Genomic DNA, 144179 nt, shown 5'->3' with positions numbered 1-144179 from the left:
AAATAGCTCTCTAAGACAAACAAAGCAACAAAACAACTCATAGAGCCAAAATACTAACAATCAGCAACAACAGGCTCGATATTGTTAAGGTAAGTTACTGAATGCTGACATTCACAACAGAACATAGACAAGTATCTGTAATTAACCAGGTCAAAAAAAAAAAAAAAAAAAAAAAACCTGTTTACTTTCGCCTCAGGAAAGACTTTATTTATTTATTTATTTGTTTGTTTATTTGTTTATTTATTTATGTGCACCAGGCTAGGAATAGCATTTACTGCCCTGGAATGTTCTCATTCAATTCTCATGACACACGCGTGTAGAAATGATTGGTGTATACATATTATACGTGATGAGCAGATGAGCTTCTTCCCCCCCCCCCCCCCCCCCCCGAGACAGGGTTTCTCTGTGTAGCCCTAGCTGTCCTGGAACTCACTTTGTAGACCAGGCTGGCCTCGAACTCAGAAACCTGCCTGCCTCTGCCTCCCGAGTGCTGGGATTAAAGGCATGGCCACCACTGCCTGGTTCAGATGAGCTTTTGTTTTCTTTGCTTGCTATAATTGAGATGAGCTATTGATAGGGAGTCCACGCACAGCCACCAGTGAGGGTGGCTGCTGAGTTTTGGTCTCTCAGTCATCCAGCTTCTTGGTTCTTTCTGTCGCAGTGTTTCCACATTTTGTCCAAATGTTTGAGAGTCATCCATCACCTTTATCCACTAACCCTCTCTCTTTCTATAATACTAAAGAGTTCACCATTATGTTTCCTTTCCTGGAGGATCCTGGGCTTCTCACCTGAACAGGGGACGGCACTGTATCTTCTTTTATTTTTATTCACCTTGCTTCTAAAACGTTGCTTGGAGTCCATCAGATGGTCCAGTGACAGGTACTGTGGACCTGAAGGTTGCCATTCCACAGTGCTATCCTGAGGTCAAGTCCTGTTAGTGTGGGCTGCTGCTGATCCACTTCAGGACCAATGGTTCTAAGTAGCACCATTAGCATCAAAGCCTGAGGCCCTATGACTTCTCCCTAGTAGAAAAGCCTGTCACGCGGGTGTAGAATAGATCTCTCCTGCACTCCTGTTCTTCTATGTATCAAGGTCCCTCATTAGCACTCTCTTTGGTGAGATATACGAATCCCTCTAGGGACTCTTTCTTAAGTCACACTTCCTTAATGACTACCAACTGTGCGCACAATTATTGTGGTATTGTCTATCTTTCTGGAAAAATTTTCTCCCCTGATCACCAAATAATAGTCTCATTATATTTGCTATATAATAGAAGATTCTCACTCAATTTGAAGATTAGGGAAAAAGTGGAATCAGTAAGAATTCCTAACTGCAGTAAGAATTGTTACTACTTATGCTTCATCTTTGGTGTGCCTTTAGAAATCATCCAATACCAATCTGTGAATAATTTAATATTGCTGGAAAATAATATTGTGGTGTGTTGTTTACAGAATAATTAATGGCCTCTACCAGTCAGCAATGTAGAATATTGGTGGTTTATATAAAGCAGTAAGTCAATTTTTAGACCTTTTGGACTGGATATATTGTCTCATATATGTCTTATAGTTCTACTTTTAATTTAATGGGTACTTGTTAGGTATCAGGCACTTAGAACAAAGGCAAGAGATTTTGCCCTTGTATTTGCCTTGCAGAAAATATTTATTAAAGTGGCTAACAAGGTAGTGGAGGCAGAAGACACCTTTGGGAGATAAAAGCCCCACACAGTGGGTTCCAGTGAGATTCAGAGTCAAGGTTAAGGAGTGTGATTTCCCAGAGTGGAGCTGGGCTCTGTGGTGTCTATCTCTCTCCTTCATGAGTTCCTATCAGGACTCTTGCTGTTGGACTAAACGGGATTTGGGAGAACACCAAGTATTTTGAGGGTACAAGCTCAAAGGAGCATGTTTGGTTTGGTTGGGAGGTGAGATGAACAGGCCAGGGCCCAGGTGGTGAAGATCCAGGTAAGTAGACATTAAACACAAGCAGATAGCACAGTTCACTGGGGTTCCCATGTCCAGTGTTGGTTGTTTTGGTTCCCTGAGGCTGAAGTCTTCTTTGCATACCTGTGACTGGCCAATGGGAGTAGGCAACCTTGCCTCTCTTATCCCACACAAACAGGTAAGGGTTCACTGAAAAAAAAAAAATGGTCACTTCCCCTCTACTAGATCAAGGAACTTGTCCTCATCAAGGAAATCTGTGAAAGACCCCAGAGGTAACCAAATCCACTGCTGGTTAAAGTGTGTCCCCAAGCAGAGGGACAACCCATAGTCATCTGGGGCATTTGTTAGCTAAGACACACATGACCCTCATTCCAGAACTCCGGAACCCACTCTCTGGCGTGGACCTGATCCACCATTACACTGCCTCTCAGGAGTATTCAAACTGCAAGCTTGAAACCAGACTTTTGCTCCATGTTTCATCCAGGAGGTCTGGGACCTGCTGGGTAGAACTGATACTGTTTGTAATGGCTGAGCTGGAGTGGCAGGACAGGACGACTCCTGGTGCAGCATTACCCAGGCCTCAAGATGTTTCCTCTGACTGTGGACACCTGGAGTTCTCACTCTGGCCATCTGGCCCTGAAGAGGTCAGCTCAGGAACTTTGGAAAATTCCACCAGACCCCTCCCTTCCTAGAAGAGAAAGGTCATAGAGCACAGAGGCACCCCTCCTCTCTGGAAGGGAGAGGCTAATTACATTCCTCAGACCCCAGGGGGTAGGTGGTGGTGGGGACTAACCATCAGCCACCTCCGGGTGTGGGAGGCCCAGAGCACGTAGACAAATTCCACAGGACAGACTGACCATTGGCCACCTACAGACAAGGGAAGTCCTTACCACCCCATTCCCTAAAGACCAATCAGGTTAAAAGTCATACTGTTCTGCCAATCACATTGTGCCTAATGGCTGCTGCACAGAAAACTATATAAAAACTCACCAAATGGGCTGTTCTCTCACTCTCCTTTATGTGCAGGGCAATACCAGCATGCTGGAACAATAAAATTTTTCTTGCTTTTGCATCGATTCTCTGCTCAAAGTTGTTCACATCTTCCTGCCCTGACTCGTTCTTTTTCCCTCTATGTAACTGAAAAAGAGGAATTTGCCCTTGGAGTCTTAGGTCACCAACTGGGACCTTCTTTTGCACCTGTAGTATACTTGTCAAAGAAACTAGATCTAACCATCTAGGAATGGGCACGTTGTATCTGTACCTTAGCAGCCACTGAACTCCTTATTCGAGAGTCAAAAAAACTAACCTTTGGGTCGCCTATAACTGTATTCTCATAACTTGTCACAGCTCCTAACATATAAAGGCTTACAGACTCTACCTCCCTCCAGGGTTCTTTCTCTTCAGGTAGCTCTAATAGAAGACACCACACTCACTTTCCAATCATATCTGCCTCTTAATATTTTCAATCTTCCTCGACCAAATACTGACCACTCCCGATCTCACTCCTGCACTGAAACTTCAGAGGAACTATTACCTCATCCTTCACACATAAAGGAGGGCACATTGCTTCAGGCCATCTACACCTGGTATACAGATGGCAGCTCCTTTTTACATGAAGGGGCCAGAAGAGCTGGCTATGCCATAGTATCAGACACCGAGGTGGTGGAAGCACAGGCCCTTCCTGTTCATACTACCAATCAACAGGCTGAACTAATAGACTTTACCCGAGCCTTTCAACTGGCACAGAGACAATCCCTTAACATCTACACAGATTCCAAATATGCTTTCAATATCCTCCTGTCCCACACTGCTATCTGGAAGGAACATGGGTTACTTGCCACAAAAGGAGGATCAGTAACTAATGCAAACCAATTATGGCCATGCTAAAGGCCTCCCATCTCCCCACAGCTTTTGGGATTGTCCATTGCAGATCCCACCAGATGGATAACTCTATTGTCTCCAAGGGAAACAACTGAGCTGATGAGGCAGCTAGAGCTGCGGCCCTTAGGGACCTAGACTTGTCTCTTCCTCCCCAGGACATCCTTCTTCATACACATCAACCCTAACAGGACAGTGCTCTGTTAAGTTCCAGAAGATGTCGAGACCACCGGTCTTGTCCCCTATCCCAGTTTAAAAGTGATCTTCAGGAAATGACTAAAACTGTGCTTACTATCCAGGAAGAGTCTGATTCTTTGGCAGCTGTGGTGTTTCAAAACCGTCGGGGGCTAGATGTCCTGACAGCTAAAGAAGGTAGTCTTTGCCTGTTTCTCCAAGAAGAATGCTGTTTCTACGTCAACCAATCTGGGATAGTGAGAAATAAAATCCAGGAGCTACAGTCAGACATAAAGAACTTCAGAGACTGTGAGACCTCCAGTTCTGGGACTTAGGAAAATCCTATTTGGAAGTGGATACTCCCTTTCATAACACCTTTCCTAGTCATCTTCCTGGTGTTATTTGATCTCTGCCTCATTAATCTTGTTTCTACATTCCTTCAATGGCAAATACAAAAAATTTCTAACTGAACTATTAATCAGCTCCTGTTACAGGATTAGCAGCCGCTGCCCAAAGAAGAGCCCCTGTCCATAGATTATCACGTGGATCCTGATGGTGAAAGCCAGCTATGCCCTGAAATTGACTATGCCCCTAGACAGCAGGAAGCAGTTTAAGAGATGCGGCATTCTCGTTCCCTTTTCACCATTGGCTTTCCCCTCCCTTTTCCTTCCCTTCTCTTTATAACAAGAAGGGAGGTATGTTGGCACCAGGACATTCCAAACCTATGAGTTAACAGTGCAACCTGCGACCTGCAGACCTGTTGCCAAGCCAACGACCACCATATCCCAGAACCCACTTGGCTTACCTCCCACCCTTACTTGTGTGACGTCATTTTCCATATAACTAAAGAGAACACCCCTTCCTCACTCTCTTCTCTCCCCTTCCTCTATGTTTACCACTCCCTTGTCTCTCCCTCTCAATAAAACCTCTTCACATGGAACTGCCTTGGCCTAGTGTGCTGCTTGATGGCCCACTATTCTAACACAGAGAAGAGAGAGAGGGGTGGGGGGAAGGGGAGGGAAAGAGACTGGCTAAAAGGGACCCTGGTCTGGCTCAGTTTTATCCCTGTGGCAGGCACAATGCCACCTCATAACCACTTGGTAAATACCTTCTGAATTACATCCAGGTGTGGCTTTAGAGATGCCAGTAATGAAGGGAAGCCCTGGAGCAGAAAGGGCCTCCAGGCTGTGCTTTCTGCCAATGAACTCCAGCCCAGTTCTCCCAATCAATCCTGCTTTGCACTGCAGGGTCTGATAACAATCCTTACTGCCCGGGAAGGTTGTCAAAGCCTCTTTGCCTGAAACCTCTCTAACTTCCTACTGCTGATGTGGTCCCCCCAAGGGTCCCTGAAGACAAATCCACTCCTGATTCACAGTTTGGGTGTGGCCAGCCCTCCCTGTATCCTCCCTCCTGAAATTGCCGGCTGGAAGATAGGGGAAAAAAAGTCATTCTTTTGGTTTTGCCTGTCCTCTGGACACAGGATCTCTACAGTCCGCCCAGCCACTAGGCACCCTACTGGCAGTGTAACAACATCAGGCTCTTGAGGGAGATGAGCTGCAGCTGCAGCTAGGATGCCTGTGTGGAAAGTGTCTGCTAGACACAGAACACAAATAGTTCCTGCATTTCTAAAAGGCCCAACTGCCGCGCTTGGCATTAGTGAAGGGCAAGATGCTGAGGAAAAGGGACAGCTCTAGGACCAGTTTGGGTGTGTGAGAAGTTAAACTTCCACCGCAGGAAGCAGGAAGCAAACGTAGCAGGTGGGATAGCAAGCTGGTGGAGGAGGGGCTGCCACAGGCGGGTGACACAGACAAAGCAGGAAACTCCGAGGGATCTCCCATGGAAGCTGAGCATCTTGAGGGCAGATGTGCTTACCGCTAGTCCCAGCCGGTGGGATAAAAGGTCATTTGGTAACCTTCCTGCGACGTTATCTTCTGGGAAGATAAACAAATTCACTGTGAACTGCCCAAGGAAGGATTGAGTACAAGAGGGGACAGACGGCAAGGCTTAAATGCAAATTCACTGCAGGACAAGAGTCCCAGCTGGATCTTCCTGATACACCTGGAGTCACTGGCTCCAGGCTTCACTACTGAGCACAGAATGGAGCCATTGGAGACTGGTGGAAAGCTGGCAGGTTCTCACCCCTTTGGCTGTTGGACTTTGCCTGGCCGTCCCATCAGTTCTCTGAGGAAGCAGGACAGGGAGAGGTAAAGCCATCAGAATGTGACTGTCTATTTTGGTGGGCGATGTAGGTTGCTCACTACTGTACTTTCACTTGGGGCCCATGAGAGTTTCCAGAAAATATTCCCAGGCCTTGCTGTAAATTAGTCACCTGGAGGTTCTTTTGTTTTTAAAAGGTATTGATGTTTTCACCAATACCTCAACTGCATTTTAACAGGTTCTATGTGAGACCCAGGCATAGCTAGGTTAAGGCTATTACACACACACACACACACACACACACACACACACACACACACACACAGAGAGAGACAGAGACAGAGAGACAGAGCGCCGGGTTTCTCTGTGTAGCTCTCTCTGTCCTGGGCTTGCTCTGTAGACCAGGCTGGCCTCAAAATCAGGGATTCCTCTACTTCTGCCTCCTGAGTATTGAGACTAAAGATGTGTGCTACCACACCCAGCTCAGGTATCATTTTTTAAAACATTATTTTACTTTTAGTCTGCCTGCCTGTCTGTCTGAGGGCTTTGAATAGGATTTGGGGTATTTGGGAGGTGAACTCAGGACTATTGTCTGTCTAGAGGGAGATGGGGATTCCAAATGGGGAATGAACTCCAGGAGGAGGAAGTCGGAGAATGAGCCCTTTTGTTGGTGGTGGGAAATGCCTCTACCTTCCCTGAGAAGTTGTCCACAAAGACCAGGAGGTATCTAAATGTGTTTGACTGTGGACATGTGCATAAAGTTGAACATCTAGTCAGTTCTAGGGAGAGAGCTTTTAGCCTAGTGAGTAGGAGAAGGGGGGCTTCAATAACTGGAGTTGGGGGTCTGACACTTGACTGATTTTACAAGAGATAGCAAAAGCCCTTAAAAACGCAAATCCTCAAGGGTGGGCTGCAGATGGGCCTTAACAAAGTGAGACAAGGCCTAGCTGTTAGAATGAAAAAAGCTGGTGCAACTAGGACAGCATGTGAGTTGTATGTAAGGCTGACCTGTGGTGCATGAGACAGATCTGGGCATCCAAGGGCCACATCTCTAGCTACCTCTTTGGCTCAGTTATTTCTCTTTGAAATGGTGGAACTGTCAGTGTGGTGGGACCTGTGGTGGACAGTTCCTATAGTTGTTGGAAGATGGAAGGTTTTTTTTTTTTTTTTTTTTTTTTTTTTTTTTTTTTTTTAGCAAGGCCATGATTTGGTCTGAGTTGGTTATTGTTCCTCCTTTTGTTATAAGTAGTACATGTTCTTTCCAGATGGCAGTGTGTGATAGGAGGATGTGGAAGGCATATTTGGAGTCTGTGTGGACATTTAGGGATTGTCCTTGTGCAAATCTGAAGGCATGGGTGAGAGCTATTAGTTCAGACTGCTAATTAGTGGTGTGGGCCGGGAGGGCCTATTTCTCAACCACTTTGGTATCTGGCACTATGGCATCACCTGCTTTCCAGGCCCCCTGGTGTAGAAAGGAACTGTTATCTGTGTACTAGGGATAGATGGCCTGAGGTAATGTGCCCTCCTGTATGTGTGAGGGGTGGGACAGTGGTTCCTCTAAGGTTTTTTGAATTCAGAAACGAGAAGCTCAGCAGCTGCTGAAGCGTGTATGCAGGGTGTCTATCCCTGGGTGACAAGGTTTAACTTTTTGGACAGGTATGCCACAGGTGCAAAGGAAGTTCCCAGCTGGTAGCCTATATCTCTCTCTTTCTGCTACATAGTCAGAGAAGGGACCAGTTAGGTCTGAGAGGTGTAGGGCAGGGGCCTGAAGGATTGTTGTGGGAAATAATAAAAAAGAACAGCAAGTTCCCACATTACACCCAGCTACTCTCTGCCCTGGCAGGCAATGGCTGGCCTGTTCTTATCTTGTGGATACTCTCTCACTCAGAGCTCCAAAATCTCTCCACCCATTGAACTAAGTTCCCACTGGCAAGTTGCTACCACACCAGCACCATGCCTCAAAGCCCTCACAGCTTTTGTGGTACACATCTGGCAAACCCACACTTTGATGCTGTACTTTTCTCTCTTGAACCCAGTTGAACTGCCCAGTGAAGGAAAACGCCACACAAATTTAGTTGAGAAACAATGGTAACTCAATTGCTGGGTGCAACAACTAGAATCCTAATCTTGTAAGCCATATTAAATCTAAATCCCCCAGTGGCAAATTCTGGTGGATTCGCCATATAAGCCAGGAGACACTAGTCGCTACATCTTGCCCTCTCGCTATCCCCGTCCAAAAGATCCCTAACTCTTTCCTGCTTCCTCTCTTCCTCCATCTAACCCAGAAGTCCCGCCTACTCTCCCAGTGATTGATTCCTTTATTCATTAGGGGATGGTTCACAAGAAGTCACCTGAGTGCGTGACTCATTCCCTGTTCCAGACACCCCACCCCCCAAAGCACAATTAACATTAAAATACAACAGCACCTAGGCCATCCACGATAAAGGAGGGCCAGTTGGAGCTTATGAAAGGGCTTGGTAATGGGTGTGGGAAGGGTTCATGTGAGGGGCCAAGTGCTGCCTCATATAGGGGACAGACAAAGACAGGTAAGAGGAGATCCAGGGACATAAGAAGCTAGTTATTCCTAGGAATGATAAAATTTCCTCATTGGTAGATGGGCCTGACAGGGATTGGATTAGATGTTTTCTATCCAAATAATGGCTGTGTGGGTCATGATAATGGTTGGTTCCAAATAGGCTACTTGAGGGGTAGAAAGTTGGATCTTAAAATGGTGAGACTCTATAGCCCCAGCTGGATAAGAAATTTAGAAAAGTCAATTTGGCTAATTTTGAGGGATGGACTGCAGAGAAGAATGCCATCTATTTATTGTATAAGTTAAATTTAGGGAAGGACAAAGAGAACAGATCAGAGGCCAGGGTCTGGCCAAATAGGTATGGGCTATCTCAAAACTCCTGGGGTAGGACAGTCCAGGTGAGTTGGGTAGAGGTGTGTGTGTGTGTGGGGGGGGGGGGAACATTAGGGCCAGTCTAGGTACAAGCAAATATATTTTGTGACTGAGTGTCAAAGAAAATAGAGAAGAAAGCCCTCGAGGTCCAGGCCTGAGGAATGGAAGGGCCTTGAGGGGAAAGGAATGTATAAGGGTTAGCCATGAAAGGATAGGTAAATGGGACAACTGCAGAATTGATGATCCAGAGATCTTGTGTGGGCCTGCGTACCAGAGGCTTCCCATGGAGATCTCTGGCCTGGCTGAGTGTGAGGGTTCTGCAAAGGGAATCAAGTGTGAGCAGGGAGGGCAAGTAGTTTCTGTCACTTCTGCTGCTGCAGTTGGCTCCACCTCTGTCTCCTCCATGCCATCTCAGTTACTCCACGCCACCCTGCACTGAGTTGGGTCGGGCAGGGTTGAGGAGAGGCCGACTAGCCAGTGAGGAGTGCAGCGGAGCTTCAGGGGCATTTAGGTAGAACAGATCTCTTCCCAAGTGTCACAGCTCTTGGGACAGAAGCTTTTGGAGGACAGAGTAGTTCTCGCACACCTTTAATCTGGTATCTTTAATTCTTATATACAGTTTTGTGGTGGGTCAGGGTTTGACGGCAGGTGCTTCTCATTGGTCTGGCCTGAGAGCTTTGGGGAAACCTTATTTGCATGTGGGAGGGCTTGGTGCTGCTCCTACATGACTGATGGCCAGATACCTCTGTGTGTGTGGGGGGGGGGGGGGGCGGGGTTGTGGGAGGCTGTAGCTGTGACAGGAGCCAGGGGCCCAAGGGGTGTGGCCAAACATCTGCAGTCCCTCGTAGGCAGAAGCCACCTACTAGGTCACCAGGCTTCAAGGCCTGTGCTCAACTGGGGACCAGGCTATCTGTGCATAACTCACCACTACACAATCTTGAACCAGGCAATAGGTTCCACGTGCTTTGTAACTGCATACATAGGAGTGTTAAAGATGTAGAGTGAAGTAGTTTTTTCTTCAGAGGTCAGAGATGATATTCTCAGGTCCCTTGAGGCTCTGGAGCAAGAGTAGATACTGAGCTTGGTAAACCAGGTAGGGTCCTGTAATTGGATGATGACAGGGAAAGGTGTTTGACAACAGAGGGCTTGGGGGTATCCCAGACTTACCTGGCAGGCTGGCAGGAAATGATGTGTTGGAGCCAGTAGGTTGGGTGGCTAGGAAGGAGGAGAGGTCTTGCTGATAAGCTTGGGGTCAGGCAAATAGGGGGAGGAGTGAAGGAACTAGAGGTTCCCACTGTGGCTGGAAGCCTCCTTCCTAATAAGGGGATGGAACAGGTTGGCACTACCAGGAAGAAATGGGTGAGAGGAACACCTCTGAAAATACAATTGAGTGGTGGGGTCTGGTGGGGCTGGTAAGGCTGCCCCTTACCCCTATAATAGGGAAACAAGGAGGGGTGGGTTCCTCCAAACTCCATCAAGACCCAGTAAATGGTCCCAATGTCCAGGAGAAAAGAGCTGGGTCACCCTGATACCATACTGACTACTCAGAGCTCCTTGTTGGAGATGACAGTGGTTGGGCCAAGGAAGCCCAAGTCCATTCAGTTGTCCATGGCTAGGCCCAAGAGGTTGACTGGAGAGTGATCTGGGTCTGATATTTCCATGTCATGAGGGACTCAGGTGAGAGGGCAGTCTACAGCCCAGTATCCCTCTCAATAGCACTTTGAACATGATATGGCCACTATGGCCTGTGGGTCTGGGTCCAGTGATCCTTCTGATCACATCTAAAGCAGGGACCCAGTGGCCTTCTATCCTTAGGAGACAGGGAGCCTGGATAGTTGCCAAAGTTGGTTGAATGGCCTTAGCTAGCACTTGGTATTTCTGTTTATGGACTTTTTCATCTTTCCCATGGTATACCTTAAAGTTCAGACTTCTGCTTGTGGAGTTAGGGTCCCTTTCTCCAACTAGGGTCCCTAATGTCAGAGAAACTGGGAAAAAATAAGTCATAAGGAGTTGTTTACCTTCTAGGTTTTCAGGGTCTAGATTGGTATACTGTAAGAGGGCCTTTGCAAGGTGTTTTAGGAATTGAGACAGGTTTTTATGGTTGTCCTAGATGACATCTTGGAGTTTCTAATACTTTACTGGTTTCAGGGCAGCCTTATAGAGACTAGCCAGGAGGCAAGTTATAAACTGATGTCTAGGTAGAATATGCCCTGAGGTACTGTAATCTCACTGGGGATCCTGGTCTGGATGCCTCAGCCCTGGATGGGGGTACTGTGTTAGTTTGGTGGATTTCATTTGCATGCATTCTTCAGGAAGTAGGTTTTTTAGTTAGAATCATATATGTCCTGGAAGGTGACACTGTAGAATTTAGTAATATACTGGAATGCTTCAATAAATGTAGAGGAGTTAAAGATATAAGAGCCCAGGGTTTTTTTGTTTTTGTTTTTTGTTTTGTTTTTTTGTTTGTTTGTTTTTGTTTTTGTTTTTCAGTTTGAGGGAGTTCATTTAAAGGAATGGAGAGATGTACCTTGACCAGGCTGTCCACCCTGTCAACATCCTGGAAAAGGAAAAGAAGCCAGGTTAGGCTAGGTGGGGAGAGATAAAGGGGATGTCCCACTGTGGAGCAGGAGTAAGTAATGGGGTATTGAAGACTGCTGTTGGGGTGAGGATGGGTGCCAGAATGGGAAGGTTAGAGCAACTTATTAACTTAATGCTGGAAAGGGAAAAGAGGACACCAAAGGAGATGTAGGAGGAGAAGGAGCTGTGGGTTGAGGCTGGTAAAGGAGACTTATTAGCAGGATCAAGAGTCGTGGAAGTGCCCTCTTGTTGAGACCTCATAGCTGGAAGGAGCTGAGTAGGAGAACAGGAAAAACAGAAGGAAGGCTTGGAGCAAAAATAAGAGAAAGCTTGGACATAGAGAACTTCTCTCCATTCCCGTGATCACTGACAATAGCTGTAGAGGTCTCTGATAATATCAGGATGTAGGGTGCACTGGGAGGTCATTTTGATTGATTTCTTAAGGTATATTGAGATCAGATTTGACTGCAAAGGTAGATAGGTTTAGAGGACCTTAAGTCAGGTACTAGATGTAGAAGTCAGAGGTTCTCCAAAAGGCATCCCAAAGGACGACCAGAGGTACAGGTGATGATGTAGTTCCCATAGGAGAGGTAGAAGGGGAGGTCCAAGGCCTGAAGTCTGAGGCATCATCTCAAGGACTTTGGTAGACTGAGTGAAGAAAACACAAGTAGGAACAGGAGTTGAAAGCTCATAGTTCTGAGGGCCAGGGACTTACCAATGAATCCAGAAGGTGAAAACCATGCTCTAAAAACAAAGCCCCATCCAAGGGAAATAGTCAGGGGTGGGAGTTGGTGAGTAGCATCAACCATAGCCTTAAAGGCTGTTGTTGGGGGTGGGCTTCTGCCTCCAAGAGTACCAGAGGGGTGCCAGACACTTAACAGCCATTTCCACAGATTCAGGGAAGCATGCATGCCAACCAAAGGGAAAACTTACCAATTGCTAGTGTTGGATAAGGTGCCCAGCATTTAAGCTAGAAAATGAGTCTGTTGCAGGTGGACTGGGGACAAGAGATAGGGTCCCAGTGTGACTTACATAGGGTATTTGGTTTCAGACACCAGACAAGCGGCTGGGGATCCTGGTCTGGATGCCTCAGCCCTGGATGGGGGTACTGTGTTAGTTTGGTGGATTTCATTTACATGCATTCTTCAGGAAGTATTTTACATATTTTACATATCAAAGCAGACCTGGATTCCAGGTTCTCCCAGTATCCTTCAGTCCCTATTATATAGCCCTGAACCCTGGACTTTATGGCCCAGGGGCTGGCTGCCCTTCCCCCAGAGGCTCTTTGCTATATAACCTAGACATTTTTTCCTCCTCCTCCTCCTCCTTCCTCCTCCTCTCTTTTCCTTCTCTCTTCATGCATGCTTTCTCTTTCTCTTCCCCTCTTTCCTCTCCCCTCTCTCCTTCCCCATGATGAATTCCCTGGCCTCCTTCCTTGGGGACAGTGAACTTGCCTGCTGCTTCCAAATAAACCTGTATTTATATATGTTTCAATCTGCCTTGAATTGGTTCAGTTTAACAGGAGGGAAATAACTTATCAGAGGGAACAGGTAGGGACCAGGATATCCTTCTGAGTGGACTAATGTTAGGATTTATTGGCAGAAGCACCTTGGCGGATGTGCTGCAAAGAGATCACTTTATGCTATAGAACTCAAGTGATAGGTTTTTTGAGAAGTGGGGAGGTATACAAATACTGCCTCTGAGCAAGAAGAGTGGAAGGAAAAAGAGTGGGAAGCTTGAGTGCTGGCTTTTATAAAGCATTATATCTCATGTGCATCGGGAGAATATACTTGACTCCTGGCAGCAGTGGAAATGTGTTGCATTTTAGTGGTTGTCACTAGGCTACCAAAGGTGAGCTTAGGGGTGGAGTTTTTCAATATGAGCACTGTGTGAGGGCAACATGGCAGGGCCTCAGAGATGAGCGTCTGTGGACAGGGGTCAACAGATGGGTCAGGGTGATGTGCAGGCATTGCTTAAACCAAGTGTTAGCATTTCTTCTATGCTCCGCCCAACAGTTATCTAACAACAGCAGGTATCTGGCTCTCATGCTATAAAAAGGACTGTTTGCCCTGCCCCCCCTCTCCCCCTTTCCCTCTCTGTCCTCCCCACCCCATGTTCCCTGTTCCTAGTAGGTCTCTTCTCATCTTTCTCTCTTTCTCTTTCTGTCCCTCTCTGTCCCCTTTCTTTCCCATACTCCCTTCTCACCTTTCTTCTCATGCCCCCAAATAAACTTCATTTTATACTATGGCTGGTACTGGGGAGGGGGTGTGTGCCCCAGCATACATGGACCCTTTAAGGCACCCCCTCCTGCTGTATCATTACAAAACATATCACCAAACCTTTCTTTTGAGTCAGAGAAGGAAAGCTGATTATGAAGCCAGATATTCTTGCCTCAGTACCCCAGTATTGGTCTAGAGGCCCGGTTGAGAAGGTTAGGGGTTGGTTAGTTCTTTAGTATTAACACCAAACCAGAGCTGACTGAGCCTGGGGCTCCTGTGGCTATGCAAATGAGTAGGAGGTTGGAGATTCCTCCCCTGAGGAGAGTTTCTTTCGACTTCATCCTGGCATTCTTCCATATGGCCCTAAAGAAGCAAACTCCCTAGCTCTTGAAGAGGCCAAGGCTGGGAGCAGGGCTGAGTGAACAGAGAACGCTCTGTGTGTGCTCTGACTTTGGGAGGGTGAGCAGGCAGGGAATGCCAGCATGTCTTGGGATTCCCAGTCAGAGCTTCAATCTTGTTGGTGGTGGTGAGGGCTGGGTTCACATCTTCATTTGACATTTAGCTTGTAATCAGGAGACAGTACCATTTGTCATTTAAAAAAAGTGTGTGTGTGGGGGGGGGGGGGTGGTGCTTCCAGTAGTATTACAAATGAGCCCTGGTTTGGGCTATTGCTGTTTTGGTCCCATCCATGTTTAAACTACACTTCTAGATAGAACTGGATATGTATGGGGGTGGGGTGGGGGTGGTAGTGGAGATGGAGTTATTTGTGGGTGGGGTGGGGGTGTTGTCAGTGTTGTCAGAGAGGATTGTGTGAGCATCACAGACAAATTCTGAAATGAAAAACTGGAGAATGGAACCCTGGTCCTCAGCTGCGGCGCAAAGAAACTTGGGAGCCTGTACTCCTGAGTGATGGAGGACCAGTGCCTGCTAAGCGACTGTAAGAGGACAAAGAAATGAAGCCAACAGTCCCGTAAGGCCCAGCATGGCAGGCAGTGGTCCCATTTACCGCCTGCCATTAGCTTTCCAAAGGACCAAGCTGAACAACACCTTTCTCCTACTAGGAAACGCACAGTACCTTTTGTTTTATTGTAGGTATACTTGTCATTTTTATTTTGCCTACAGTTATGCTCTGTAGGCATCTTAGTTTAAAAGAATTCCTATCACCGGCTAGTCCTCAGTTTTGTCTTTTATGTGCAGTTTCAAGCTGCACAGACTCATTAAGACTCTCTCTCTCTCTCTCTCTCTCTCTCTATATATATATATATATATATATATGTATATATATATGATAAAGGGAGAATTGCCTGTGAGAGGGGAAACATATAATGATGGTTCTAGCATGGGATCTTTTCTCCTTGCCTTCAGAACTCTTCCTAGGAGAATCTGATGGAAAGAAAACAAAACCTTTAAAGGTGACAGTTAGTCTGCCAGTCATCAGGTGATAGGAGGCCAATAGCAGCAGAGAGCCTGTAATGAAGTAGGAAGACAGAGAGGTCAAAGATGGCATATTCCTGGCCCTGGAGGAGTAAAGTTTGTAAGGAAAATCCAGGTGGCTTTTCCTTGCTTACTTTTTTTGATTTTACCATGTTTTTGGTTCTGGTTTTGCTTTTCCTTTTTTCGAGACATAGTCTCATTATGTAGCTCCGGTTGACCTTGAACACAATATGTAGACCAGGTTGACCTCAAATTCAAACTCACAGATATCTCTCTGCCTTTCTCTCCAAGTGCTGGGATTAAAGACATGGTCTGGTGTTGAAGAGTCAGCTCAGGAACTTTGGAAAATTCCACCAGACCCTTCCCCTCCTGGAAGAGAACACCTCTAGAAAGGAGAGGCTAATTAACATTCCTCAGACCACAGAGGGTGTGTGTGTGGGGGGGGGGGGGAAACCTGACCATCAGCCACCTTCGGGTATGGGAGGCCCAGAGCATGTAGACAAATTCTGTAACCTCCTTCCAGCCTAGCCAGACTGGCTTAGACCATCCGCCACTGAGTTGGAGCCACCTGCTGTGCTGCTTCTCATCCATCTCCTTTGATATGCCACTACCTGCCTGAGGCTTAACCGGTTCTCCAAGATCTTCCGGAGTTAGCTGCGAACTGTGATCCTACTAAACTGAGAGTTCCTACTAAAAGGCTGATCTGACAACTTCAAAGGAACTTTGCGTGACGGGGAATGGGCCTCCCCTCTTCTTTATAAAGCATGTTCGCTGACATTAAAGTTGAACCTGATCAGAATATTGTCTTGGTTCCATTTCTCTCTCTACCCACCTAGATTCCCTCTTTTCTTTCAGTTCCAAGATGCATCCCAGGCTCGAACCCAGACATGAGAGCCGCAGGCCGGGCTCCAACAAAATTCCACAGAACAGACTGACCATTGGCCACCTACAGACAAAGGAAGTCCTTGCCACCTCATTCCCTAAAGACCAATCAGTTTAAAAGCCACACTGTTCTGTCAATCACATTGTACCTAATGGCTGCTGCTCTGAAAACTGTATAAAAACTCATTGAATGAGCTGCTCTGGGTCGCCACTTCTCCTTCAGGTGTAGGACAACCCCAACAAATTGGAACAATAAATTCCTCTTGCTTTTGCATTGATTCCCAGCTGCGAGTCGTTCACTGAGAGGGTGCCTGGTAACCTAGGGCTCACCAGAGTCTTACAGTGTGTCCTTGAGGAAAGGACATATGGACACCAAAATGCTGTTAGGTGTTCTGATCAAGGGGATGAGTGTTGGCTCAGGAACACTTGGACCAAGTTCTCAAGCATAAGGAGATTTATTTGCCCCAAGGGACAAAAGGCAGGAAAGAAGAGACAAAGACAGGAGATAGAGGATGGGGGATAAGGGAAAGGGACAAGGGAGGTCGGAGGTAGGGGAGGAAGAGGAAGAAGAAGAGGAAGGGGAAGGAGGGGAAGGGTGTATGTCTCAGAGGACAAATGGCTGCCTCTGGATAGAGAGGAGACAAACATGGCACAAAGGCAAAACAAATGGAGGTTTATAGAGGAAAGGGGGAAACCCCCGTGTTAGGATGAAGTGTTTAATTTTAATTGGGCACGTTAATTAAGTGAATAAAAGGGGGATTTTGATTGCTGTACTTCAATACTTTGATAGCTGGACCTTAGTAGTCAACCTCAGGAGGAGGAAGTGACCAAATAAGGAAGAGGACCTTGTTAGCTAGCCTTAGGAATGTAATCTAATGGTTTGTTTTAGCAAGATGGAGGGAATGGGGTGTGCAGGGGTGGGGGTGGGGCTATAATACCTGGAGTTGGGGGGTCTAACACCTGATGAATTTTGCAAGAGACAGTGATAAGTCTTACGCAAGTCCTCAGGGAGTAGGCTGTAGGTAGGTTTTAACAAAGTAAGATAAGACTTAGCTGTTAGAGTCAAAGAGCTGTTAGATAGGACAGAGTCTGCCAAGTGTCAGGCAGTGACAGGGGGAGTGGTTTGTAGTGTGAGAATGTCCTGTGGTGCGTGGAGGGAGTCTAGACCCCCAAGACCACAGCTACCTCATCAGACTACTTGTTTCCCTTAGAGATAATAGAGTTGGCCATCTGGTGGTACCAGCAGTGGGCGATTCCAAATAGCTGTGGGGAGATGGGAGGTTTTCAGCATGGCCATAATTTGGTCTGGATTAGTTATTGATCCTCCTTTTGTTGTAAGCAGTCTGAACTCTTTCCATATAGCAGCATGGGATAGGAGGATGTGGAAAACATATTTAGAGTCTATGTAGACGTTTAGGGATTGTCTCTGTGTCAGTTGAAAGGAACAGGTAAGAGATATTAGTTCAGCCTGTTGATTAGTGGTGTGGGCAGGAATGGCCTGTGCCTTAGCCACCTCTGTGTCTGACTCTATACCATAGCCAGCTCTTCAGGCTCCTTTGTGTATAAAGGAGTTACCATCTGTGTACTATGTATAGATGACCTAAGGCAATGTGTCCTCCTGTATGTGTGTGAGGGATGGGGCAGTAGTCTCTCTAAGGTTCCGGTACAGGAATGAGATGAGGAAGATGAGGTTGAGGAAGAAGTCTTGTGCATGATTGGAAAGTGAGTATAGAGTCTTCTATTAGTGCTACCTGAAGGGAAAGAACACTGGAGGGAGGTAGAGCTAGGACAGGTTATTAGAAGAGAAGATGATGATAGGTGACCCAAAGGTTAGTTTGTTGGATTCTCCAATAAAGAGTACAGCATCTGCTAGAGCAGATGTTCATTCCTGGATGGTTAGGTCTAATGTTTTTGTCAAGTATGCTATGGGTGCAAAGGAAGGTCCTGGAAGGTGACCTAGGACTCCGAGGGCATTATGCCTCCTCTTCTGTTACATAGGGAAGAAGGAACAGGTTAGGTCTGAGAGTTGTAAGGCTGGGGCATGAAGGAAATACTATTGGAGCCTTTGAAAGGGCTTAGTAACAGGTTTGAGAAGAGGTTCCTGGGTGGGGCCTAAGGCTGCTTCATATAAGGAGCAGGAAAGGAGGGAAAAGGAAGGAAGCCAGGAACATTTAAAAAAAGCTAGCTATTCTAGAAATGACAGAATCTCCTCTTTAGTAGAGGGGGCTGCTAGAGACTGGATTAGGTTTTTCTATCTCAGGTAATGGCTTTGTGGATTGGAGTAACTGTAAGTTCATAGTAGGTGACCCGAGGAGTGGACATTTGGACCTTAGAAAGTGAAGCTGTATAGCCTTGGCTAGACAGGAAATTTAGAAGAACAAAGGTATTAGTTTGGCTAATCCCTAGAGAGGGACTACAGAGGGGAATGTCATCAATATAACGAATAATCTTAGATTTAGGGAGAGACAGAGAGAGGAGGTCAGAGGCCAGGGCCTGGCCAAATAGTTGTGGGCTGTCCTGGAATTCCTGTGGTGAGTTGGGTAGAGAGGTAGGTGTCAGGGTCAGTCCAGGTAAAGGCAAAGATGTTCTGTTCCTGGGCATCTAAGGGGATAGATGAGTGGATCCTTGAGATCTAGGACCTGGAAATGAGAAGTCCTTGAGTGAATAGTAGAGAGAAGCATGTAAGGGCTTCCATATGTCAGAATGGAGAGGAACCACTGCAGAGTTAAGGAGCTGGAGATTGTAAAACAGGCAGTAAATCCCACTGGGCTTTTTAACTGCAAGTATAGGGGTGTTAAAGAGGAGAGAAGTAGAACTGAGAAATTCTCTTTTTTTTTAGGAAGTTGGAGATGCTAGGTTTAAGTCTCCTGAGGCTCTGGAGAGAGAGAAAGAGGGTACTGAGCTTGGGTGGTGTACCAGGCAGGGTTCTATAATTGGACGACAAAGGGGAATAGTGTTTAGCTACTGTCTTAGTTAGGGTTTCATCACTGTGAAAAGACACTATGACCAAGGCAACTCTTATAAAGAACAACATTTAATTAGGGCTGGCTTACAGTTTCAGAGGATCAGTCTATTATCATCAAGGCAGGAAGTATGGCAGTATTTAGGCAGGTAAGGTGATGGAGGAGCTGAGAGTTCTCCATCTTAATCCAAAGGAAGCCAGAAGCAGACTCTCCTCAAGCAGCTAGGAGGAGGGTCTCAAAGCCCTCCCCCATAGTCACACACTTCCTCTCACAAAGCCTCACCTTCTAAAAGTGCCACTCCACAGGCCAAGCATCTTCAAACCACCACAGGAACAGAGGGTTTCTGCATGTCCCAGACTCAGGGGTCGTCCAGGGTCTGGCAAAGGCCAAGATGTGTTAGAGCCAGTAGATTGGGTGACCCGTCCAGCAGGTCCAGTTATTCCAGGGTCTCAAGGGGACCTTCTCCTAAGAACCAAATGGGGGGTAGAGAGAGAGACGAGAACCTTGTACAATGACGACACACGGAAGCAGTCTGAGTAGCAAGCATCAAGGTCTCACTGTATTAGCAAGACTCAAGGTTTAAATGCACAAGCAAAAGGGGAAGTACTTCTCAGCAGGAGGAATGGGGCAGCGGAAATGCACCCTAGCAGGAGGGATAGGGCAGCTGGGGTGGGGGTGGGGGGAAGAGGAAGTACTTCTCAGCAGGAGGGATGGGGCAGTGGAAAATTTTCTTTTGGTGACTACACGGGGGAAACAGGAACTTGGTGGTATCAGGGTACATCTTGAGGTCAGGACATCTGGTGCTGACTTAGGGCTGGAACAATCTGTGGTTGTTCTCTGAGTGGTGTGTCGGTGGCCTGCTTTTGACCCCCTTTTCTTCTCGGTGGGGGGGGGGGTGAGAGGCCCAAGTCTGAGATCAGGACAATAGTGTTGTCTTAATAGCTCCCAACAATTGGGTAGTTAGAAGAAGGAGAAGGGGGGCTGCTGGCGAGTTTGAGTTCAGGCAAATGGGGGGAGCAAAAGAAATAAAGGTTCCCACTTTGGCTAGAAGATCCCTTCCTAATAAAGGGATGGGACACATTGATACCACCAAAAAAGAATGAGGGAGAGGAACATCCCTAAAGAGGCAACTAAGTGGTGTGGTCTGGTGAGGTTGTTAGGCTGCCCCCTTGCCCCAGCAATAGGGAAATGAGAAGGAAAGGTGGGTTCCTGTACTGGCTAGTGTTGTGTCAACTTGACACAGCTGGAGTTATCACAGAGAAAGGAGCTTCAGTTGAGGAAATGCCTCCATGAGATCCAACTGTAAGGCATTTTTCTCAATTAGTGATCAAGGGGGAAAGGCCCCTTGTGGGTGGGACCATCTCTGGGCTGGTAGTCTTGGTTCTATAAGAGAGCAGGCTGAGCAAGCCAGGGGAAGCAAGCCAGTAAGTAACATCCCTCCATGGCCTCTGCATCATCTCCTGCTTTCTGACCTGCTTGAGTTCCAGTCCTGACTTCCTTGGTGATGAACAGCAGTATGGAAGTGTAAGCCGAATAAACCCTTTCCTCCTCAACTTGCTTCTTGGTCATGATATTTGTGCGGGAATAGAAACCCTGACTAAGACAAATTGGTACCAGCAGAGTGGGGTATTCCTATGACAATCTGACCATGTTTTGGGGAGGACTGTGGAAGGACTTTGGAACTTTGGGCTTGAAGATCCATTTGTTAAGAGCTCTGTCAGATGTTGTGTAGGAGCTTAGAAGATAATGTTGAGAACAATGCAGAAGATGGAGGTCTGGTTTGTGAAATTTCAGAGGGAAAATTAAAGACTCTTTTTCAGGGCCATTGCTGTTTTGATTGTGAAGATTCTGTGGTTCTGATTAGCTGGGGCTGAACAATCAGTTGTGATTAACAAGATACCAGAACTACTAAAACAAAAACTTGGCATTACTGGGACTATTGATGCTGGTTAGCTGGAGCTAAGAAATTAGCGGTGATTAAGAAGAGACCAGCATCATTGAGGTGACATCTTCTGGGAAGTGTTTTCTGAAAGCACAAAGAGGCTGTTTTCCAGAGATAGCCAAGGTTGTACTCCTGCTGCAGTGAGACTTGGTAATATGTAAGGGTCACCCAGGTGGTACTGATTTTGAAGGCATGAAGGGGTCACAAAGAGCATCTGAGGCTTGACACTGTGAGAGGCCATGGAAGGCCATTGGTGAAGGTGCAGCTGCAGTTGCAATTGAAGGCCCAGGACTGAAGGGGTCATGCAGTGTTTTGGAGATGCCAGTACCATGAGATGACCACCAAGAGCAGCAGCAGCAGTGGAGTACAGGCATCTGGAGCCTAGAGGACGACGCGTGTGCTACAAAGGGCATGGCTGGAGAAGTGACCCAAGCCCTTGGAGGAGCCCAGAAGATTGTGAGTTGGATCCCAGACATTGGAAGGTTGGAGATTGATTTTTGCTTTTGATTGTGACTGTGCCCTGATATTTTCCCTCTTGAAGGAAGAAACTATTTTAGTGGAGCCCACAGTTAAGAGACTTTTAATTGTAAAAAGACTTTGGATTTGAAAAGAGATGGATATTTTAAAGAGATTGAAATTTTAAGAATATGTAAAGACTGTGGGACTCTTAAAGTTATTTAGATCTTGGGGATGAATAAGACTGTAAGGGTTGAGGCTTACTAGTAATGTTTTTGTGTTTCAAGTTGACAAGGGGTCAATTGTACTGGCTAGTTTTGTGTCAACTTGACACAGCTGGAGTTATCACAGAGAAAGGAGCTTCAGTTGGGAAATGCCTCCATGAGATCCAACTTTAAGGCATTTTCTCAATTAGTGATCAAGGGGAAAGGCCCCTTGTGGGTGGGACCATCTCTGGGCTGGTAGTCTTGGTTCTAAAAGAGAGCAGGTTGAGCAAGCCAGGTGAAGCAAGCCAGTAAAGAACATCCCTCCATGGCCTCTGCATCATCTCCTGCTTCTGACCTGCTTGAGTTCCAGTCCTGACTTCTTGGTGACGAACAGCAGTATGGAAGTGTAAGCCGAATAAACCCTTTCCTCCCCAACTTGCTTCTTGGTCATGACGTTTGTGCAGGAATAGAAACCCTGACTAAGACAGTTCCCAAAACTCAAAGTCAGGTGATGGTAGTGATCAGGTCAATGGAACTTGGACCCTTTTCATTTGCCTTTGACCAAGCCTAGGAGATTGGCTATAGGGCAGTTTGGGAATAATATCCCTGTGCCACAAGTGACACCAGGGCAGTCAGCAGCCCAATGTCCCTCTTGATGGCACTTTGGGCATGGCCCTGGTAACTTTTGGGGGTTTGGGAAGGCCCATGCCCAGTGACCCTGCTGACCACATTTGAGACAGAGAACCCCTAACTCCACAAGCAGAAGTCTTGTCACTGGTCTATAAAATGTACCATGGAAGAGATGAGAAGGCCTGCAAACAAAAGTATCATATGCTGGCCAAGGCTGTTCAACCAGCTTTAGCAACTGCCCAGGCTCCCTGGTCTCCTGTCTCAAATGTGGTCAGCAGGGTCACTGGGCATGGGTTCTCTCTTCAAGCGTTTAAGCTTGACCCTAGTATCAGGGTAGCTTTGGGAAAAGATGTAGGTCATTAAAGTTGATTACCTTCTGGGTTTTCAAGGTCTAGGTTAGTATATTGTAAGAGGGCCTGTGTAAAATGTTCTAAAAATTGAGAGGTGGATGACCTCTTGGAGTTTTTCATAATTTACTGGCTTAAGGGCATCCCACCAGGAGGCAAGTTGTAAATTGGTCTCTAGCTAAAATGCCACCAGGAGCATTATAATTCTGTTGGGGATCCTGGTTGGGCTCTGCCTCAGACCCAATCAGGTATACTGTGTTGGTTTGGTGTGTCTCGTCTGTCTGTACCCAAACTCACCAGTGCTCCTTGAGAAGTAAATTGTTACTGAGGATCACACACACAAATACACACACACACTGTGGAAATTCAGATCAGACAATAAGATTGAGTAATATACTGACATTCTTTTTTTTTTTTTTTTTTTTTTTTTTTTTTGGTTTTTCGAGACAGGGTTTCTCTGTATAGCCCTGGCTGTCCTGGAACTCACTTTGTAGACCAGGCTGGCATCGAACTCAGAAATCTGCCTGCCTCTGCCTCCCGAGGGCTGGGATTAAAGGCATGCGCCACCACGCCCTGCTCTGACATTCTTTAATAAAGGTGGAGGAGTTAAGAGATATAGGATCTCAGTCTTTTTTCTATCTGAGAAAGTTCACTTACTGAAAAGGGAACATGTTCCCTAACTAGACCATTTACCCCAGCAACTTCCCACAAAAGAAAAACCGAAGCTGGGTTAGGCTTGGTAGGGGACACATGAGGGGGATGGGCTTCAGAGCAAGAGCAAGTAGCTGGAGGCTGAAAGTTGGTGTTAGTGTGGGATGGTTAGAGTGGCCTGTATTTGGCAAGGAAGAGGAGGAGTCTGCAGAAGCTGGGTGAGGAGAGGAAGCCGAGGAGGTGGGAGTAGGGGAGACTGAAGAGGATGGGCAGGGATCGGTAAGGAAGAGGTTCCATAGCTGGATCGAGGATAGTGGAAGTTTCGTCTGGTTGAGAGATTTCATAGCTAGGAGGAGCTGAGTTGGGAAACAGGAAGAACAGAGAGAAGGTTTGGACTGAAGGTAAGAGGAAGCCTGGACATAGGAAAACTCCTTCCATCTTCCAGATCACTGGCAATAGTTGTAAAGATCCCTTATAATGATATGATCAAAAGTGTTGTTAGTCAGACATATAGAGTCGTTATTGACTGGATATTGGGGCCAAATCTGAGCCTGGAAGCCTTTAGATAAGGTGCTAGTTTTAGAAGGCTGAGGTTTTCTAGGAGGTGATCCAGTAGGGAGCCTGGAGGTATGGATAAAGATACAATTCCCATGGGTGAAGAAAAAGTTATTTTTTTATCACTTGTGACATCTGGGGGGTAGACATAATAACAGAACATGTGTGGTACACACTGACTTACCAGACTGTCACGTGGTAACCAGGGACCAAGATGATATACGCCTGGAAACATGGAACACCCAGCTGGGATTTTTAGAAGAAAAGGGAGGAGCTGTGTCTTGAGGAGAGAGAAATCTCACCAGGGGAAGAGGTCCTGAGGTGAGGGTCAGCAAAAAGTGCCAGCTGTACCCAAGTCATCAAGACTGTGGGTGGGGGGTACTCTGTCCCCAAGGACACCAGAGACGTGCTAGGAGCTCAGTAGTAATTTCCTCAGGCCCAGAGGGGCATTTACACTGATCAGCAGGGCAAGCTCACCAATCTGCCTGTTTGCATTCAGAGATCTGGCGATCAGATGTCTGGAAAGTAAGCCTGAGTAGCGGGAGGGCTTGTTGGGATAGGCTTGAAAGATCCTGACAGAATGTAAAAGGTCACAGAAGCCCTGAAATTGGCAAGATAGATGTCACCGTTAGCAGAACTAGCTTCACTGATTTAGAAAAATAGAGGAGCACAATGCTCTGGCCACTCCTTGAACCTGTGTGTCTACCAATGCTTTGACCACTCCTTGAACCCATGTGTGTGCCCACTGATGAAGCCCATTACCAGGTGTTTGTAATATTGGTTGCTGAGAAAGAGTCAGAAAATCTCCCCAGCCTGGCCAATCCTGAGTTGCTACACCTGCACCAGACTCTTTCCTTGTACCCCTCCCATACCCATTTCTTGAGAATAGACATTGTTTAGATCTGGAAATCCCCTACTCTCCCCCTTCTCCTTTCCCTCTGAGGGCCTATAAAAACTGTGACCTCTTTCCCCTCGAGATCGACTCCTCTACCCCTGCATGAGATATGAGTCGTCCCCAGAGCTCTGGCTTTCCCCGAATAAAGCCTCATGTGGTTTACATCAAGCTTGGTCTATCGTGAGTTCTTGGGTGTCTGCTATTGTCCTGAGGCCTGAGCGAGGGGCTCCTCTCGGAGTCTTTCAGGCTCACCCCATGTGGCAGGACCACGGACCTGTGGGCTCACCTCATGTGCCAGGACCACGGACCCATGGGCTCATCCTGTTAGAACCTAGTGGGGAAACCCCACTCAACTCCCGATTTGGCGTGCACCCAAAAAATCACGAAGGACCATCTTGATCTAAATACATGAGGTCGTTTAATGACAGAGCTCCGGACCAACATGCATCCCACACAGGAGATAACGGATGTCGGCCACGAGGCTCGAAAGCTAGGGGTTTTTATGGGGTAAGGGGCTTAGGGGTGTGAAATTCAGCATAGCAACACACTATTGGCTTATTCAAACATCAGCAGAAAAATTACATGTACGTGCAGGGTGTCAGAGTTCTGTGAGTTGTTGACTCAGTTCAGATAGCCCTGTTATGTCTTTACATTCCCCTTTATCTTATGGTCAAGATGTTCCCAAGAATGTTTTAACTACAGGGCATACCCAGGTTTGTTTTTCTCTTTTCTCAGCCCCAGGCAGCCTCTAGGCTCACAAACAACCAGCAATTTCTGAGTCCTTTATATGACTTACAGGTCTTGAAATCTCATCTTTCTTTCAACCCCATGTGGCAGGACCACGGACCCGTGGGCTCACCCCATGTGGCAGGAACATGGACCCGTGGGCTCACCCCATGTGGTGGGGCAATGGACCTGTGAATATGAGTCATGGCACTACCGACAAAATCACAGTGTGATTTTACTAAAAAGGAGGGAGAGGCAGAGAAGGAAGGGAAGGAAAAAGAGACGGGGGAAGGGAAACACAGCTTTTATTGAGGCCATGGTACATGGACAAAAGGGCATGTGATGGGGGTGGGCAATACTTTGCTTCTGAACAACTAATGATGACATGTCTTGTTGTGGGTCCCTGGGAGCTGTCTGTGAAGATGCCTGATTGTCAACATTGTGACAGAGTTCCTTTTGGCTGTCTGTGGATGTGCCTTATTTGTAAGTTACTGCATACAGATGAACAAGGAGTCAGTTTAGCTAATCTTGGTAACAGCCATTCCTGCAGGGAAGTGGTTGTTAGGCTGTAAACATTCATGGGAGAAAAGCTATGCTGAATATTTTCTGCACACACTGCCAACATTCACCCTCGGACCTGAGGGAGACTTTGCCATCCCTCTAAGCCTCCCCTGGAGAAATCTTTGCCTCTTCCAAGGGCTGACACTGGGAGCCTGACATGGCTGTGCCTTTGTCAACAGCACATACCCACTCAGGGCTTCTCATAAGCCCCCAGTGAGTCAGAGGCATCTGGAAGGGTCCAGACTGAACTGGATCACGAGAAAAGAGAGTGGGGGAGAGTGAGACAGGAAGGGAAGAGAGAGGGCAAGCAGACCAAGAAAGGAGCCAAGGACCAAGGGAGGAAGAAGAAGGAGGAGGAGGATGGAAGAGGGAGGAGGAGGAAGAGGAGGAGGAGGAGGAGAGAACCAAGGGGCAAGAGGTCAAGAAGGCCAAGAGGAAGTCAGCCAGGAGCCAAATGACAGTTTTATATAGGAATGAGGAGTTGGGGGAGGGACGAGGAAACCCCCCTGCCCCTGGGAGGGAAAGGTTTAGGGTAGGTTGGGGTGAAAAGGGCTGGGAGGAACCACTGTGAGCCTTGGCCCACTTTCTTTGGGACCTGACTGTTGACAGGAAGGCTATGGGTAGGAAAGTCAATGTGTTGTGGTCCCCTCATGAGGACCTGAAGATTGGTTGTGGAAATAAGAACAATTCAGTTTATGGCCAGAACATTTAAGGCCTGCCAACTCTCTGTGATTCCAGGCGATGCCTGTAATCTTCGTAGCCCTATGAGTGGAGGGTCATATTAAAGAAGGCCATGCCTGTGTGGCCCTGTGCCCACTAGTTGGTGCTCACTGCTTGTGGGTTGGAGTGGTTAGAGGAGGCTTCTGAGACTGGAAGCCCCCTGCAAATAGGGAATGCAGAGTTCATCTCTCTATCGCCATCCCTAGCCCATTCCTAGACACCAGGGGTCAATGAAAAGAAAAAAAGAAATATATAAAGAGGAAAGGAAAGGAGAGGTATGGTAGAGGAAAAGCTTATTGTAGATAAAAGAGAGAGTGAGGCAGACACATCTGGGAGAGTCCAGAGTGGACTGAGCTGGCACATGCAGGGAGATGGGACACCAGGTGAAGCATCTAAGAGGCTAAAGGTACAAATGACGCTGGTGACCCAAATAGCTGGATTATAGTGAAAAACTTCTGTGGGGAAAGACAGCTCAGCCTCTGGGCTGGAGAGCTCAGGGCAGAGGATGGGGTATGCCAGCCAAACCCTGTAACAGGTAGGGACTGAGAGAACAGGGACAGGGAAAGTCTGGAGGCCAGGTCTGCTTTGCTATGTAAATAGACTCCTCAGCCATCTGTCCTGGTTTGAAACCTAACAAGGAGTCATTCAATAAATTCATTTGAAAGGCATAGATGATGGGCATGGAGCTGGGGCTGAGTCTGGAAGGACAGGACTTGTCCGGTGTCTAGGAGAAGGGAGGATCTTGTGCCCAGCACATGGGGCTGGGCTTCCTGCTGTTTGCTGACAACTTGCTTGCAGAAAAGCATTTAATGGCTGGGCTCCTTTTCCAAGTGCTGATTGTGGTCAGCCCATAGCCTTTCAGTCCATCTGGCAGAGGGATACATAGCCTCATCAGCATGCCTTAATCCTATCAGGACACAGAGTCCAGGATCCTGGCATTCCACAGACATGGGAGAGAGGAGGGGCGAGTGGGTGCTGGAGGGGGTTGGGGTGGGGTGGGGGTGGAGCAGTCTGAAGCCCCAGGCCCCTAAGCAGAGCTTGGTGAAGTTTTAGCCCCAGCATCGGGTAACTGAGGATATGGAGGGAGTACAGATTTTTTTTTCTTTCAGGAAATCTGGAGGAATTTGGAGTTCTTTATGGAATGTGGGGATAGTTTGGCTCATTGATTATTTATGCAGGCTTTTCAAACATTTGCATAGAACAAGCTAACCTTTGCAGGGCTGTCAGGTGTGGTGTACCTTGTAATCCCAGCATTTGGAAGACAGAGGCAGGAAGCTTGCCATCAGCTTGAAGCCAGCCTCTCCACACAGCAGGTTCCAGTCCAGTCAGGGCCATGTCAAGATCCTGTCTCAAAGAGAGCTCTGTACATTTTCTAGCAAAAGTGCCAGACTGTCAGTGGGATCCAAATGATTCCACAAATAGTCCTCTTTAGTAAAAAGACGTGGCCATGGGAAGCCTCGGCAGAGCCTCAGGGCCTGCAGCCCACACGACAGCTCCTTCACAGTCCTTGTCCATTTTATTCCTGCAGACATTGGGCTCAGAACGATTTTAGTTCACTACTAAAGAATAAACCCAGTGTGTGAAGGATGTGTACTCATTGGGTCTGGCTGGAACCTTTCCTGTCTGGCTCCCAAATAAAGCTATTTGGATTTACTCCAAGCCTCACAGAGCTGACTGAGCTTAGGGCTGGAAGATCTGCTAGCTGACAACCTCCTTTTCCAGTTGACCAAAATTCCAGGACCATCAGGGACTCTTCAGGGTTATTTCTGGGCACTGGGTGTTAGTACCAGGACACTCCAAGCCTCGGCCTAACAATGTGACCCTTGACCTGCGTTGCCAGGACAACGACCCTCAATCCCACAACCCATTTGGCTCAGTTCCCACCCTCACTGGCATGACATCATTTTCTATATAAATTAGGAAGTCACCTCTTCCTTTCTCTCTTTTTCCTTTTCTCTGCCCTTCTACCTGCTTCGCTGCCCCCAAACCTCTCCCATGTGGAACCACCTTGGTCTGGTCTGCTGTCTGGTCTATCCACTCAAAATATTTCTAGATTAATATTATATGATATTAATTAACATACCACTGGGCAATGGGGTGGTTGATTTTGGATTTTTCCAGTTTCTAGTGTGTCACCCAATGGATGCCAAGAATTACATTAGACATCTTTGGCAAATTGAGAAAATGCTCACAACAGAATTACTGGTGTCAAGACCCTGACAAGAAGCACACAGAGGCATCTAGACTAACATATTAAAACCCACTAAACATGCTAAACAGACTGTAGAGGGTAGCAATCTGCAGTACTGAGTGTTTCAAGATAAGGTCTCTCTGTCCTGGAAATCACTCTGTAGACCTGATTGGCCGAGAACTCAGGATCTGCCTGCCTCTGCCTTCCAAGTTCTTTAAAGGCTTGTGCCACCACTGCCCAGCTTTACTGAATTTAACTTGGTTAAATTTTATTTAAGCTGCAGCTGACCAGTCGCCTTGTTTGGATTGGAGACTGAGGTCCAGCAAAAAGGAGGAGTGGCTTTTAAAGGCAAAAACCACTTTTTTTTTTTTTTTTTTTTGGATGTGCACTTCTGCAGGTGGGAGGTCGTATCTGGGGTCTTTTGCATACCTGGAATTCCTAGTCTTACAGCTTCAGGTTGCTTACAGGGCTGGCCTCAGAACTTTAAGATCTCAGCTATTACAGTGAGGATCATGCACGCTATGTGGAATGCAGGTATGTGTTCTTAGCACTGAGCCTTAGCCCAGAATTGCAAAGAAAGTCAACCTTTTCAGACCTGCCTTCTCCATCAAAAGGTCGTTAGGCAAAACGGGCATCATCATGCTATGCCAGGCCCTAACTACTTAAACAGGATCCCCTTGGTGGGCTGAGATGCTACCACCAAGTTCCCTTTCTGGATGAAAAACCAAACACTGGCTTGCCTCACAGCCAGACCCAGGTAGCAGACTCCAGGTTCTGCCTGAACACGGACCTACCAAGTTGCAAATATAGTAGAGCTGGCAGCACGGGCAATAGACAACCTTCAATCCTGAGAGTTCCAGAAGGATGTCTCCCTACACAGCACTAGGGACAGCATGTCAGAGAACCAGTCCAACTCCACCCCGTCCCCACCGGGCCAGCTGCTGGGAGTGTCACGGCCTTCTGAGGGTCTTTTGCTGACTAGACATCTGCCTCATACCTATCCTAGCACACATTGGGCACACCCATACCTTGTGATGGTGCATGGTGATGAGCAGGTGGACAGACAATGGCCACACATTTTCAGACAGTTTCAGGAAGCAAGGGCTGGAGCCCAGTAGACAGAGAACATAGCAGAAAAGGAACGGACTTAGTTATCTGTTAACATCCAAAAGGGATCAGAAAGGCATGCTTGGTTGTGTGGGAAAGCTTTTGCTTGCTTTGGAAACGTGTACTAAGGGAGAGGTCTAGACCTAGGCTGATCACTTCAGAAAGTGTAGAAGTGGGGGTGGAGGTGGGCACCTCACGGCAGGTGTACAGAAGGATTGGGAACTTCAGTGGCCTGGGGTTGTCATACTGAAGACAGAGAGGTTGTTGGAAAGGAGTGGCCTTCATTGGTGGTTTTTTGGATGAGCCACCTGTCAGGTCTCAAGAACTCTCAGAAAGATCCTTACTTTACTTCTTCCGTGTGAAATCAAGAAAAGGGGGTGGGGGGAAGAAAAGAAAAGAAAAATCCTGATTTTCTTTTAATAGTAATCAAAACTTCCAAAATAGTTGGTTTTTTTAAGTCCATTTCTTTAATAATACAATTAGGTGTATAGGGATATTTAAATGTGACCTACATCTGGCAAGTACAGCTCTAAAATGTTTGCAGTCACAGTGTCTTATGTCCATGGCCTGTGACCACTCTCCCAGGGCTCACCCACAGTCTGCTCTTCTCTCTGAGTCTTTCTACAGGCCAGGAAGCTTGGTGGCATTCCTGCAAAGATGGTAGCAGGTGGGACCTTAGCGGAATTCAACAGGAGACAATAAATCTGGAGCTAGGTGGTGAGACAGTAGGGTAAGGTCCCTGTGCCTGCCTCTGAGAAGCTCTGTGATCCTGGGAAACCAGGCTGAGGGCAGATTGGAGTGCTCTGGGGCTGGAAGCTTGATAGAGTTGCCCAGCACAGGTCTTTATGTCCCATATCTCAGAACACTCCCCTATGCCTACAGGCTAACAAGGAGACCCTGGCCATTCAGCCTAGCAGGAGGCTCTGATAGGTGATTTCCTCCTTCTACTCATCCTTGGCCCTTATTTACCACCCCACTGGTCTTGGAAACAGTCTTTGTACTATAAAACGATGATAATGAAATGAATAACAACAACCTATCTTTACATCATCTTTCTACCCTGCTGCTCATCATAATCATTTGGAAAAAAAAAAGATCAAGTGCCTTGGCCCCACCTATGTAAAGGACTATGTAAAGTCCCTGTGCAGTGAATCGAGAGCCACTACCTAGGCATGAGGATGACAGGGGGAAACAATGGGAAGGGGCTGCTGAGCTGAGTGTAGTCCCTCGATGGTTTCTGCTGATAGCCAGATCAGGGCTGTTTGCTTGCGGCTGGCTGGCAGAGGACAGGAACCCACAGGTCCTAAGCAGATACTCTGGTGAAATAGGTTTCAGTCCCTTGGGACTTCATGGCCTGCCTCCAAGGGCACTGTGTGGGGGCAGCACAGCAGGGGAAGTGTGGACAGCCAAGGGCAGAGATCCTCAGTGGTGGGCCCGAGGGAGGCAAGGGCTCCCTGCCCGCCCATTTCCAGCCTCTTGACCCAGCTTCAACAGCGCTCCTGCTGTTCCCGCGCCTCTCCTCGCCAGTCCTAGGTCTCCCAGTTTGTCACTCCCATAAGAGAAATTAACAGTTTGCCAGTCTGCATATAAACAGGAAAGCAGGCTGTTAACAGGAGCTTCCTACCCTGCTGCCAAGCCCAAGCCCAGTGTCCTCCCCTCCCCAGCCTGTCAATTGTGACGAGGAGAAAAGGAAGAGATGTGACAGCGACGTTCTCTGGACGCTGGCTGGGCTCCCTGAATGCGTTTGTGTGTGGGAAGGGGGTGGGGGTGGGGTGGGAGCTGACAGCTGGGTCTGCAGCTGGCTGGTTTCGCCTATTTTTGTTGTTGTTGTTGTTGGGGGTGGGGGGTGGGGGCGGCTGGCTGCTGATTAAATCAGAAACAAAGCACTACCACATTGATGGCTGTGCACACCAATGCTGTTGAGCTGCAGAGAACAATTAATTGCCATATCATAGGATGTGTGCGTGAGGTCAGGAAGGCAGTTGGGAAATGTAAAAATGCAGCGAAAAGTGTGTGCTTGTGCTCATTAGAAGCCTGCTTTCTATAGGCCCCAAGACCTCAGTGGTGACAGAGGCCCAGTTACCTCCTGCAGCCATCTCAACTGGGGTGGTCTGGCATGCCGATGAGCTACAGATGGGTCACACACTGCCAACAAGTCAGGGAGCCTCTCGGCTTTGGCAGATTCATCCATTCACTAGAAACCACAGTGCAAAAGATGCTCGTCTTCTCTGTAGGTTGAAATATGAAGAAGAGCTGCCTCTTCAAGGTTAGTTGTGGCCTCTATCTGGTATCATACAGGTCAGAGTCTGATTTTTAATTTATTTTATTTTATGTGTGTAAGTGTTTTGCTTGCATGTATGAGTGGGATCATGGTGACAGTGAGGGTCAAAAGACATTATCTCATTCTGTGGAGCCGGAGTTAAATATGGCTCCAGGTGGGTGCTGGAAACCAAAGCCAGGTCCTTTGCAAGAGCAACAAGTGCTCTTAACCGCTGAGCTGTCTCTCCAGCACCATATTAAAAATTTGTGCAAATGCATGTGCTCACACATCCACATGTATGTGAGTGTGTGTTGGCACATGGGCATACCCGTGTGTGAGAAAGTCAAGGGACTACATTGGCTGTTATTCCCAGTATCATCATCCACTTCCTCTGAGACATGGCCTCTTAGTAGACTTGTGTTGGAGTGATGTTTTTATGCACTGTGTAAAGATTGTCTCTGTATTACACAAGGCTGATTTCTGAACCTGCAGAGGTCCGATTACAGGCTGGACTTGGTATTGTTAAGCATCGTCTGTCTTCGTGATTTGTAAACACTCTCTCACTCATTCTGATTGGTTTATTAAAAAGCTGATGGCCCATAGCAAAGGCAGGAAGTAGAAGGTGGGACTTCCAGGAAGATCAGAACTCTGGGAGAGAGTTAGATTAGCCAGGGAGATGCTGAGAAGGAAGCAGGCTGGAACTAAGACAGAGAAGTAACTAATGAGCCATGTGACAGAATTTAGAATAAGTTATGAGCTAGTCGGGAACAAGCCTAGGCATAAGACCTAGGCATTAATAATAAACATGTCTCCATGTCCTTATTTGGGAGCTGGTAGTCCCAAAGAAAATGCCATAACAGACTTGAGCTCACCAGTGAACCTCAGAGATCTTCCAGTTTGTGCCTCTCCAGCACTGAGAATCAAAGTCAGGACCTTCAGTGCTTCATTGAAAGAGTTTCTCCCCAGCCTCAAGCTCTATTTTTTTTTTTTTTTTTTTGGTCTGGTGTTATTAGACGCGTTCTCACGACCGGCCAGGAAGAACACCACAGACCAGAATCTTCTGCGGCAAAGCTTTATTTCTTACATCTTCAGGAGCAAGAGTGTAAGAAGCAAGAGAGCAAGAAGCAAGAGAGAGAAGCAAGAGAGCGAGAAAAGCAAGAGAGAGAGAAAACGAAACCCCGTCCCTCTTAAGGAGCATTCTCCTTCGCCTCGGACGTGTCACTCCCTGATTGGCTGCAGCCCATCGGCCGAGTTGACGTCACGGGGAAGGCAGAGCACAAGTAGTCATAAGATACCCTTGGCACATGCGCAGATTATTTGTTTACCACTTAGAACACAGCTGTCAGCGCCATCTTGTAACGGCGAATGTGGGCGCGGCTCCCAACATCTCCCCCTATCCTTTTAATAAGAGCAAATAGGCCACCCATATTAATGAGAGTGGAGATAGAGGTCAAATCCCCAGTGTGTAGGTAAAGGAGCCATGTACAGGATTAGCTCTTAGGCTTACAGGCTTTTACCCAGAGCGACCCTGACCTGCTCCCGTGTCGTTTTGCCTGGGGGAAGGGAACTAGGACACTGAACCTTCATGAAAGATGACATGTCTCCCTAGAATAGGCTCATATATGCCGCAGAGCCTTTCCATTGCAGTGCTTAGCCTTGCAACTCTCTCGGGCTGCTGAAGCACACTCACTCTATCCCGTGCAATGAGACTAGCCTCGTGGGATATAAGAGCTGAGTGGCCAGCGACCTATTGCCTAAGCATAGATATATCAGGGGAAGCTCCATGTTCTAGTCCTGCAAGCGCCTGGGCAATAACCACCTTGTCTCTCCTAGTTTAGGCCTTAAGCTTACAGACCAATCAAAGAAGCAACACTAATCCACAGCAAAGTGTATCTCCAAATAATATTAATCCCACCCATTTTTTAAAGAAAGAAAATGCTGAGGAGATCCAATTGGGTAATCCTTTGGTCAGGGACAGGTCCAAGCGCGTGGAGTTGACCTGAAGTCTCAATTCCCGAAGGATCTGTTCAAATTCAGCCATCCAATTCTGTAACATATACTGAAAAAGACTTTTTGACAAATTAGCTGCCCTAGTAAATTTAACATACTGAATGGAAATAACACACAATTCCGGAAACTTTTGTTCACATCCCAGCTGAGTTATTTGTCATAATACATCTAGTTGTATCTGGACAAGATCTATGAGTTGATTAACCAGCATGAGACCTCTCTGTATCTTGACATTAGCTGAGGCCTGTTCATCTATGACTGTAGTCACTGAGGCTGACAAAGTGTTAATGGTGTCAGTCGTCTGGACCTGTCCAGACAGAGCCAAGGCTGTCTGAATTAAGGCCAAACCCAGTTCCTAGTTAGTGGTAAAAAAGCAGGAGAATACTTGAGCATTATACATCACCGTCATTGGGAGTGGAAATGTCGACATTATCCCCCAACGCTGCTCTCTTTTTATTATTGACGCCCTGGACATCACCAAGACGAGGGACATTAGTATTCCCTTGGTCAGTCTGGATTTTTCGGGTGAGTCTTTCTGGTAACCAAAATGGGTTGTCTTCATTCTGTGGGAAAACACAGATAGCTCCCCTGGATCTTATCAAAATAGGATCCGGGCCATACCATTTATTATCAAGGACATTTTTCCATTTAACCATCTCATTGGGCCTATCTGGCTCTGTACAATGACGTTCAGCCGCAGTATGGCCATGAGCATCAATATTTAAAAAATTGAGTGTAAAGAGTGCCAAAGACACCGACACTCTTGGTGCTCGGGGTACAGTCTCCTCAAAAGTTCCCCTCTTCTGTTTTATAAGATAGGTTTTGAGGGTGCGATGCGCACGCTCAACAATACCCTGTCCTTGAGGGTTGTATGGAAGTCCAGTCAGGTGGGTTACGTCCATCTGACGGCAGAACTGTTGGAATTTTTGAGACGTATAAGCTGGTCCATTATCAGTCTTAAGGAGTCTGGGTTTCCCCCAAGCACTCCATGCCTCAAGACAATGTTGAATCACATGTGAGGCTTTTTCTCCGGTTAACGGAGAAGCAAACATGATGCCAGAACATGTGTCAATGGACACATGGAGATATTGAAGTTTTCCAAAGGAAGAAACATGTGTAACATCCATTTGCCAGACCTGTAGAGGTCGAATACCGCGTGGGTTAATTCCCACATGAGGAACTGGCAAGAACTCACAGCAGCTTTGACATTGAGTAACAATGTCACGGGCTTCTTTTCTTGTCAAGGAGAAACGACTGCGTAATGTTTCAGCCGTCACATGAAAATTGTTATGAAAATTTCTTGCAGCCTCTACCGGGGATGATAGGGCAGCAGCCACCACTTTAGTGGCCTTATCTGCCAAATCATTTCCCAGAGCCATGGGGCCAGGTAGGCCTGAGTGGGCTCTAACATGAGTAATATAAACAGGAGATCTTCTAGATAACAAAACTAATTGTATCTGTTGAAAAATATTGGCAACTCTACTGGAAGGCTTAATCACTCCAGCCACTTCTAAAAGATTTACTGCATTAACCACATAATAGGAATCTGACACAATATTAAGGGGTTTTAAAAAGGTTTTTAAAACTTCTAAGACCACTAAACATTCTACCACTTGAGGTGAATTTTCATTATACTGTTTGGATACCACTTTACCATTAGCCACATAGGCACCTATGCCAGTTTTTGATCCATCAGTATATACCACAATCCCATTTTTAAGTGGGTTTCTTACTGTTATTTGTGGAAACACAACAGATTGATTTTGGGCAAACTGTAAGATTGGATGTTTTGGATAATGGTTATCTATTTTTCCTGAAAAGGAGGTAACTAAAACTGCCCAATCATTAGATGCGGCTGCCAAGGTTTGAACCTGTGCAGCGGTATAAGGTACAATTAAAAGATATGGACTTTGCCCAAAGTGGGTGATTGCTGCTTTTAGACCTTTAAGGGCAAGCTGTGCAATTGCATCAGGATACCAATCTATTATTTTAGCTGGGGATACGTTTGGATGGATCCACAACAATGGCCCATTCTGCCACAAAACTGCAGTTGGCAATTGTGCTGTCTTAAAGACACACAAACTGAAAGGTTGCGAATCCTCAATACGTTGTAATTGTGCATTCTGTAAGGCTTTTTCCACCTTTTGTAAGGCCTGGTTAGCAGCTAGAGTAAGAGTCCTAGGGGAGGAGATATGAGGATCTCCTTCTAAAATACTAAACAAAGGCCTTAACTCAGCGGAAGGAATCTTTAAAAAAGGTCTGAGCCAATTAATATCTCCCAACAGCTTTTGAAAATCATTTAAGGTATGGAGGTGATCTCTTCTTATCTCTACCTTTTGGGGCACAATCTTATCTGGGGACACCACAGAGCCCAAGAATTGTCCTGTATCAGAAATTTGGACCTTTTCTGTGGCTATCTGTAAACCCCACTGACTTAAAGTTTTAAGTAGAAAAGGATATGCCTTTTGTAGCATGGTAAGGTCTTTATGGCACAGGAGGATGTCATCCATGTAAAGGAGCAAAATTAAAGAGGGGAATTGTTCCCTCACTGGCAAAAGAGCTTCTTGCACATAAAGTTGACACATAGTAGGACTATTGGACATTCCCTGTGGTAAGACCTTCCATTGATACCTCTTATCAGGTTTAGCAGAATAAGCTCTCTGACCCGTTAACAAGTCAAAAGTCCAATCTCTCTGCTCTGGAGTTAAAGCAGCAGCGTTTGCTCGGTCCTGCGCCTGTGCAGCCTCTCGCCACAGAGATCTCCATTCCAAATATTTGCCCATATTAGGGAGAGCGGCTTTTGCAATCATTTGCCAGTCGGCAGGAGTTAGTGCCATGCCGGCAAGCCTGTCTAACTGCACCAAGGTAAAATTAGCATTGATTCCATATTTACGGACCGACTCGGCAAGTTCTTTAATCTGCACATATTCTACCGGAGCGTGGACACGCCCACCCTCGGCTCCTTCAAAGACCGGAAATGCCTGTTGTATTTTCCTTTGTTCCTCTCTGGGAATGAATGAGTCTGCGCACTGCCTCTCTGCGCACTGCCTCTCTGCGCATTGCTGACGCACTACGCAGGGCGGGGACTCCGCATAGGGCGGACCTTGAAGCCGACTGCCCTGAGGCCAATCAGCAAACTGGCCTTCGCCAGCCGCTTTTGGCTTTTTTCTTGACCAATTAGCTGGCTGGTAATGGGCTGCTTCTTCCTCCCAGTCTGTTTCCTCAGAGGAGAATTCTTCACCTGCTTCAGAGCTACTAAGAGCTGGCTCCCCGAGCCCATCCAGCGATGAGCACAGGCTCCTTTTCCTAGAGACCTCCGCTAATTGATCTTTCTTCTTTTCCCTTTTTCCTCTTTTTCTTCTAATCTCTCTCCAGGTATTCTTACCTGACCTAAACTTTTCCTCGGGTTCAAGACCCTTGGAAAGGCCTGTATACTTATTTTGTGTACCATATTTCCTCTTTGTTCCTACTCTCTCTCCCCGCTTTACTTCTGATAGCTTGTCCTGAATTTCCTCTAGAATTTTCAGCCCTATCTTAATCACTTGATAACATGTGAAAAGGAACAAAAGGGCTCCTAACACCAGAAAAAATTCAAGGCCAAACATATTCCACTTTACTTCTGATAGACTGTCTTGAATTTCGTTAGAAAGTTCAAGGCCAGGCTTACCTCGTAAAGCTGTACTCACTGGTACTCTCGTTCCCCAGCTGAAAAGTTCTGAATTCATACAGTTGAATCCTTCTTAACAGTCTGCTTTACGGGAACCTTTATCACCGTCGTTCCCCAGCTGATGAGTTCTGAATTCGGCAGTTGAATCCTTCTCAACAGTCTGTGTTACGGGAACCTTTATAAACGTGATCCGCAGTTCTGGTTCTGAAATGAAGTATCCCTCCTGCGCCGGTGATGGTTAACTCCCTCCCGGGTTTTTCTTCCCGGTCTTTCGGCACCAATTGTTATTAGACGCGTTCTCACGACCGGCCAGGAAGAACACCACAGACCAGAATCTTCTGCGGCAAAGCTTTATTTCTTACATCTTCAGGAGCAAGAGTGTAAGAAGCAAGAGAGCAAGAAGCAAGAGAGAGAAGCAAGAGAGCGAGAAAAGCAAGAGAGAAAACGAAACCCCGTCCCTCTTAAGGAGCATTCTCCTTCGCCTCGGACGTGTCACTCCCTGATTGGCTGCAGCCCATCGGCCGAGTTGACGTCACGGGGAAGGCAGAGCACAAGTAGTCATAAGATACCCTTGGCACATGCGCAGATTATTTGTTTACCACTTAGAACACAGCTGTCAGCGCCATCTTGTAACGGCGAATGTGGGCGCGGCTCCCAACAGTCTGGAACTTAACTCTTTCCCTTAAGTCAAGAAAATTATAGTAGGGGTCAGGAATTTCCTGGTCCCTTTCCTATTCCTAGAGTTAAATAAGATTAACAGACTCTTCTGTGATACAGACTCAGACCACCTTGTATTTAATCCAGAGAAGATAAATGTATCTATATTAGTGGTTCTCAACCTTCATACTGCCGAGACCCTTTAATACAATTCCTCATGTTGTGGTGACTCCCAACCAAAAAATTATTTTCATAGCTACTTCATAACTGTAATTGTTCTACTGTTACAAATCATAATGTAAATATCTGATGTGCAGGATATCTGATATGTGACCCTGTGAAAGCCTGTTTGACCTCCCAAAGGGGTTGCAACCCACAGGTTGAGAAACTCTAATCTGTATAACTAAAGAGGTGAAATGGAGACCCAGAATAGCATCCAAAGGGCCCCGAGTTGTTTAAGATGTTTAAGACCTGTGCTGGTTTGGCTTTTATTAGTCATCTGGGAAGAGGGAACCTCAATTGAGAAAATACCTCTTATCAAATTATACTCTATCCAATTGAGCATTTTCTTGATTAATGATTGATGTGGGAGGGCCTAGCCCACTAAGGGGCCATGGTCCTGGGTGATATAAGAAAACGAGCTAAGCAAGCCTGGGAGAGTAAACCAATAAGCAGCATTTCCACATGCTCTCTGCTTCAATTTGTGCTTCCAGAATCCTACCCTGAATTCCTCCAATAAGGACCGTGACCTGTAAGATAAAATAAACACTTTTCCCCTCTGAGTTGTTTTGATCCTGGTGTTTGTTAGATAGATACCACAACAATAGAAAACGAACTAGAGAAGGATCTGTCTTATTCAGTGTTCTGTTGCTGTGAAGAAAAACCATGACATCATATTTAAAAACCATGTAACTGGGGCTTGCTTATAGTTTCACAGGTTTAGTCCATTATTATCATGGTGGGGTGCTGGAGAAGTTTCTGAGAGTTCTACAACAGAGGGAAGGAGAGAGAGAGAGAGAGAAAGAGAGAGAGAGAGAGAGAGAGAGAGAGAGAGAGAGAGAGAGAGAGAGACTGGGCTTAGAATATTGAAACCTCAAAGCCCAACCCCAGTACATGCTTTCCTCAATGAGGCTAGACCTCCTAATCCTTTCAAATAGTGCTACTCCCTTGTGACCAAGTATTCAAATCTATGGTGACTCTATGGGGTCATTTTCATTCAAACCACTACATTCCATTCCTGGGCCTCCATGCTTCTTGTAGTCATATCACAATGTAAAATGCATTTAGTTCAACTTCAAAAGTTCTCATAGTCTGTAAGTCTCAACACTGTAAGTCCAAAGTTCAAAGTCTCTTTTGAGATTCATGGCACTCTCTTAACTGCAATTCCCTATACAATTTAAATCAAAATGCAGATCACATGCTTCCAACATACAGTGACACAAAATATACATTCCCATTCCAAAATGGACGGAAGAGAGCATCATGAGGAAATACTGGACCAAAGTAAGACCAAAAAGCAAACTCTGCCTCTCCATGTGTGATGCTCAGCGCGCTCTTCAGATTTTCAACCCTTTCTCTTGTGCTGATTCCATACCCTGTTAGCAGCTGTTTTTCAAAAGTGTCTTATGACTCTGACATCTCTTGGTGTAACATCTCGGGGTGTTCAACATAATCCAGGCTTTACCTTCACAGCTTCATGCAATGGCCTCTCTGGGTCTCCATTCAGGGACACTTCTTGACACAAGGCTGGCCTCAGTAGCTTTCCTTGGCTGTGGAGGAAGATTCTATAACCCCTTTCTTGTATCCTTGACTCTAACGCAAGAACCATGGACTAAAGCTGCCAAGTTCTGTTGTTTGCTAGGACTAAAACATGGCCCTGTTGTGCAATTAAATTTGCACCAGCTTTCTGGTTTTGATGGTTTTCTTCTCTGCTTAAAATCTTTAATTGGAAGCCTAGCTGGGTGGGTCTTGCCCTGAGGCCACCACTTTCTTTATTTCATTTAAATTCATGCTTTTCTTTAAACATTTTATCTCCTCTTTTTCTCCTCAAACTGTACATTTTGTTTTTTGTTTTCTTGCTCAGTTTGCTCCTTTTCAGTACAGGTCTGCATAATAGATCTAATAATTACATGATGCAACAGTAGGCTGTCTTGCAATGCCATTAATCCAAAACTCTTCAATTTAGTTCAGGCAGATTTCTTTGGAAAGGGCAAAAGGTAGCCACACTCTTCACTAAAATATTGCAAGAAGGTTTTGTGGCTCACCTACTAAAATTCTCTCTGAAATCTCTTGATCCAGGCCATTATAGTCTACATTGCTCTTAACACCACCATTTTCATGTTCCTACTAGTATGGCCTGTTAAGTACTGCTTAAAGCATCCAATTGCTCTCCTAATCCAAAATCCTAAATTCCACATTCCACCAACAAGCAACATGGTCAGGCCTGTCACAGCAACACCCCACTCCTGGTATCAGCAGAATGCAAACAATGGAAAGTGTTTAACTGAGAAGGTGTTGGAGAATAGTTGATATATCTTTATAAATATCCTTTTTAGATGCTGCTTGCTGGACATTTTATAAAAACTGAGCCTTGAGGGCCTTGAGATTTATTTGTGTTAAACAAAAAAAAAATTTTTTTTTTTTCTCATTATGGTCCTCCTTAGAAGGTGCAACTCAGGTAAGGGACTGTCTGTCATAATTTATTCGGGAGATTCTAGGGAACAGACACAAAGGCACAGGGAGAGGAGGAAAGAGAGTCCACCCACATACCTTAATGAAGCCATTTCTTAGCAATTGATGCTTAAGCCTACTCAGGGTCTTTTGGAAAGAAAAAAAAAAAAGTCTCTGGATTGTCCTGATAAACAGCCAGCAGGAGTAGCCATCCATCATTGTTTGAGGGCTGTATTCACATGAGTCCTAACTGTGTGCCCCTTTCTGCAATGCCATTGTAGAAACAACAGTGAACACAGGGCAGGGGCCTGGTTTTGAGGCAAGACTCTGTCAAGGTGAGGGGTCTCTAACCTCAAAGGGCCACCCCACATGCCCACTGTAGCAATTGGGTTCATATGAAGGTAGCACCTTCAGCCATACCATAGCTCTCTCAGTCCCCCTTCGTCCTACTGCTTAGGCCTCTCCTTTTCTAGTAGTCCCACCGACTCCTGTTAAACCTCTCATTTTTCCTGGGAAGACTTCTATTTATAGTTACAAGGCAAAAGTACATTAAACTATTGGCATAGTTGTTTCTTTGGCTCCAGATAAGTGGCTCTGGTGGTAAAATTTTAGATGAGAGCCGGGTGTGGTAGTGCACGCCTTTAATCCCAGCACTTGTGAGGTAGAGGCAGGTGGATTTCTGAATTCGAGGCCAGCCTGGTTTACAAAGTGAGTTCTAGGATAGTCAGGGCTACACAGAGAAACCTTGTCTCAGAAAAAAACAAAAAAAAAAAAAAAAAACAAAAAAAACAAATCAGATGATCAGACTCCAGGGGGTAAGATCTATAGCTTTCTAACTTCAGGAAGAGGCTCAGAAAGGCAGCAAGCTCCTAACCGGAGGAGGCACCTAGATGAGGCTCAAGCTAGACTCATGTTTTCTCCTAAATCTACCCCAGATCATGTGACAGGACGGGAACTCTTTCTTAGGCAGTATTGCTTGATAGTTCCTTTCAGCTGGAGAGAGCAGCATGTACTGCTTCCTGGCTTCCTGAATGGAAGGGGCAGGAAGAAGGAAATCCAGAGATCCCAACTCTGGCAGCTGCTACTGGGGTTCTAGCCAAGATCCTCTGAGCACATGGCACGTTCTGTGCATCTATGGGTGGGATGGATATGAGCATTCCTTCCTTACCTTTCAGTGGATACCTGACCAGGCTGAAAAGGAAGAATGCTTGATTCAAGCACTTGTAGTTTCCCCCTTGGCACAAGCATCTTGTTTGCTTCTTGCACTGATCTGAGCAAATCAGTGTGAGTGGTCCTGGCTCAATAGCAGGAGAGGCTGGACACATGTCCTTCATTTCCTGTACCTCTGGCAGGAAAGATAGACATAGTTTGGGCTGTAGGATTCCCCCTTGCTTTATTATTATTATTTTCAAACTTTTATTGTACTTATCCTGAAACAATTTCTAAAAGGACATTTTGTTCTGCGGGTAATTTAGAAAAAAAAATGGAATTCTGTTTCATCAGTTTAGAACAACCTAAAGATCTTTCTCTCCCCCTGCCCTTTGTCTTTCTGTCTCTCTTTGTGTGAGGGAGGGGAAGGGACACAGTGGTGGTGTTGGGCAGGGAGAGAGAGAGAGCATGAGCTGGGCTGGGGATTGGTTTGACCTTTCACAGTCCTCTCCCACAGTTGTAGGCCTAGTTGGGAACCTCTGTGAAGCGGTTCTGATTGTGACTAGTGCCTCAGGGAAGACAGTTGGGAAGGCAGATAAAAGAGGAGAAGGTCATCTGTAAGCACCCAAGGATAGACAGAAGCCAGTGTCTGTCTGCATTGTTCCTGTAGATGGTGTCTCTGTCCTGCAGGAGTGGCTCCTTCCCTTTGCCACGGAACTAAACACTTATCTATGGGGAAAGGCTAAGGGAAACTCAGAGGAAGGTAGAACTGCTCTGAGCTTCACTGCTGCCTTCTTCCCCACCGGCAACAAAAAATGATGATCCTTCAGATGAACAACAAGAGAGCTTCTGTCTCACACCCTTCTTCCAGACCACACACAAGAGTCCTCTTTGACAAGGTCAAACAAGAAATGCACTGCTGGGAAATTTAGTTGAATGTAGATAAACTGACACTTTTTTTTTTTTTTTAAAGCCTGTGATTTGAGCAGTGTACTGGAGGCATTAGTAAATTATGTATTCTCACAATAATCTCCATTTATACATACGAGGGAAACCAAACAAAGCCACTGCAGTGAGCATGATGGAATTGGGGGTTGGGGAAACAGGGAAGCATGTGACCTCAGCCCCCTCTTAGAAAGCAATGTGGATTATAGAGGTCCTGATCAAGAGGTTTCTGAGGCAAACAATTCGCAATGGGCTAGAGAACCTTTTTGGTAATATTTTGGCAAAGAGTGTGACTGCTTTCTGTTCTTGACCTAAGAACTTACTTGAAGCTAACTTGGAAAACAATGGACTAATTTCTTTGGCCGAAAAGTCTCCAAGACAGCCTAATATCAATTATGTTGTGTGTTTGTCTGTAATCACTGTTAGATAGGTCTATAATGAAAAGGAGCAAGTGGAGTAAAATAAATACAAAATGTATAGTTTGAAGATAAAAATGGCACCAGGAAATTATATTTCAGAGCCAATGCTTGTGCTGAAAGAGAAAAAAATAAAGAGAGGATCGGTGCAAAATGCAATGAAGGGAGTGATGCCCTCAGGGCAAGACTCCATCCAGCTAACTTTCCAGCTGTGAAAAGGAAAGTTCTGAGGATCTTTTTTTGTTCCTAAAAACCACCAACAAAGAAATCTTCTACTAATATAGGGGGCCAGGTTCCAATCTAAGTGGGCAGTTGAATTTGGCAGTGTCATATATATTAGAGTCATGAAAGACACTTGGCTAAAGGGGAACCTTCCTCCATGGTAAAGGAGAGCCACTGAAGCCAAACACATGACAAGGAGTATCAGTATGAAGAGCCTGAGAGACCATTGTGTGCAGCTATGAAACTGAAGCCTTGATTGTGTTGGAGATCCTTAGATGTTGGACACAATAACCAGGAACATCTGCCAAGGAGAGTGTCAGACTGGGAATGGAAGTGAAGTATGTTGCAGGCAGTAAAGCTGGAAGGGTAGAGCCATCTAAGCCCATTGACATCATGAATGGAGCAATGTAGAGCTTTCCCTGCTGGGTTTTGGTCTTTCTTTGGCCTATTATTTTATTCCCCACTTTGGGAATGTATCCCATTCCCCACTTTTGGGAATATATATTTTGTGTTATTGTATGTTGGAGGTTTGTAATTTGTGTGTGTGTGTGTGTGTGAGGTGGGGGATGAGACAGAATTCCTCTGTATAGCTTTGGCTGTCCTGGAACTTTCTCTGTAGGCCCCAAACTCACAGATCTGCCCACCTTTGCCACCTGAGTGCTGTTATTGAAGCTATGTGCCACCACACCTGGCTGAAATATGTAATTTTTATTTTATTTTATTTTACAGGAGTCTACAACAAATAGATTGTCTTGGGTCTCAGAGAGGATTTGGACTTTTAAAGTTTATTGAAATTGTGAAAGACCATGAGGACTTTTGAAGTTGGACAAAATGCATTTTACATTATGATATGGTCATAAACCTATTGAGGCCAGGGAGCGGAATGTGGAATGTAGAAATTGGCCCTCATATGTGGCTCTTTGTATTATGTTAATTTGGGTCCCCAAATTGTTTACCTGAAAATCCACACGTCTGCATGCAAGACACTGAGGGACTGGACTGTGCCTCCATTTGGTTCTGATTGGTAAATAAAGTTGCTGGCAGCCAATGGCTGGGCAGGGCAGATAGAGGCAAGACTTTTAGGATTCCCAGGCAAGGGAAGGAGGGAGAAGGAAGAGAAATCCACACTGCTGGGAGATGGAGAGAACAGATTCTATGCCTGAGAAGGTGAGGGACAGAGAGCATAGCCCCCATGTAGGAGCCAGGGAGAGCATCCCCAAGAGGGCTGCCCAACTGGGTCCAAGGCATCAAAGATAAAATAAGATTTAGTAAGTAATAACTTGGGAATATTGGAGGGAGGTAGATTAATCATGTGGAGGTTAAAAAGTGGCCCGGTCATTGAGCTGGTTAAGGCATATCAAAATATAAAGGCTATGTGTATGTCTTTCATTGGAGAATCCAGAACATTGGGGCAGGTATTGAGAAACACACCTTCACTGGGATCAATTTGATTATTTAATTGGGTACTACTATACTCATGTGCTTGTAAGTTTGAATTCTTGCTTTTCAGTTTGTGGAAATATTTGGAAAGGATTAGGAGGTGTGGCTTTGTGGGAAGAGGTGTGTCACTGAGGGTGGGTTTGAACTTTCAAAAGACTCCTGATTTCAGTTCTTTCTTGATATTTCATGGTTGTGGATCAATATGTGAGCTCTTAGCTGTACCTTTAACACAACCATGACTCTAACCCTCTAAAACTATAAGCAAAATTAAACACCTTCTTTTATAACTTTCCTTGATCATAGTATTTTATCACAGCATTAGCAACTAAGACATATAGTATTTACAGACTTTGTCAGCAAGTGAATTTGACAATATTCTTTTCCTGTTTCAGTACAGCTAATTCACAATGAAAGAGCCCTGTGACCTACTTATAAGCTTCTGGTTTTGTCTTTTTAGCAAACATATACAGCAAGATTTACCTAGCTGTTATCCTTGTTTTGTTTTGAGTTAGTCTTACATGTAGCCAAGGATTTCCTAAAACTTTCCATCTATCCCTATCTGAGAGTCCACTGCCTCTGGAGTGCTAGAACTAGAGGTGAAGACTGCCATGCTCTAAAGTTATCATGCTTTCTACTCTAAAGCCACTCTTTACCCTTTTCTAAGCTTAATGTTATGCTTTGAGTGGGAGATGTCCTCCACAGGTTTGTGTTGGTCCCTGTACTGGCTAGTTTTGTGTCAACTTGACACAGCTGGAGTTATCATAGAGAAAGGAGCTTCAGTTGAGGAAATGCCTCCATGAGATCCAACTGTAAGGCATTTTCTCATTTAGTGATCAAGGGGGAAAGGCCCCTTGTGGGTGGGACCATCTCTGGGCTGGTAGTCTTGGGTTCTATAAGAGAGCAGGCTGAGCAAGCCAGGTGAGGCAAGCCAGTAAAGAACATCCCTCCATGGCCTCTGCATCAACTCCTGCTTCCTGACCTGCTTGAGTTCCAGTCCTGGCTTCCTTGGTGATGAACAGCAGTATGGAAGTGTAAGCCGAATAAACCCTTTCCTCCCCAACTTGTTTCTTGCTCATATGTTTGTGCAGGAATAGAAACCCTGACTAAGACAAATTGGTACCAGGAGTGGGGTATTCCTGAGACAACCTGACCATGTTTTGGGGAGGTCTGTGGAAGGACTTTGGAACTTTGGGTTTGAAGATCCATTCCTTGTTAATAGCTCTGTTAGATGTTTTGTAGGAGCTTGGAAGATAATGTTGAGAACAGTGCAGAAGATGGAGGCCTGGCTTGTGAAATTTCAGAGGGAAAATTAAAGACTCTTTTCAGGGCCATTCCTGTTTTGATTGTGAAGATTCTGTAGTTCTGGTTAGCTGGGGCTGAAGAATTAGCTGTGATTAACAAGATACCAGAACTACTAAAGCAAAAACTTTGCATTACTGGGACTATTGATGCTGGTTAGCTGGAGCTAAGAAAGTAGGAGTGATTAAGAAGAGACCAGCATCATTGAGGTGACATCTTCTGGGAAGTGTTTTCTGAGAGCACAGTGGCTGTGTTCCAGATATAGCCAAAGTTGTACATTGTGCTGTGGCTGGACTTGGTAATGTGTAAGGGTCACCTAGGTGGTACTGGTTTTGAAGGCATGAAGGAGTTGAGCAGAGCAGCTGAGGCTTGGCACTGTGAGAGGCCATGGAAGGCCATTGGTGAAGGTGCACTGCAGTTGCAATTGAAGGCCCAGGACTGAAGGGGTCATGCAGTGTTTTGGAGATGCCAGTACCATGAGATGACCACCAAGAGCAGCAGCAGCAGTGGAGTACAGGCATCTGGAGCCTAGAGGACGATGCGTGTGCTACAAAGGGCATGGCTGGAGAAGTGACCCAAGCCCTTGGAGGAGCCCAGAAGATTGTGAGTTGGATCCCAGACATTGGAAGGTTGGAGATTGATTTTTGCTTTTGATTGTGACTGTGCCCTGATATTTTCCCTCTTGAAGGAAGAAACTATTTTAGTGGAGCCCACAGTTAAGAGACTTTTAATTGTAAAAAGACTTTGGATTTTAAAAGAGATGGATATTTTAAAGATTGAAATTTTAAGAATATGTAAAGACTGTGGGACTTTTAAAGTTATTTAGATCTTGGGGATGAATAAGATTGTAAGGGTTGAGGCTTATTAGTGATGTTTTTGTGTGTCAAGTTGACAAGGGGTCAATTGTACTGGCTAGTTTTGTGTCAACTTGACACAGCTGGAGTTATCACAGAGAAAGGAGCTTCAGTTGAGGAAATGCCTCCATGAGATCCAACTGTAAGGCATTTTCTCATTTAGTGATCAAGGGGGAAAGGCCCCTTGTGGGTGGGACCATCTCTGGGCTGGTAGTCTTGGGTTCTATAAGAGAGCAGGCTGAGCAAGCCAGGTGAGGCAAGCCAGTAAAGAACATCCCTCCATGGCCTCTGCATCAGCTCCTGCTTCCTGACCTGCTTGAGTTCCAGTCCTGGCTTCCTTGGTGATGAACAGCAGTATGGAAGTGTAAGCCGAATAAACCCTTTCCTTCCCAACTTGTTTCTTGCTCATGATGTTTGTGCAGGAATAGAAACTCTGACTAAGACAGTCCCTAGCTTGTGACATTGCTTTGGGAAGGTGTTGGGACATGGAACATGGCTGGAATAGGTAGAACTGTAGAGTAGACCTGAGGGTTATATTGTTATACCTAGAATTTATTCTTTCTGCTTCCTGATACTCAGAGGCCCAAGAAGCAATGATGCTAGTTCCTTCCATCACAAACTCAGTCTGTCTCAGCCACCATGTCCTTCCTGCAATGGTAGAGTTAAATTGTGAGCCAAATTAAATCTTTCCTTTCTCCCTTAAGTTGATTTTGTCATGTATTTTGTAACAGTAATGAAATAAGCTTAGTCAAACTCTGACCTTCTTCAAGGGTTTCATTCTCCAGTGGTCCTATAAATACTTCTCAAGGCAGTTGGGGGTGGGAGGCAGAACCATCCAATAGATCTTTGTGCAAAGGTGGAACCACATTAGCAGCCACAGGGGACGTTGAACTTGAAACGTGAGGAGTTGGCATTTTAATTTCATTTACATTTATGGAATTTAAATTGAAAATGTTTCATGTTGTTGGATTTCACTCTAGCTTCCCTTGGATTCTTAGTGCTTGTAATCTCTGACTGAGTTCAGATGAAACACAGAATTTGGTGTAGAAGACAAAGTTTATTATAACACAAGGTACTCTCAAGGATGAGAGTGGTCAATGATCGGAGGGTGTGGTATTATTTCTAAAGTCTCTGGAATAAGAAGCTTGCTGAGAGGTGTTTTTCCATCCAGATGGTCGACAGGCACATTTGGATGACATCTTAAGGAGGGCACAATGGTTCATCTTTTTTCTTTACCAGAAGCTCCTGTTTTAGCCTCATAACCTTCCTGGCAGTTCAGGAAGTGGTATCTCTATCCAAGGCCAGCGATAGAACTCAAATCCCATTCTTCCAACTAAAAGTCATCTAACAGAACAGATTTAAAATAATCTAAATAATTTAAAATCAATAAAGTAGCCATGGTTTACCAAGAGCCTCTCTCTCTCTCTCTCTCTCTCTCTCTCTCTCTCTCTCTCTCTCAATCTCTCTCTCTCTAAGTTGTGTGTATGATGAATGTACACATGTGTGGGAGTGGAGCATACTAACCTGTGTGTACCTCAGGGGAGGGCAAGTCAACATTAGGGATCCTCTTCTGTTTCTCTCCACATTATTTTTAAAATTACATCTCTCTTCTCTCTCTCTCTCTCTCTCTCTCTCTCTCTCTCTCTCTCTCTCTCTCTCTCTCTCTCTCTCTCTCCTTATTTAGTGTTGAGTACCCATGCAGAATTCAGAGGATTACTTTTGGTCCTTGTGGTGATTTGAGTGATAATGTCCCTGTCTTAGTTAAGGTTTTACTGCTCTGCACAGACACCATGACCAAGGCAATGACAACATTTAATCAGGGCTCATTCTCCCAAACATGGTCAGACCTATCACAGCAATACCCCATTCCTGGTACCAACTTTTGTCTTAGGGTTTTACTGCTGTGAACAAACACCATGACCATGACCAAGGGAACTTTTTTTTTTTTTTTGATTGGTTTTTTTGTTTATTTGTTTGTTTTGTTTTTTTTGAGACAGGTTTTCTCTATGTAGCTCTGGCTGTCCTGGAACTCACTCTGTAGACCAGGCTGGCTTCAAACTCAGAAATCTGCCTGCCTCTGCCTCCCAAGTGCTGGGATTAAAGGCATGTGTCACCACCGCCCGGCTTCCAAGGAAACTCTTATAAGGACAACATTTAATTGGGGCTGGCTTACAGGTTCAGAGGTTCACCCCATTATCATCAAGGTGGGAACATAGCAGCATCCAGGCAGGCATGGTGCAGGAGGAGCTGAAAGTTCTATCACCAGGGAGTGGCACTATTTGAAAGTGAGGGGGACTCTGCAAGTGTCAAGACAGGAAAATGTACCTCAAACAAGAATGAAAACTTGGTTCAGATTGACTTTATCAACCTGGATCAAACTTGGGGAGTCTGAGGCCAGGCAGTTCATTACCAGCACATCTAAAGACTGTGCAATTTGGGGGAAGGTTTGTAGGGTAACAACCATTCCAATTACAGGTGCACAATAAAACTTAGGGTATGACTACATAGAAACTCTATTGCAAAGTACATATGACCATCAGGGTGGGTTCTGCAGCTTAAAGGCCTAGAATCTAGTGTGGTTTCTGACTGAGACAGCATAGAGCTTTGCAATAATTAATATAAATATATGAATAGATCAATACAATAGCTGTTTTTCTTTATCCTAGCTAGCTCCCCAATAACAGCACCAAGAAACCAAGATTTATTTAATCAAGCTTTACTGCAATACCTTGGCAGTCATCAATCTATTTTAATCCTTCAAGCTAATCTGGCTACCTCCCAGCCCAAATCCCCAAGATACTTGTATTTTAGTATTGGTCTGGCTCTCTGGGCTTCAGATGAATTTTCCCATAATTTCTTCTCTTGCCCTCCTCATGGCTGAATCTGCCTTACTCTTCTCTCTCTCCCCATCTCCCACCTAGTGGAAGTTCCACCCTATTCTCTCTTCTACTAAGCCATTTTAATTGACAAGGCAGAGAACAAAAGGTAAGCATTGCTTACACAAACTTGAGACAGGAGACTCTTTACATAAGCGTTACAATGCTGTTTCTGGATTGAAACAAGATATGAGGGACAAGTTTTGGATAACACAAGAAGATAATCTTTACACAGTGTACAAGAACATTATGCCAACAGAGGTCAGCAGGAGATGTGACATCTCCCTTAAAGATGGAGTCTATTAACTAGGAGCTAAAGATGAAGGTCAAGGGAGGGAGAGTCTAGGATAAACATTCTGGGTGAGGTCTGCCTCCACAGTTAGCAGAAAGGTCACCAGGTCTTAACAATGACTGCTCCCAGCGTTCTGGGCAGAAGGTATCCCCCTCCTCCTTTGAGGAGAAGCCCCAATACATTTAACATTCCTGGTGCTTTGTGGGTATCAGGACCTTGGTGCCTGAGCACAAAAGGTGTAGGGGGTATAAGTTGGTGGAAGTGTGTCACTGGAGCTGGGCCTTTGGTTTTCAGAAGCCTATGTCAAGCCTAGAGTCTCAGTCTTTCAGACTCCATCCTCTGAGGGCCAATGCCTCTGTGCCACCTGCAATGGATCTGCATGAAATTATCCTACCAAATTAGTGTTTAATCTTACATGTTGGATTTTTTTCTCTACTTCCATTTTTGTTGCCCAAACCTATTGCATCTCCAAACTCACCCCAGACAATTACATAGTTCAGTGTCCTGAAATGTGCCCTCCTTAGTTTAAAAACCTGCCGATTTTCGAAAGGAAGTGTTCCAGAGTGTGCGTCAGAATTGCTCAGAAATGATCCTGCAAGCCTGACTGGGCATTCAGAGAGCAAGAAACTGCAGGAAAGGGGACTCTGCATGGCAGGGTTTTCATGCCAGGATCAGGCTGTTGGCAGAAGAACAGAGCTGGGACCTGGAAACATGGTCAGAAATCAGTTTGGCTTTGACTCAGCATTGGAAATCCCTCAGGCTTTTCATCTTGAACAGACTTTGGGTCAAGACAGAAATAAAATTTTAATGCATTAGCCAGAGAAAAACAATTTTCAAACCTGGCCTTTCCCTGCCTCTCTCCCTAGAGGCCCACTGACTGCTATGTGGAGTACAGATGCTCTTCCAGCAGGGAAGGGTAAAGGCGAAGTTGTTCGTTTCTTCTCTGCTATTCGTTTCCTCTCTGCTATTCGTGATCTGGAACCTCGGAGCTTGAGAAGAGTCTAGAGACATTCCCTGGCTGGAGACAGACAGCACAGCCCTCTTGGTGAGCTTCAGGCCTCATCACCAGGAGAATGACCTCGAAAGCAGGTTGGAAGAGAAGGTAGAAGTCACCCAGAGAGACAAAGTGGGTGCTGCTTTTGTGGAGGCGACGAGGATGCAAAGGACCTCATCTTAGTAATAGTGAGGTACCGTGGCTGTGAGCACCACCTGGGATCCTGGAAGCAGGAGCTGTGCCCTCCGGCTAGATGATTTGCTGTTGTCTGGCCCATTTTTTTTTTTTTCTTATCAGATATTAGGGAAGTGCTTGTTCTATGTTACAGTATACACATAAATCCTTGCTTTGATCCTTGTACGTCAGTCATTTTAATAATTGTATTCGTTTCTGATAGCCATGAACAGACTGGGTAGCCATTTGTGATAGTTCTGGAGACCGATGGTCCCAAGTGTCTGGGTGAAAATCACTTAGGTGGCTGCCACCTCCCCTCCTGGAGTGCCTCGGGAGAGCTTGCTTTCTTACAGGTTTAGATTCTAAAGGTGCCACATTCCTTCGCTTGTGACCCCAGTTTCCAAGCCAGTCACAGCTGGTTGACTCTTCCACAGTTCACTTCATTTTTGTCACCCACCCTCCTGTCTCCTTCTTTTAAGGCTCTCCTGATTGCCTAAACAATCCAAAGTGGCCTTTTCATTTTCAAATCAGCAACCTTCCTTGTGCACACAGCTGTTCTCTTTGCCAGGTAACCTGACACACTCACAGGCTCTGAGGGTTGGGGCGTGATATCTTTAGGGCATTGTTACTTTTGGTTTACCAAGATAGTAAATGCTCACCTTTCTCAAAGCCCCTCTACAGGCTCATCTGACCCTAAAAATGCCTTCGAGGTAGGGACTTGCTCAGGTCTCACCCTGAGCTATTTTGAAATAGAAGGTAGAACATACATGAGGCCACAGCGTTCAGTTCCTTTCAAGACTGTGGGTCTGGAAGATAGTTGTGGGGCAAAGTGTGAGGAAAGCAAGGCTTTGGGTAGGGCTAGCTCATTTGTATTCACTTGTAGAAACTTGACCGGTCCAGGTAGGATCTTCTTTGACTGTGTGCTTTCTCAACGGCTTTGAAAACGACCATCCTGATAATCTTACCACAAATAGCTTCAGTCTGAGGGTATAACCCAAACGCAGAACTAGTTGTATTTACTATAATCAGTTCCACAGAGAAATGCTGACTGTGAACTCAAAACCCTGGTGCTACCATCAGCTATGGTGGATTTTCCAGGAAGGAGAGACAGATCATTCATGGCAAAGATCAACCTATTTCAAAGACAAGGGCAGCTTTGGAGGTGGGGATTCTCAAAACCCATGATATTTCAAACAATTTACAAACACAACTAACAAGAAAGACTTCCGACTGTCATCTGCTTTCTGTGGTTCAGATCCTTAGGACCCAAGTGAACGGTTCTCTCAGTGAGTTCTGTTGTTCCCTTTTGTTTGACAGAGAGGCTGAGGAGCTGGGTCCAAGTCTAAGCCAATCAAGGATGAAAGAAAAAAAATTCTCAATCTGCTAAGGGGCTAGATTTTTTAAAAAGTGTATTTTGCAGCCATCGGTTAACTTGGTGATAAGGCGCTTCCCTAAGTGGGTTCATGATAGCACACACAAGCATCCACCTATCCTGTCTTTCACTCTGCCCCTATATGCAAGTAATTCTATTTTGGTTGTGGTTTTGTTTGTTGTGAAAGAATTGAAGACTCTCCAATCTTAGCATAATTTCCCTGTTCAGAGGCCAGATTTTAGCAAAACAAAACAAAACACCAAAAACAAAACAAAACAAAACAAAACAAAACACAATGGATGTGTGAGTGAGTGTGTGTACATGTGCACATGCATGGATATAGTAGAATACTCTATTGGGGTACTTGATCATCTTTCAGTCAGTAATAGCAGGAGTGAGCTCTTAACCATGCTTTCTGTTGCACATTTACCAGGAGACTTGAGGTTGGCAGCACAAACTCCCACCCCCACTCCACCCCTGCTCCCATCTATCCTAGAACAGCTTGGCCTCCAGGAAAGGAACTAAAGTCAAACACACTTGGGACAGGTTACTCTCAGGATGAGTGATGAGTCTGATTCTTCACGTTCCAGCCCCTAAGCATTTGCCTCAAATGATCAAAATGACAAGGCAGGAATGTTTTTGTAGGAGAGCCCGATACTGTTTCCAGTGTATTTTCCACTTGCATAACTTTGCTTTTGTCCCTGAATAGAGCATAAGGTGGAGTGTTCTCCACTGAAATAATAAAAATCTCTTTCCTGGCATGTACGTATTCAGATCTGTGCCTGATACTGTGTGTGTTATTAACTATAGCTAGGTTTGCTGAGAGCAAAGTGTTTTTATCTTTGGTGAGGAAATTTGTGAACTCTTGGTTGCTTGGCCTCCACGAGTGGAGGAAGCATTGTGGCAGCGGCTTGAGAGGTCTTAGGCTTTTGGAGTGTGTGTGTGTGTGTGTGTTTCATTTTTCAATCTATTTGTTGGTTTGGGTTTATTTGTAAAAGGGCTTATTCCATCTCATGCAGCAAGAGCTGTTTTACCGCCCAGGGAGCTGTTTTTGTAGCTTTACAGACTCAAGTTTTCAAAATAAGCCAGACACCCCTTTGTGGAAGTTTTGTGTGAGAAGGAGTCATACAATAACGCTCTAAGTGTATGTGTGTGTTAACCTCATAAACAAAAATCAGAAATGGAAAGAAAACAAGTAAAAATTTGCATTAAGATGTTATAATGGATGAAAGGAGGGTAAGATTGCTTACTGGACAAGCATGAAGAACTGAGTTCACATTTTAGTACCAGTGATAATAATGATAATAATAATAATAAATAATAATAAGCCTGGCGTGGCCACAGGAGCCTACCTAAGCATTGTACAGGATGGAGATAGGACCACCCCTGAGGCTTGCTGGTTACTAACTTAGCTTCAAGTTGAGTGAGAGATCCTGTCTTCAAAGAATAAGGACACCTAATGTCCTTCTCTGACCTTGCTGAGTGCGCATACTGGTTCATGCATCAGTATACACATGTGCATATACAGTACACTCAAGCATTCCTGTGTGCGCACACACAAGGACACACATATGCACACACAGACACACACAGACCCAGACATACATGCATGCTCGTGTGCACACAGACATATACAGACACAGACACACATACACATACACACGCATACATATGCACACAGACACACAGACATACAGACATAGTCTCTCTCTCTCTCTCATTACTAAGTAGCTTGTACATTTGAGCCCTGTGGCTTCCTCATCCATGCACTGCTGAATCAGTGAGCGTCTCCTTGTTTCTCCAGGACCAAAAACTGATTTCAAAAACTATTTGCCTGGTATTTTGTAAACCTTTATCATACATGCTGATGAGAACCCGCAGCTTCTCATCTAAGCTTTAAAAATGTAGAAGCCCTGATTCATGGCTTTGTAGAGCTGCAGAGGACTGAAGAAGCTGGGATTGTGTGCTAACAAGCAACTCTCTCATTCTCAGCGTTCCAATTCAGTCCCTTTCTGGAGAAACAGGGCAGTGTATGGGCGGCTTAGCTGGCTCAGAGCCAGCGAGGATGCAAATAGCTTTTTTCAGAACTGCCTTCTTCCCACCCTGCTGGCTGGCCCCATGTCTTCTCTGGCTTCTCAGCTTGTATCTGCTGGATTTCTGCTTTATAAAAACCAGCTATCAGTTTTATTTTAAGGGAGGTGGGGGGGCAGGTGTGGTTGCCAACTCATTGCAAAGCCTGTCTGCTTCCCAGCTTCACCAGTGGCCTCTTGCTCCAGGCCTCTTGGCTGTTTGAAATAGGAAAGGGGTGGGTCTGGGGAGCCCAGAGTTACCCCCACCTAACACTTTTCATTTGTTCTGCATTCTAAGTTTTGGCTGTAAGTCTCATAAGGATGTAACAGCATCTTCCTCATCCTAGAACGTCCAGGGTCTGCCAGGGCAAAGGACTTCAATGAATCTGTAGAACAGAACTATAGGCAAGCTACTGAATATCTCAGTTTGAATTCCAGTTCAAATAGCACTCTGGGTCTTTTTAGACCACCCCTCATACAGTTTTCTCATTTGCAAAGCAGGAAAAGTCACTGTAATCACAACAGTAACATAATACAACAATAATACAACCAGCCATGTGTTGTACAACCCCATTTCAGCCAGTGACAGACATATACAAAAGAGATCCTGATGCCAGCTGCTACTGGGAGGGCTGGAGGGAGGGGTTTCAGGTTCTTTCCTCAAAGAACTGAGCAGAGACAGGCAGTTTATTAAATGACAGTGTGCTCTGATGGAGAAGGAAGAAGACTGGAGCAGAGAAAGGGGTTGGCACCACGGTATAAGAGTGGAAGCTTTTATGTCACACAGTATGGGCTTTCTGGGTCATCTTTTTTTTTTTTTTTTTTTTTTTTTTAAAGATTTATTTATTTATTTATTTATTATATGTAAGTACATTGTAGCTGTCTTCAGACACTCCAGAAGAGGGGGTCAGATCTTGTTACGGATGGTTGTGAGCCACCATGTGGTTGCTGGGATTTGAACTCTGCACCTTCGGAAGAGCAGTCAGGTGCTCTAACCCACTGGGCCATCTCACCAGCCCCTGGGTCATCTTTTTAACATGGACTTTTTTATGCATACTCTGTCACCTGTAATTTTATGCATAATTTCATGACTTACATATCTGATTAGCATCTTAAACCTGTACTCAGGGGTATCTGTTTTTGTATTTAAAAATTTTAAAAATTTGTATATGTGCATGTGTGTGCCCGGGTATACGAATATGTTTGCACACAGGTCTATTGGTCAGAGGACACTTTTGGGGTTGGCTCTTATGTGTCTCCTTTTGTTTCTGTGACTTTGCAGTGCACTCTGGGCTAGCTGTCCTCTCCCATTTCACTAGTGCTAGGATTGTGTGTGCCACCACATCCAGCTTTGGTGATTTCTGGGCATGGAGCTCAGGTCACTAGGCTTTTCCCCCCGGGCCATCTCCCTGGTTATTAACATAGTTTTTTTTGTTTTGCTTTAAGATTTACTTTTATTTTATGTATGTTTTGCCTACATGTGTGCAGACTGTTGTGATCTGCTCTGTAGGTTCTAGGAACTGAATGCTTACCCCCTGCAAGAGCAGCAAGTGCTCTTAGCTGCTGGATCTCCTGTATTACAGAGCCACAGGTCACCTTTGGACGCTCTGCTGTATGGCTGCGTTTACCAATAGCTGGTTTTAGTCAGTCTTGCCAAGGATTTTCCAGCCTTCTTTGTCAATGTGTTTTGTTGTTGTTTTAATATGTTCATTTTGTTAGGCTTTGTGCAAGGTCTTCTGGACTTCTCTCTCTACCCAGTTCTCCCACCTCAGGACATAAGGTTGTAAGACGCTCTGGCTGTCTTAGTTTGCATAGGTGCATTCTATGGTGCTTGCATGCTGGTGAAGTAGTATTTTTCAGGACATCTTCCCTTATAACAACTTGGAGCAGTAAATAAAGTAGTAGTAAGATCATATAACATTTCACAAGCACCTACTACAAAGGGGAATCTTTTTAATTAGTCTACCAAAGGGTTTTTCCATTAGTAAAAATTAATCAAATACCTATCTCTTTAACTGTCAATCTACTTTGATCACCATGCAATGGCCCAGGATGCTGCTCTGAGTTAGTGTAATTCTAGCCTGTAGTAAAGCACTTGGACAGATGTGTTCTTCGATTAAGAACAGAGATATCAACAATGACAGTGGTATGTGACCCATTTTTATTGCTTTCACTGACACATCTGGTCTGTGATCCGATTTTGAGAAAGCGTTTCAATGTCCCCACTTTGGCTTTTGAATTGGATAGGTCTGCATCAACCTAAGTACATTCTGAAAGCATGTGTTTGGGGCCAGTGAACAGGGCAGCTAAAGAGGCATCTTACAGCAATATAGGCTAGGTTTAAATCTCAACTTGCATCTACTTCTGCATGATCATGGGCAATTGCTAGCCAGTCCTGAGTCCTAGTTTTGGCTTTAAGGAAATGGAAATGGTGTGTATCTCGCAGAGCTGTCAAAGTCCTAGCATAACATCTGGCCTGCAACAGGTGTCCGATTAAATGGCAGTTGTTATTGATATTGGTGTGGGATACAGAGTCAGATTTGGAATGCTATACTTGGTTTAAGAGGGGCTTTTAGGCTTCTTTTTTGTTTGTTTGTTTGTTTGTTTTCCGAGATAGGGTTTCTCTGTGTAGCCTTGGCTGTCCTGGAACTCACTCTGTAGACCAGGCTGGCCTCGAACTCAGAGATCCACCTGCCTCTGCCTCGCAAGTGCTGGGATTAAAGGCGTGCGTCACCATGCCCAGCTAGGCTTCTTTTTTATTCCATAAAAGTTCATGAATGAGTAGAGCTCTAGCCACCTGCTTATTGCTTGTGCATCCAGTCAACATTACTAGTGCCTGAGTATCAACATGACTGAGTACATAAGCACTGCCTTCCATACTGGAGATACTAGGCACAAAGGACTGCAGGGGAGATAGTGACCCTACTTGCCTTCAACTTCATCAGCTGACTACCCACCGTGACTGTGACTTCACTTGCCCTTCTGATTCATTGCTTCTGCTGCTCTGTTGACAACCCCTGAACTCTTCATATTGTTCCCTCACTGTATGAGATTCACAATTTGGAATAACAATTATCTTCTGTCTGTGGATCACCAGACATCTAGAGGAACTCACTTAGCTGCACAGGGTAGATTTGTTGCTATATTCTTGTTCTTTAGCTCGTTGCTTGCAGTATTTCTCATTAATTCTTTGCCTATCCCTGCTCACCCTTCTATCTTCATTACCCATGACCTGGCTTCCATACTTCTTCAGCTCCAAACTCCATTCTCTTTCTATCTGTCCTTGAGCATAGCACACACTGCTGGGATTCTGGCCACATACATTGTTGTCCACCCTGAAGTATTCCATGATATTCCCTTGGTCTTAGGGAGATGGAGTTCTGTAAGTATAGATCCCAACAGCCAGTTTCTTTCTCCTTTCTTCTTAAAAATTTTATGTGCATTGGTGTACTGCCTGAATGCATGTTGTTTATATGAGAAAGTCAGATCTTGGACATATTGATAGTTGTGAGCTGCCATGTGGGTACTGGGATTTGAACCTGGCTCTTCTGGAAGGAAAATCAGTGCTCTTAACCACTGAGCTATCTCTCTAGCTCCAAATAGCCTGTTTCTTAGCAGACACATTTCTAGAGTGGAGATGAGTGGCTCAAGTTCCCTTAGTGTGCAGAGCTCCTGGTGCTGCTTCTAGAAAATTGGCAGGACTTTGACATTGGGCCAGGACATGAAAGTAGGCTCAGGAAAGAATTTGACTTTGTGCTAGGACTAGGAAGTAGGCTCAAGGTCTTGATCATCTTGATAAGTCCCTGAATACCACAGGACTTTTTTTATTGCCTTATTTGTTCCCTGACTATTTGTGTTTATTGTCTTGTTTGTTCCTTGACCCAGAACTGACCTTATTCTTTGCATGTAATTAAGATAGTATAAAAGCAGGCTGGAGAAAAATAAGCCTGCTTCAGCCTCAGCACTGGCTGAAGTCATGTTATAATATTGTCTAATTGTCTTTTTCTTTATAATCCTTGCTCCTTCCCTTGAGACCCCATGGACTGACTGAGCTGGCTTAGTCAGATGGTGCCTCAATATAGGAGCTTGAGTAACGGGGACACAGTGAAGGACACCATGGAAATAGGAACACATGCGAAGGAAATTTTGGGCCAGGAGTGAGTAAACCCCATAAGAATGGGGCAAGGTAATGGAAGAATGTTTTTTGTGTCTGTGTTTAGAGTTATGATAAAATCTAGAGGAGGGAAAATAATTCTCATAGATACTTTTAGTCTTTAGACTCTGATTAGAGATAGTTAGATAGATAGACCCTGGATATGAGAGAGAGAATGGGTTTGAGAAAAGCAATCCTCCCCACCTATCTGGGAATGCTTTGGTGAAAGAGAAGGAAAATGCAAGTAAGCTTTTCCAGAGCTCTCCTAGGGGCAGGAGAAGGTCAGGAGATGTTTTGCCTCCTCTCTGGCTCCCACTGGGGAATGCTTAGTTCCGGTTCTGATTTTGAGAAGGAACTGAATTGTGTGGGAATTTGAAGATATAAAATTGTAGTAATAATACCACTTATGAATGCCTACCATTCCGCACTAACTTCATTTCATCCTACAAAGCTGTGTTGGTACCCATCTTTAAGGATGAGAACATTAAGGGTTAAGTAATTTGGCCAAGATGATAATAGAGTATTTGGAAATAGGTCTGTCTTCCTCCAAAGTCAATGTGGTGTGGCTTATTGTGATGTAGAGACCCATTTTAATAAAATGCATTTACTCATCCCAAATTTACCAGTTATTGTATGTCAAGCACTAGACATACAAGAATAAATGAGATGTTTGTCATGAAGGCTTTATAATTAGGTAGGAGGAGTCTATCATATTGAACCTGGGTCTTACTGTTTCAGCTAAACCAGCTGTCCAGGAGATCTACCTGCTTCTGCTCTGCCTTACAGCTGTGGGATTATAGGCTCACACCATCTGCCTAGTCTTTTACACAGGACCTGGGGTCTGAACTTAGGTCCTCACATGTGCACTGCAGGCACTCCAGTGAGTGGACCAGAACTCAGCCCATGAGATTCTTTTGAAATGTGATTATTTAATCTATCAAACTAGCTTTCCCTTGTAACTTTTATTTTAAGGGGTCAGCAATGCTGCCTAATTCTGTTGAAGTATACATCACTAGTCCACCACTTTTGTTCAAATTATTATAGTAAACTGTATATAACTGACACTAACCCTTTGAGTTGCTTTTAGCCCTTGCTCCTCTGCACATCTCATATAGAACTTTCACAAAATTCCTTTCTGTCTTCCTCTGGATTTATATTTTCAAATGTCTGCACTTTTGCCTAGCATGCACTGAAGTTTGTCCTGGCCTGGACAGGCCCTTTCATTCATCCAATTACAGTACTATCATAAAACACCAGACATGACGGCTCTGTAAGTCCAGCACGTGGGAGATAGAGTGAAAAGGGTCTTGAGTTTGAGAGTTCAAGGTCAGCTTGGGCAACATAGTGAGACCCTGTTAAGACAAAATAGAAACAATGCTATGAGATTTACAGCACATTACATTAATTAGTCTCTTTTGATAGCCTTTAACTTGAAGAACGAACACTTGATCCCATTTATCATTTTAGGGTTAGGGTGTGGGTGTGGATATATTGACACCAACTACATGCGGTTTACTTTGTAGAACAAAAGTTGCAGCATAGTGAAAATATGAAGAATCTTTAGCTGCTCTGGGTTTAACTTATCAAACAGCAGTTAATATTCTACCCTTACTGAGGTTACACAGCAATATCCAAGCTCATCTTCAGAAAAATGTAAACTGTGTGCCAAAATTTATAGACTTTTTGGAAGTAATAATTTTAGAATAGCAAAAAATCTTAATTTTGTATTGATTGATTGATTGATTGATTGATTGAGAAAGGGACTCACTATGTGGCTCAGGCTGGCTTGGAAATCACTGTGTATCCCAGGTAGCTTTGAACTCATGACTCTTCTGGAGTGTGGCAAGTCTTGGCACAATAAGCTCTTGTTCCTTTTGGAAAAATTATTAAGGTCCTAAACATCCACTCCTGTAGCTGACCAGTTTGATATTTTTAGGTACTTATGAATCAAGCGTTTATAAAATAATTATCAAATGTGTGTGTAATTTAAATACTAAGCATCCTTCTCTTTGAGGCTGCACTACTGAGCAGTGCATCTGATCTCTTCCAATTAGAATATAAATAACTCAAGACCAGGGTCTAAAAGGCTTTTAATGAATCAATAATACCATGCTCCTATTAGCCCAAATGCAGGGCTATTACAGTTCTGAAAAATTAAAGACAAAGCCACTCTTGGCTGATTACTGCTTTTAGAGGTCTACATTTTTAATGTCTTTGGGTGGTAGCCTGGGCGTCTACATGCTGGAGGAAGGACCTTGTGACTGTGTGGGTCACAGTTCAGATGCGCTCCAGACGAGGGCTTCAGCTGTGACGTGCCTGCTTTACCTTGGGCATGTCGCAAAGGACAGTTTCTGTTGTCTTTGGCTTTTCACAGGAGGTGTGCTCCACCTTCTCCTATGGTTTTATCCTTCCTTCCTTTCTTGTCTTTGGTTCCTTGTGATCATTTTCCTAAGCTTGTTTTCAGGAAAACTGAAATCCTTGTGCCCAAATTTAAACTGTGTGATTTGACTTGTATTTCAATGGTCTTCTAGGGCCCGAGTATTTAAAAGGTTTAAAGTTGGAGGTAGGATATGTGCTTTGAAATAACTTCTATAATGCCCAGCAAAAATTTTGTTTTCTATAGTATAAAGTCTCCAAGTAAGAGTCTTTTAGACCTAAAATGAAGGTTTCCACCTAAAAGTTAGGGTTAAATAAAATTATCAAGCATAGTTTTCTCTGAACTAGCCAAACCAATGCTGAGACATTCCAGGTGAACCACCCTGTTTGCTTCATCGGTTCTGCCTCCAAGCCTATTCTACTATGCAAAAGCTTTATGTCAATTTACTTTTTGAGCCTTTTAAGACCAAAGCCAATCATTCCTTCAGCACATTTTAAACAATCCCTTAAAGACCTCTTTTTCTTGGCTCTGTTTCCAATCTAGGCTTATCACAATAATATTTCATGCTCTGTGCTTCTGAAAAAATTCAATATTCAAGAACAAAGTAATGCAGAGCTTTGCTTCATTTCAGGCATTTTGTGTCCTCAGGCCGTCCCGACTCGATGACCCATTTCTTATTGTCGTGTCTCACTGTCTGTTGCTGTGAACAGCCTGCCTAATCCTTTGCTCATCCCTTATCAGTTTCCCATTAATTCAAAAATCTGTTTTTTTAATTCTTTGCATTTCTTTTTTCACAGCTCTTAGATTTTTTTTTCCCTCCCCAGGAGACCCAGTAATCTGTGGTGGATACTCAGAAATACAAAGACAGACAGATTACTAAAGTCCTTAAGTCTGTTGTCAAAAATTTCATTTGTTATTTTTAGAATTTTGGGTGAATCATAGAAAGTAGACACTATAATTTGATAATTACAATAGTTTATAGCTAAGGCGAAATATTCACATTTTTTCTTATATATGTATCTAGAGTTAACAATCTACTTATGAGGGCAACCATGCAATATTTTGACCTAAACACACACACACACACACACACACACACACACAGAGGCACACACAGAGGCACACACAGAGGAACACACACAGGCAGAAATTGAAGAGGGACTGTTTGGTGGGGAGAGAGCACCAGGGGAAGGAGATGATCTGGAAAGAGTGACTGAGGGGCAGGTATGAGCAGAATTCAAGAATTTATGTGTATGCAGAAGCCAAATCAAATTAATTGCTCTGTGACAACTTAGCAAATTGATTAAAAAAATGTGCATAATTTTGTATGAAATAATATTGCTTTTGAGAATCTGACTTATTAATCACAAAAACCACCTAAAATAAGTAAAACTCTGTGTAGATATTCATTATAATGATATGTAAACAAAAGAAAAAACAATATAAATGTCCAACAATAGGAAAGAAATGAAATAAATTGCAGCCCATTTACTTGATGCAAAAGTGTATAATCATTGCAGATGATATTTGTGCTATTATTTGGTAATGAGGGTTTCTACTTATATTTTCAAAAGAACTGGGTTCAAGATTGTAAGTGCTTTTGATTATAATGATTATTTTGTGATTTATTAAATATGTTTGTTTGTTTGTTTGTTTGTGAGACAGTGTCTCCCAGGCTGGCTTGAAACTTTCAATCCTGCCATGCCTGCTGTGGCTACAGGTGTGTGTAATAACCTAGCTTGCTTGGTTTCTGTCTCTCTCCCTGTCTTTTTGTGTCTCTGTTTCTTTCTGTGTTTCTCTCTTTCTTTTCTTAATTTCTGTCTTTCCTCCTGAGACAGGGTATCACTGTGTAGCCCTGACTGGCTAGAATTTATAGAGTCTGCCTCCTGAGTGCTGCGATGAAAGGCATGTACCATGTTTTTAAAATCACTTGCTTTTGAGTGGGAGGTGGGAAGACTCTCCCCATAGAGCTCAGGCTGGACTCAGAAATTTATGCCTAAGCCTTCCTAGTACCGCAGTTACGTGCAACAATGCCTGCTCCACAACTACTCTTCTTTTTAATGAAATAAATTTTAATCACATCTATTTCTCTGTCTGTCTATTGCTCTGTGTGTGCATGTGCCTGTGTGTACATGTACCAGTTCTGTTTGTGTCAAAATTAGAGGACATTTTGGGGGTCCTTCTATCATGTAGAAGATAAAAGTCTCCAGAATATCCAGCTCTTACTTTCAAAAACTACATTCTAATTTATATCTGTGTCTGTGGAAGGCAGAGTGTAGATCCTAGGGATCAAATTCAGGCTGTGAGCTTCGGCGGCATGTGCCTTTGTCTATTGAGTCCTCTCTCCCATCCACAACTATGCCCTAAAATAGCATTAAAAATTCTCAGTGAAACAAGACATTTGGCAATATTTGCTATTTTAGGGTAGTAGAAGTATGGATAAAGTTTTCTTTATTCTTAAAACCTTGTGATTCTATATAAGTTTTAAAAACTTATAATTTTCACTGATTCAAATAAAGAGACATGTAAGCAGAAGTTAGAGACCAGGCTGTGCCTTTCCTTTTGACTCCATTTTGAGACTGGAGGATGACTTTGCACATGGGTGGACACATGGACACTATTTATCTGGCACCACCCCTGTAGAAGTCTGATGGAAGGTTTCTCCTTAGAGTAGGAAGGCACCACCTTATAAAGCTCTTTAAGGTGAATTGAGACTGTAGGACAATGGGTGTAGTTAGACCATATCAAGGAAACCAGGCCCAAGAACTTGTTGGACAACAAGATGGAGGGATGCATGTCACTTCCTCACCTGGACCATGTACAGGGGAACACCAACCACTGCAGCAGTAATGCCCCCACCAACTCTCACCTGATCACCTGATGCCCGTGTCACACGTGTCAAGGACTGACAGGCAGAGAATTCCCAACTGTCCAGGGGCATCAGCTCATTTCCTTATGCTGCTGTGGTTTAATCAACTGTGTCTGCCTGTGCTGTCTGCTCGTTTGGCCTGCCATGCATCCATCTTCCTGCTCCTTCTTCTAGATCTAGTCCTGACATTCTGCTTCTCCAGCTAGATTCAAACCTGCAGCTTTGCACTCAAACCCGTGACTCTCGCAGGCCTGATTTCTGCCTTGGGGATGTTATCGGCTGTTTTCCTTGTGACACAGTTCATTATTCTATCAACAAGGACTCTGTTTACATTGCTATCAGCTTCTCTGGATTTCTTGAAACCTCTAAATTTCTGCTATGGTTGCTTCGCCCTTTACAGGCATTGAGTGACCTACAATATATCTGTGCATATAGATATGTTTACTGTGCAGCATGTGAGAGTTTCTATTAGTAATTAAGATTGTAATGGAAGAGCCTGGGTTTGCTTTGGTGCACTGGGGGCATTTATCAAGGAGAGAGGGAATATTGGGGAAATTGCTGCCACTGAGGCCACTATATCTTGTGAATTTATTGTTATTCAATAAATCCTGGTTTTGAAGAACAACATAAAATGTTCATTTACATTTCTGACCCAGTGTTCTCATGATAGTAGATTATGTCAAATATAACTTATAAAAGACTTTCATATAGAGTGCTGTTTAAGTATGATAACAGGGGGGAGACTATAAAGCAGTATGCCATTCTGGTTATCATTGTCATCCTCTCTGAAAGGGTAAATTAGAATATTATTTTTCCTGAGGAGATATGAACAAATGTCCATTCACCCAGACAGGGCACCAACAGTAAACAAAAGAAATAGTTCTACTCAAGTCTACTTTGGAGGACCAGTGAGTTTACTGAGCTTAGTTATGGGGGCATGGGTGAGGGGTAATTTATAGAAACGAGTGTGTGTGAGTGTGTGTGAGAGAGAGAGATTGAGAGAGAGAGATATTGAGAGAAAGAGAGAGAGAGAGAGAGAGAGAGGTCCCATCATAGGTGATGATCTCTCAAAGCCCTATCATGGAGTCCTGCCTTCAGACAACTTCTGCCTCCCATACACTTCTGTACCACTCCCAAGACCACACCAGTTGGAGGACAGGAAAGAATGGTGACTAGAGCCAGGTACTGGTCCTATGAGGGACGATTAACAGCCCCATTTCCATTACCACAGATTTAGCTGTCTCTGCATTGTTTCGCCCACTGCAAGGCAGGGATTCTGAGCTAAGTCTTCTGCAGGATTCTGAGCCAAGCCTTCTGTAGGTTTCTGTTCTAAGATGGCATGATCATGTCATGACAAGAGAAGATCATTCTACCCCCAAATAAGGGAAATATTTAAATATATATTTTAAAATAGAAAATTATTTTCAACAAATTTAGTTGTGGGGCTAAACAACTTTAGTTTAGCTGTTTGGAGAGATGGCTCCAAGGTGTTGACCATTCGGGGTTTGATTCTCAGTAGTCATATGGTGGCTACCACATGCATGTGGTATACTCGCATCCAAGGGGGGATGGCAAACCCTCATGCACAAAAATTAAAGTTAACAAATAAATCTTAAAATAATAAAGTAGAACTCTAGTTAGGGCAAGAGGGTGGTACATGACTATGATCCCAGGACTTGTAGGAAGACAGAATTTGGGACCAGCCCTAGCTACATATTGGGTTCTAGGTCTGAGCTAGTGAGACCTTGCTTCAAATCACTAAGGGCTGGTGTTAGGGTTCAAATCATGAAGCTGCTTTATCTGAATGCAGGGTTTCCTATGCTACGTTTACTCCTTAGCAACACACACACACACACACACACACACACACACACGGTCACATGCACACATACTGAGTGACACACAGTCACATATGCACAGAGTCACAAATACACACAGTCACATACACACAGAGTCACATACATATACACAGACACACATGCAGTCGCACACACATAGTCACACATAGTCACACACACACACAGAGTCACATGCACACACAGTCACAAAAACAAAGCACAAAAGCCCTCACAGGTGCTAGTTTATTTTCAAGTTTATTTCATTAGCACTTCCTAAGCATCTCTACTTCATTCTGTACCATTTCTTCTTTTCCCTCCAGTTTCATCAAACTGTGCCTACAGGTTTTTAGGGAAAAAAGCAGGACTCTTATAGCCCTAGCAGTCTTGGTTCTACTACCTGACCCAGATACCTACTGAGGAGATAAATAACTATAAAAAGAAGAGATAGGTTTAGTCAATGCAGGCGAGTTGGGAGGAGGAAAAGATAACGGAGTCCAGCCTGTCCATCTCTGAGTACTGACATGAGTTTGGGGTTTAATCAGAAGGCAAAGGTGTACAAGGTAAGCAGCCTTGGTGAGAGTGTGGTCCTGCATGGCGGGCGGTCCATACATTGCTTTTGTTGTTGCTGTTGCACTTAGGTAAGTACACAGAAGAGCCATTTCTCATTGAACTGATTGTAGATTCTTCATAGCAGGGTCTATAGCAAGAGCTATAGAACACAAAAGACTTAGAATAGCTGTGGTTAAAAAGTGGAAGAAAGTTTAGCAACTGACTAACAGTCTTAATTAATTTCCTAAATCATTTCAGGGTGATTATTATGATTGATAACATAATGACAGGATCATCAACCTGTCTTAATTTTCTTTTCAAATAACAATTTTTGCTTCAGTTTAAAGGATGAAATGATTTGTCAATAATTTTATATTTATATACACATTCCCATTTAATTTTGACTTTTAAAAATAAAGGAAAAAGTTTTCTAAATAAAGTAGGATGTGCTTTTTACACATGCTGCCTAAAAGAATAATGTCTAATACAATGACTGTAACTATTACTGAAACATTGCTGAGTGTGTCCGGTGTCTGGCCATGTCTAAGGATCTTGGTTTAAGATAGAAGGTTTGATAGAATTAAACGCATGTGAATACAAGCCTAGGAAAGTTTAGGACTACTAACAATTCTAGTTTTGGAGAACAACAGCTTGATGAAGTGTTTTCCTAAGTTTTGTGTTTTAGCAGGCTTGTATACATGAGAAACATGAAAATTCAAGATATAAATGACAATTAGTATTCCATCTAGACATAAGAACTTTATGTATTAATGCAGCTCCTACTTTTGACCAAAAAACCACAATCTTTGGCTTGGTAGGATGTCTGGTCTATAGCACTAGTGGAAAAAAAAAATCAAATTAAAGAACAATACTAGTGACCAGGTCCATAAAGCCTCATTGTTTGCCAATGCACAACTGCATTCCAACTATATACTATATCATAATAAGGTTCCTTTCTTTTCTGTTCAGTTTGTTTGTTTATATTCATGTTATATCCAGATCGCTGGCCTCCCTCCCAGTATCCCCTCCCACAGTTCCTCCCCCCATCTGCCCCTCCACCTCTTCTCTGAGAGGGTAGAAACCCCCTTCTCAGTATCCCCTGATGCTGGCACATAGAGTCTCTGTGGGGCTAGGTCCATCCTCTCCCACTGAAGCCAGACAAGGCAACCCTGTTGGGAAATGTATTCCACAGTCAGGCAATAGCTTTAGGAACAGCCCCTGCTTAGGATCCACATGAAGACCGAGCTGCACATCTGCTACATATGTGCAGGGGGCCTAGGTCCAGCCCGTGTTCGCTCTTTAGTTGGTAGTTCAGTCTCTAAAGCATCCAAGGGTCCAGGTTAGTTGACTCTGTTGGTCTTTCTATAGAGTTCTTATCCCCTTTGGGGCCCTCAATCCTTCCCCCAACTCTTCCATAAGAGCTCCATCCAATGTATGGCTGTGGGACTTTGCATCTGTCTGAGTCAGCTTCTGGGTGGAGCCTCAGAGGACAGGACAGCCATGTCCTAAAGCAAGGATATTCCTGTCTTCAAGCATGATGAGTATCATTAATAGTATCAAGGGTTGGTGCTTGCCCATGGTATGGGTCTCTAGTTGGGTTGGTTAGTGCTTGGTTGTTCCCTCAATCTCTGGTCCATCCCTATCCCTGCATTTCTTGTAGACAGGATATATTTTGGGTCAAAAGTTTTGTGGGTCGTTGATGTCCTTTCTTATCCTCCACTGTGATTCCTGCCTGGCTATGGGAAGTGGCCTCTTCAGGTTCCATATCCCCAATGCTGTGAGTCTCAACTGAGGTCACCCCCATTGATTCTCAGGAGCCTCCCAAGTCTCTGGCACGTCCTTGAGATGCCCCCCGCCCCCACCTCATTCTCCTACCCCTGACAGTTGCAGATTTCCTTTCATTCTCATGACCCTATGCCTGATCCTAAAACACCCCCTATCCCCCTTCCATCTTCTCCCAACTAGTTCCCTCCCTCCATCTGCCTCCTATGATTATTTTATTCCCCCTTCTAAGTGAGATTCAAGCATGATTGATTGTGCCTTTCTTCTTGTTTAGCTTCTTTGGGTCTGTGGAGTATAGCATGGGTATTCTGTATTTTTTGGCTAATATCCACTTACAAGAGAGTATATAATATGGATGTCCTTTTGGGTCTGAGTCACCTCACTTAGGACGATATTCTCAAGTTCCATCCATTTGCCTACAAAATTCAGGATGTCTTTGTTTTTAATAGCTGAATAATATTCTGTTGTATAGATGTACCACATTTTCTTCATTCATTCTTCAGTTGAGGAACATCTGGGTTGTTTCTAGTTTCTAGCTATTATGAATAAAGCTGCTATGAACATAGTTGAGCAAGTGCCCCTATGTTATGGTGGGGTGTCTTTTGGGTATTTATGCCTAGGAGTGGTATAGCTGGGTCTTGAAGAACTATTCCTAGTTTTCTGAGAAACTGCCAAATTTATTTCCAGAGTAGCTGTACAAGTTTGCACTCTCACAGCAATGGAGGAGTGCCCTGCCCTTGCTCCACTCGCCAGCGAGTGCTATTACTTGAGTTTTTCATCTTAGCCATTCTGGCAGGTATAAGATAGAATCTCGGAGTTGTTTTGATTTGCATTTCCCTGATGACTAAGAACTTTGAACATTTCTTTAAGTGCTATTTGAGAGTCCTCTGTTGAAAATTATTTATACAACAAGTTCTTAATAAAAATTTTAAATGTTGAAAATTCAAATGTAATGAATGTGCATGGTTATTGTACTTACTGGCCTCTTTACATGTATTAAACTCACAGGCCTCTAACTGCAACCTTGTACATGATATTTGGATAAGATGCAGGCTCACACCTCTACACATTTCTGGTCATGGATACATAGGCTATGAAATGTGTTGGAATCATCTTAATACATGTTTATAAACTAGTTATTTCATAAAGCTTTAACATAAATAGATAAGATAACCAGAACTAAATTTTCTCAGTGGCCAAATCATGAGAAAATCAGCAGGAAATGTGAGGAACTATATTAATGAGGAAAAATCCTTGGCCATTAAGCCATATTTCTTGTAAATGTTACTTAAGAGTTGACCAGGATTTGCAGGAAGAACTTGCTGCATTATATAGATCAGGCTGGCCTCAGACCTTAAGCCTGAGATCCACCTGCCTCTTTGAGGATTAAAGATGTATGCTACCACACGCAGCCTGGCCTTGTTGCTATAACTAAGAACTAAGATCTCAGGTCTTCACCAATGCATTCATTGTGGCATAAGTTTTCCTTTGAAACACTGTTTGAAATTTTTTTTTTAGATAAAATTATTTTTTAAATAAAATACTTTATTTCCCTTACATAATTTTTTTTACTAAACTAGTTTAAAATCTTTTATATTTGTTGTTGTAGCCCTGGCTACCCTGTGTAGAGCAGGCTAGCCTCACACTCACAGAGTGCCAGGACCTGATTTGAGGTTCTCAGAATCAACACAGAAAGCCAGGCATGCAATTGCGTGCCTGTAACCCCAGCCTTGGGGTTTGGGTGGAGACAGGTGGATTTCTGAAGCTCATTGGCCAGCCAGGCTGGGCAAATGGGAGAGCTACAGGTTCAGTGAGAGATCCTAAAAGCAGTGGAAGATTGATCAAGGAAAGATGCTTGATGTTGAATCAGGCTTTAAGCCCACGTGTGCATGTATACCCCTCTCCCACACAGCAAAACAAACAAAGATAAAATAAAACATAAATAATCAAAGAAAAAAGAGGCATCTGAAAAAGGAAACAAAGACTTGAAGTCCAAAGATGTTCCCCAGGGCTGGAGAGATGGCTCAGTGGTTAAGAGCACCAACTGCTCTTCCAGAGGTCCTGAGTTCAATTCCCAGTAACCACATGGTGGCTCACAACCATCTGTAATGGGATCTGATGCCCTCTTCCGGTGTGTCTGAAGACACTATAGGGTACTCACCTACATAAAATCAATCAATCAATCAATCTTTTTTAAAATTGACTCCCATATACTCTCATGTTTGTATGTCTAAAATTAAACATGTCAAAATAGCCATTCAGTTATTTTCAGAAGTTCTGTGCACAGTTTTCATTTGGCCCTGCTATTTTAGAAGGCTCATGTGATTAGAGACTTATAATGGCTGAAACAGGAGTCAAAACTATGGAAGTGTTTTGGGGTTAGCTCCCTTCTTAAAGTGTCATCACTAGGACAGACAGGTAATGTTTTAGGGACCCCCATCCCAGGCATATGAAGTAGCCCCACATGTGGGGTGACTAACTCTTATGTGGACTCTTGGATGGCAAGGCCCAAGGCTATTGAACGGGATGGACTTACCAAGGATTGAACAGACCAAACACTAACACTTCACTGAATAGTAGCAGAAGCAGCTGGATCCTGGTCAGATGGAAAGATGAGTCTCTGGAGGCCATATAGGACCATCTATCCCTTCTTCCCTCTATGTTTTCCACCTGGCTATTAGTGACTACTTCTCAAAGGCCTTTTTCACCTAGTGGTTTGCTAAAGTTAGTATGAGAGTTCTTAGCACCAAAGCCTGGACTCCCATCTATAACCACCACCTTTTGTATCCAGCTACTTTGTTCCTATTGATATTGACCTTTGTATAGTGATAAAAGTAAAGTTATATTTAGTTACATTGGCATAGATCTTTGTAAACTGACACAAAATTAAGGTTATATTTGGTTACAACATTTTACACACACACACACACACACACACACACACACACACACAACTTTTTCTAAGACATTTTGCCATTTAATTCTTTTTTTCTTTTTTCTTTTTGGTTTTTCGAGACAGGGTTTCTCTTTATAGCCCTGGCTGTCCTGGAACCCACTTTGTAGACCAGGCTGGCCTTGAACTCAGAAATCTGCCTGCCTCTGCCTCCCGAGTGCTGGGATTAAAGGCGTGCACCACCATGCCTGGCTCGGCCATTGTAATTCTTTTTTTTTTTTGTTTTTTGTTTTTTGTTTTTGTTTTTGTTTTTTTGAGACAGGGTTTCTCTGTATAGCCCTGGCTGTCCTGGAACTCACTTTGTAGACCAGGCTGGCCTCGAACTCAGAAATCCGCCTGCCTCTGCCTCCAGAGTGCTGGGATTAAAGGCGGGCGCCACCACGCCCAGCTAAAAAAATGAAATGTTAAATTCTAGTCATTTTTAAAGCTGCTATTACAAATTGTTTAGGACAATTAAGAAATACATTAGTAGTCAGACAACCAAACTCACAGTCATGTTAAATACTAGTCTAGTTTATTACAGAAAAATGTCTCCTAGGTTGAACAGATAGTAAATAGTTAGAAACAGATAATTCAGATTAACTACAGATAGATGATGGTCTTCAAAAACCTCATCCATTATATGACTAAAAAAAATCCATCCTGCCTTTTGGGACTGGGGTATCTCTCTCTCTTACAATTGCTTTCTGCTGATTTGGGATATCCCTTTCCTTTTAGGAGCTACCCAAAATTTGGGACAATGGTTAATCTTAAGAAAGCTAGTTGTAGCATTTGTTGTCCAGTCTCTGCATGCTGAGAAAGTTTAGTGCTTAACTGAAGTCCTGACTGGAACAGTCTGTGATGCTGGACCAACAGCTTTCTTTGAAGCTGTCCTGGAAACAGGTTTCGATGTAAGAGCTATTAAGGCAGTCTGAGGTTGGATGAAGCAGGATGCTGGAGTAAATATGTCTCATTGTCTCAGCATCCTTCTCAGCATCCTCAAGGTGAATCTTGTCAGGGGGTGCTGGTTTGGTTGCTTTTCTCTGTGAACATTTAAACTTTTAGAGGTAATATACCTTTCTCCAATAACATATGTATGGCATGTGCAGTGTGCAGAATTCAGTTAAAGATGATTCTCTGCTCTCTGTTCAAGCAGATAAGGCATTTATCTTTGTATATAAGTTTGGATTATATAAGCAAACTGTAATATAAATTTCTATCTATGCCATTTGAAAGGATAGCACGGTAAGTCTTGAGGATTCTGTAGCCAACAAGAGTTATTGGTTATGCATAGCTGAAGTTCTGGCTGGAGACGTTTTTATGTCTCAGACAGTCTCAGAGCTGTTCCCATATAGGGAGATCAGCATATACAAGTTACCTGTTGTTGAGAGATATTTGATCTTATTGCTAATCTCACTGAGATTTTGAACTGTTTCTAACTGCAGTATGGTTCAGCTTCTGATCCTAGAGCTTTCTGTTTACTGTAAACATGTACTTGTGCTGTGGCCCAGTCCTAGCACATACCAAGAGCTAAATAAGTCAGCACTAGGTCAAGAGGGTAAGCAACCATCTGACAGGGAGTGAGCATAAGTAAAGAGAAAAGAACATTGAGGAGAAGGATATTTAAGGCAGCCTGGAGAAGGAGAAAGAGCCTTCTTCTTCTTCTTCCTTCTTCTTCTTTTCTTCTTTTCTTCTTTTCTTCTTCTTCTTCTTCTTCTTCTTCTTCTTCTTCTTCTTCTTCTTCTTCTTCTTCTTCTTCTTCTTCTTCTTCTTCTTCTCCTCCTCCTCCTCCTCCTCCTCCTCCTCCTCCTCCTCCTCCTCCTCCTCCTCCTCCTCCTCCTCCTCTCTTCCCCCCTCCTCCTCCTCCTCCTTTCTCTCTCTCTCTCTCTCTCTGTCTCTCTCTCTCTCTGAGGTTGGTGGAGTATGAAGGTCAACTGGGTGCTTTCTATGCCTCTTGGAGCTAGCAGGCTTTCATCACAGCATCTGGCTCTTGAGTCTTCATTTGGTAAAAATGAATGGCTAGGAATTTTGTTTTTAAAACAACAACCTGTTTTGTTGGTCTTCATGATTTCTTTCTTTCTTTCTTTCTTTCTTTCTTTCTTTCTTTCTTTCTTTCTTTCTTTCTTTCTTTCCTTCCTTCCTTCCTTCCTTCCTTCCTTCCTTCTTTCTTTCTTTCTTTCTTTCTTTCTTTCTTTCTTTCTTTCTTTCTATTTGCAGCCAAGATCTTTGGCGGGGGGGGGGGGGTCTACTCTATCAAATCTGATTTTATCAATTGGTATGGAATCAATATTTTTTCTTCTCCTCTTAAAACAAGAACATATTCTCTTCTCCAACCCAACATATTTCTTGCCTTTAATTCTGAGGTTAGGACAACCTCAATATAAACAGGCTGCTTTAGTTAAGCAGTCCCCCCCCCCCGATAATCCAATGTATTTTAGCAATTATGTTATCCGTTTCATTGACTGTTAAAAAACTTGAAGTCAATAAAGCAAAGTTCAATCTATCTCTGGGAGATCTCATAGTCCCCCAACTTCCTATGAGCATTTCCTTTAATGTCTTGTTAGATCTCTCCACAATTGCTTAACCTGTGGAATTGTAAGATAGATCTGTAACAGATTTTATGCCATAATGTCTTAAAATTGTTGTATTCTAATGGATCCATATTTGAAGCATCAGCATCTTCAACCAGAAAAAGCTTTTCCAAGAAAACCATTATCTCTAATAAATGTGCAATCTCAGAATCATCTTTTTTAGAATTCAAGGCAAAAGTCCATTGGAATTCTGATCATGTAGCAATAGTATGGTGTATCTATATATATAAATATCTTAATTTTCCAAACTCCATAGAATGAGACATAATCTATTGTATGACATTGTTCTAAGGTAGCATCAAACAACTTGTATTCTTAAACTCAATGTATTGCATCTTTGTGAGTTGCCATTGTAATCCCTCAAGCCTTTGTGGAATTTTTCCCATCTGGAACTGCTTTTGTTTATTTGTTTGTTTTTGCTGTTATTGCAGGTCCCAGATCCTCTAACCTCTGTTTTGTGGCCTGTAACCCAGCATGCCATCTTTCAGTCCTCTCCTTGTCTCAGTCTGTTTTAGTCTGATCTTTTTTAAAGAGGATGTATAAAACCACAGTCAGTACTGAACATACAATTACTTGGATGCTGACAATTGGAATAAAATCATCTGGGATTCAGATGCATTGTGTCATTGTGCTTTCCTCCAGTTTTAACACAGAAAGCACTTGCTTTTCAATCTCTATGTCTCTCCTTCCTTCAGAGACTTCACCTTATTTTCAAGCTATTTATTTTTTCTGATTGTCTATACTTAGTTTCTTTTCCTTTTTCAGCACTTAAGCACATCTTCCTGCACACTGCATCTGTTCAGAGACTTTTCTCAGTCTGGACCTGGTTTCAGTTGTCTGCAGCCAGTCTCTGCTGCATAGGCCAAGTCTTAATGGGCTAACCGCCCTGCAGGAGCCACAACTGACCAGACAGGAAGGGTCAGTCCCCCCATGCTAGGAGCTGCTTTCAGGCCTCTCAGTGAAGCTCCTACAGTAGATGGCCTAGAAAACTGGAGTCTGCCTGTCACAGGTATCTGGACTTGCCTGAGAGGCTAATGCACAGCTATCATTCACCTGCTGAGTCAGCTGTTAACAGGCCTGGCAGCCAGCTTTGCTGCAAAAAGGTGGTTTCTCTTAAAGGAGCTATGCCTGTGAAGTGCTTGGCTTCTGTTCCCTGTATCCATTAGGAACCTACTCTGTTTCTGAGGAGTGCTTTTTTCTGCCTTTTACACAAAACTTTTTAGGCTCTAAGCCTGGTTCTTTCTAAGCTTGGATCCTATGTCCCACATTGAGCACCCTCTATAACGGTGAGCTTTCTACCCAGAAATAACAACTCTGAGACTTCTTCTATATGAGTAAATGCCTAGGCCAATAGACTTGGATCATTCCTGACTTGCTCATAACTTAATATCCCATCTATTTTATTCTATGAATGCCACATGGTTGTTTACCCCATCCTCTGTTTCATGCAGCTGTCTTCCTCTGTGTCTGGGGCGAATCTCTGCCTCACTATTTCCCAGAATCCCCTCTCCCTCTACCAAATGTCCCACTTTTTAATTCTGCCTCAGCTCATTGGCCATAGGCTTTTTATTGACAAGGGAATGCTTTGGGGGCTGGTGAGATGGGTCGATGGGTAAGAAGGTCCTGAGTTCAAACCCCAGCAACCATATGGTGGCTCACAAAGAGATCTGACGCCCTCTTGTGGTGTGTCTGAAGACAACTACAGTGTACTTATTTATAATAATAAATAAATCTTTAAAGGGAGGGAGAGAGAAAGAGAGAGAGAGAGAGAGAGAGAGAGCAAGAGAATGCTTTTACACAGTGGATAAGAGATTATCTCTACATCTAGCAGTCCTAACAGGCATGCCTAGCTACCTGTACCCACATTCCAGTCAAGGAGCTGTGAAAAGATGTATTCACTGTGTCCACACTGGGATGAAGAGATAAAGGGGTCCAGTGAGCCTAGTCCATCTTTGGGATGCTAACATCCACTCGATTTAAGTAAAGGGAGTGAGGTGAACATAATCAAGCAGTCCTAGTCCAGATACCACCCCATCCTGCCCACCACTGAAGGTGGTCCATGAATTGTTAAGTCTCTTCACCAGTCATCCTCAAGGGAGCATGGTGCTTGCTACAAGATGACTCCTGTGCCCAGATAGCAGTCTCACCCTGTAGGTAAGTACCCCCACGGAAAGAGAGGTGAGTCTGTGCTATGGAATTGTGTGCTTTCTGGATTCAAGGTGAATACAGGTTAAGGGCAATGACATCTCTGTGTTGTTAGCTTTGTGGTCCAAGTGAGAAGTCAATGCTTTTTAGCAGAAGCAGCTTCTAAATGACCATTTCAAAGTGTCACCTCATTCTGCAAAGCTTTCAAGATTCCTGTGTCTTGAGATGTTGCTCCTCTGTAATCTGTGGTGCCCCACCCCACACTGTAAGAGCACTGATTTGCTTATCAGTCCTCACAAGCAGATAGTAAACTGCCTGTTTATACAGGCAAGGGGGTTGAGCATTGCCTATAATGTCACAACCCCTCCCTTCAGTGTGGTGTAGGGTTAACACTAAAAGAGGTTGCTAAAGCTACTATATGCTAGGACACAGAGGGGAGACCCTGTGTAAGCAAGGGGTCATTTATGAGGTACTGGAAGGTTCAGTGATATCTCTCTGATGGTCACACCTTCTCACCTCCTCTGTACTTTGTTGTGCAAATGTTTTACCAGATTGCATCCCTGAGGACTGAGAACTCATCTTGTCCATGAAATCTTGTATTTGAGGAGGTGTACTTTAGTCAGAAAAACTAAGGAATGGCAAGTTAAGACATTTTTTAAAAAAGTAAGCAGCCAAATGATTAATAATGAAGAACAAGGAACTCATAATGAGCATGGATTGAAGTAACAGAAAACAGGAGGCCAGCAGGTTGGCTCATACCTTCTTTTTCTTTTATTGGATATTTTCTTTATTTATGTTTCAAATATTATCCCCTTCCCAGTTTCCCCTCTGGAACCCCCTATCCCATTCCTCCTCCCCCTGCTTCCATGAGGGTGCTTCCCCACCAACCCACCCAATCCTGCCTCAGCGGCCAAGCATTCCCCTATCCTGGGAAAACAAGCCTCCACAGTGCCAAGGGGCTCCCCTCCTAGTGATTCCAGATAAGGCCATCCTTTGCTACATATGTAACTGGAGCTATGGGTCCCTCCATGTGTACTCTTTGATTGGTGGTTTTGTTCCCGGGAGCTCTGGAGTCTGGTTGGTTGATATTGTTTTTCCTTTGGGGTTTCAATCCTCTTCAGCTCCTTCAGTCATTCCTTTATCTTCTTCACTGGGGATCCCATGCTCACTCCAATAGTTGGCTGCAAGCATCTGCCTCTGTATTTGTCAGGCTCTGGCAGAGCCTCTCGGGAGACAGCTATCTCAGGCTCCTGTCAGCAAGCACTTATTGGCATCTGCAATAGTGTCTGGGTTTGGTGTCTGTATATGGGATGGATTCTCAGGAGGGATAGTCTCTGGATTGCCTTTCCTTCAGTCTCTGCTCCACACTTTGTGTCCGTATTTCCACCCGTGAGTATTTTGTTCACCCTTTTTTAGAAGCACTGTAGCATTCACACTTTGGTCTTCCTTCTTCTTGAGCTTCATGTGGTCTGTGAATTGTATCTTGGGTATTCCAAGCTTTTGGGTTAATATCCACTTATCAGTGAGTGCATACCATGTATGTTCTGTGACTAGGTTACCTCACTCAGGAAGATATTTTCTAATAATATCCACTTGCCTAAGAATTACATGAAGTCACTGTTTTTAATAGCTGAGTAGTAATCTATTGTGTAAATGTATCACATTTTCTCTATCTATTCCTCTGTTGAAGGACATCTGGGTTCTTTCCAACTTCTGGCTATTATAAATAAGGCTGATATGAACATAGTGGAGCATGTGTCCTTGTTACATGTTGGAGCATCTTTTGGGTATATGCCCAGGAGTGGTATAGCTGGGTCCTCAGGTAGTACTATGTCAAATTTTCTGAGGAACCACCATACTGATTTCCACAGTAGCAGTTTGCAATCCCACCAACAATGGAGGAGTGTTCCTCTTTCTCCACATCCTTGCCAGCATCTGCTGTCACCTGAGATTTTGATCTTCACCATTCTGACTGGTGTGAGGTGGAATCTCAGCATTGTTTTGATTTGCATTTCCCTGATGACTAAGGATGTTGAATATTTCTTTAGGTGCTTCTTGGCCATTGGCGTTTCAGTTGAGAATTCTTTGTTTAGCTCTGCACCCCATTTTTAAATAGGGTTATTTGGTTCTCTGGAGTCTAACTTCTTGAGTTCTTTGTATATATTGGATATTAGCTCTCTATCAGATGTAGGGTTGGTAAAGATTTTTTCCCAATCTGTTGGTTGCTGTTTTGTCCTATTGATAGTGTCCTTTGCCTTACAGAAGCTTTGTAATTTATGTGGTCCCATTTGTCAATTCTTGATCTTAGAACATAAATTATTGGGTTCAGGAAACTTTCCCCTGTGCCCATGTGTTCGAGGCTCTTCCTCACTTTCTCTTCTATTAGTTTCAGGATATCTGGTTTTGTGTGGAGGTCCTTGATCTACTTGGACTTGAGCTTTGTACAAGGAGATAAGAATGGATCAATTTGCATTCTTCTACATGCTAACCACTAATTGAACCAGCACCATTTGCTGAAAATTCTGTCTTTTTTCCACTGGATGGTTTTAACTCCTTTGTCAAATATCAAGTGACCACAAGTGTGTGAGTTCCTTTCTGGGTCTTCATTGATATACCTGCCTGTCTCCGTACCAATACCATACAGTTTTTATCACTATTGCTCTCTAGTACAGCTTGAGGTCAGGGATGGTGATTCCCCCAGAATTTCTCTTATTGTTGAGAATAGTTTTCGCTATCCTGGGTATTCTGTCATTGTGAAGGGAGTCCTTTTCTTAATTTCTTTCTCAGCCTGTTTATCCTTTGAATAGAGGAAGGCTACTGATTTGTTTGAGTTAATTTTATATCCCTCTACTTTGCTGAAGTTTTAAAATCAGGTTTAGGAGTTCTCTGGTGGAATTTTGGGGGTCACTTAAGTATACTGTCTGTACTGGCTAGTTTTGTGTCAACTTGACACAGCTGGAGTTACCACAGAGAAAGGAGCTTCAGTTGAGGAAATGCCTCCATGAGATCCAACTGTAAGGCATTTTCTCAATTAGTGACCAAGGGGGAAAGGCCCCTTGTGGGTGGAACCATCTCTGGGCTGGTAGTCTTGGGTTCTATAAGAGAGCAAGCTGAGCAAGCCAGATGAGGCAAGCCAGTAAAGAACATCCCTCCATGGCCTCTGCATCAGCTCCTGCTTTCTGACCTGCTTGAGTTCCAGTCCTGCATCCTTTGGTGATCAACAGCAGTATGGAAATGTAAGCCGAATAAACCCTTTCCTCCCCAACTTGCTTCTTGGTCATGATGTTTGTGCAGGAATAGAAACCCTGACTAAGACAAATTGGTACCAGCAGAGTGGGGTATTCCTGTGACAATTTGACCATGTTTTGGGGAGGACTGTGGAAGGACTTTGGAACTTTGGGCTTGAAGATCCATCCGTTGTTAAGAGCTCTGTCGGATGTCGTGTAGGAGCTTGGAAGATAATGTTGAGAACACTGCAGAAGATGGAGCTCTGGTTTGTGAAATTTCAGAGGGAAAATTAAAGACTCTTTTCAGGGCCATTGCTGTTTTGATTGTGAAGATTCTGTAGTTCTGGTTAGTTGGGGCTGAAGAATCAGCTGTGATTAACAAGATACCAGAACTACCAAAGCAAAAACTTTGCATTACTGGGACTATTGATGCTGGTTAGCTGGAGCTAAGAAATTAGCGGTGATTAAGAAGAGACCAGCATCATTGAGGTGACATCTTCTGGGAAGTGTTTTCTGAAAGCACAAAGAGGCTGTGTTCCAGAGATGGCCAAGGTTGTACTCCTGCTGCAGCGGGACTTGGTAATATGTAAGGGTCACCCAGGTGGTACTGGTTTTGAAGGCATGAAGGGGTCACACAAAGCAGCTGAGGCTTGGCACTGTGAGAGGCCATGGAAGGCCATTGGTGAAGGTGCAGCCTCAGTTGCAATTGAAGGCCCAGGACTGAAGGGGTCATGCAGTGTTTTGGAGATGCCAGTACTATGAGATGACCACCAAGAGCAGCAGCAGCAGTGGAGTACAGGCATCTGGAGCCTAGAGGATGACCTGTGTGCTACAAAGGGCCTGGCTGGAGAAGTGACCCAAGCCCTTGGAGGAGCCCAGAAGATCGTGAGTTGGATCCCAGACATTGGACGGTTAGAGATTGACTTTTGCTTTTGATTGTGACTGTGCCCTGATATTTTCCCTCTTGAAGGAAGAAACTGTTTTAGTGGAGCCCACAGTTAAGAGACTTTTAATTGTAAAAAGACTTTGGATTTTAAAAGAGATGGACATTTTAAAGAGTTTGAAATTTTAAGAATATGTAAAGACTGTGGGACTTTTAAAGTTATTTAGATCTTGGGGATGAATAAGATTGTAAGGGTTGAGGCTTACTAGTGATGTGTTTGTGTGTCAAGTTGACAAGGGGTCAATTGTACTGGCTAGTTTTGTGTCAACTTGACACAGCTGGAGTTACCACAGAGAAAGGAGCTTCAGTTGAGGAAATGCCTCCATGAGATCCAACTGTAAGGCATTTTCTCAATTAGTGACCAAGGGGGAAAGGCCCCTTGTGGGTGGAACCATCTCTGGGCTGGTAGTCTTGGGTTCTATAAGAGAGCAAGCTGAGCAAGCCAGATGAGGCAAGCCAGTAAAGAACATCCCTCCATGGCCTCTGCATCAGCTCCTGCTTTCTGACCTGCTTGAGTTCCAGTCCTGCATCCTTTGGTGATCAACAGCAGTATGGAAATGTAAGCCGAATAAACCCTTTCCTCCCCAACTTGCTTCTTGGTCATGATGTTTGTGCAGGAATAGAAACCCTGACTAAGACACTGTCATATCATCTGCAAATGTTTTCTATGGCAACTTCTGCCCCTGAGATTCTCTCTTCTATCTCTTATATTCTGTTGGTGATGCTTGCATCTATGTCTGCTTACCCCTTTTCTATCTCCAGTGTTGCTCCCCGTGTGATTTCTTTATTGTTTCTATTTCTAATTTGACTTCTTCCTTTCCAATTTGTATTCCTTTAACCTCCTTTTGTTGCTAATTGCTCTGGCTAGGACTTCAAGTACCATAATGAATAGGTAGGGAGAGAGTGGGCAGCCTTGTCTAGTCCCAGGTTTTGCTGGACTGTTTCAAGTTTCTCTCCATTTAGTTTGATGTTGGCTACTGGCTTGCCGTATATTGCTTTTACTATGTTTAGGTATGGACCTGATCTTTCTAAGACTTACCATGAAGGGATGTTGACTTTTTTTCAAATGCTTTCTCAGCATCTAATGAGATGATCATGTGCTTTTTTTTCTTTGAGTTTTTTTTTTTTTTATAGCTTTCAAACTATGCTATTTTTTTGATTTATTTATTTATTATATGTAAGTACACTATAGCTGACTTCATACAATCCAGAAGAGGGCATTAGATCTTGTTACAGATGGTTGTGAGCCACCATGTGGTTGCTGGGATTTGAACTCCAGACCTTCGGAAGAGCAGTCGGGTGCTCTTACCCACTGAGCCATCTCACCAGCCCCTTTTCTTTGAGTTTTTTATGTAGTGGATTACATTGATGGATTTCCATATATTGAACCATGAGTCATAATGATGGATGATCATTGTGATGTGCTCTTGAATTCAGTTTGCTAGAATTTTATTGACTATTTTTATACTGATATTAATAAGGGAATTTGGTCTGAAGTTCTCTTTCTTTGTTAGATCTTTGTGTGATTTAAGTTTCAGAGTAATTGTGGCTTCATAGAATAAATTGGGTAGAGTACCTTCTGTTTCTATTTTGTGGAATAGTTTGAAGAGTGTTGGAATTAGGTCCTCTTTGAAGGTCTGTATGACATCTGTTCAGGATCTTCTGGCTTTTATAGTCTCTGGTGAGAAGTCTGATATAAGTCTGATAGTCCTGACTTTATATGTTACTTGACCTTTTTCCCTTACTGCTTTTAATATTTTTTCTTTGTTTTGTGCATTTGGAGATTTGACTATTATGTGATGGGAGGAATTTCTTTTCTGGTCCAGTCTATTTGGAGTTCTGTAGGCTTCTCATATGTTCATGAGCATCTCTTTCTTTAGGTTAAGGAAGTTTTCTTCTATAATTTCATTGAAGACATTTACTGGCCTTTTATGTTGGGAATCTTCACTCTCTTCTATACCTATTATCCTTAGGTTTGGTCTTTTCATTGTGTTCCTGGATGTTTTGAGTTAGAAGCTTTTTGCATTTTGTATTTTCTTTAACTGTTGTATTAATGTTCTCTATGGTAATTTCTGCCCCTGAGATTCTCTCTTCTCTCTCTTGTATTCTGTTGGTGATGCTTGCATCTATGTCTCTTGAGCCCATTTTAGGTTTTCTATCTCCAGTGTTGCTCCCCATGTGATTTCTTTATTGTTTCTATTTCTACTTTTAGATCCTGGATGATTTCATTCAATTCCTTTACCTCTTTGGTTGTGTTTTCCTGTAATTCTTTAAGGGATTTTTGTGTTTCCTCTTTAAGGGCTTCCATCTGTTTTCCTGTGTTCTGTATTCCTTTAAGGGAGTTAGTTATGTCCTTCTTATAGTCTTCTATCATCATCATGAGATGTGATTTAAAATCCAAATCTTGCTTTTCAGGTGTGATGGGGTTTCCAGGATTTGCCTAGTGGAGGAACTGGATTCTGATGATGTCAAATAGCCGTGGTTTCTGCTGTTTATGTTCTTGTGCTTGCTTCTCACCATCTGGTTATCTTTAGTGCTATCTGCCTTTGCTGTCTCTGACTGGAGCCTATCCCTCCTGTGATCCTGGTTGTGTCAGAACTCCTCAGAGTCCAGCTGTCTCTGTGATCCTTTGATTCTGGGATTCTGGAATCTTGAGATCCTGTCTCTCAAGGAATCAAACTGCCTCTGGGATCCTGAAATCCTGATATGACTAAGTTCCTGAGATTCTGTTATGTCAGAGTTTCTAGGAGTCAAGGTTTCTCTGGGTGTTGCAGGGGTGGGCGAGGAGCCAGAGCCCTGGGTTTGCTCTGGGCACAGGTGCAAGATGGAAGGAACTCATGCCTCTGGCTTGTCAGGGGTTTGTGTTTCCCTGGTTCCTGTGGGGGTCCCAGTTATGCTGGGTGTTGGGAAAGTTGTTGTGTCCTCAACTGTGATCTTAAGTGTGTCAGAGCTCTAGTGCCCCTGGGTGTGTCTGATCTCCTGGGAATTGAGCTTCCTCTATGATCCTGTGATCCTGGGCATTTCAAATTTTATTTATTTATTAAATATAAGTACACTATAGCTGTCTTCAGGTACACCAAAAGAGGGCATCAGCTCTCATTACAGATGGTTGTGAGCCACCATGTGATTTTCGGCATTTCATAGCACCTGTAAATCAGGCTACCTCTGGGTGTTGTAAGAATGGGTGTAGAGCCAGCACCCCAGGTCTGCTCCGGGTGCAGGTTCAGACCAGAAGGAACCCATACCACTGGCCAGGCAGGGTTCCTGTGTCCCTGGATCCTGGGGGGTCCCAGTTACTCTGGGTGATCTTGAGACCTCCTCCCCTGTGATTCTGGCTGTGTTAGAGTACTTGGGAGTGGAGCTTCCTCTGGGTGTTTCGGTTCTGGATGCAGAGCCAGTGCCTAAGGTCTGCTCAGGACCTGGTCCATACCTTTAATCCCATCTAGAAGGAGGCTTTCCATGTCTTTGAGGCCATGCTGGTCTACACAGGAAATTCCAGATCAGCCAGGGCTACAAAGTAAGACCTTGTGTGGAATAAATAAAAGAAGGAAAGAACAGTTTTTAATTCAGTATAACCATTCCCTCAGTAAAATATATTACTTATAGAGGTATGTTTCCTTATAGAAGAGAAGAAACTCTGAAAAATATACTCTACCCTGTAGTAAGAGTTTTGGTTTCTTTAATAACTCAGTTATGGTATCAGCAATAGTGTCTGGGTTTGGTATCAGCAGATGGAATGGATCCCTAAGTGGGGCAGTCTCTGGATGGCCTTTCCTTCAATTTCTGCTTTAGTCTTTGTCCCTGCATTTCCGTTTGACAGGTGGAATTCTGGATTAATACTTTTGAGGTGGTGGGTGATCCCATCCCTCAACTAGGGACCATGCCTATCCACTGAATATGGTCTCTACAGGTTCTCTCTCCCTTTTGTTGGGTATTTTGGCTAATGTCCTCCCTGTTGGGTCCTAGGAACCTCTTAGGTCCCTGGCATCTGGGACTTTCTAGTGGCTACTACTCCCACTTCCTCCTCCCCCACTGCTATACACCTACTTTCAAATTCCTGACCCTCTGTACTTCTCCCCCATCTCTTCCCATATCTGAACTGCCCCCCTTTCCCTCCCCTCCTCTCTCCCTCCCAGATCTTTCTCTCCCTCTACTTCCCAGAGATTATTCTCTTCCCCCTACTGAACAGTACTATAGCATCCACACTTTTGTGTAATCTTCTTTCTTCTTGGGTTTCATATGGTCTGTAAGTTGTATCATGGGTATTCTGAGCTTCTTTTTGGCTAATATCCACTTATTAGTGAGTTTTATAAATAAAAGAAGGAAAGAACAGTTTTTAATTCAGTACAACCATTCCCTCAGTAAAATATATTACTTATAGAGGTATGTTTCCTTATAGAAGAGAAGAAACTCTGAAAAATATACTCTACCCTGTAGTAAGAGTTTTGGTTTCTTGATATGCATACCATGTATATTCTTTTGTGATTGGGTTATTTCATTCAGGATGATATTTTCAAGTTCCATCCATTTGCCTGTGAATTTCATGAAATCATCGTTTTTAATAGCTTAGTCGTACTCCATAGTGTAAATATATCACATTTTTTGTATCTATTCCTCTGTTGAGCGACATCTGGATTGTTTCCAGCTTTTGGCAATTATAAATAAGGCTGCTATGAACATAGTAGAGCATGTATCCTTGTTATATTTTGGAGCATCTTTTGGATATCCCATCTGCTGACACCAAACCCAGATACTATTGCTGATGCCAAGAAGTACTTACTGACAGGAGCCTGGTATAGCTGTCCCCTGAGAGGCTCTGCCAGAGCTGAACCAATACAGATACAGATGTACACAGCCAAACATTGGACTAAGCACGGGAACACCAATGGGAAAGTTAGGGTAAGAACTGTAGGAGCTGAAGGGGTTTGCAATCTCATAGGAAGAACAACATCAACCAACCAGACCCCCCACCCCCAAAGCTCCCAGGGATTAAACCACCAACCAAAGAGTACACAGGGGGTACCCATGGCTCCAGCTGGGTATGTAGCAGAGGATTGCCTTATCTGGAATCACTGAGAGGGGAGCCTCCTGGTCCTGTGGAGGCTTGTTGACCCAGGATAGGGGAACACTTGGCTGCTGAGGCAGGAGTGGGTGGCCTGGTCAGGGAGCACCCTCATAGAGGCAGAGGGAGGGAGGAGGGGATAGGGGGCTTGAGAAAGGGAAAATGGGAATGGGGGTAACATTTCAAATGTAAATAAATAAAATAAATCAATAAAAATGAAAAAAAAATCCTCATTTATATTAAGTGAACATGTTTTGTTTTAATCTCAGGTGTGGGATACAAGGCAGGCAACTATGATTCACATTGTACACTAGCAGGGGCATGTTTTTTGCGAGCTTCAGATACTTTGTGTTTGAATTCAGGAAACTTTGGAGAGGGTATAAATGTGAGAGCCTGGAGAAATACCAGCAGTCATGCTTGGGGGTTCTGAGTAGGTTGCTGCTGGTTCTTATTGCTTCTGTTTGTCAAGTGTTTGTAAGAAAACAGAGAAGGAGGTGAAGGAGGGGGAGGGGAAGGAGGAGGAGGTGAAGGAGGGGGAGGGGGAGGGGGAGAAGGAGGAAGAGGAGGAGGGGGAGGAGGGGGAGGAGGGGGAGGAGGAGAACAACAACAACAACAACAACAACGACTAGTAGCAGGAAGAAGTATCCTGAAGATGAAGGTTGGATTTGCCCCAAGGAACCTAATGCCCCTAATCAGCAGGTAGTATTCTATTTTTGGCTGAAAAAGGTCTACACCCCCTTTCCCTTCTAAATTTCTTTTTCTCCTTCCTAGTGTTTGGGTGTTGGAAGGGATCAGGGTAGAATAAAGGTTAAACAGGAGGTAGAGGTTTAAGAACCCAAGAAAATAGACCAAAAATAGTGCTGACACTATCTCTTTAATGTAATCCATATAAACACTTAAAATAATGTGTGGATGTACCCAGGAAACTGTGCTTTAAACCAAATTTCCTTAAATAGTTTTCTTTTATACAAGGGAACATGCTCATGTACCATTGTGAGTGCAGTCCCTTTGGCTGTCTCGGCTCTCAATCTCAGTTCTCACCATGAAAAAACAGGGAACTACCGTGTAATATATGCTTGGCCAATGGAGTGGCACTATTTGGAGGTATGACCTTGTTGGAGTAGGTGTGTCACTGTGGGCATGGACTTTAGGATCCTATTCCTAGCTGCATGGAAGCCAATACTCTGCTAGCAGCCTTAAGATGAAGATGTAGAACTCTCAGTTCCTCCTGGACCATGCCTGCCTGAATGCTGCCATGTTCCTGCCTCCATGATAATGGACTAAACCTGTAAGTTAGCCCCAACTAAATGTTTTCCTTATAAGAGTTTCCTTGGTCATGGTGTCTGCTCACAGCAGTAAAACCCTAACTAAAGACAGAAGTTGGTACAAGGAGTGGGGTATCGCTGTGTTAGGCTTTTGTTGGGAAGAATATGGATTTGGGGACTTTGGATTTGGACAAGTGGTGGAATGCTTTAAGTTGGGCTTAGTGAGCTATCCTAGTAGGAATATGGAAGACTTTGTTGCTGCGAGTAATTTTAACTGTGCAGACCTGGCCCAAGAGGTTTCAGTAAAGAAGAACATCATTATGTGGCCTAGAGACTGTTTTTGTGGTAGTTTGGTGAAGAATGTGGCTTCTTTTCCCCACTGTCTGAAGAGTCGATCTGAGGCTAAGGTGAAGAGACTCAGATTAATTGCATTGACAAAGGAAGTCTCAAAAACCAAACGCTGACACCATTGCATACACTAGCAAGATTTTGCTGAAAGGACCCAGATATGGCTGTCTCTTGTAAGGCTATGCCAGTGCCTGGCAAACACATAAGTGGATGCTCACAGTCAGCTATTGGAGGGATCACAGGGCCCCCAATGGAGGAGCTAGAGAAAGTACCCAAGGAGCTAAAGGGATCTGCAACCCTATAGGTGGAACAGCAATATGAACTAACCAGTTCCTCCTGGAGCTCGTGTTTCTAGCTACATATGTATCAGAAGATGGCCTAGCCAGCCATCAGTGGAAAGAGAGGCCCATTGGTCATGCAAACTTTATATGCCCCAGTACAGGGGAACGCCAGGGCCAAAAAGTGGGAGTGGGTGGGTAGGGGAGTGGGGGGGGGTATGGGGGACTTTTGGGATAGCATTGGAAATGTAAATGTGGAAAATACCTAATAAAAAATATTAAAAAAAAAAAAACCCAGCAGAGATTTTGTTCTCTGATTAAGTCTCACAAAGACTACAGGGCGCACAGCTGGAGAAGTGACACCAACCCTTTGGAGGAGCCAAGAAGATCATGTGTGGATTCCAGCATTGAAAGAAGCTGTAACATTGAAATTGCCTTGGAGACCTGTGATGTTAAAGATGCCAGAGTTGTGATATACCTACCTAGGAACACCACTAACGGAGTGGAACCAGGGCAGGAGAAAGAAGTTTGTTGCAGTCAATAAAGAGGAAAAAGGAGTGGAGATCTGGAGACCACTTTGACATCAGACATGGAGATGTTTGGAGTTTGCCCAGTTGGTTTCTTATCTTGCTGTGCCCTTTCCTCAGCTTTGAGCAGGCTAAATAGACCTTAAGTGCTCACCACAGTTAGACCTTAATTGCACTTGCAATTTCCTACAGGAGCCAACTGCCAGCTGAGCTTGCTTTGCAACACAATTCAGCTGAAACAAATGATGGGTCTGTGGGCTCTCCCTACATAAACACAGTGCTAAATATTAACTTTGAGCCTTGAGCTTTGTCTTGGCTTCATCCTTCTCTTGCACGGCATCCTTTTTCATTTCCAGCTCCCCTTCTGGGTAACTCAGTTAGTCCATGGCTGCTGGACAGCTACAGGTGGCACCTGAATGAGAGGACTTAAACTGGGGGACCCACTGAGAAATGCTATCTTGGGTGGACCGCCACAGAAAATGGAAGAAAAGTTAGAGTATCCTGCATGGTAAGCTGTTGCGGTAAATCTCCACCCAAATATACCACAGCAGTGAAAACACAACACAGTTAATATGATTACATGCAGTGTGTCTAGAGTGGGCAGATCTTCTGCTACACTACCATCTTCCACAGCTTATGAGACCCCTTAGAACTTGCAGTTTCTCCAGGCCATGTGCTTCTGCTGTTTTTCTTCTTCCTCCTCCTCTGCATCTTCTCCCATTTCCATTTTCTCCTTCTCTATATTCCCTCCACCTTCCCTTTTATCTGCCCAATCATCAGTTCTCCTTTATTTTACAAATCAAGGTGGGAAGCAGGTTTATAGGAAATCACCAGAGTGCTGACTCATCCCTTGTTCACAACCACTCGCAGGAGAATGGAATTAACATCAAATATAATTAGCCCCAGGGCTATCTACAACATTAAGCAATGAATGGCATCATTGCTAGTGCTAGGTATAAATTTTACTTTTTGGAGGCTGTTGTTGCAGGAGGTGCATTAAGAGGAATACAGCTAGGTTGAATAGGTGTTGACCCGATGCTGACTTCACCTAGGAATGACAGCACAAATAGATTTATGCTGTGCATGGTTCCCATGAATGGTAAAGACACAAATGACAGGAGAATGAGAGAGAAAGAGAGAGAGGTTTCAGAAAAGCAGTTGTCCCCTGTCTGGGACATGTTAGCAAAAGAGACTATTTCGAAGCTCTCCTAGAGACAGGAGAAAATCAGGAGATGTCTCTGGCTCCTACTGGAAATATCCTTAGTTCAAGTTATATTTTGGTTTCTTTGGGATTTCAAGTTCTCTTCCCTGTCTATTGTCTGTCCTTGATGCATCCATCTGTCCATGTTTGTCAATTTATGTCTGTTTTTGTTTCATTGTTTGAATGATTGTTGTTCTGTGTTTCATGGTCAAAAGGAAAAATGGTTAAAACTTTATCTGCTAGCTATCCAACTCTTGATTTAGTTTAACTTGTTTAAAAGGCAGTCTCAATTGGCCTTTGGAACCCTGCACTGTAGCTGGGAGTCAATCACAGTTGGAGAAGCTCTGCTAGGGGCTGACTAGAAAAATCTCTGCAATTGTGTTTATAAGGTTCAGCAAGTGACAAGGTGCAGGTGCTTTTTCTTATGAAATTACAGCTAGAAAAGATAAGAAAATTTTGTTTGGTCTAAATATATAAGATGTGTGTAGCCACCTCATTTTTGCTTCTGACTGGTTTTAAAAGTATAAATATGTTCTGCATGTTTTGGTTATAGAATATTGGCTCAAAAGTTATTGGGTATTGAAAGTATAATGTAAAAACAAAATTCTAGGCCTTTAGGCCCAAGCTTGGGAATGTGACCTCTGTGACTCAATGCTCCAAGGTATGCTAATCATAAAACTCCACCCACCTGCTTCCTGGGTTCAAAGAGTGTTCATTCAAAGAAAGTCACCCTGGCCCACCCTGACCATTGCTGGAACCCACTATGCAAATGTGCTATTGTTAGGGGCTCTTAGAAACTGTCTTGAGAGATAACCTGAACAATTACCAGGTATTCCTTGTGACTTTTGTGACTTTGCACTTCCTTGTGACTCTTAACTGGTATCTTTGGTATTTTCCAACAACACCCTCCCCACCTCCTTGAGTTGTGGTATCTTTCTTTAAATACCCCCTTACCCAGCTACTCGGGTAGCCACAGTCCTCTACCCCTGCGTGGTGTATGACCGTGGGCCCGAGAGCGCTCTTGAATTAAAAGTCGTCTTGCAGTTTGCAGCAAGACCGTTTCTCGTGAGTGATTTGGGGTGTCGCCTCTCCTGAGTCAGAACATGGGGGAGTCCTCACGTTGTGGGTCTTTCATTATGATTAAAAATTTATAACATTGGTAGCAGAAAGTTAGCTTAAATCTGGTAACCCATGGTTGGAGTCATTCTAAACAACATGTGGCATGAGCCAACCCAGGAGAACAAGTCTCTTAAGATACTTCTAAATTAGGATAATATTTTATGTAATTCTTATCCTAGAAACTAGACTTAGAAATGATCAGATTTAAAACAATTTCTCTTTAATGAGGTATTAAAAGCTGCTCAATCATGCATTCATATATAAGAACTGGCAGCCAAACTTTGTAACATGAAAGTAATGTACTTGGTATTGCTTTTAGAGAGAATTGATTGTTTATACTGTTAAATATTGGGTTTTGCTTTCCAAAATTATGGGTATGCTCTATTATTACAAAAGAAACTTAAAAATTATAATTAAGCTGCCAGTGTTCCATTGGCTGCAGGCTCAGGATTTTTAACTCACCCATATTTGTAATTAAGAAAAAAAAATCAAGCAAGTGGAGATGATTGCAAGAGTAATACCAGCCTGTTACCCTTTTAAAGGAGATCTCAGTGGGTGTTTATCTAACAGGGTTCTGAGGAACTGCTAAAAGCAGCTGGTAGAATTTTGGAGACAGAAATTGGGCCCTCATACAATCAGGGTCTGTCTATGGCTGCTGCCTTCCAGGGGACTACAGTACAGCAGTGCTTTCACAGTGCTGAGGTGATAAGGAATGCTTTAAGTATGAGGCATAGGTCATTTTAGGAAAGAGTGTCCAAAAAATAGAGGCATAGACAGGTAGCAGAATCACTCCCCTGGAATCTGTCCTCAGTGCAGGAAAGATAATCATTAGGCCAGGCTTCAGGTTATAGGCCCAGATTAAGAACATTTACAATTGAGTTAATGCAGAGCTCAGAGCAGCCTCAGCAGAAGTTTGTGTGGCATTCCTTTTGTCTTTGTCATGCTGACTAGCCACTAGAAAGGTATACCAGACCTGCTAACAAAAGAATTGCTCAACTTGTTTTAGTTCCCTTGCATTCACGATCTTCAAATTTGTTAAGAGTCAATCTATTACTAATAAGAGAACTAACCCTAAGTTGCAAATTGAAGGAAAAAATTTCAAGGAGTAATAGACCCTGGGGCTGATGTAACAATTATTAGAGGACAAGATTGGCCTTCAACTTGGCCTTTATCTGATACTCTTACTCACCTTTAAGGGATTGGTTATTCCAGTAATCCAAAACAAACTTCAAACTTTAGATTTATGAAAGGTTAATGAAAGTAGGAACTTGTAGAGACATTGCAACCTGGCTTGCCTACTCCAGCTGCCATTCCATGAAATGCATTAGCATTATTATGGATTTGGAGGACTGTTTTTATAGTGTTCCTTTGCATACTGATGACTGGGAGGTTTACATTTAGTGAGCTTGCTTATAATTTTGAAGAGCCCATGAAGCAATATCATTGGAAAGTTTTGCCTCAAGGAAGCCTTACATTATGTAAAAAATTTGTTTCTGCTTCAATACAAGAAGTTAGGACTTTGAATCTTTCCGTGTATATTATTCTTTGTATGGATGGTATTTTATTATCTGATACCTCTGAAGGAACTTTACTACAAATCTTTGCTCTTCTTATACAACAAGCTTTAAAAATGTCGAGTAGTTGTTGCTCCAGAAAAGATTCAAAGGCAATATCTTTTATCAATATTTGGGGCCTCAGTTATATCCTAAACAAATTGTGGCACAGAAAATTCAAATAAGGAAAGATAGGAGCCGGGCGTGGTGGCGCACGCCTTTAATCCCAGCACTTGGGAGGCAGAGGCAGGTGGATCTCTGAGTTCGAGGCCAGCCTGGTCTACAAAGTGAGTTCCAGGACAGCCAGGGCTATACAGAGAAACCCTGTCTCGAAAAAAAAAAAAAAAAAAAAAAAAAAAAAAAAAAAAAAAAAAAAGAAAAGATAGTTTACTTACTTTAAATGATGTTTAAAAGCTGTTAAAAATATTAATTGGCTCAGGCCTCATCTTAAGCTCACCACAGGAAAACTTAAATCACTGTTTGATATTCTCAAGGGGGATGCAAATCCTAATTCCCCTGCACAATTAACTGATGGGGGACAAATAGTTTTGTGGAAAGTAGAGGAAGCTATTAGTTAACAACAGATACATTATATAGACTATAATCAATTGTTGGCTGTTTGCATTATTACTACTCATGTGCCCACAGAAATTCTTTGGCAAAAAGGGCCATTAATTAATGTGGATTCATATTTCTTTGTCTCCACGTAAAGTTTTAACACCTTATTATGAAGCTGTTGCTGTGCTGATACAGAATTGTAGGAAAGAATCATGAAAGTATTTTGGAAAGGATGTCTTAAGAACCTGATGAAATGCTTATTCCTTATTCCAAATAGCAATTAAATTGGTTATTGAAGAACACTGATATTTGGCCTATTGCGTGTGCAAAATTTTCAGGAAAAATTGACAAGTTTTTATAATTTGCCTCTACACATACTTTTGTATTTCCTATAAATTTATACATGTAGCTGATAAAGAATACATTATTATATTTATTATTATTATTATTTATTGTATTTATAAACAGTTCATCTAATGGGAGAGAAACATACTTGATTGAATCCCATGTTCATTCTCTTTGAGTTTCCCTCTACTTCAGCACAAATAATCGAATTATGTGTTGTAGCCACTGTTTTTTAAATGTTGAAAAATCAAGCTTTTAATTTTTATACTGATAGCCAATGTATAGCTCATGGCTTACAATTACTTGAAGTTGTTCCTTTTTATATACTGCTAATTCTCAAATTTTGCAATTACTTATGCAAATACAACTCAATTTAAGAGAACCTATGGTTCCTTAACTTTATAGGGCATTTAAGAGCTCATACTGAATTGCCTGGACAGATCCCTTAGGGCAATGCCACAGCAGATTTATATACCAGGCAGGTTTTAGGCCTTACACAGGAATAATTGGCCATACAATCTCATTCTTTACATTATCAACATAGTAATAGCTTGAGACAATAATTTAGTATTTTTAGATAATGTGCACATCAAATTGTAAAGACTTGTTCTGAATGTCTTCAATTTCTACCTGTACTATATAATGGTGTTAATCCTCGAGGACTTATACCTGATCAATTATGGCAAATGGATGGTACTCATATTTCTGATTTTAGAAAATTAAAATATGTGCATGGGACTTGACACCTTTTCAGGCTTTCTAATTGCAACTGCTTTAACAGGAGAAACAACTAAAAACGTGATTAGTCATTGTCTGCATTATTTTTCTATGCTTGTTGTTCCAAATCAGATTAAAACAGATAATGGAACTGGCTATTACAGTCAAGCATTTAAGATGTTTTGTAGACAAGTTAACATTACCCATATTCCTGGAATTCCTTATTATCCTAAAGACAAGGTATTGTGGAACAGGCCCATGGAACTTTAAGACAATTATCTTCATAAAATAAAAAAGGGGGAATTATATCCCCATACACCACATTAGTTAAATCGTGCTTATTATCTTTAAAAGTTTAAAATTTGGATACCAAGGAACTCTCTGTTGAGTGTCTATGCACCCTACAAGTAGGCATACTTATGCCTAGGTGAAAAAAAAGGATCCACCTACTGGCATATGGCATGATTCTGGTCAGGTATTTAATAAGGGGAAGAGTACATGTTTGTGTTTTTCCACAGGATGCTGCAGGAGCATGCTAGCTGCCAAAGTGATTGGTATGACGTGCTGATGCTGGGACAAAGAATGATGCTGACCTGTGAGCTTGCTGAGTGTCCTGACAATGGTGATGGGAAAGCTGTATTGGACATATGTTCTTGACACACCTTTGCTTGCCTATATCCCAAACTGGACAAGCTGCCTTGCTTCAAGCTTTTAGACCTTGAGGGATGGAGGACATAGAGACTGTAGAGACTGACTTAGAAAAATTAACCAAAAGGAAACGTTATAATGACTCTTCTCTTTCCTTTAATGTGACCAGTTATTCTGACTCAATCATGGGCTGGTCCAGAAATCAATCCAATATTGGAAAAAAGGAAATGGCAGTCTTCATTTGGAAGGCTGGTTCTGGGCATTTTCAGAGACATATTTGGAAGCTAGTTGCAGTTCTTTATGAAGTTACATTTGCAGTGGATAAAATTGGACAGGGTCTGGATTTCAAACAAGTATTAGTGCATGTGTTTAAGCTCCTAATCTTTTATTCCTTCAACAGGGAGGACGATGTACAGCCCTCCATGAAGAACATAGTAAAGGATTCTATGGCTAACGTTTGAGAAGGACTAGCCAAAAGGACAGAATTAGAGATGGTTTGAATTCTGATTCTCCACTTCCCTGTGGCTTCTTTTCTTCTTTCTTTCCTTCTTTGTTCCTTCTTTCTTACCTTCCTTCCTTCCTTTCTTTTGTTGTTGTTGTTTTGTTTTTTTTCCCCCTGAGACAGGGTTTCTCTGTATAGTCCTGGGTGTCCTGGAACTCACTTTTTAGACCAGGCTGGCCTCGAACTCAGAAATCAGCCTGCCTCTGCCTCCCGAGTGCTGGGATTAAAGGCATGCACCACCACCGCCCGGCTTCCCCATGGCTTACAACTTCAATTTCTATACTGCTTGGACCATTAATTATAATCTTGTTGCTTTTAACTTTTGAACATTGTATCTTAAATAGATTGGGGCTACCTTCACACAGGATCACTTTCAGTAAGCTTAGTTATTCACCATGGCAGTTGTTCATCGCTATGAAGAAACACATTATGAGTGCATATTCATATGTCCTTCGTTGCTTTGGCCTGAATGGAAAAGAGTGTGCTTTTGAAGGCCGGTAGTCAGGGGCAGGTAAGTGTTCTTGAGCTCCTATCAACCTAAGACAAAGACATACATCAAAAAGCTATGTTTGGAGCTGGGAGTGGTGGTGCACACCTTTAATCCCAGCACTCGGGAGGCAGAGGCAGGTGGATTTCTGAGTTCGAGGCCAGCCTAGTCTACAAAGTGAGCTCCAGGACAGCCAGAGCTATAAAGAGAAACCCTGTCTTGAAAAACCAAAAAAAAAAAAAGCTATGTTTGTTCTCCCTGATGGGTAAGAAAGAGCAATATAGATACCGACCTAAGACAGGCATGGTCGCTTAGCCACTCTATATCCTAGATGAGATTATGGAAAACAAGTAAATCTTGTGCCCCAGTGTTTAAAAAACAAAAAGGGGGAAATTGTGCCCTACCCTCAGCTTTGAGCATGGAAAATAGACCTTAAGTGCTCACCACAGTTAGACCTTAATGACCCAGACAGAGTCTTCTGCTTTGCAGCACCTGCAATTTTCTACAGGAGTAGACTGCCTGCTGAGCTTGCTTTGCAACACAATCGAGCGGAAACAAAGGATGGGTCTGTGGGTTCTCCCTATATAAATGCAGTACTAAATATTAAACTTTGAGCCTTGATCAGAAACTTTGTCTTGGCTTCATCCTTCTCTCACATCCCATCCTTTTTCATTTCCAGCCCCCTCTGTCAGGTAACCCAGTTAATCCATGGCTGCTGGATGGCTATATCTTGCCTTGAGGATTACAGTTAAGTGACTAGATGAATCTCAGAAGAGACTTTGAACTTTTAACACTGTTGAGACTGCTATAGACTATGGGGACTTTGGAAGTTGAACTAAATGTGCTTTTTTGTTATGCTATATCTAGGTATAGCCCCTATTGACTCATGTGTTTGAACAAACCTATGGGCGCCAGGGAGTGGAATGTGATGGTTTGTATGTGCTTGGCCCATGGAGTGGCACTATTTGGAGGTGTGACCTTGTTGGAGGAAGTGTGTCACTGTGAGTGTAGGCTTTAAGATCCTCATCTTAGCTGCCTTGAAGCCAATATTCTGCTAGCAGCCTTCAGATGAAGATGTAGAACTCTCAGCTCCTCCTGCACCATGCCTGCCTTGATGTTACCATGTTCTCACCTTGATGATAACGGACTGAACCTCTAAAGCTGTAAGCCAGCCCCAATTAAATGTTGTCCTTATAAGAGTTTCCTTGTTCATGGTGTCTGTTCACAGCAGTAAAACCCTAACTAAGACATACTGTTTTCAATCCAAATTTCATATATGAATCTAATAGCTATTTAGCAGTTTGTTAGTGACCATGAATGAGTTAGTGATGAGATCAGGAATTAATGTGCCTACCATTGCCTGCTTGCTATATATCAGGCTTTCTCATGTTACAACTCCAATTTAAACAATCTCATGGGTCTAGAGAGATGGCTCAGCTATTAAGAACACTGGCTGTTTTTCCAGAGAATTCAACTTTAAGTCATAGCCCCACATGGTGGCTTACAACTTTCTGTGACTCTAGTCCCAGAGGATCTGACATCCTCTTCAGGCCTTCATGGGCATCAGGCATGCATGTGGTACACATACATGCAGGCAAAATACCCATAACACAAAAATTAGAAAAAAACCCAAACAATCCCATAAACCTAATAGTTCAAAAGAACTACACAGATAAGCATGACATGTTGTGGATATTTTAATATCAATAGCTTATGTTTTATGGCCTTCTATTAATTCTTTTCTTCATACCATATATTTTTCATGTTTTCCCCTTTCCCAACTCCATCTCATCTTTTTACTCTTTAATAATAAGACAGAAATGCCAAAACCAAAGCAAAATAAAACAAAAAGTCCACAAGAATACCACGGAGTTCATTTTATATTAGCTGACTCCCCCTGAGCTAGGACATGTCCTGGAGGGTGTTGTCACACTTGGTGAGATTCCACTGAACAAAGCAATTTCGTCTGAAGTGCCATACATTTCTTGTCACAGATTATAATCAGAAATATTATAGAAACGGTGGTATGAAACTGCCAACAGACTCATCCAACATCAGGAATATCCCCTCAGCTGCAGGGTTGATATGAGTGAGCCTTGGCATTGCCTCCATGGGGATTTCAGAGCTGGAGGACACACCCCAGCACGTATGTCCCCTTTCTCGGGCCCGACTCAGATGTCCTGTCACTCTCTCACTTCCTGGTCCTCTTGTATCATCTTTCTGTCGTTCACCACTCAGCATATGGTCAGCAGGTGGTCAGAGCTCTTCCGTGCATTGTCTTACCCTCCTTACAGCTGCACTGCTTGAAGACAGCTGATCAAAGTCCTGGAGGTGGAAACGGGCTGCCAGCTGGTTGACCATTTTCTTTAGGGTCAGAAATGCTGAGATGACTTGGAAAGTAAGAAAGATGGTGAAGATGATATGTATTGCTTTCTCCAGGGGCAGATTCCTTAGGCCATCATTAAGGAGCAAGAAAAGGATTAAAGGCAACTGCAGTAGAAGGCTCAGAAGCCAAAAGCCAGCTAGCTCAGGAACCTGCAGTGACACACATTGAGTGTTGTAAGATCAGTAGAATACAGTTTTGGTTTTGTTATACAGTCAGACATATACTTAGCAATACAAAGAAGCTATATTATAGGCTCTGTGAGTAGTTCAGGAGCATGCCATAGTCCTTGTATTCAGAGAAATCTACTGTCTAGATGAGAAAACCAATTTAATGTAAAGCAACTAACACCACTGAATGATGAACCACTACATTTAAAGGTCCAGACCAACTACCACAGAAGTCAAATGAAAGGTAGGCTTCGAGCTGTACACAATGGGAGCTCTCCTACCTGGAAGCTTGGGTATGACTAGGAATCAACACAGCAACCTAGCATGGATGGTTGGCTTAAGAAATACCAAGAAAATCAATAAGATGTTCTAGGTGGGGCCTGTTATGAAGGGCCTAGCAAACCACAGGAATTATTTAACCACTTTAGAAACTGTAAACACTTAGGCAGGATGATGATTCAGAAAACACAGACCAAGCACTGAATGACCATTATTATAGCTATATACACGCATAGAATGCCCATCATGGCAATCTTATTCACCCCATTACCCTCCCTGTCTCTCCCACTCTTGTTCCCACTCCTCTACAGTTGACCAAAGATTTCATTAAGTTTAGATACTTCATAAGATCATTGCACTTCATCCCAGAAACATGTCAAGTGTTATTTTCCTTGTCTAGTATATGAAGAAACCAGAGCTCAAAAGATCAGACAGTGACTTAAGTCTTCACGTTGGAGCTGCCCTTTAGACCCAGACTGGTGCCACTTCACACCGGCCATTGCATTACTTGTAAAAAACCTTAACCCTCTATTGTAGCCCTGCGGGGAAGGGAGGAACCCACCTTCTCCTGAAGGTTACCCATGCAGCCCAGGTATAACCGGATCGCTTCAATCAAGGTTATGAGGATGACGACAGTAACCACAATGAATTTGTAGTAGTCAGGCAAGATGGAATACTAAAAAGAAAAGGCAAAACATCCTTGTAAAATCTTCCATTGAGTGACATGGGCCTGGGGTGGAAGGGGTTTTGAGAAAGGGTCAGAAGAGAGCAGTGGGCGTGATGGAGACTCACCTTCAGGTGCAGCATCACAATGCAGCTCACCCACCACAGTGGGAAAAAGTAAGAGTTAAAATAAAGGGACATCTGCAAGGCCAGGCTGGAGACCATTTCATTATCTGCAGGGACAACAGGAAGGGACATAGGTCATAATCCTGTCCAGTGCCCTAGAAGCCTTCACATTCCTGAGCATTTACACGGGTTCAATAAAATCTTAGGTCTATTTATATGTATGAATAGTATGAAGTATGTTTATCTGAATACCTTGTACTTCAAACATTAGTTACTTGGATGTAGGTTTCATATAAGCTCTTCAATTATTTGTCTCTACAGTCTGCTGATATTTTTGCAAACAGGTGGTGTGGATTAAGTGTGGACCATGCCTTTCTTAAAGCATTTGGGAGACAGTGGATCACTGTGGTTTGGGGCCAGCTTGGGCTACATAGTAAGAAAAAAAAAAAAAGGACTATCATCTGGGATGGTAGTATACTTTTGTAATCCACACACTCAGAGGCCAAGGCAGGGAAAGAGTGATTTTGAGCCTAGTCAAAGCTACATATGTGACCTGTTTTTTTTTTTTTTTTAAATCCAAAAGAGGAATGCAAATATGAAATTTTATTCAACAAATGATTAACACTGCCTCCTTTGTAGGGTTTCTATAATAAGCTATAAAATGAATGAATAAAAACAAATCTCTTATAGGCTAGCTCTTATATAATACTCTAAAAAATTTTTCCCTTTCAGCAAATCCCAATCCTATACATTCCTTAATGTTCAATCTAGTGCCATTCCTTACATCCTTCCTTAATTATGTTCCCCCACTCCAGTAGAAATCTTTCCCTTCTACGTATTTGCCTCTGAACTGTGTATAAGAAGTGCTGGTTAGGGTCGGAGAGATGGTTCAGTGGTCAAGAGCACTAGCTGCTCTTGCAGAAGACTGGGTTCAGTTCCCAGCACCTACATAGTGGGTCATGACCACTCTAACTCCAGTTCCAGGAGATCTGGTGCCCTCTTCTGGCTTCTGTGGGCACTAGGCATACATGTATATACGTACACACACACAGACACACACAGACACACACAGACACACACAGACACACACAGACACACACACACACACACGCGCGCGCGCGCGCAGAAACACATTCATACACACAAAATAAAAAATAAAAGACTCAAATTCTTTTCCTCTAAGATGCAGTGTGATGTACATGAGCTTTAGAAGCTCATGATTTACATGAGCTGTGATGGTTTGAATGAAAATAGCTCAAACTGGAGGGGCTGGAGAAATGGCTCAGTGGTTAGGAGCACTGACTGCTCTTCCAGAGGTCTTGAGTTCAATTCCCACATGGTGGCTTACAACCATTTGTAACAGGATCTGATACACTCTTCCGGTGTGTGTCTGAAGACAGCTACAGTGTGCTCATATAAATAAAAATAAATAAATAAATAATATTTAATATATATAAATATATAAATATTTTTAAAATATTAAAAAATATTATATATGTATATGAAAAAAGAAAAGAAAATAGCTCCTAGGGAGTGGTACTATTAGGAGGTGTGGCCTTGTAGGAGGAAGTAAGTCACTGGAGTTGGGCTTTAAGGGTTTCAGATGCTTAAGTCAGATCCACTATCACTCTCTTTCCTGTTGCCTGTTGATCTGGATGCAGAACTCTCAGCTGCTTTTCCAGCACCACATCTGCCATGACGATAATGGACTAAACCTCTGAACTGTAAGCCAGCCCAAATTAAATGTTTTCCTTTACAAGAGTTCCTGTGGTCATGGTATGTCTTCATAGCAATAGAAACCCTAAGTAAGACAGGAGACAAGAAATTCCAGGTGCCAGAGTTGGGATGCATTATTACATCTTTCTGGGGTCACCTAATCATCTCTGATTTGATGACCCCTCACTGTCACTGAGGCTGTTGTGAGGGTCTCCACTCTTACCACTGTGCCTGGCACACATAGTTGGCACTCAACAAACAATGCCCTTTCCTTATATACGTAGACAACGAAGTCTTGGTGTAAGCACAAATTTCACTTTCATTTCCTGTTCTAAATCTTGCTTTCTACAGTGAATACCAAACATGCATAAGCAGAAAGAACAAAATTTCAAAGGCATGTCATTGTACATGTAGCCATTTGTGACACACATGTTCCATTTACCAGACTGATTACCCAACATCTTTTGTTTCTGTATAAGGGAAAAGGTCCTTCAACAAGAATTTTTTTTTTTTTTTTTGGTTTTTTTTTGAGACAGGGTTTCTCTGTGTATCCCTGGCTGTCCTGGAGCTCACTTTGTAGACCAGGCTGGCCTCGAACTCAGAAATCCGCCTGCCTCTGCCTCCCAAGTGCTGGGATTAAAGGCGTGCGCCACCACGCCCGGCAAGAATTTTTTTTTTCAAAAAGGTTTATTTATTATTATATGTAAGTGCACCATAGCTGTCTTCTGACACTACTATCTGAAGAGGGCATCAGATCTCATTACGAGTGGTTGTGAGTCACCAGGTGTTTGCTGGGATTTGAACTCAGGATCTTTGGAAGAGCAGTCAGTGCTCTTACCTGCTGAGCCATCTCACCAACCCCCTCAACAAGAATTTGATTATAAAAATTGAACCCTAAAAATACATTATAAATTTAACTACATTCTTATTTTAAATTGGTTGTTCTAAATGTAAGAATTTAGAAATTACAAATTCCTTGAGACTGTTTTTTGTTTTTCTCTGCATAGTTTTTTTTTTTTTTTTAATTGACATTTAATACTTTTAAAACAATCATGGGGTTGGAGGCTGGGAAGATGGCTCAGCGGGTAAGAGCACTGACTGCTTTTCCAGAGGTCCTGGACTTAAATCTTGCACCCACATGGCAGCTCACAACTGTCTGTAACACAAGCATACATGCAGTCATACAAGCATAAACGCCAATGCACATAAAATAAAAATAAATAAATTAATGAAAAATTCATGGTCTCTAGAAGCAAATTAAGTTTTAAGAGCAAGGCTGACTATTGTGGTCTGCTTTTTCTTGCTTTGACTTCTTAAATTATCCCAAATATAGGAATGATTTTTTTTTTTCCAAGTCGGGGTTCTTTGTAAAGGCCTGGCTCTCCTGGAACTTGATCTGAAGACCAGGCTGGCCTCGGCCCCTGCGTGCTGGGAGTACAGGCATGCACTACTACCTCTGGGCTAGGAATTTTTAAAATTTGTTAGCGCTAAGGAAAATCCACTAGGATTTTTTTCATTATTATTATTTTACTTTGGGCAACAGTACAATTCTTGATCCATTGTGGGTGTGATCTTACAGTCAGATTCGCCAAGAAGAAAACAGGAAAGTAATTACACACTAGCTAAGCTGATACTTTTAGAACCTTTAGAGCAGAAACTGTAGTCTTTTTTTTTTTTTTTTGCAAAGAGACTGAAGCAGGAATATTTCAAGATCAAAGCCAGTCTGGACTACTTAGAAAATTTCAGGATAGCCCAGGTACTTCTTGATTGCATTGTAACCAAATAAATTTTGTTGTTGTTTGTTTTAAAGGCTATGGGGATATAGCTTGAGAAGAGTGGCTGTTTAGAATGTCAGGGTTTTGATTTTATGTAGGCTCATGTCCATACTTCAACACATCAAATTTATACAATTGAAAAATCAGACCAAATGAAGAGGAACCACAAGGCACAAGGTGTGAGTTCATTAAATTTTACAAAAGTTCCAGTTAAGTTCTGTAATGAGATAAAATTTAAGTATTATATAATTGGTCAGACAAATTTTTCTGACCAATTAATTGCCTGTCTTGGCAGAGACAGTGAACTTAAACAGCTTTTCTCACGTTTGAATGTCTGGGAAAACAATATTTTCTGACACGTAAGAACCATAAGAAATTACAGGGCTGATGTCTTTACCTAGTTCTATTGCTGTCCACACCATCACGACTATCTAGGCTGCTGAGGCTCTAAAGAACTTCAGAACAAATGTCACCCCCGCCCCCCCCACACACACTTTTTTTCCCAGAGACTTTGTATTATTCGATTTTAGTGCCCCGTACGGCTCACACTTTGAATCGGAAACACGAAATCCTAATTTTACAGGCTTTTCTCCATATAGCGTAAATTACACGAATGACCAAGGTGACAACATGCAATGATGGCAAGTGGTTTGCTTTTCAATGCCCTATTTAAGAAATAAAAATAAAAATAAGAAAGCCCAAACCAAGCCATCGAAAGGATTTCCAATTCCTTGATTTCAAAGGAGACAACCATGTATGCTGTCCTCCTGATTGAGGAGGCAGAAGCTGGAGTTAACTCGTTGGTATTTCGTTTTTAGATTTCGGGAGGAGAGTTTTTTATACAGGGAGAAAGAAGGAACAGGCAGAGGAAGGCCTTGTCGGTTTGGCAGCAGCCGGTCTTGCTCTGCTAGGAGGGGTTTGGACACAGCCCGGTTTTGTGTGAGCCGGCGGCTGTCACGCTGGGGACTCAGCGGGGACCCGCGTGGGGAAGAAGGCGTTCCTGATCCGCATCCTGATCCGCTCGGCGACCGCGCCACCGGGTGCAGTAGCTGCGGCGGCGGAAGCGCGTGGTCTCCCGGGTCCGCCGCAGGGCCGTGGTTTCTCCCGGGGCACAGAGCCCTGGCTGAAGCCGGAGCAGCCATCTTTCACCCGGGCACGGCCTGTGCGGCCTCCCGCCCGCGAGCCACACCCCCGCGTGGGCCTGCGCCCTCGCCACTCACCGGCCGCATCACTGGACTCTGGCCCGGTGCGGCTGGAGTCGCCGAACACGGTGAGGCTGAGGTTGCTCAGGCGCTGGCGAACAGGGTCCGGCAGCTCCATGCCTGGCCTGCCCGCTGGCCTCTCACACACCCGCTAGTCGGCGGGCACAGCGGCGCGTGGCGGTTCCCTTGGCAACCGGGCAGTGCGGGGCCCCTAGGGACCTGGTACCTGGGCTTCCCCGAACGCTACAGAATCCTCCAGAGGCTTCCCCTTGGAGAGGCGAGCCAGGGCCACGGGCCCGCAGCCTAACGTGGCCTAGTGCTGCTGAAAATGGCGGGTTCCTCCGTCTTGCTTTAAAGCCGCGTCGTCTTAAGATGATCACAAGTAATAAGCCATTCGGACCTGGGCTGAGCCACAAGGAGCTCTCACACCATAGCAATTCCTCTGCAAAATTGGTGCACCATTTCTTGAGGGAAATGGAAAACGAACATAGATATTTTAAAAAAATGCCCTTGACATTCTTTTTATTATTATTAGATATTTTCTTTATATACATTTCAAATGCTATCCCGAAAGTTCCCTATACCCTCCCTCTGCCCTCCTCCCCTACCCACCCACTCCCACTTCTTGGCCCTGACATTCCTCTGTACTGGGGCATATAAAGTTTGCAGTACCAAGGGGCCTCTCTTCCCAATGATGGCCAACTAGGCCATCTTCTGCTACATATGCAGCTAGAGACATGAGCTCTGGGGGTACTGGTTAGTTCATATTGTTGTTCCACCTATAGGGTTGCAGACCCCTTCAGCTCCTTGGGTGCTTTCTCTGGCTTCTCCATTGGGGGCCCTGTGTTCCATTTTATAGATGACTGTGAACATCCACTTCTGTATTTGCCAGGCACTGGCATAGACTCATATGAGACAGCTATGACAGGGTCCCTTCAGCAAAATCTTGCTGGCATATGCAATAATGTCTGGGTTTGGTGGCTGATTATGGGATGGATCTCTGGGTGGGGTATTCTCTGGAAAGTCCATCCTTTCGTCTTAGCTCCAAACTTTGTCTCTGTAACTCCTTTCATGGGTATTTTGTTCCCTATTAGAAGGAGGAATGAAGTATCCACCCATTGGTCTTCCCTCTTCTTGATTTTCTTGTGTTTTGCAAATTGTATCTTGGGTGTTCTATGTTTCTGGGCTGATATCCACTTATCAGTGAGTGCATATCTAATGACTTCTTTTGTGATTGGGTTACCTCACTAAGGATGTTCCTCAGAAAATTGCCCTTGACATTCTTAAGAGGGTGGATGAGCCAAGCATACCTGCTTCAGAAGACAGGGAAATAACTTAAAAGTATTGAAAGCAGTTGTTTCTGGAATATAGGTGATTTTAAAACTAAAAATATCAGCCTTTCCCTGCTTTCTCTTAAGACATATCATTTTAGCATTTAGAAGGCAGAGACAGGAGATCTCCAGTTTAAGGTTAGCCTGGGATACATTGCAAAATCCTCAAAAACCAAAACAAACCATTAGGTGTAATAGACATAAAGAAAAGCACAGTCGGATGTATTAGGTCCCAGGTCAGTCAACAGTATCATCATCTCCAGGAGCTACCCTTTCTCAGTTGCTTGTGAAGCAGTGGCCTGTTTTATACTTTATAGTAGACTGATTGCACATTCAAGTTTAAAAAGAAAATCTGACTTTGCTGTCAACATTTTTTATGAATTTTCTTTCATGTTGATAAGTTCCTGTGTAATTTCTACTTAGGAGCAGTTATGACAAGTGCCACTCTTGGTGAAAATGCTTGTTGATGAACATACATGTTTATGTTGAGTATAACATACACATTTATGTAGAGTGTAACCTACATGTTTATGTTGAAACATACATGTTTATGCCAGTGTAACATGTTTATGTCGAATGTGTCCGGGGAAGTGCTGAGGCAAGTGGTATGTAAGACCAATTTTATTGGGATCTGCCAAGGCTTTCTCAAAGAGGTTTCAGCAAACTCTCCAGCTATATTCGAACATTCCTGTCACTCTGTGAGCTTTACCAAGACTTATATTCCACTCTTCCCTTTTAATCTTTCTGGTAAAGGGTTCTGGGCCTAGAGATATCTCAGTGGTTGCCAACACTCATTGATCTTGCAGAGGACCCAAGTTCATTTCCCTTTACCCACATGGTGACTCACAACCATCTCTAACTCCATCAGAAATCTCTTTCTGATCTCCAAGGGCATCGAACACACAAGTGGTGTACAAACAAAACTTCAGGCTAAATTCGTGTAAAATGAATAAATCCAATTTTAAAAGTCAAGATCATGGCAAGCAGTAACATTTTACAATTCTTTTCATAAAATATAGTTCTTGTTCTGAAGGGAGTAAGAAAGAATCTATTCTGAGCTAACTATGAGTGCCTGTAGCCTGGTAACGTGGATTCAGGTCATCCTAATAATGTTTGTACTATTAGAGAATGCAAGATAGCCATAATGCATCTACTAAATACATTACTGGCGATGTTGGGTAGGCAGGTCATAGCAAAGCAGGGACATCTCTGCCACAGGCCTCACATGCTGGGAGTTTCCAGAGTATGTGTTGTGCATTGGGTTCATTGCTATTTGTGTCGATTCAGCTCCCAAAATGTCTGTGCTGAGGCTCCCTGCCCCAACTTGGCTCTGATTAGGAAATAAAGTTGCCATCGGCCAATGACTGGGCAGGGAGACAGAACTTTAGATTTCCCAGGCAAGGAAGCAGGAGAGAGAAGGGCTTTTAGAATCGTCATGGTAGGAAACCGGGAGAAATCAGACTTGAGGGAGCAGGAGACAAAGCATCCAGCCATGTAAGAGTCAGGGAAGCAGCCCTAGGGCCACTTCCCCAATTGGGTCTGGGAATAGGAGAGATGAAATACAGATTTCAGAAAACAATAATTTAGGAATATCAGAGGGGAGAGTATGCTAGTCACAGAAAGGTTTGGAAATGCCCAGCCATTGTGCTGTTTAAGGCATATTAAAAATAAAGCTGCCTGCCTCTGTGTGTGTGTGTGTGTGTGTATGTGTGTGCTTCATTTGTTAATCCAAAACATTTGGGTGGGTGTAGAAGAACTGTGTGCTCCTGCTGGGGGGTTAGAGAGAATTAATAATTTACTGGTACAGGTATATAAATACTAGGTTCCTGAGAAGCAGTGTGGGTGGTGGTTGGTTGTTCATGGGGGTTGGATGCAGTTTGTTAGCAGTCGTGCTCAAAGAAGAAACAAGAAAGAAATTAGATTCAGATATCTCTCTTTTATCATCAAAATACAAACAGCACCAGGGCAATCCACAACAAGGGGGTAAAATGGAAGGGGAAGAGATAAAGAGTGGGAGAAAGAATAACCCACAAAGAAGAAAAGACCAGCCACACAGTTTCTCTGACTACAGTCCTCTGTAAATTCTAGTCAGAGATGGCTAGGAGAAGCTGGCAAACTTTTGCTTCAGATCAGGGTGGAACTCAAGCCCCAGCATCTTCAAAAAAGGCTTTCAGGACCGCCCTAAGGCTACTTGGAGGCTCTTGACAATTTCCTACCTGCTCTAGCCACAGCACTGGGCTCTCTGTCCTATAATTGTGTGTTAGTGTGTCTGTCTCTCACCTACCACTCATTGAAGTCTTTCGTCTTAGGTGTTTGCCTTAGAGTAGAGTCAGAGATGGATAACTATAAGAATAAAGGAAAGGAAAAGCCCGATCACTTCCCCCACAGCTAGTTCAAAGACTTAGCCAGCTCCTGGGTAAATGCATTCTGTTGAATACACAATCCATGACTAAAGCCACGTGAAGTCTTGCCATTAAAAAATAAATGTAAACAAGAATCACTTTTCATCTCTTAAGGGAACCAAGATTTTTATAGAGGGGATGATGAAGCTCAAGGCCAGAGGTGCTGCTAATTGGAATGTACTTGGGGCAGGCCGACAGAGATAAGAAGTTAACACCATGTAGAAATAACCTTGAAAGTGTTGAAAAGATCAGTTCAGGACCTTTTGGAAAATTCCACCAGACTCCTCCCCTTCGGAAAGGGAAAGCTAATTAACATTCGGAAGGATGGACAGACCATGGGCGACCTGTGGGGGGGGGCGGCTAGAACAGGTAAACACATTCCTCTATGAATGACAGAGAAAGAAAGATCTCTTAGAGGAAATTTAGACTTATATTAAGTGATGTTTCAAGACCAGGTAATATTTTGCTTTCAAAGTCATCCTCATTGAGTATTTTTCTTAGAAAAAATAATCCCCTTTAAAATGTTCTCTCTCTGTCTCTGTCTGTCTGTTTGTCTGTCTGTCTCTCTCTGTGCGTGTGTGTGTGTGTGTGTGTGTGTGTGTGTGTGTGTGTGTATTTGGATCTGTGGAGTGTCTCTGTGGCACGTTTGTGTCAGCGGTATACTGCTCGCCTGTCGTGTCAGACAGCTGCTGCACTGTGCAACACTATGTGGGATATGGGAAATTTCAAGATAAGGGAAAATATCAGGAAAGCAACACCCTGCTTAAGGAAATCTCAGAACTGTCAAATAAAAGATGTGAATCTGGGCGAGGCAGAGTCATTTTATTGAATGTATCCTGTTATTGGTTGTAATAAAATTCTGCTTTCCTACTAAATACAGATGCATTAATGCCTGCTCCTCAGGCTTGTTTTTTGCTGTGGTTCTGTCTTTAGTTGCCTCACACTTTGCTTTGCCTTCAATGGCATCCTCTGCAATGCTTACAGTTTGTTTCATTCTGCTCGTCAATCCATCAAGGATGTAAGAGAAGAAATGCTGTAAATGGACAAGTTTATTCAGGTAAGTTTGAATTATTTATTTTATCTCCGTTGTTGAATAACACAGCTCTCTTGATTTTAAGATGTTTGCTTTGTAAAACAGAAGATTGTGATCTCCTTTCTCACTGTGTTTTGTTTTCAGGTAGCACAGAATTGTTCTTTTCCCCAGTTCAATACACGCTGTGAGTAAAATAGGCTGTCAGCATGGATGCCCCAGGTGGTGGTGAGTACTCTACCACCTACAGCTCCAACATTCCACCAAGAAATGCTAATGCAGGAGGGAAACTGCCCTGCCTCAGCCCTGCCTCAACCCTGCCACAGCCCTGCCTCAGCCCTGCCTCAACCCTGCCACAGCCCTGCCTCAGTCCTGCCTCAGTCCTGCTTCAGCCCTGCCTCAGCCCCGCCTCAGCCCTGCCACAGCCCTGCCTCAACCCCGCCTCAGCCCTGCCTCAGCCCTTCCACAATCCTGCCTCAGCCCTGCCTCAGCCCTTCCACAACCCTGCCTCAGTCCTGCCTCAGCTGTTCCACAACCCTGCCTCAACCCTGCTACAGCCCTGCATCAGCCCTCCAACAACCCTGCCTCAGCCCTGCCCCAACCCTGTCTTAACCCTGCCTCAGCCCTGCCACAGCCCTGCCTCAGCCCTGCCTCAACCATGCCACAGCCCTGCCTCAACCCTCTCACAGCCCTGCCTCAGCCCTCCCACAGCCCTGCCTTAGCCCTACCTCAGCCCTGCCTCAACCCTGCCTCAGCCCTGCCTCAACCCTGCCTCAACCCTGCCTCAGTCCTACCTCAGCTGTTCCACAACCCTGCCTCAACCCTGCTACAGCCCTGCATCAGCCCTCCAACAACCCTGCCTCAGCCCTGCCCCAACCCTGTCTTAACCCTGCCTCAGCCCTGCCACAGCCCTGCCTCAGCCCTGCCTCAACCATGCCACAGCCCTGCCTCAACCCTCTCACAGCCCTGCCTCAGCCCTCCCACAGCCCTGCCTTAGCCCTACCTCAGCCCTGCCTCAACCCTGCCTCAGCCCTGCCTCAGACATCCCCCATCAATCCACCCAAGCTGCAATAAACACTCATAAGGATACTCTGCTCCTGCATTTTACTCCATTATCACGCTAAGAAAAGTCACAGGCACTTCTTCTAGAGTCTAGAGAGGGGCCTCATCTTGCTTATAATGTTTAGGGATGCCTAGTACTCTCTTCTCTGTTATAGTTGGAGACTCTGACTGCCCCCTACTCCCTGGACCAATGGAGGGCTGGGGGTTTGAATGGGAACTGTCCTCTGTGGGCTCATGTATTTGAACCCTGACCCTCTTCTGGTGCGGTTGCTCTGGGGACTATGGAAGCTTTGGGTGTAAGGGTTCATGACTCACTGAAGAATGACAACCTGGACTCAAATAGTATGTCAATGCAAAAATTGTTCTATTCTTTAGAAGTTCAGAATGCTGGGGTGGACAATCTACAAAGATGGAGAAACTCTAAAGTGAGTTCTCAGGCCCAATTTAAAGCACATTAGGGGAATTCCAGAGAGTGGTAGGTGACCTCTTAATCTTCCCTCTAACTCTAGAAGCATTGATGGGGACTGAGGGGCTGGAAACTCTTGCTGAGGAAGTCTGGAAACTGCTGTTGACTCATTGTCTTTGCCTCAGAACAGGAACAGGACAACTTCCTGGCCTGGATTTGCCTGGACTTGCCCATTTCTTGGAAGCAGGGATTTAGGCCTAGTCCCTTAAACTGTCATGGAGTCAGCCTAGCTGGCAGAAGAGGATGCTGGCCTTGGGCCTTAATGGTCATATTTCTTTGGATTTTTTTTAAAGTTTTAAAACAAGATTTATTTATTTTTATTTTATGTAGATGGGTGTTTTGCCTGAATGTGAACACACTGTATGTGCCTGCTGCCCTTACAGGCCAGAAGAGGGTGCTGATCAGCTGGAATTGGAGCTATGTTTGGTTGTAAGCTACCATGTAGATGCTAGGAACCAAACCTAGGTCCACCTGAGTTGCAGCCAGTGCTCTTAGCTACTGAGCCATCTCTCCAGTCCTGGTATCTGTTTGGACTGTATTTGCACTCTTTTTTTCTGGTCTCTCAAGATATAATGAGTTACTGCCTCATGCTCTAGCTGCGATGGACTGACCTGCTTCCATCTTTGTGCCCTACTTGGTGTGACAAGACTGTCCCCCAGAGAATAGAGGAACTAAGCCTTCCCACACTTAACTGTTTCTATAAGAAATTGGGTCATAGTGATGAGAAATGTAATTAATCCATAGGGCAAGGAGGAAGGGGTGGTGACAGAGATTGTGCCAACATGTAGAGAGAGGCAAGGACCAGCTCACATAACCTCATCTAGGAAGGGATGAGCTCTGGAGATGACCTTTCATAGAAGAAGGTATAAGACATGTCTAACTTTAATTTTTCCAAACCCTACTTTTAATAAGAATTCTTAAATGCTTTAACCTCCCTTCTAACCCACCACCCACCAGAGGTAATGGGAAAGAAAGGATTTGAGGGGAGTGGGCCTGTTTAGAAATGGTTCTTAGGAGCAAATTCCATCTGTACTGTTAGGAAATCAGTAGTTTAGTTCACAGGTCAGCAGCAGTAGCTCGAACCACTTGCAAACACTTTATAGATATACCAGCAGTCCAGTTTAGTAGTGTTGGGATGGCATGACCTAGCAGGAACAGTCAGGCCTCAGCCTAATTGGCACAAATCAGCAGGAGGGATTCAGACCAGCATGGAAGCTTCTCCCAGCATTGTACAGCTAGCTCTGAGTCTGCCTTAGCCGTTCACCTGTGTCTGCTTCAGTGAAATGTACCTTCACCTGTTTGCCCCAGCAAAACACTATCTGACACAATTGATTTTCCAAAGAACCCTTAAGTTTCCACTTCCACCCAAGGACCTGGGCAGTAAGATGGTACTCAGGGGACCATTGTCAATGAGTGAGCCAGTACAGAACAAAGGGCAGAGACATTCAGACAGGCTTTCTAGGGAAGCACCCACATCCTGTGAGGAGGGAACTGCATCCTCCCTAGAGAAGCCTGCGAGACACATTCCTGGCCCTACTCCTACAGCCCTTCTACAGCCCCTGGTGATGGGCCTGAGGCAAAATAACTTGAGATTCAGTTTGAAGTTTAAATTGGAAATTAATACAACCAGAAAGAGATGTTTTAATAATGTAACAAAGCAGATAAATAATAAAATCAAGCAAAAAATATGTTTAAAAGAGCTGACACCAGAAAGAAAATGGGTGTGGCTTATACAGCTAGCCTCTGTGTGCAGTGATTTGAAATATTAACCATTTCATATTTATACAATTGAGTTCTATCCTCCGGAGGGTAATGAAATGGTTCTGAAGAATACCAATGCAAACAAGAATGGCTTTAGTTGACTAGTTAATTAGAGACAGGTTCTCCTGCAGCCTAGTTGAAAACATGTTCTGTAGCTGAGCTTGACCTTGTGCTTCTAATCCTCCTGCTCCCTCCTGAGTGCTGGGATTACAGGTGTGTGCCAACATGCCCAGTTTTATGTGGTGTTGGGAACCAAACCCTGGACTTCCTGCATGAAGTCAGGCATTGTATCAACTAACCCACAGAGTGCCTTTATTTTTTAAAGCATTGTATCAACTAACCCACAGAGTGCCTTTATTTTTTTTAAGATTTTTGTTTGTTTTTAAATGAGTTGAAGTGTAACTTTCAGACAAAAGAATGCACAAGTCCTAAGAGAACTCTAGATTTAAGTAAGAGAGCCACCTCTGCTGGTCTGCATGAGAATGTTCTACACAGAATCACATATGCAAGCACTTGAGGTCCATTTGCTGAGACTATTTGGGGAGGCTATGCACCTGTGGGGTCAAAGCCTTGCAGCAGGAAGAAAGTCACCGAGGGTGAGCTTTGAGAGTTTGTAGACGCACCCCACTCCCACGTCCTTCTCTGTTTCCTGCTTGAGGGTAAAGATGTGATCTCTCAGTTTTCTGGTTGGTAGCTTTGCCACCATGCCTCCTCTGCCATTAGGATGCTCCCCTGGAACTGTGAACCAAAGCAAACTCTCTCTTCCATAAGTTGCATTTGCACATACTATTTTATCAACGCAACAGAAAAGAAACCAATATGCCATGTGTGTAATCAGCACCCAAGCAAAGACAGGGCACACTACAACAGAGGTTCTTCCTAATGCTGCAACCCTTTAAACAGCTCCTCATGTTGTAGTGATCCCCAACCATAGCATTATTTTCATTGCTGCTTCCTAACTATGATTTTGCTACTGTTATGAATCATAATGTAAATATCTGATATGCAGGATATGTGTTGCTATTTCAGCAACAGAAAGCAACTGGACCCGAACTTTCACGCTTCCTCTTTGTAGTTATCGCTCTCCTCTTCCTCAGGTCACTGTTATCTTGATTTCCACATCTGCAAATTACTTTTGCCTGAGTTTATTCCTCTATAAAGGCCTATATTACGTGTGCGTTCTGTTTAGTTCTTTTGGCCACCATTACACAGTGAGTTACATTGTCTAACAGTGGCCTGCTCATTTTCACTGTGGTTTTTCTATTTGACTACACTATGAGTTTTATTATATCACAAATGGTGACAATTCATAATTTATGTCTTTCCCCCTTTTTCTCCAGCTTGTGCTGATACAAAGAGTGCTGCTGGGGCTAGAAAGGCAGTGTTGTGATTAAGAGCATGGCCTCTGTTTCTAAAAGACCCAGGTTTGATTCCTAGCACCTACACAGTGGCCCTAAAACACCACTTAACTCCAGTTCCAAGGGATATGAAACTATCTTCTAGGCTCCAGGTACACATTCATGCAAGCTAAGTTATCCACTCATGTTAAAAAAAAAATCAAAGAGTACTACTGAACTTGATGGTTAATATTCCATTTAAGATTTCTACGTTTTTGTTAATGAGAGAGAGTAGGCTGTATTTTCTTTTTTGGTGATTCTTTTATATTACTTTTGTATTGATCTCATAGAAATTTTGGAAATGTTCTCCTTTTTCTGTATTCCAGATGATTTAGTGTAAGATTGGTGATTTTCCTGTTAGAAAGAACTTAAAAGAACTTGCTGTGGAATTCATCTATATCTGTAGTTTTCCTGTGGGCAACTATTTTTGTGGATGAAAGGTTATTCAAATTTCCGTTTCCTTTTTCCCACTCTGGTAGAGCTGTGTATGTCTAGGAACCTGTGTTGTTGACATGTAATTGGTTTTTAATTTTCCCTTATTATATCTTTAATGGTGAAAGAATCTAAACTCATTCTCTCAATTTCTTTCTTCATAGCAGTTATTTGTTCTGCCCACCCTCCTCCAGTGTTGTTAGGAATTCTTTAATTGCATTAGAACCAATGTTTGTTTTTTAAAACTAATTTTTGTAGATTTCTAACTTTTTTCTATTGAACATGAGTATAATTTCCTGTTTTCTTCCCTTTGGATATGACTTTTCAGATGGATAATTGGCTTTTAGACTTTTAACTCAAAAAATATTAATATTGTATGTGTGTGTGTGTACAAACACGCACACGTGCAGCTGCATGCTTGCTGTATGTGAATGCATGCCATAGTGCATGGTCCACTTTTGGGGTTAGTTATCTCTTTCCACTGTGTGATTAAACTCATGCTGTCCAGTTCAGCAAGTGTATTTATTGTTTGAGCCATCATGCTGGCCCATTACAATGTTTTCATTATTTGTTTACTGTGTGTATTTACTGTGTGCTAAGAAGTTTCTGGTTGCTTGGTTTCTAGTTTAATTCCATTATATGTAGAGAGTGTGTCTTGTAATACTCCATTGCTTTGGCATTTGTTGAAATTTGCTTAAATATAATCACCTTTTAAAATGTCCCCATTTTCTTGAAAATAACATATTTGCTTTAGTTATTAGATGTAATTTCTATATAAGCTTAATTCAGTCATATTTATTAATTCTGTTGTTCAGACTCTTGTATTCTGAGTGTGTATATATACACATATACTGTATTCTACATGTTTGTATAGTACTTTTGCCTACTTGTTCAATTGGTCAGAGGTCTACCAAATCTTTCATCCTGATTTTGAATCGGTCAATTTCTTCTATCAATAGTATTTATGATAGTTGTTTATAATTAGGTTATTTGGAATTGCCCCTTCCTAATCAATATATATCTATATGTAGATATATAGATTTATTTATTTATTTATTTAATGTGAGTACACTGTAGCTGTCTTTAGACACACCTGAAGAGGGCATCGGCTCCATTACAGATGGTTGTGAACCACCATGTGGTTGCTGGGAATTGAACTCAGGACCTCTGGAAGAGCAGTCAGTGCTCTTAAACGCTGAGCCATCTCTTCAGCTCAAGACCCTGGTCCTGATGAAATAGACATCAAGCCAAAGTAATTAGAAAAGATGAAGGTCTCTGTACTGACTAAGGTTATCATCCGTGGGGTCAATAGGCCCTTTATATTATTGTGAAACATGTTGCTTCATCTCTTGAGCTTGAAGTATGGCTTAGTGCAGAGTGCTTGTCTAGCATTCTTGCGGTCCCACATTACAGAAGAGCACAGTGTCTGTAGATAAGTGCTGCTAGCAATGTGTAAGTCCATTCCTTCTTAAATCTGTGTGTGTGTGTGTGTGTGTGAGAGAGAGAGAGGAGAGAGAGAGAGAGACATACAAGTACTGAGTTTTCCATCTTTGTTGTTTTTAAAACAAAATCCCAAACATTCGATTTACCAAATGAAGAAATGAAGACTCAGGAGCCAGATGCTGTGGTGAAAGGCTGCTGGCTCAGAGAGGCAGAGAACACCAGCTGACCTTCCTCCGCCACCGGAAGGAAAAAGCTCCTTGTCCTTTTCCAAGCTGCCGTAAATTCCCGTCAACTCAAAGACCCTCCTTTCTACTTCCTGGGCTTTCTCATGTTCACTCTCTATCCACTGGATGCTTGCTCTGCCTCTTGACTTATCGTTGAGTTTATTTATCTCTTGTTTACAGAAAACTCTTAGGTTAAAGATGTCTGCTAGGACTGAGCCACACCACAGGAAACAGTTTTTCTAGTTTACAATTTCAGGGTTCACAGTGTGATCAAATAACCCTCTAACACATTTTTACATCAGAGTTCTCTGCTTCCTTCCAATGTGTTTTGTACCCAGCAGATCAGTATGTTTTCAGTTACTCTGACAATTTACTGCACCTACACCTTTAACGATTACTTAAATATTTAACCATTTACTACATGTTTCCTTCTTCTTCCAACTTTTACATCTCTGTTACTCAGTTTCTCTCTTTTTTCCCTTCTTATTTTAAGTATTGTATATTCCTTGTATTTCTTGTAAAACCCTGTCAGATTCTCTTGAAATATATAATTTATTTACTAGCTGGAATGTGCTTATGCAACTTTTCATTCTTGAAGAATACATCACAGGGCATGAAATTCTATGTTTGCAGGCATTTATTTCCCTTTTATTTAAAGAAGATAGCCCATGGCGTTGCTTACATAAGCTCTGATATAGTCAGCTGTGGGCCTTGTTTCTTTGGAGGTAATCTCTTTCTGACTATTTGGAAAATGTTACTCTGCCTTTAGGTTTCAGTGTTTGGCTATGATGTCTTCAATGAGTTTTACTGTGTATGTAGGCAAGAGGACAACCCCAGGTGCTGTCTTTCTTTGAGACAGTCTTTTATCTGAAACTTAACAAGTAGGCTAGGATGGCTGACCAGTGAGCTCCAGGGGCCTGCCTGTCTCTGTCTCCATAACACTGGGATTGCAGCAGTGCCACCACACTTTAAAACAAAAAACAAAAAACAAAACCCCTTGGGTTCTTGGCACTAAACTTGCCTTTTCTTGTTTGCCAGGCTCTTTACTGACTGACTGACTAAGCTATTTCTCCAGCCCTCTGCCAGTGTGTGTGTGTGTGTGTGTGTGTATTTGTTTGTTTTTGTTTTTAATACAATTCTTTTGATCTACATTGTACATCTTGTGTTTTGATATATTTTGGGTTTTTGGAAAAAATCCCCAAATTCAAATACTGCTTCTTCCTTTATGCACTGTTTCTCTGTTTATTTTTGGAACTCCTGTTATATTTAAAATTAAACATTTTGCTGCACTAAATATGTCTCTTAAACTTAAAGAATGTATTTTTTTTTTAAATCTTTTTTCTCCTTCCATGCTTTGGCAGAGTATATGCTTAGAACAAATCCTGTCACTCTAAGCTCACTGTCTGCTCATCAGCCTTAGTGTCTACTGTACTCAGTGTTTCATCCCACGCAAGAATACCCACCCGCAGTGAGGGCTGGAGAGAGAAGCAGTTGGGCTAGTCTTTTTGGAAGTTCAGCTTTTGTGATCTGGAGCAAGATTATGTAGGAGGACCGTCCAGTCAGTAACAAAGAAAGCCAGCTAAGGCCAAAGCAGAAGCAGGTATCAAGTCGGCAATCACAGACAGAGCTTCATAATCCCGCGGAAAGCCCATTACTTAAGGTGGGATGAACGGGTCCTTCTTCTTTATAATCAAAATAGGCTAATCCACCCAGAAGAGTGTATCTGAGCTTCAGAAAAGTATTTTGTTAAATTATATAATGCTGTGGGTGTGATTGAGAAACCTCCTTTCAATGTGATACAGCAAATCTATGAATTACAGGTGGAGAAAAAGCTGATGTCTAGGTACACTAATGAATTGTTCCATCCTGGGGGAGGGGCTCATTTAAAAATAAAGTTCTCCCTTGCCTTGTTCTATTTAAAACTTTCATCATATATTCTTGTAGAAATTTACATTTACTTAGCAAATTCACAGAGGAAAACCTCATTGTTTCCTTGGATCCTATAAGATGTTAAATCCAGCAAGATAGAATTTACATAACAACTTGATATAAAAATAATGTATTGTCATTGTTAGATATTTAAAAATCATTACAAAGCTGTTTTCTTTCTCACAGTTTATTTTTTGCAAAAATGTAATTATAATCACAAGTATTTTATAACATTAAATCTTATAACTATTAAATCTTATTTTACAGATTTATTTTAATTGACATAATTTATTTGGGTACTCTATCAAGATCATACTACAGTATTGTTTTCTATTTCTTTTTGCTTTGAAATAATAAATATTTTTCCAAATTAAACGTTATTTCTCAATTATTAGTGGATATTTTGATTTTTAATTTTTCTGGCAAATTTTGTAAGCATAAATTAGAATCTTGCTTTATTATAATTTACTGTAAATGCTGGTGAATCTAAACATGTTTTCTGGATAGTATAAACATTATATTGAATTTGGTTTTTTTGCTTTGGAAAAAATTTATATGTATGTCTTTTATTTTTCTAGGTAGGGTGTGAATCTTAATGTTGCTTATGAACTTTCATATCCTGACCAATACAGATGGGGATGCTCACAGCCAAACAACCATTGGACTGAGCACAGGGACCCCAATGGAGGAGTTAGGGGAAGGACTGAAGGAGTTGAAGGGGCCTTACCTGGCATTAATGGGAGGGGAGGCCCTTGGTCCTGTGAAGGCTTGATGCCCCAGTGTAGGGAAATGCTAAGTTTAAGAGGTGGGAGTGGATGGGCGGGTGGGGGAGCACCCTCATAGAAGCAGGGGGATGGGGATGGGATAGAGAGTTTTGGGAGGGGGGGCAGGAAAGAGGATAGCATTTGAAATGTAAATAAATAAAATATCCTATAGAAAAAGTCAAAATTAAAGAAATTTCATCTATCAAACACCGCAGCAATTTTCTGAAATGCATGTTGCAGATATTTCTTTCATGTTTGAAATTTGTTTTTTGATTACAGAATTTATGGTTTTGATATATGTCTCTATTCATTTTTAAGGATTGAATATTTCAATTATTTTGTCTTTGATGATCACCTCCAATTATATAACTATTTACTTATGTCTTGTATCAGAGAGAATTAACACTTAATATAAATAGACTAAAGACCATGTCACGGGTTCAGAATAGCTATTAGCTAGCCTTTGCACAGGGGAGTTTGCTGTTTCCAACATCAGCATACTGTGGTTAAACAATGACTAGCTCAATAATAGAGGGAAGGGTCCAGAAACAGGGAGTGAATTCCATACTCCTGACATAAATATAAGCTCCACAGTGTGACATATGTGTGTTACTGTTTATTTTATCAGCTAGTCATTGTTGAACAATGTCAATTCTAAGACAAGTTTGCTTAATGAAAATACCTCCATGGGTGTTTCGTTCCCAATTCTAAGAAGGGGAGAATTGTCCACACTTTGCTCTTCCTTCTTCTTGACTTTCATGTGTTTTGCAAGTTGTATCTTGGGTATTCTAAGTTTCTGGGCTAATATCCACTTATCAGTGAGTACATTTCATCTGAGTTCTTTTGTGATTGGGTTACCTCACTCAGGATGATGCCCTCCAGATCCATCCATTTGCCTAGTAATTTCATAAATTCATTGTTTTTAATAGCTGAGTAGTACTCCATTGTGTAAATGTACCGTATTTTGTGTATCCATTCCTCTGTTGAGGGGCATCTGGGTTCTTTCCAGCTTCTGGCTATTATAAATAAGGCTGCTATGAACATAGTGGAGCATGTGTTCTTATTACCAGTTGGAACATCTTCTAGATATATACCCAGGAGAGTTATTGCTGGATCCTCTGGTAGTACTATGTCCAATTTTCTGAGGAACCGCCAGACTGATTTCTAGAGTGGTTGTACCAGCTTGCAATCCCACCAGCAATGGAGGAGTGTTCCTCTTTCTACATATCCTCACCAGCATCTGCTGTCACATGAACTTTTGATCTTAGCCATTCTGACTGGTGTGAGGTAGAATCTCAGGGTTGTTTTGATTTGCATTTCCCTGATGATTAAGCAAAAACACCCATGGAAGGAGTTACAGAGACAAAGTTTGGAGCTGAGACGAAAGGATGGATCATCCAGACACTGCCCCACCCGGGGGTCCATCCTATAATCAGCCACCAAATGCAGACACTATTACATACTCCAGCAAGATTTTGCTGAAGGGACCTTGATATGGCTGTTTCTTGTGAGGCTAAGCCAGTGCCTGGCAAACACAGAAGTAGATGCTCACAGTCAGCTATTGGATGGAACACAGGGTCCCCAATGGAGGAGCTAGAGAAAGTACCCAAGGAGCTGAAGGGGTCTGCAACCCTATAGGTGGAACAACTATATGAACTAACCAGTACCCCCCAGAACTCGTGTCTCTAGCTGCATATGCATCAGAAGATGGCCTAGTCAGCCATCACTGGAAAGAGAGGCCCCTTGTTCTTGCAAACTTTATATGCCCCCGTACAGGGGAAACACCAGGGCCAAGAAGTGGGAGTGGGTGGGTAGGGGAGCGGGCGGTGGGGAGGGTATAGGGGACTTTCAGAATAGCATTTGAAATGTAAATGAAGTAAATACCTAATAAAAATTGGAGGAAAAAAAAGAAATAAATGGAAAAAAAGAAAAAAAGAAAATACCTCTTTAACCTCAAGATAAAGTTTTCATTATGAAACCTGGTATGTAAGGACCACACTGTCAGCAGTTTGTTCCTGCAGCTAAGGCAGCTTAAGGCTGTCTGCTCTGAACACCACAGGCATTACAGTCAAACACTTGTCCAACCCTCTAACACATACACACACACACACACACACACACACACACACACACACACACACACACCTCTAAGTCACATATCTATTTTCAATAGACCACTGGGGCCTTTCTTTGATTTAGCTCTGAAACAAGCAAGAAAAGAGAAAAAGAATTAAAAGGCATAAAGCTAGGAAATGGAGCTCAGAAGCGTTATTACTAAGAATTGGGACTTCACTGGCGCTGAATTTCTGCTAAGCTTTGAGGGATTCTAATGGTCATGGGCACCACTTTTTATAAATATTGTGTAAACAAACTGATAGAGATGTGTGAAGAAATAGGTGTCTGTTGACTGTTGAGCCATGTTCCACCTCACTGCTGGGGTGCAGGAACTTCACTGGGCAGATAAAACATGAGGCCCTGTCCAGTGATGGGCTTGCAGGAAGCTCTGATGTACCACTCAGGGTGTGGGAGAATGCAGTCAGGGCTGGGGTCTCAGCCTGAGTGAGAAACACAGGCTGAGGCTGAAGGTGGGGTTTCCAAGCTCCTGAGGATCCAGTCACTGCTGGAAACTACATGGAGTCAGGAACAAAGGGAGCTCATGGGCTGAGGATGAGCCCTGGCTGGGAGGCATGGGAAACTCTGGCTTAGGTCATGGACAATTGTCTGGGACCATGGAGGGACAGCACAGCTCTGTAGACAAAGGCTTTCTCCACACCCCCCACAGTGGTTCTTGATGAAAAGGGCAGTCCAAGCTTATCTATATCATTTATTGACTGTTCATCGTGAAAAATAGGTGCATACTACCTGAAGGTGGACTAGAGATTAAATACCTCTTATGGGAAAGAATGTCTGGGAAAGGAAGCTCATTGACTAAACCCTCAGGGCTTCTAGATACCTCCTTAGTATAGAGAACTCTGTTCTACATGACCATAGGTCACAATCTTATGTAGGGAGTGTGGGCATGTGATAGGGGCCTGGTCTGAAGCAGCTGAAACTCCTACTGCCTTCTCAGAGGTTCTGGCTCTTCCAACCCACTCAACCTTACCAAGTTTCCTGGCAGGGTCCACTGCAACAAAAGTGATGAGGGTATTTTGCAAACATGCTATCTCAGGAAAGGATTTGGAAATAGTTGACCTTGGGGAAACAAAATTGAGTTGGGGAGAATGAAGTTGGCCCATTTGGTCTGGTTTGGAACTGTGTACCAAGGCTTATTTACAACCTCATCATCCTCATGGGCTGGAATACAAACAGGGTCAACAGAGGAGGCAAAAGACAGATATGAACTTGGCAGGACTGGTAAGAGTGAGTGCAATTGCAATAAAGAGGTGCAAAGTTTATTGTTATTGGAGGTTTTCAAACAGAGGCTGAACAGCTGCTAGCTGTTCTGCAGGGTTCCCCAAGGCTAGAAGAATGAACAGCTCATGTCTTGAGTATTTGATCTGTGCATCTACCAACCACTGAGTCACAGAAATACAAGGAGAAACATTCTGTTTCATTTTCGTTTAGCAAGTCACAGGGAAGGTTAGAGAAACAGAGAATTGCCTGTTATCACACAGGTAAGATGTAGGAAAACCCAAGTTCAGGCCCAAGCAGTCTGTTTCTAGAAAGCTGACTCTTAGTTTGTATAACCCTTAGAATATCCTCTGACTCTGGTAGAAGTTAGGACAAAAGGGGTTTATACTATTAGACATTCTGTTGTGGTTTGGTGGCTTTTTTTTCAACATCTAATGGTTAAGTTACTAACAAAAGTTACTGAAAAGCTATCTATTATTTCAAAACAGAGACGTACTGGATGTTCACACATTTAATAAGGTATAAACAAGATGGTAGACAATGGCAGAAATCCCAGTCAGACAGTTCTGGGGCATTGACGATAAGGTGAAGCCTATAAATATCAGATATATGATGTTTTAAAGGGCAAATAGCAACACTTCTGAAGTATCATGGTATTGATGTTGTTCTTGTTTTGTTTTTCCTTCTAAACAGAAAAGCAGTTGATCTTGGGCTATTTTCTTATTATATTGTAGGAAAGCATTAGATTTAGCAGTTTGCATTTATACCACTGAGTGACAAATTATTTCACAGGGTACGCCTAAAATCTGTAGCTGTGTACATATGTATATTGTACATGTATTTCCTTTAAACATAAAAACTAGATAAAATATTATATAGAAGTCATGTGTATGCAAGAGATAAATACAGAGATTGGACATTTGCCTTTGTTATGAGAAAGGAACTCACAGACTGAGAGTTTAACAAATTACAAATGCCATGGAAGAAAGTAATGTGTCTGTGTTTGAAAAGACCATGCTATTTACTTGACAAGCTGTGCCAGGAGGAAGTTACAGCTGTGGCCCTATTTCAGATCATTTAAACAAGCTTTTCTTGATGTCACTGACACTCAGGTCACATCTGCTGAGCATCGCCATCAGTAAATACTAATTACCATATGTGAGAAGCTAGCATGCAAGCAGGGCCTGTGTTAACACTACACAATCCATGAACACTGCTAACTCATTGGAAGAAAAATGAAGAAAACCCCTATATGTTATAACTTAAAATCATAGTATCTATACTGGCTGGTATAAAAAAACATTTCCTCCCCAACTTGCTTCTTAGTCATGATGTTTGTGCAGAAATAGAACCCCTGACTAAGACAGTATCATATACAAAGACCAGAATGTGTTTGTGTGCATATTAGAAAATATGAACTTTATGATCTTTTAAATGTTTCTATGTTTTTCACATCTGAACACATATCAGATCATTTATATTCTATTGTCTTTGCATTCATCAACCTCAGTAAACATATGCCAAAAGGAATTTGAGTTTGTTTTAATCATCCTTATCTCCTATTTTGTTTGGCTGAGACTATGAACATGGTTGCTACTATACAAATAGGATGAAATCATGAATGCAAAGATGCTATATCATCATGGCTTGTCACACCAAAGTCAGATCCAAAGATCTCGTTCTTCTAGCCTGATGTTTGATGAAACATAAAAAGATCTGTAAACCATCCTTAAGTACAGTCAGCCTTCAAGCCCACAGGTTCCATGGTGTCATCAGTCAGAGGTGGGCAAACATGTGCAGGATGATGTGCAGAGGTCATGTGCAGCTTCTGGGACTTCAAAGAAGGTGCGTGAGCATTCTTGGATTTCAGTGCACATCGTGAAGTACTGCCCTAAAACCAGTCTCTCGAGGGTAGCTACTGATGACTATGAAAGAATCACCAATGGGAATCAAAAGAATGTTTCCTATAACTATTTTCAAACTTTTCCTTAGTTTAGCTTTTATGCTACATTGTGAGAATGAATAACCTCTTGTTTGTCATCCATTTGCCAATGTGACCTAAAGAGGTGAGACAATAACTTCAAGGAAAAGGGTCTCTATTTTGGCTCTTGGTCTCAGAAATTTCACTCCATCATGGCAGGGCACTTATGGCAGAAGAGAACAGTTTACATTATGGTGGTCAGGATGCAGAGGGTTGAGTACCTGTTCTATGGATGTCTTAGTTTTCTAAGTTATGAAAAAACACCATGGCCAAGGCAACTGATAAGAAAAGGTATTTAATTTGGGGTTTGTAGTTTCAGAAGATTAGATTCCATGATGGCAGAGGAAGGGCATGGCAGTGGAAACAGCTGATAGCTCACATCTTGATCCACAAGATGGAGACAGAGAGAGAGAGAGAGAGAGAGAGAGAGAGAGAGAGAGAGAGAGAGATTGATTGGAAATGGCTTATGTCTTTTGAAATCTCAAAGCCTGCCACAGTGACATACCTCCTCCAACAAGATCACAACTTGTAATTCTCCCCAAACAGTTCAACCAACTGGGTACCACCAATTATTCCAACATATGAGCTAATTGAGAGTTTAATTCTCATTTAAACTAACACATTGGCCTTTCTTCTCATCTCCCTTTGATTCCATCCTGGGCACTCATGTTATGGGATGATGCACCCATGTTCAGAAAGGGTCTTATGTGTCTTAGCTAGTCCTGGCTGGAAATGCCCACACAGGTATAATTATAAGTATGCTTTAATCTCCAAGGCGCTTTTCAACCCAATCACATTGATAATAAGGCTAATCAACCATCTTAGTCATGTTTGTTCTGGTTAAAGCCCCCATGGCTATTACTGTAATTGCTCTAATAATGTAAGAAATTCTAGATGCAAACCACTTGCATTGTGTATCTGTCGGGGGAGGGCGGGTTCTCTGTTGTATCATGGCTGACATCTCTATCCAGGAAAGACACTAGCAAGAGGAAAGCATAATAGGATTGCTTGATTATAATTTTACAGAAGACATGAATGTTCTGACTGGAGAGTTAAAGGTGCAGGGAAGTGTCTTCATATTTATGTTTACATTTAGTGAATTATAAACAACTGTGGTGAGCTTTTGGGGGCCACTTGGCAGGAATCTGGACAAAGACAAGAAAATGGGCTTCAGGCAGGAACCTGGCATTAGGCCATGACAAGGAAGTAAACTCAGGCAGGAATCTTGATTTTAGGCTAGAACAAAGAAGTAGACTTCAGGCAAGGATGTGATTTTGGTCTTGGACAAGGAAGTAGGCTCAGATACCTTGGTCATCCTGACAAGCCCTTAGAAATGGTGATCTCAGGACTGATCATGGGACTTTGCCTATTGCCTTGTTTGTCCCTTGACTATTTGTGTTTATGGTACTGTTTGCCCTTATTGCTTGCATGTAACTAAAACGGTATAAAAGTGGATTGGGGAAAAATAAACATGCCTTCAGTCTCAGAATTGACTGAGGTCATGCCGCAGTAATGTCTAATTCTCTCTCTCTTTTCAATCCTTGCTCCTGTACTGGAGAACCTGTTGACTGAGCATTCTTGGTCAGGTGGAACCCAACATGGGACCTGAGCCCTCGACTCTAAGATTAAGAGTCTCATGCTCTACCGACTGAACTAGCTGGGTGTCCTCCTGGCCAATAATTTGAGTCCTCCTGGCTCATAAAGAGCATCAATCCTTAGTTCTAAACACTTATCTAAATCCTCTTGAATATTCAGAACATTAGTAACATTTTTTTGCTAAATGATTAACAAAAGTTGCTGTCTTAACTTCTTGAGTCAAAGTAATTGCAGAAGCAGTGGTGCTAGCTCTTAATGTAATTAAAGCTGCTATACCAGCAATGATCAAGCCCACTACCCTCTTGCTTCTGCTTAAAGCCTGACTCACTTCTTCTAGTACCTGCAAGCTTTTTTTTTTTTTTTCAGAATACCAAGGTCCTTTAATATTCACAGGCAATAAAACAAAAGCTGGTTGATAGACCACTGTGATGGTTTGTATATTCTTGGACCAGGGAGTGGCACCATTTGGAGGTGTGGCCTTGTTGGAAGAGGTGTGACCTGGTTGGAGTAGGTGTGTCACTGTGAGTGTGGGCATAAGATCCTCACCCTAGTTGCCTGGAAGTCAGTCTTCCACTAGCAGCCTTTGGATGAAGACATAGAACTCTCAGCTCTGCCTGTGCCATGCCTGCCTGGATACTGCCATGGATACCTTGATGATAATGGACTGAACCATTGAACCTGTAAGCCAGCCCCAATTAAATGTTCTTTTTATAAAACTTCCCTTGGTCATGGTATTTGTTCACAGCAGTAAAGCCCTAACTAAGACAACCCCCATAACAGACATGCCAGGTTTCAACACACTAACACAATTAGAAAGTGTACAATCAATACAACTTACCTTGAATACTGTAGAAGAAACAAAAGTAATTTTAACACAACCAATTAATAAAAGATTGGGAGCTTTAGCATACGCACTAACACGTGTTCCAAGTGCAGATCCTGCCCCAATTCTATTCCTAGCCAGTGTAACTTCATAGAGAGCTGCAGCTAACTTTCAGATATGCTACTGGAAGTGGCCTGCTTCTGATTGCCAAAGGCCTATGCACATCTCCTTTTGCCCAATGTTTGACTGAGTCCCTGCCTAATCGATAATTCACATTTTATTGGAGACATTAAACCACATTGGAGGTTGATTAAAACATTCTTTCCAACTAATAACTTTGTTAAATGCCTGTTCCATATTTTCTGTGGGTACAGATCCACAAGGTCATAGCTCATGAGGATCAGGGGCAAATCCCTTATAATGCTTAGGCATGGCTATCTCTATGCTTTTGAATTGTTTTTCATCCAAGTTTGAGGAAACACTGAAATATATCTATCATTTATACTACTCTTCAGAAAGCAAACAGGGATCCCATCACCAAATGCATTGAAAGTCACGGTCTTATTATAAATTGACTATCCTCTCCAGGGAGATACAAGAAGTTGAGTATTATCACTGGTCACTAGAATCTCCAGTCTGGACCACACTGCTGGATGTATCAGTGGTGGGTCAGGATCATAGGCCCAGTGGACTTCACCATGTGCAGGAATCATCATCATCAGTAAGGGAGTCAGCAGGAACATGGGATTGTTCCATTTGTAGCGTCAGCCTTTCTGGCAAACATCACGCCCCATTTTCCTCCTGTGAAAAAATACAAATGTGACCTCATCCACATATGAGTACAAAGTTGGGTCCATGCCATTGGCCTGTCATAAGACCCTTCCATTTTACTGAAGCATACATAGTGGAAGTGTGAGGATGCAAAAAACGCTCAGCTGCTGAATGTCCATGAACATTCAAATTTTAAAAAATTAAAATAAAAAGAGCATGATTTAAATAGTTTTGTGGTGTATGGGGGTTATAATTCCCCCTTTTTTATTTTATAAAGATATTGTTTTAAAGTTCCATAGGCCTGTTCCACAATACCTTGTTCTTGAGGATTATAAGGAGTCCCAGTAATAAGGATAATATTAAGTTGTCGACAGAAAGTCTCAAAAGCTCATTTGCAATAGCCAGTTCCATTATCTGTTTTAATCTGATTGGGAACACCCAGTATAGAAAAATGATGCGGGCACTGACTAATTACATTTTTAGTTGCTTCTCCTGTTAAAGCAGTTGCAACTATAAAGCCTAAGAAGGTGTCAATAGTCACATGTACATATTTTAATTTTTCAAAATCAGAAATATGAGTAATATCCATTTGGCATAATTGGTTAGGTATAAGTCCTTGAGGATTAACACCATTATGTGGTACAGGTAGAAATTGAGGACATTAAGGACAAGTCTTTACAACTTGATGGGCACATTCTCTAGAAATACCAAATTGTTGTCTCAAGTTATTAATATTTTGATGATGTAAAAAATGAGATTGTTTGGCTAATTGTTCCCATTTAAGGCCTATAATCTTCCTGGTGTACAATCTTCTGTGGCATTGCCCTCACTAAGGGGTCTGGGCAATCTAGTATGAGCTCTTAAATGTCCTACAAAATAAGGAACTGTACGTTCTCTTAAATTGAAATGTATTTGCACAAATAATTGCAAAATCTGAGAATTAGCAGTATTCAAAAGAGGAACAGTTTCAAGTAATTGTAGACCATGAGCTATATATTGGCTATCAGTATACAAATTAAAAGCTCGATTTTTCAACGTTTCAAAAACAGCAGCTGTAACATAGAGTTCAGTTATTTGTGTTGAAGCAGGGGGAAACTCAAGAGAATTAATATGTGATCCAATCACATATGCTACCTTCCCATTAGATGAGCCATCTGTAAATATAGTAAGTGCATCTTCTATGGGCTGCATGCATAAATTTACAGGACATATGAAAGCATGCATAGAGGCAAATTGTAACAACTTGTCTTTTGAGTAATGATTATCAAATTTCCCTGAAAAGTTTGTACATGAAATAGGCCAAATATCAGTATTTTGCAATAACCAATTTAATTTCTGTTTGGAATAAGGAATATTTCACCAGGTTCTTTCCCAAAATATTTCCATGATTTTATCCTATAATTCTGTATTAATACAGCAACAGCTTCATAATAGGGTGATAAAACTTTATTTGAGATAAAGAAAGATGAATCCACATTACTGATCCCTTTTGCCAAAGGACTGCTGTGGGCGTGTGAGTCGTGGCAATGATGCAAGCTGCCAACAAATTGGTCATCTATGTAATGTATCTGTTGTTGGCTAATTGCTTCCCCTACTTTCTGCAAAGCTATTTGTCCCTCATCAATTAATTTTTGAGGGGAATTAGGATTTGCATCCCACCTTGAGGGTACCAAACAGAAGTTTAAGTTCTCCTTCAGTAAGCATAAGATGACGTCTTAGCTAATTAATATCTCCTAACAACTTTTGAAAATCATTTAGACTAAGTAAATTATCTTTTCTTATTTGAATTTTCTGTGCTACAACTTGTTTAGGATATAACTGATGTCCCAAATGTTGAAAAGGATATTGTCTCTGACTTTTTTCTGGAACAACAACTAATCCCCAAGATTTTAAAGCTTGTTGTATAAGAGCAAAGGCTTGTAGTAAAATCCACTCAGAAAGATCTGCTAATACAATATCATCCATATAATGAATAATATACACAGAAGGATACAAGGTTCTAACCTCTTGTATTGAAGCAGCAACAAATTTTTGACATAAAGTAGAGCAATTCCTTGAGGCAAAACTTTCCAAAGATATAGCTTCATGGGTTCTTTAAAATTACAAACAGGGACACTAAATGCAAACATTTTACAGTCATCAGGATGCAAAGGAATAGTATAAAAACAATCTTTTAAATCTATGATAAGTCAGGACTCTGACTTTGCCCTGTCACTTGTAATTGAGTAATGTAATTGTTTTAGGCCAAGAACCAGGCCAATGAATGGAAGTTATCATAGATACATCTGCTCCTGTATCTAGCAGCCCTCTAAATTTTTTTCCATTTATTCTTAAGAATAGTTTGGTCTTTCAGTTTTTATAGCTTGAATCCAATAAGCATCTGAAGAACTGAATCCTTTTGGCCCTTGAACATTAGATTTAACCTTATTTTTGTCATAACCATTGGTATAAGGAGTAGTTGAGCAATTCTATGTCCAGGTTGAATGACAGAAATATGGGTAGGTAAAGAAGTCATAATTTTAATTTCCCCAGTATAATCTGCATCTATAACTCCTGGGGCAATCATCAATCCTGCCATAGTGGCACTGCTTCTTCCCAGTAACAATCCTACAGCACCTGGCTATAGTGGGTCACATATTCCAATAGGAAGAGCCTGCATCCCCATGTCAGGAGTTAATACTGTGTAGGCAGAGGGACTGACGTCCAGTTCTGTGCTGCCTGGGGTGGCTTGGAAGAGATTCTGAAAGGACTGTTTTACAGAGGAGTGAACTGTATGGCCCCATAACATTGATTTGGGTCCTGGGGCTGGCCCCCTCTCCTGTTTCCCTGAGGGAGAGGATTTTCTAGGTTGTTTTTCTTAGACCTGCATTCATTAGCTCAATGAGTTCCTCTGTTGCATCTAGGACAGACTCCTGTTTTTTTCTCATTATTTTCCTTAGTTTTATTTGGCAATTTCTCACTAGATGCCCTGTCTGTCCACACCCAAAACAACTCCCAGGAGGCCCATTAACCCTCCTCTTTCCTTTTCCAGTCTGTCGAGATAAAACTTGTTGCATAGATTTTCCTTGTGCAGTGGCCATGGCCACACCCTGTACATAAGAGGTGCCAATGTCAGAACACAATCTAATATAGTCTGTAATAGTTCCAGGTCTTCTCTAAAATCTTTTGGTGGCCTGGCAGGCTGTGTTTGCATTTTCTGTATAGCCCTGGCTGCTCTCTTTTGTTGTTGTTGTTTGTTTGTTTGTTTGTTTGTTTGTTTTTAATTTTTTGGTTTTGTTTGGTTTGGTTTTTGGTCTTTGGTTTTTCGAGACAGGGTTTCTCTGTGTAGCCCTGGCTGTCCTGGAACTCACTTTGTAGACCAGGCTGGCCTCGAACTCAGAAATCTGCCTGCCTCTGCCTCCCAAGTGCTGGGATTAAAGGCATGCACCACCATCGCCCAGCTGTGTTTTCATTTTCGTAAGCTAATTGTTTCACTAAAAGCATTCCAAGGTTAACATCTCCAAACACACTCCCAGCTGCTTTAATCAGCCTATTAACAAACTCCTGAAAAGGCTCATCAGGTCCCTGCCTTATTTTTGAAATATCTTTATTAGGCAAAGTGTTCCAGGCCCTGCAAACAGCATAAGTACCAGGATTAAATTGTAACTGATTCTGTATATCCTGATATTGGCCTTCTCCTGTTAACATCTCATAAGTAACAGGATTGTTATCTCTAGCATTTAACTCTGCTGCCTGCTGAAATATTTTAAAAAATTTCATTTTCTATAGTAGATAATCTCCTTCCCCCAGACATGCACGAGTTAATTGTTTCCAGTCTGCAGGGGGAAGAGCTTCGGTAGACAGGCCATCTAGCATAGCCATGGTGAATGGAGCAGTAGGTCCATACTGAGCACAGGCAGTTTTCAATTCCTTTAGTTGCTTAATGTGAGTGTGGTATCTAACTGTGTTCCCTTCTTGATCCTGTGCTTCAAACACAGGGCGTTGCAAGGCATATCCTTGTATATCTTCCCCTCATTCTACAGCCTGTTTCAGTCCTGCCTGAAGAGGTGATAACAGAGTAATACTAGGATTTAAAGTAAGAGGTCTCCTCTCATTACTTTTTTTTTTTTTTTTTTTGGGATTTTAACAGTGATCTTTTTTTTTTCCCATTTTTTATTAGGTATTTAGCTCATTTACATTTCCAATGCTATACCAAAAGTCCCCCATACCCACCCACCCCCACTCCCCCACCCACCCACTCCCGCTTTTTGGCCCTGGTGTTCCCCTGTACTGGGGCATATAAAGTTTGCGTGTCCAATGGGCTGTGGGGAGCGGGTGTGGCGGCAGTCCCAAAGGCGCCAGGGACTGCAGCTAAGTCGTATGACTTGCACCTGACTTCCTCATATAAGACACAAACATCTTGAGTGCTGCGCAGGTGTACCAGGATACAGGTGAATCCATTTTGATGGAGATATGCCCCTGCTGCCCTGATTAGCTGAAGCTGCGTGCCTGGTGAGGTGGCGTGGCCTGCTGTGCGTGGATGGGAACTGAGAGTATAAAAGAGTGAGAGGCCCAGGGTTCGGGGGAGATATAAAAACAAGGGAGATATATAAACAAGGGAGATATAAACAAGGGAGATATATGGAGAAAGAAGAAACAGGACTGAATAAATGTGTGCAGAAGGATCCTGTAGCAGCGTCGTTCTTCCTGGCCTGTTGAGCGCGCGCAACAATGGGCCTCTCTTTCCAGTGATGGCCGACTAGGCCATCTTTTGATACATATGCAGCTAGAGTCAAGAGCTCCGGGGTACTGGTTAGTTCATAATGTTGTTCCACCTATAGGGTTGCAGATCCCTTTAGCTCCTTGGCTACTTTCTCTAGCTCCTCCATTGGGAGCCCTGTGATCCAATCCATTAGCTGACTGTGAGCATCCACTTCTGTGTTTGCTAGGCCCCGGCATAATCTCACAAGAGACAGCTACATCTGGGTCCTTTCGATAAAATCTTGCTAGTGTATGCAATGGTGTCAGCGTTTGGAAGCTGATTATGGGGTGGATTCCTGGATATGGCAGTCTCTACATGGTCCATCCTTTCGTCTCAGCTCCAAACTTTGTCTCTGTAACTCCTTCCATGGGTGTTTTGTTCCCACTTCTAAGGAGGGGCATAGTGTCCACACTTCAGTCTTCATTTTTCTTGAGTTTAATGTGTTTAGCAAATTGTATCTTATATCTTGGGTATCCTAGGTTTTGGGCTAATATCCACTTATCAGTGAGTACATATTGTGTGAGTTCCTTTGTGAATGTGTTACCTCACTCAGGATGATGCCCTCCAGGTCCATCCATTTGGCTAGGAATTTCATAAATTCATTCTTTTTAATAGCTGAGTAGTACTCCATTGTGTAGATGTACCACATTCTCTCATTACTTTTAAAGTCACTGGAGGAGGCAAAAATCTTCATTTTGGGCGCTACTATTGGTGTGTCCTCCTCAGAATCTGAATTTTCACTACTCTTTGGTTCTCCAAGAACTTGTTCAAATCTTTCAACAAGCCAAGCTAATTCTTTCTGTTTCACCTTCTTCTGTCTCTGGGCTATTGTTGCCTGTTCCTCCTGAAAAAATACCGTAAGAGAATCCTGAGAAGGAGGCCAGTCCTCACTATAGTACTTAGCAGCCTTTTTCTCCAATTCAATTTTGTCTCCGGGACCAAGAGGCTTGCCACTCTTTCCTGCCCTGTCTGAAACCTCAGAAATAGAAGGTGCAGATGGAATGATTTCATCTTTCCTCTTGCTTTCACTATTTCCATCTTCCAATATCTTAACTAATTTTATACATTCATGTCTAGGATCTAAAGTATCTCTAACTAGGGTCCAAAGGCTAAAAGCATCTATGGAAAAATTTCAGGAGTATGTGTTGTATAGTGCCATTTTATCCCTTCTCCTACTTTCTCCCATGTCTGTAAACTTATCATACCAAAGAAGGACAGATTTCTCCTATAAAAATCAGAAACTGGGTACTTTGTTTCTGACTTATTTTCGGTCTTCTGACCTTTAGCATATTTTTAAGCATATATATACAAAAAGCATTCTACCATTTCCTTGCCCCATTCTTATGGGGTTTACTCACAGCTGGCTCAAATTTTCTTCTGCTCACATTTCCTCTTCCCACTGTGTCCTTCTCTGTACCCTGCTTACTGGAGCTCCATCATTGAGGCACCACCTGATGGAGCCTGCTGAGTCAGTCAACAGGTTCTCCAGTGCAGGAGCAAGGATTGAAAAGAAAGAGACATGGGTTTTGCAAATTGTATCTAATGTCTCTTTGCATACACTAGCAAGATTTTGCTGAAAGGACCCTGATATAGCTGTCTCTTGTGAGTTTATGCTGGGGCCAACAAACACAGAAGTGGATGCTCACAGTCAGCTATTGGAGGGATCACAGGGCCCCCAATGGAGGAGCTAGAGAAATTACCCAAAGAGCTAAAGGGATCTGCAACCCTGTAGGTGGAACAACAATATGAACTCACCAGTACTCCCTGGAGCTCGTGTCTCTAGCTGCATATGTAGCAGAAGATGGCCTAGTCGGCCATCAGTGGAAAGAGAGGCCCATTGGTCTTGCAAACTTTATATGCCTCAGTACAGGGGAACACCAGGGCCAAGAAGTCGGAGTGGGTGGGTAGGGGAGTGTGGGGGGAGGGCATGGGGGACTTTTAGGATAGTATTGGAAATGTAAATGAAGAAAATACCTAATTAAAAGAAAAGAAAAGAAAGAGACAATTTGACAATACTGCAGCATGGCCTCAGTCAATTCTGAGACTGAAGGCATGTTTATTTTTCCCCAATCCACTTTTATACCGTTTTAGTTACATGCAAGCAACAAGGGCAAACAGTACAATAAACACAAATAGTCAAGGGACAAACAAGGCAATAAGCAAAGTCCCGTGGTCACTCCTAAGATCACCGTTTCTAAGGGCTTGTCAGGATGACCAAGGTGTCTGAGTCTACTTCCTTGTCCAAGACCAAAATCACATCCTTGCCTGAGGTCTACTTCTTTGTTCTAGCCTAAAATCAAGATTCCTGCCTGAGTTTACTTCCTTGTCATGGCCTAAGGCCAGGTTCCTGCCTGAAACCCATTTTCTTGTCCTTGGCCAATGTCAGATTCCTGCCAAGTGGCCCCCCAAAGCTCCCCACAAACAACCATGTAGAACTGTGAGTGGTCAATAGGTGTGTGGCGTCATGCTAACAGACAGAATGTGCAAATGCAGCAAGGCCCATCTGTCCAGAGCTTTCTGGGTGTGGGCAGGAAGCCTGATGAAATGAGAACTGTGTGATTCACTATGCGGTAAAGAAATCACTATGCGGTAAAGAAATCACAGACTTTTCTTATGACTTCTGCCATACTAAAGGCAGGAAACAGGCTTAGTTTTTAGACCTTACTTTGGGGGAAAGGGTTCCAAGTTGGGTTTTCTGCCTTGGGGAAGAGAAATTTTAATGTCTATGTTAGATTGCCAATGGCAGCTCTAGAGTGATGGAAGGCAGAAGGAAAGAGAGGCGGGATCTGACCTTAGCAGGACTGGGTTTTTTGTTTTGTTTTGTTTTGTTCACATGTGCATGCAGATGGCCAAAATGCCTAGAGGGAAAGATGTGATGCAACCTTGTAGAGTGGAAATGATTTCTATAGTCCTTAGGGAAGCTGGGAAGTGTAGTCTTTCAGCAGGAAACTATTACTATGGTTTTTCTTGGAAGAAAGAAAGGGGAGGAGAGAGAAACAGAGGAAACAGTCAGAGAGAAAGACCACTATTTCAGAGACCTACTCCCTAGGTATTTACTTTGGGGTATTGTTTTTTGAGCTCCAATAACAAAGAAAATGGAAGGAACTAGTGTTTGAAATGTAATATTTAGTTAACAGTTAATGAAATAGTGAACACACTTACATGTAAGTCTGGAGTAAAAAAGGACCTTGTGTGTTAAATTGTGATTTCTCAGAGTCTCCTTGGCACCATGCCCTACTGGAGTAGCCAGGGTAACAGAGCCTGGCTTTAACTTCTGAAGCCTTTCTTTATTGCCTGCAAGCTTCTCTCAAGTCACACAGGCACTGGGGTTGGGGTAGCTGGGAGAGGGTGAGGGGGTATGGCAGGAAAATGATTTTTTGATCTTTCAAGATGCAACTAGGATTTCAAATTGCTTGGTTATAGCAAGTCAGTTGAGTTTTATTTTCTTATATTCCCAAGTAAAAGGGATGCTGGTTCTTTTAAAGGCTTTGGGAAGGACAAACTTTATTTAAAAGTTGGCACTTAGGGTGGAAAACTGGCTCAAATTTGAATGATATGGTACTATTCTATGCTTTCACCAGTATTTGTCAGAACTTTTGAGGTCTGAAAACTCGAAGGTAAGGAAATGTCAGTTTCTAAATGGCAGGCCGTGATCCCACCACGTTCTCACAGAAGCAGTGCAGAGAGCTAGAGGCTGTGGAGAGAAGCAGAGTTTTCTGTTTCTTGGGCCCTTCCCTTTTTGTTACTCACCAGATGCCTCTTTAATTCCCTCTGTGACTTTCAAGGAAAACATCTTCAGGCTTTAACTTCACAGAGCTGTTGAGCAAATCACCAGTGCTGTTTGTTTCTTTGTTTACTTTTATAGATCTGGATTATCATAATTCCTCCCATTTGTTTGAGGTTTCCCATTTTTACAGTACCTTATGCTTTTAATCCTCACAATAAACACTGGTATGAGGGTCCAGATGGCTCCTCAACTCCCACTGACTTGACACCTCTGCTTTATGACTTTAACTATAAAAGGGACTATCCTGGTGTTGGCCAAATCCTACCCTAGTGACTGCCTGCCTGACTCTCAGAGGTGATGGGGAAAAGAGGACTCCTTTGATGTCAGTTCTAGGACATCAAAGAAGAAAAACTTTAGGTTCCTGGATGAGATGCAAGTGAAGCGAATCCACATCCGGTCTGCTCTGGAACACTCAGGACAGGGCTGGTGATGGTGTGCATCCATGTTGAGGAGGCACTGTTCCTAAACTGCTGGGGAAGACTTTCTGTCAAGCAGACCTGTGGGGTCACCTTGGGAAGAAAGCTGGCAGAAGAGAGATATCTTGGGAAGAACCCACAAGAACCCACACATAGAATTTCATCAAGGAATTTGCCTTCAAAATGATTTGTCTGCTAAAAATGAAGCATACTGTGTGCTATAGATATAAAAGATAATGTATGCTATAGGTGTCCAATATTAATAAAATCATGAGCAGAAGTGGGAAGAGGATCAGGAGTATCTGGAGGAAGAGGAGAAAACACAGCAATGGAGAAAAACAGCTTTTAGGGAAATTTCTCCTTATAGTGAAGTGCAAACTGTGTGTTCCAGCATTGTTGTGTAGCCAATTAATCTATTCACTTCAATCCTGGCAGCTGCAGCAGGCTCCTCACTACCCACCCCAGTGTTCTGGGTTCCCTAATGAAAGACACACACACACAGCCTTTATATTTTTTCTATGCCTTAAACAGCTCAATGACTGGGCCACTTCCTACCCTCCACATGGCTAATCTAATTCCCTCTGATATTCCCAAGTTATTTCTTACTAAAATCTATATTCCATCGTTGCTGCCCTAGACCCAGTCCAGAGGCCCTCTTCAGGCCGATCTTCCCCTGCTCCTGCATGGTGGCTATGCCCCTGCTCCTGCATGGTGGAGCACTGCATGGCGGCTATTCTCTCTGTCCCTAGTTTTCTCAGGCATGGTTTCTCTTCTCTCCACCTTCTCCTGGCACTTCCTTTCCCCTTCCTTGGTCTCTAGTCCAGGAATCCTGCCCAGCCATTGTTTGTCTGCATCTTTATTTACCAGTTAGAACCAACTGTGGCCAGGCTTTTTGGGAACACAATTAGCATGAGAATACAAGCAGCTACACACCTGTCCTTTATTAGTGGACTCTCCTACCTTGGTGTTTTTACATCATTTGCATCCTATTTCTGATCATAGTTTGATAATAGAGCATGGGAGCATTTTCTTGCTCCAGGGAGATTTATCAGGAACAAACAAACAAACAAACAAACAAACAAACAAACAAACAAACAAACTTGAGTTAGAATTCCTTTGGATTGGCCTTTTCTTTTTACAAACCTTAGCCAGTCAGTAAGGACTCACCCCCTCCACCCCCTGAAGTCCTCAGCTGGAACCTTCCTTTCCTGTCTGCTTTAGGAACTCCTTTTCAGCACCCCCCCCCCCTCCCCAACCAACCTTTCTGTACCTAAATGCTGAGGAAAGGCGAGTTTTTCCTTCTCTTCTCTTAGGACAGAGTTGGCAAAATAGTCCCCTATTCCTAGTCCCCCACTGCAGGTCCAGCCCACCGTAACCTTCTGTCAGCTATTCCTAGTCTCCCCCTGCAAGATTAGCTCTTTTTAACCTGCTACATGCTTCTTTTAGTGTTTTTTCCTCACCCCGGCCTGCATTCCTACAATTGTCTTTTTTCTTTTCTTTGTAAAAAAATCTTCTCAGTAACTTGTGACACAAACAACTACTCTCATTTCCCCCTTCCTTCTGCTCCTGTCATCTTGGTTTTTTTTTCCTGCCTGAGAAATGATTTCTTAGCTAGCTTTTAAAAAATTGGCTAAAACCAAAATCTTTTCAAAAAAGAAAATCCTTGACAACATTATTCACAGGGGATGCTGAAATGTGTGGCTTTCCAATACAGGAAGCATCGGGCATCCTTGGACATATCTCAGAAATTTATCCCATGGAAATCTTCTGCCCATGAGTCACTTTATCTTCCAATGTTTTTCTGTAGAAGCAGCTGCCACTCAGCCCCTTCCCCAACCTCTAGGAAAGAACAAAAGTCACTCAGGTTTCAGAGAAATCTAGCCCTCAATGAGAAAGAACGTCTTTCAGATCTGCCTTTACAATTTCTTTGCCCAAACTTGGGTTGGGCTTGGAGCATGGGACAGGAGGCTTCCAGCATTGGCCACTCTGACTCTAGATTACTCATAGCAACTAGTACAACTCAAATACTGTAAATATTTCTTATCCTGACTGTTCAGGAATGATGTTAGTGCTTGCTCAGTACTGATGTATTTGAAAACAATATTGTCCATGGTTGTTTGCATCCTTGTATATGGGACCTACTAGACACAGTGGCTGTTAGTTTATTGTCCAGTCAGTCCAGAGGAAAATTTTTCACAGAGTCCAGGCATCATTTGGAATTCAGTCACTTTCAGTGCCTACTATGTGCTGCTTTCTGGACACTGCTGACAGCAGGGAGAATTTAAAAAATGTGTACATTCCTGAGATTTGTACATAATTGGTCATATGTAACTTGTGAATAGTGAGTTTTTGTTTCAAAAAGACCTCATTTCACTGTGCCAAAATGGTCTAAAAAGTATCATAAAATCAAAGGCAGACAGTCCAGATTGCAGAGTGTAATATATAGAGGGTAATATATAGTCCGTGTATGGGCAGAAACATGCAGTCCAAAACTGGTGGGTCCTCAGACCCCACATCAGGAGGATGCTTTGTAAGCTCAGCTAAGCAAAGATGGGCTACAGCCAACCAGAGTGCACCTGGCCACTCTGAAAAAACTATTTATATGTTCAAATGTCAGTTATGAAATAAATATCAGTGCCTGGCACACCATACCCAGCTTACCATCTTAGCAATTTTGTTTGCCCTGTCCCTTCAGGGTTGGCATGTGTGCTGGGTAACGTTGTACCCAAAATGATCAAATGGAGGTAGTCATGGGCAGCTGGATCCCTGTTTTGTATCTTTCCGTGTTCCAGAGGTTCGTTCGGGTTTGCTTGAACTAGCTAGGTCTGCTGCTGCAGTGATGAGATACAGGTGTACTCAGCCACTCTTGTCTTCTTCACAGCCTGAAAGGACAAGTTTCCTGTGCTTCACCATCAAGTGTGACGTTCACTGTATGCTTTGGTAGACATACTTTAGCAATTAAAGAAAATATCCTTTTAAATTTGAGTTATTAGTGGAATGGACTCTGAATTTTTACATTTTTGCTTGTGTTGAGATGATTTTGTTTTTATCCTTTAACATATTAATTTATTTCTTTAATAGATTAAAAAAAAGATTTATTTATTTATATGCGTGCATTGTAGCTATCTTCAGAGATACCAGAAGAGGGCATCAGATCCTATTACAGATGGTTGTGAGCCACCATGTGGTTGGTAGGAATTGAACTCAGGACCTCTGGAAGAGCAGTCAGTGCTCCTAACCATTGAGCCATCTCTTCAGCACCCTCTTTAATAAATTTTTAATAGTAACTTGTCTTTGGAGTCTTTCACCATAATTTGTTAATTTTTGTATACATTTGAATGTTTACTTTGCTAGTATTTTTCTCTTCTGAGTTTTTTCACTCATGTTCATAAGAGATTATCCTTAAACAGTGAACCAACTCTTATTTCCAGATACTATCTAGGGAATATTCTCTTCGTGTTTCTTCTTTTTCTTTTTTCTTTCCTTTTTCTTTTTCTTTTTTTTTTTTTTTTTTTTTGTTTTTCGAGACAGGGTTTCTCTGTGTAGCCCTGGTTGTCCTGGAACTCACTTTGTAGACCAGTCTTTTCTTTTCAGAATTATTTGTCCTCAGAATTTCTGTTTTAATCCAGCAGTAAGGGTTTTTGCTCTTGAGGAAATAGCATAGATAAAGAAACTAAAGAGAATGAAGAGTCCTGGATAAGAATATCCATGGTGTGTTAGTCAGTTTCTCCTGTGGTGACAAAATGCTCAAGAGAGCAGCTCTAGGGAGGAGGGATGCACTGTGGCTCAAGGTTCAGAGCATTCAGTCATGCATGCCAGCCCCATTGCAGCTGGAACCAGAAAGCATGACCAGAAGATTTGACATGCTCAAGAAAGAAACAAAAACAAGACAAAAGAACAACAAAATGCACCAGAAATTTAAGATATTGAAGAGTAAAATTTATAATTTTGGGTCCTATAGTATTGTGGTATCTAAGTTCAAAAATTCAGGGCTAAATGTTGTGAAGAACAGGCCCAGGCAAGTCCAGGCACAGCCGGATCCACCCTATAGCTGGGAATGTCCGGCCATAAAAGATAAAGAAAAGAATGCAGGAACTGGCCAGGGCTATCAGGGCTGACTGAATGGCCATCTGGCAGGATGGCGCCTCCCTCTAGCCCACCATAAGTCATACATTAACCAGATGTCCTACTGACCTCGATAAGTCCCAGGCCCTTGTGCCTCCCTACACCTTAGCTGGCACATACTACCCTATTAACTTGTAATCACCCCGCTGATAACCATGCCAATTCTTTCTACTCCTCTCCTTTTGGTTTATGGTTTTTTGCCTTTATAAGCCTGTGACAAGTTTAGGTCGGGGTCGGACTTCTCTACCCCTGCGTGGTGTACAAGTTTCGACCCCAGTAAGCTGGATTGAGCACTCCTTTGTTGCTTGTGTGCCATTAAAGCCTCGTGTGGTTACAGCAAGTTCAGTCTCAGCGTCTCACTGGGTATGCGCCTTCCCGAGATTTGAGTGAGGGTCTCCCTTAGGGGGTCTTTCAATATCAGGTATGAATTTAAACACATAACAAGATGCTAGTGTGGTGGCTTATCTGTGAAGAACCCTGGCTGCTCTTTCAGAGGAATTGGGTTTGATTCCCAGCACCCACGTGGTGGCTCACAACCATATATAACTCAGTACTGGGGGAATCCGTCATTCTCTTCTTGCCTCCACAGGGACACAAGTGGTACACAGATATGCATGGTGGCAAAACACCTATGCACATTAAATTTAAAAACCAGAGGCAAAAACATGGACTTAACAGCAGAACAACTGCAACAGGAGGGTCAATGAGGAAGGACAGGTCCAAGAAATTTTCAGACCATAGCCCAAAAAGACAGAAAATAGGAAAGCATTTATATAACATGAGATATTGTGAGAACCATCTAATTGCAACTCTGTGCAGACAGGGAGGAAGCAAAGGAGTAATTCAAGTAATAACAGAAAAAGGAAGGAAAACATTGAAGGTGTGTTCATGCAGGAGTTTAAGACTAAAGGCATCTGACATCCTCTTCTTGACTCTGTTGGTACCAAGAATGCACAAGATATAGACATGCATGTAGGCTCGAGAATACATACATACATGCTGTATAACTTCTTTAAAGGAAAGGAAAAAGCCGGACAGTGGTGACGCACGCCTTTAATCCCAGCACTTGGGAGGCAGAGGCAGGCAGATTTCTGAGTTTGAGGCCAGCCTGGTCTACAAAGTGAGTGCCAGGACAGCCAGGATTACACAGAGAAACCATGTCTCGAAAAACAAACAAACAAACAAACAAACAAACAGACAGACAACAACAACAACGGAAAGGAAAAATATGAAAACATGGAAAATAATAAACATAAAAGTAGATGAGAACAGAACAAAATAAAATATTGAAATAGAAAAAATAGAATGAATGAGAAAAATGCTTTAAAGAAAAATCGAAAAAGCCAATGCCAGGACAGCACTTGAGTTTTTTGAGTGTGGACTACACAAGAATTCTGGCATTGCTTAGCCTGGTATGACAAAATAAGAGCCTGGAAATAGGATTATAAAGTAAATAGAAGGGAATTTAATTAAAGTTAAATACATAGGAAAGGTTGTTCATTAAAGAGAAAGTGTGGAATATATATATATATATATATATATATATATCCACAGAGATATTAATTTCCATAGAAGGGGAAATTTAAGTATGCATAGATGAATAAATAAATTTATGTCTAGATCTCACTATTAAAACTTAATCATGTAAGAACAAGGCAGGAGATACTAGAGGACCACTGTTTCAGTGGATAATGGTAATTGTTTAGATTGCTTTAATTGTTTTACATTGTTCTAAATATCAAAATGCATGTGGTTCTAAGTTTGGTGGTTATGATATTAAAAATCTTCTGGGAGAGAGATCAAAATAGGGCAGGCCTGAAGAGGAAGGAGGCTCCTAATTTGAATCAATCTATACCTTTGATGATTTTGAGTTACTAGACCAAGGGCATGCTATTTTTGGAGAGAGGCTATGTATTTTTGTTAATAGGAAAGAAGAAAAGGCTTTGGACACTTTCCAGATTGATATGGATCAGATATGATAGCAGAAGACTCCCTGAAGATCTTGGCTACAGAAAAAAAAAATTCAAGAAAGTCAAACAGGGCAGGTAACATGATTTGCTGATTCTCCTCATGGGAATAGCTCTGTAGTTGGCTTAGACATAAAAATGTCTCTAGCCAAAACTTCAGCTAAAATTAGACAATAAATCTTGTTGGTTATGGAATACTTCAGATTTGTCATGCCATTCATCACATGGCATGAATAAACATGTATTACAGTTGGTTATTGATCAAATTAATTCATACAAGCATAGTTATATTTCACCTTCCTGATCAAGGAGAAAAATTCATCCTTAACTGATCTGTACACCTTGCACAGTCCATGCGAATTTTGGTTGTAAGATTCATATTTACGGATTGTGCAGCTCTACCAAGATTCATCTGAGGGAATGCTGAGATGACCTGTTCCACCTACCTGTCTCCTAAGGCTGTTTCCAGAGACTTGCTTCCAGAACAGCTTCAGATAGAGCTGTTGATTCCCGATAGACTTAGTTCATCCACGATCTTTCAGACAGATCAAAACTTCAGTCAAACTCTGAGATTTCTTAAGCATACCGATGCTAAAGCTAAAGCTAGGTTTCTCTTCTTCTTCTTCCTCTTCTTCTTCTTCTTCTTCTTCTTCTTCTTCTTCTTCTTCTTCTTCTTCTTCTTCTTCTTCTTCTTCTTCTTCTTCTTCTTCTTCTTCTTCTCCTTCTCCTCCTCCTCCTCCTCCTCCTCCTCCTCCTCCTCCTCCTTCCTCCTCCTCCTCCTCCTCCTCCTCCTCCTCCTCCTCCTCCTCCTCCTCTTCTTCTTCTTCCTCCTCCTCCTCCTCTTCCTTCTTTCTTTTCTTTTCTTTTTTTCAAGACAGGGATTCTCTGTGTAGCCCTGGCTGTCCTGGAATTCACTCTGTAGACCAGGCTGGCCTCAAACTCAGAAATCTGCCTGCCTCTGCCTCCCAAGTGCTGGGATTAAAGGCGTGCACCACCATGCCCAGGTAAAGCTAGTTTTATTAAGTCTAACCAAATTTTCTAATTTTCCTACCCCTTCCCACCCCTTTAGCATTTTTTCATTGCCTCAATATAGCAGAAGAAGGTGCAGGGATCATTATTCTGATCCCTTGGGGTTGAGTGTCTTTTTATGGTTATTTCATAAATTATAGCTAGGTTGTCTTTTTAAGGGATAATTTAGAAATGGTCATAATTTTGAACAGAGAGGAAATATATGGGATAGCTTACTAAATTTATTCTTGAACAAAACATTGTATAGATATAATCTTATATTAGCAGAAACTTGATAATTGTTGTAAAATTGAAGTAATAATTTCTTACATTGGTTCAGAATTTATATATTGATACAGATTTAAGGTTTTCATTGGTATAAATCTTTATATATTGATACAAATTTGAAATTAATATTGTTACTCTTAGATAGGCATGGTACCTATGCAACTCATTGAAGAATACAAGGCTAGGCCCAGTCCTTCTAATAGCTGCTATTACAAACTCTTTAGAATGATTAAGTAATGAAAGTTAAAGCCCAGATAGTCAACTTATATAGTTATATTAAATACTAAATTAATTAATAAGGTGCTTGCAATATTAATCAAATAGAAGTAGCTAAGAGTAGACAAGGTTTAACAGTTCAGATATGCTTTATATAGATAGATAGTCTTCAAAAGCATCAGAAATAAACAGAATATGACATTTACAGTCTTTCAATATTATTAGAATTTGACTAAGAGACATGTTAGCTCCTGATAGTACCCCTTTCATGGCTCAAAGAAGATATTGAATATCATAACCCTTATATGGAGTTGCTCCAGTTGTGGAAAGGTAGCCACTGGACAAGAATTGCCCTAATTCATCTACAGACAAAAAATACTATCCAGGAAAGGACACACAATGTGGGATAGTTGGCAGCTTAGCTCTACCAATACAGAGTAAGCTAGCCCTTTATAATAATTCCTGCTTCCTGTAAGGTCTGTCAGATAGTTATGGGCCAGAAGGCTGAAGACAAATGCTCCAACATTTTGAGGAATCAGGGACCAGATAGTCAACTGTCTCTGCAATTTGTTTAAGTTTTGGGAGCTGTGCTTTTGTGCTTCTTATGAATTCAGGTATTTAATTCATTCTCAGGTTCTGACTGGGTTGAACACTTGTTGTAGTCTCACAATCAAACTTACATTGTTTAACACTAAGGAAGAGGATCTAGATTTGAAAGGTATGTTTTCAGATGGTAATGCAAGTTAAAATCAAAACAGAATTCAGATATAGAATTGTAAACTCTTTAAGTTAGGATAGATGTCAAAGTAAAACACCTAAATTAACAAAATTTATGGACTGGACATTATTATTGTATATCAATCATACCTTATGGGTTACATAATATTATAACTATGTTCAATGTATATCAGAGAGAAAAGGCATTTTTAATGAACAAGAAGGGTGAAATGCGGATTGGGTTTAATGCTTGCATTATAGGTTCCCAAACTGCATGAGAATCCCACTGAGGGTCTGAGCCCCAGCTGTTTCTAATTGGTAAATAAAGTTGCCAGCAGCCAA

The 144179-nt window shown here is 43.0% G+C and overlaps 1 protein-coding gene and 3 long non-coding RNA genes across 5 annotated transcripts in view; 2 read left to right on the top strand and 2 right to left on the bottom strand.

Annotated features, from left to right (window-relative positions):
- The window catches only part of Gm12052 (predicted gene 12052), a 6784-nt gene extending 2082 nt beyond the window's left edge, over positions 1-4702 (bottom strand). For both annotated transcript variants that reach the window (NR_166745.1, NR_166746.1), the window contains exons 1-3: positions 4108-4702; positions 2928-3074; positions 1-10 (exon numbers count right to left, since the gene is read on the bottom strand). The exon at positions 1-10 is cut by the window's left edge and continues 79 nt beyond it. This is a non-coding gene — a long non-coding RNA (predicted gene 12052). The remainder of the gene's footprint in view (positions 11-2927; positions 3075-4107) is intronic.
- Positions 4703-31963: 27261 nt separating this feature from the next.
- On the top strand, positions 31964-96123 carry Gm51939. Its single transcript, XR_003949864.1, has 3 exons — positions 31964-32379; positions 94377-95519; positions 95985-96123. It is a non-coding gene; the product is annotated as a predicted gene, 51939 (long non-coding RNA).
- A 1056-nt stretch (positions 96124-97179) lies between these two features.
- On the bottom strand, positions 97180-104128 carry Tmem17 (transmembrane protein 17). Its single transcript, NM_153596.3, has 4 exons — positions 103828-104128; positions 99120-99223; positions 98890-99003; positions 97180-98030 (listed from the first exon to the last, which is right to left on the bottom strand). Exons 1-4 carry the CDS (start codon positions 103925-103927, stop codon positions 97752-97754), a joined length of 597 nt encoding a protein of 198 aa, NP_705824.1. The 5' UTR covers positions 103928-104128; the 3' UTR covers positions 97180-97751.
- A 2759-nt stretch (positions 104129-106887) lies between these two features.
- Gm46274 lies at positions 106888-117677 on the top strand. The gene is made up of 2 exons (XR_001780167.2): positions 106888-108599; positions 108720-117677. It is a non-coding gene; the product is annotated as a predicted gene, 46274 (long non-coding RNA).
- Positions 117678-144179: the final 26502 nt, after the last annotated feature.

The sequence above is a fragment of the Mus musculus genome, chromosome 11 (genome assembly GCF_000001635.26).
Source record: "Mus musculus strain C57BL/6J chromosome 11, GRCm38.p6 C57BL/6J".
NCBI classification, from domain to species: Eukaryota; Metazoa; Chordata; class Mammalia; order Rodentia; family Muridae; genus Mus; species Mus musculus.
The sequence above is the reverse complement of the archived record's forward strand: the minus strand, read 5'-3'. Positions and strand labels throughout refer to the sequence as shown.

Coding starts and splice junctions, on each gene's coding strand:
- Tmem17 (NM_153596.3), bottom strand. CDS start 103,927: ATGGAGCTGCCGGACCCTGTTCGCCAGCGCCTGAGCAACCTCAGCCTC. Junction 99,004..99,119: donor TTGTGATGCTGCACCTGAAG/GTGAGTCTCCAT, acceptor TTTTCTTTTTAG/TATTCCATCTTGCCTGACTA. Junction 98,031..98,889: donor TGGGTAACCTTCAGGAGAAG/GTGGGTTCCTCC, acceptor GTGTCACTGCAG/GTTCCTGAGCTAGCTGGCTT.